The sequence below is a fragment of the Peromyscus eremicus genome, chromosome 2, assembly GCF_949786415.1.
Source record: "Peromyscus eremicus chromosome 2, PerEre_H2_v1, whole genome shotgun sequence".
Taxonomy (NCBI): domain Eukaryota; kingdom Metazoa; phylum Chordata; class Mammalia; order Rodentia; family Cricetidae; genus Peromyscus; species Peromyscus eremicus.
Window position 1 is genome coordinate 137227703 of NC_081417.1, and position 140167 is coordinate 137367869.

The 140167-nt window shown below is 48.5% G+C and overlaps 5 protein-coding genes and 1 non-coding gene across 12 annotated transcripts; 4 read left to right on the plus strand and 2 right to left on the minus strand.

Annotated features, from left to right (window-relative positions):
- Positions 1-10893: 10893 nt before the first annotated feature.
- Lsm10 (LSM10, U7 small nuclear RNA associated) lies at positions 10894-13237 on the plus strand. Its single transcript, XM_059256115.1, has 2 exons — positions 10894-11096; positions 12476-13237. Exon 2 carries the CDS (start codon positions 12500-12502, stop codon positions 12866-12868), a length of 369 nt encoding a protein of 122 aa, XP_059112098.1. The 5' UTR covers positions 10894-11096; positions 12476-12499; the 3' UTR covers positions 12869-13237.
- Positions 13238-19187: 5950 nt separating this feature from the next.
- Stk40 (serine/threonine kinase 40) lies at positions 19188-58178 on the plus strand. Of its 2 annotated transcripts, none has more exons than XM_059254956.1 (11): positions 19188-19352; positions 40005-40124; positions 41428-41513; positions 41836-41979; positions 44657-44884; positions 45567-45619; positions 51566-51681; positions 53108-53252; positions 53408-53527; positions 53895-53979; positions 55922-58178. In XM_059254956.1, exons 2-11 carry the CDS (start codon positions 40013-40015, stop codon positions 56138-56140), a joined length of 1308 nt encoding a protein of 435 aa, XP_059110939.1. In that variant the 5' UTR covers positions 19188-19352; positions 40005-40012; the 3' UTR covers positions 56141-58178. The 2 variants fall into 2 exon arrangements, with proteins under 2 accessions (XP_059110939.1, XP_059110938.1); XM_059254955.1 differs by lacking the exon at positions 19188-19352 and adding an exon at positions 19539-19723.
- Positions 58179-74014: 15836 nt separating this feature from the next.
- Positions 74015-75427, plus strand: Eva1b (eva-1 homolog B). Of its 2 annotated transcripts, XM_059254963.1 has the most exons (3): positions 74015-74170; positions 74413-74571; positions 74781-75427. In XM_059254963.1, the coding sequence occupies exons 2-3, from the start codon at positions 74505-74507 to the stop codon at positions 75209-75211; spliced, it is 498 nt and encodes a 165-aa protein (XP_059110946.1). In that variant the 5' UTR covers positions 74015-74170; positions 74413-74504; the 3' UTR covers positions 75212-75427. The 2 variants fall into 2 exon arrangements, with proteins under 2 accessions (XP_059110946.1, XP_059110947.1); XM_059254964.1 differs by lacking the exon at positions 74015-74170 and having other exon boundaries at positions 74321-74571.
- A 722-nt stretch (positions 75428-76149) lies between these two features.
- Positions 76150-90105, minus strand: Sh3d21 (SH3 domain containing 21). Of its 3 annotated transcripts, none has more exons than XM_059254960.1 (12): positions 89872-90105; positions 89399-89454; positions 89199-89311; positions 89030-89108; positions 88844-88930; positions 87556-87598; positions 77835-77928; positions 77697-77746; positions 77513-77607; positions 76558-77108; positions 76411-76474; positions 76150-76331 (listed from the first exon to the last, which is right to left on the minus strand). In XM_059254960.1, the coding sequence occupies exons 1-12, from the start codon at positions 89957-89959 to the stop codon at positions 76269-76271; spliced, it is 1383 nt and encodes a 460-aa protein (XP_059110943.1). In that variant the 5' UTR covers positions 89960-90105; the 3' UTR covers positions 76150-76268. The 3 variants fall into 3 exon arrangements, with proteins under 3 accessions (XP_059110943.1, XP_059110945.1, XP_059110944.1); XM_059254962.1 differs by having other exon boundaries at positions 76558-77360; positions 89030-89130; positions 89266-89311; positions 89872-90104; XM_059254961.1 differs by having other exon boundaries at positions 89030-89130; positions 89266-89311; positions 89872-90103.
- A 1419-nt stretch (positions 90106-91524) lies between these two features.
- Thrap3 (thyroid hormone receptor associated protein 3) lies at positions 91525-131542 on the minus strand. Of its 3 annotated transcripts, none has more exons than XM_059254958.1 (11): positions 131475-131542; positions 114711-114878; positions 106495-107397; positions 104352-105050; positions 102738-102910; positions 101818-101929; positions 99967-100051; positions 98216-98406; positions 95327-95522; positions 94813-94956; positions 91525-93108 (listed from the first exon to the last, which is right to left on the minus strand). In XM_059254958.1, exons 2-11 carry the CDS (start codon positions 114845-114847, stop codon positions 92887-92889), a joined length of 2862 nt encoding a protein of 953 aa, XP_059110941.1. In that variant the 5' UTR covers positions 114848-114878; positions 131475-131542; the 3' UTR covers positions 91525-92886. The 3 variants fall into 3 exon arrangements, with proteins under 3 accessions (XP_059110941.1, XP_059110942.1, XP_059110940.1); XM_059254959.1 differs by lacking the exon at positions 131475-131542 and adding an exon at positions 131346-131459 and having other exon boundaries at positions 98216-98403; XM_059254957.1 differs by lacking the exon at positions 131475-131542 and adding an exon at positions 131346-131459.
- On the plus strand, positions 108196-108313 carry LOC131905366 (5S ribosomal RNA). The gene has a single exon (XR_009377897.1). It is a non-coding gene; the product is annotated as a 5S ribosomal RNA (ribosomal RNA).
- Positions 131543-140167: the final 8625 nt, after the last annotated feature.

Consider the following 140167-nt stretch of genomic DNA (forward strand, 5'->3'; position numbering starts at 1 on the left):
TGTTTTGAGGCAATTTATGAAGAAAGGGAAGAGGAGTTGTTGGAGAGACAACTTCAACTCTTTTTTTTTTCTCATGTCTTTTATTTGGCTCATCATGTCAGATTCACAGAGCTTAAGACTATTTATTTTCTTTTTTTCTTTATTAAGAAATTTTCTACTCACTCCACATGCTATCCACAGACCCCCCCTCCTCCCTCCTCCCACCCCCCAACTTCAACTCTTAAAAGCACTTCCTGCTCTTTTAGAGAACCAGAATTCAGATCCTAGTACCCACATCAGGAGGCTCACAACTACCTATTACTCAAACTCCAGGGGATCTGAGGCCTTCTTCTGGCCTCTTGGTCACCAGCCTACATGCAGTATATATGCACACATTCATACACATAAAAATTAAATTTGCCTGGCAGTGAGGACGCACACCTTTAATCCCAGCACTCAAGAGACAGAGGCAGGTGGATCTCTGAGTTTGAGGTCAGCCTGGTCTATAGAGTGAGTTCCAGGATAGCCAGGGCTACACAGAAAAAAAACCTATCTCAAAAGCAAAATTTAAAAAAATTAAGGTTTTTTAAAATTTTAAACATAATTCTTTATTGATTCTTAGGAAATTTTACATCATGCACCCCAATCCCACTCACCTCCCAGCCCCTCCATATCCAACCCTCGCTCCTGCAGTATGCACCCCAAAAAATTAATTAAAAACCAAACAAACAAAAAAACCCACCTCGCTCCTCCATATTTCCAACACCTCTTCATTCATCCTAGTGGCATCTGGAGCTGCAGTGTGTCCCACAGTAAGTTAGGTTTTAAAAAAGAAAAAAAAAACACTGTTGCGTCCAGGGGGACATGCAAAATAATGTAGTACAAACCAGTCTAAAACCAGAAGCAAAACTTTATTCCAAAAAAAATCACTCCGGGGCACAAAAACGCTTATCAGGGAGCTGAGACCATGGCCAGAGTTTGGGATTCTGTAATTGTGGCGACTGGAGGGGATTATGAGCCCCCCCCCCTTTTTTTTTTTTTTTTCAGTTTTTCGAGACAGGTTTTCTCTGTATAGCTTTGCGCCTTACCTGGAACTCACTTGGTAGTCCAGTCTGGCCTCGAACTCACAGAGATCCACCTGGCTCTGCCTCCCGAGTGCTGGGATTAAAGGCGTGCACCATCACCGCCCAGCCTGAGCCCCTTTTTATAGTAAGGGGAAAGCATTAGGCATGGACAAAAGAATTTTGAAGTTAAACTTTTAGAGACAAACTGCTTTTTAGGTTTTACAATTTTCCATTAACAAGGTCTTAGAGCGTTTCAGCTAATTGATATTTGCATATCCGTGCAGTCTTATCTGACACAGCTAAGTGATGTTTGCCCCAAACCTGCAACTTTTCCTGACATCGCTGTGTTCTCACAGCAGGGGGAATATGAAACAATGTAAAGCAGATTGTCACATAGAACTCATTAAAAGTTAACTTCGGTTTAGGTACTGAGTGGTAGGGGGTTATCGAGAATAGCTAACCCCAGGTCTGCAGAGAGCATTCTTTAGTAAAAAACTCACATTTGGGTTGCTGTCAGAGCTGCCCATTGTAAAACGAGGAAGGGCCCTTTAACCCGGTTAAAGGTTAATCCCTCTTTGCTGGCAGAGCTGATGGCTGTCGGCTTCCATCTCTTGAGCTTATAACTTTTCATTATCCCAAGCGCTCTATCTTGTTCCTATATTCCTGGACCCTTCAGCACAAGAGACGACTTTGGCTGGTGAGCTGGATAAGACAACTCCTCAAAAACCAAACCAAATGATCATGTTTTTGTTGTCCATTCATTATTTCTTTCTTTTTTTTTTTTTTTTTTGGTTTTTCGAGACAGGGTTTCTCTGTGTAGCTTTGCGCCTTTCCGCCTTTCCGCCTTTCCTGGAACTCACTTGGTAGTCCAGGCTGGCCTCGAACTCACAGAGATCCGCCTGGCTCTGCCTCCCAAGTGCTGGGATTAAAGGCGTGCGCTACCACCGCCCGGCCATTCATTATTTCTTTTGCATGTGTGCTGCATGAATATGGAGATCAGAGGACAACTTTCAGAGTCTGTTCTCTCCTTCCACAGTGGGTCCCAAAGACTGAACTCAGGTAATCAGGCTTAGAAGAAGCACCTTTATCCACTGAGCCTTATCATTGGCCTCTTTCTTAATGTTTTAGTTACTTTACAATTCTGGGAGTTTTGTTGTTTTCTGTTTGTTTGTTTGTTTGTTTGTTTGTTTGAGACAGTAGCTCTGACTGTCCTGGTACTCACTATGTGACCAGGCTGGCCTTGAACAGAGATCTGCCTGCCTCTGCCTCCCAAGTGCTGAGAACAAAGATGTTTGATACCACGTGCAGCTAAATTTACAATTCTGTGTCAGGCTGCCTTTATGGCCTTCCTGAGGCACAAGTACTCCATGGGCTGCAGGCTAGACCCACCTGTTTCTGCTAGAGGAGAAACTTCTTGAACTGCCTGCTACAAATACCAGGTGTATTCTGTTTAGCCTCCAAGCAGTCTGGCCCACAGCCTAGGACAGACGGGGTGAAAGCGAACGGAAGATTCTGTAACTCTCCACACAGTCACAGATGTAGACTTCACTGTCATCTGGGAGTGTATCCAGGAGATGGGCCACAAGCTGCCCAGAAACCACAGCCTCCTCAGGCCTCCGCCTGTCCTGGAGAGGTGCTGAGGACCTGAAACAGACCCGCCTTCTCAGTAAATAAACAAGATAGGCATCTCCGCTGATGAAGCAATCTCTTAGTTTCGTGCTTCTAGACCGGCACAAATATTGAGGAAAACAAGTCTATCTGCATGGTAGTTAAAGCATGGGAGTCAGGAAGGGATAATAAAAGAGAAAATAGGAATTGGTAGGTGACTCAGTGGCCCAGCATGATATGAATCCCCAGGCTCCATTCTTAGCATTAAATAAATAACTCCTACCTAAAAATTTAACTAAGCAATATACAAGTCTCCATTTAAAATCAGACCAAAGGGTGGGCAATATAGCTCAGCAGATAAAGGTGCTTGCCACACATGCCTTGAGAACCTGAGTTCAATTCCAGACTTCATGTAAAAGTGGAAGGAGAGAACCCACTCCACAAAGTTGTCCTCTGCCTTCTACATGTGCACTGTATCATGTGATGTACACACCATGCACTCACAAACAGTAAACAAACAAAAAAGTGCCAAAGAGGTACAGGGTCTCTTACAACGCCCAGTATGGTTGGAATCGGGACACTGTGCTCTGGTCCTATCTCTGCCCCCAATTCACCATGTTGCCTTGGGCCAGTTACCCACACCAAGCATCAGGACTCTGACTGTAAGAAAGAGGCAGATTTAGTTCAGTGGCTCCAATCCAGCCGGCCCAAGTGAATGTCTTAAATCTCCAGTGTAACTGTGTGTCAGGACACAGGTGTGTGGGTTCACGAGGCTCCGTGGAAAGAAAACTCAGAGGCATCTTAAGAATGAATCTAGCCTTTCATGGCTGCAGAGGTCCAGCCTTCCCTTCACCTAACGCATTTTTATTTACTCTCTATTTACAGTTTAGCCAGTTAATTTTCATACCTTCAAAGCAACCTAAAAGGAGCTCCCAGAGACCAAATGCCAAGTGCAAATTACTTGATTTCTCAGGTACCATGGTTTTCTGGGTTTCCTGAACCAAGTTTTGCATAGGCCTTAGATCCTTGGGGGACTCTCTGATCCTTGACTCTCAGACAAGATTCACATCCGTTGATAAGAGACAAAGGTGTAGTTAAACAAAGGAAGGATTAGGGTTAGGTGCTGCTCTCTGGAACCAGAACAGGAGCTCAGCAGGAATGTGCTACACTCCAGCCTCAGCACTGCCGCAGGTGAGACCCAGGGGGTTAGAACGTCCCCAGACAGCCCTGCACTCTGCATTCCTCCCGTTGTCCTTCCAGATCCTTTGTGGCTGTTTCCTCTTCCTATCTGAACTGCACAGGCTGAAGAGAAGGCTCAGTAGTCAAGACCCCTGCTGCTTCCTGAGTAACCAGGATCGAGTCTCAGAACCCACATGGTACTTCCCAACGGTCTGGAACGTCTGGAACTCCAGTACCAGGGCTCTCTTCTGGCCTTCGCAGGCACCAGGTGCACACATGTTGCACAGACAAACACGAAGGCAAAACACCTATGTACATTAAATATATAAAAAATAAAACTGTCCCCCTCTTATTCTTATCGAGTTAGAGGTGAATGAGGCAAGGCTGTAAAAAGACAAGACTTCAATAGTTGCCCAAAGGAACCTGGAATAAAAAAAGAAAAGAAAAACTATTTAGCCCTCAGTTTCAAGAGGAAAGTCTTTTTTTTTTTTTTTTTTTTTTTTCTCGAGACAGGGTTTCTCTGTGTAGCTTTGTGCCTTTCCTGGGACTCACTTGGTAGCCCAGGCTGGCCTCGAACTCACAGAAATCCGCCTGGCTCTGCCTCCCGAGTGCTGGGATTAAAGGCGTGCGCCACCACCGCCCAGCTGGAAAGTCATTTTTTTGCTGTTGTTTTTGTTGTCCACAAAAGTATCTAACCATTTTTAAATGATAAAATTTCGGCTGGGCTTGGTTGCACACATCTTTAATCCTAACACTTTCCCCACCCAGAGAGGGTCTCACTATGTAACCCTGGCTGTCCTGAAACTGACTCCGTAGACCAGGCTGCCCTCAAACTTAGAAATCCACCTACCTCTGCCTCCAGAGTGCTGGGATTAAAGGCGTGTGTCACTACTGCCCAGCTTTACTTTTTTTTTTTTTTTTTTTTTTTTTTTTTTTGGAGACAAGGTTTCTCTGTCCTGGATCTCACCCTGTAGACCAGGCTGGCCTCGAACTCGCAGAGATTCCCCCTGGCTCTGCCTCCCAAGTGCTGGGATTAAAGGCCTGTGCCACGGTTGCCCCCCAGTTATTGCTAAAAGGATAAACGGCGCTGGTTGGTTGGCAGAAGAGTCATGAGCCATGGTTACCAGAGTTAGAGTGGGCTTTATTAGAAAGAAGAGGGGGCCGGACGGTGGTGGCGCACGCCTTTAATCCCAGCACTTGGGAGGCAGAGCCAGGCGGATCTTTGTGAGTTCGAGGCCAGCCTGGACTACCAAGTGAGTTCCAGGAAAGGCGCAAAGCTACACAGAGAAACCCTGTCTCGAAAAGCCAAAAAAAAAAAAAAGAAAGAAAGAAGAGGGGATAGGACAGAGAAGCCAGGCCTGGCGGAGGGAGGGAAGCGGGGCAGAGCAGACAGCAGAGAGGAAAAGGAAAAGGGAGGGTGGGGGTCCGTGTGCGGCTTTTTAAGGCAGAGATTGTGTGATCACGCGGTGGTAAGCAGTCGCCTGCAACGCCCTGATGACGTAGGACTTTACACCCAGAAGAGTGAGAGCAGGATACTAACAACTGTATTTTATGTGTATGGGTATTTTGCCTGCATGTATGTCTGTGTATCACATGCATGCATGGCCCACTGATGTCAGAAAAGTGGAGTTACAGACAGTTGCGTGGTGGCATGTGGGATCGGAAACAGTGTCTGTCCTTTGGGCAGCAGAATGTCCCCTCATACTGAAAGGGATGGTGACAGACTTCCACACACTTTCCTCTCTGTAACCCGCAGAAGCCCTTTGCTTCCTTCCCTGACTTGGTCAAGGATGTAGAGGCCTCTGGCACATCAGGGAAGCACAAAGCCAGGCCTTTCTTCTACCCCAAGGTCACACTCCCAGCTTGAGCTGGGTGTAGCAGGGCCGGACTGTAATCCCAGAACTCCAGAGATGGAGACAGAAGGGTCAGAAATTCAAGAGTGGAGATATAAAGCAAAGGACAATCAGACTGCAACCCACAGATCCAGGGAGGCTACCTAACAGGGAGGACCCAAGGATGACTGTGGCTTATAATAAGTTTTGGATTTGCCCAGTCACTGGGCATGCTTTAGTGAAACACTTCACTATTAGGGTAAGAATTTGTACTGTATCAAGCTGATGAAAGAAAATGCTGGCCATACTTTCAGGAGGAGAGGCTAAAATCTTTTTAGATTATGGATTAGTCTATAGAAAAATGTCTGCCGGGCTGGAGAGATGGCTCAGAGGTTAAGAGCACAGGCTGCTCTTCCAGAGGTCCAGAGTTCAATTCCCAGCAACCACATGATGGCTCACAACCATCTATAATGAGATCTGGTGCCCTCTTCTGGCATGCAGGCATACATGCAAGCAGAACACTCTATATATAATAAATAAATCTTTAAAAAAAAAAAAAAAAAAAAAAAAAAAAGAAAAATGTCTGCCATAAATCAAACAGTGAAGAAGAAGATGAATAGGAATCTCACTTCCACAACTTAAATAAAACATAGCTCTCTGAACAGATGAAGATAGGTTTCTTCTGTATCCCAGAATCTAATCAATATTTATATGTATAATTCAGCTATTATTTGGCTTAAAAGGGCTTATTGGGAAATGTTATTATTTCTACTATTTTCTACAGAGAAAATATTTTCCAGTTTCAAATAATTCTGGACTTTGGAATTATAACCTGTTTTTATGTTTAAAAAAAAAAAATTTAAGTGGAAAGTGCTGAAGAATCACTGAACTTGATGTTGTATTTACATATCTATATCTGTATAAAATAATGATTATAAATGTTTATTTAAAAAGGTGAGGTGCAGCCGGGCGGTGGTGGCGCACGCCTTTAATCCCAGCACTCGAGAGGCAGAGCCAGGCGGATCTCTGTGAGTTCGAGGCCAGCCTGGGCTACCAAGTGAGTTCCAGGAAAATGTGCAAAGCTACACAGAGAAATCCTGTCTCGAAAAACCAAAAAAAAAAAAAAAAAAGGTGAGGTACAAATATAAATTTAACAAGAAGTTGTAGATTTTCAACACTGTACACAAACTCCTTTGTTACAAATAAATATTTATGCTTCTAAAAAAGAAAGAAAGAAAGAAATTCAAGAGTGGGTTCTGGAGAGAGGGCTTAGCAGCGAAGAGCATATCCTGCTCCTGCTCCTGCTCCTGCTCCCGCTCCTGCAAGGGACCCAGGGTCTTACTTTGTCCCCCTGGCTGGCCTAGAACTCACAGAGACTCAGCTGTTCTTCATGCAACTGTGTTTTGCAGCATGGCACAACAGCACTAAAGAAACAAAAGAGGCTGGGCGGTGGTGGCGCACGCCTTTAATCCCAGCACTCGGGAGGCAGAGCCAGGCGGATCTCTGTGAGTTCGAGGCCAGCCTGGGCTACAGAGTGAGTTCCAGGAAAGGCGCAAAGCTACACAGAGAAACCCTGTCTCGAAAAACACAAAACAACAACAACAAAAAAAAAAAAAAAAAGAGAGAGAGAGAAAAGAACCAACCGGCTGGGTATAGGGGCACAGATCTGTCATCCAGTACTTGTGGGCAGGAGCAAGAGGATCTGGAGTTTAAAGCCAGCCTGAATTACAGGACACCCTGTATCAAATAAGAAGAAGTGGAAGAGCAGGGTACTGGGAGGAGATGGCCCAGCAGGTAAGAGTACTGAAGACTGAATGCTCTTCTCTTCCAGAGACCCAGTTTGGGTTCCCAGCAGGTGGACATTCACAACCCAGATACTATATCCTCGAGGAAATTGTTCATTATAATAGAGAGACAGAGAGAAGATAGGAAAGAAGGAAAGAGGAGAGAAGAGAGAAAGAATGGGGGGGGTAGAGGAGTACACACCGCCTCATGAGAGTGGAGAGAGAGAGAGAGAGGAAGGTGTGGAGTTTTTCGTTAAGAAGAGGCTTCTAAGTCAGGGCACAGGGTGGCCCCAAGGGACAGGATTTCAAGGGGGCAGGTCAGAATATTAACAATATTAACAGGGTTTCTCTGTGTAGCTTTGCACCTTTCCTGGAACTCGCTTTGTAGACCAGGCTGGCCTCGAACTCACTGAGTTCACTTAAGTACTGGGATTAAAGGCATAAGCCACCACCGCCCAGCTGTCCGGTTTTTTGTTTGGTTGGTTCTTTGTTTTTCAGGAACTGGGAAGCCACTCAAACTGGTTGAAACCACCAGTCCTTCCCCTAGGCCTGTGCAAGTGTCCTGTGGGTGACCTTTGAATCTGGACCAAACTCCACACAACAGGAAAACTGTGGAATTTTCAGGGCAGGTATCCTGTGATGATCCGGGTAGTTTGATAACCCCTGTGCAGAACACAAATCATTCACATCTTTTCCCCCAATTGTTTTCTCTACAGATCAAGCCATCCGGTCTAGGGAAGGCAGGTTTGGGGGGGGGGGGGGGCTCTTATATTTGGGTGCCCCATGAATAAGCTTTTTCTTTTTCCAAAACTCATAATTTCAGTGATTGGCATAACACACAGTGAGCCAAGCAGACCTTACTTGGTGACAATATGATCAGATAGAGAAGGACCGGGGTCAGCAAGGTGCCCCCCAGTATTTGGGAGGAAGAGGCCAGAGGATCAGATCTAAGGTCCTCCAGGCCACAATGAATTCAAGGCAGCATCGGCTACAGGAGACCCAGTCTCAAAGCAAAAATCTCACTAAAAACAAATAACTCACTTTTTAAAAAAGATTTATTTATTACATATACAGTGTTCTGTCTGCATGTATGCCTGCAGACCAGAAGAGGGCGCCAGATCTCACTACAGATGGTTGTGAGCCATCATGTGATTGCTGGGAATTGAACTCAGGACCTCTGAAAAAACAGCCATTGCTCTTAACCACTGAGACATCTCTCCAGCCCAAATAACTCACTTTTTGCCCCTGATACAGGGTTTCTCTGTGTAGCTTTGCACCTTTCCTGGAACTCACTTTGTAGCCCAAGCTGGCCTGCCTGCCTCTGCCTCCCGAGTGCTGGGATTAAAGGAGTGCGTCACCACCGCCCGGCCATAACTCACTTTTTAAAAAGTTATTTTTCAGCCAAGAGTGGTGGCACTGTGGAGGGCCCAAAGTAGCTTGACCACATGCTTAGGGGCCCAGACACAGCTCCCACGACAGGCTTACTGGCAGGTACCACCCAGTCCCCAGAAAAAGCCATAAACTGACCCCATCCAGGGAGGGCCAGCATCTTAGGGGAAATATCTGACATTCCAAACATTTTCAGCACACACCTATACCCCTAGACAAATGTCAGCCAATCAAGGTCCTGAACCTGGAAATCCCTCACCCCCTACTTCTACTATGAGTGCCTGGGCTTGGCACTGTCCGATAGTGATGATACCACTGCGTTGGACACACGGAGGGTCCAAGCTACAACTTGCTTGAATAAAGGCTCTTTGCTTTTACATACAGGATTCGGTGTCTGTGGTGGTGGTCTTTTGGGGGTTCCTGAGATCTGGGTATAACAGCGCATTCCTATAATCCTAGCACTTGGGAGGCAGAGGCAGGCAGATCTCTGTGAGTTTGAGGCCAGTCTGGTCTATAGAACAAGTTTCAGGACAGCCAGGATTATATAAAGAGACCCAGTTTCAAACCCCAGCCTCCTAAAAAATGAAAGAAGAGCACCCACTGCTTTTGCATAGAACCTGAGTTGAGTTCCCAGTACTCACATCCATCAAGTAATTTACAACAGGCTCACAACTATAACTCCAGTTCCAGGGGATCAGACATCCTCCTGTTCTGGCCCCTGTAGCCAACACACGCGCACACACATACACACACACACACACACACACACACACACACACACACACTTCACACACACTTTTTTTTTTTGAGAAATGGCTCAGTGGTTAAGAGCACACACAGACTTTTTATTTTATTTTATTTTATTTTTGAGACAAGGTTTCTCTGTGAAACAGCCCTAGCTGTCCTGGAACTCGCTCTGTAGACCAGGCTGGCCTTGAACTCACAGAGATCCACCTGCCTCTGCCTCTTGCCTCTGCCTCTGCCTCTGCCTGCCTCTGCCTCCCAAGTGCTGGTATTAAAGATATATGCCACCCCCACCCCACCCCCCACTCTCTCCCTGGCTACACAGACTTTTTAAATAAAGATGTTATTTTTAGGATCTGGAAAGATGGCTCAGCTGTTAAGAGCACATACTGCTCTTTCAGAGGACCTGAGTTAAGTTCCAGCACCCATGTCAGATGGCTTACCTGTGCATGCAGCTCCAGGGAATTGATGCCTTCTGAACTCTGAGGTCAGTCACCTCTCACACATAGCATACCCTCACACAGACACATACAAACAGGTAAATTAAAATTAAAATAAATCCGCTTTAATCCCAGCACTCAGGAGGCAGGCGGATCTGTGAGTTTGAGGCCAGGTTGTTGTACAGAGGAGTTCCAGGACAGCCAGGGCTGTTTCACAGAGAAACCCTGTCTTGAAAAACCAAAAGATAAAATAAAATAGAGAGAGAGAGAGAGAGAGAGAGAGAGAGAGAGAGAGAGAGAGAGAGAGAGAGAATATGTAAAAATTAAAGTAAATCTTACTAGATTTTATTTTTAATTGTTAATTAGTTACAGGCAGTTGTGAAATTTGCCAAACTTTGGCCATCTGCAATAGTATAAGCTCTTAAGTGCCAAAGCTTAGCAGCTAAACCATGTCTCCATAGCTCTGTGTTTTCCTTTTTGAGACAAGGGTCTACCTATGGAGCCCTTGTTGTTCTGGAACTCTCTATGTAGACCAGACAGACTGACCCGGAACCCACAGAAATCCACCTGCCTCTGCCTCCGGAGTAGTTGTTGGAATCAAGGAGTGTGCCACCATGCCCGGCCAAATTCCGCAGTTTTAATCAGGTGAGAACGTTCATCTTTTTTTCCCCTTGGGATTATTTTCTTACGGATGCTCTCTCCCACCCAGCACCATCAGCTCAGCAGGCCATTACGAGCCACAGCTCCAAGCCCCAAGCCTACAAAGGTGGGAAAGCAGAGACGGAGGAGGGGGTGGGGCGTGAGGTGCGCGGCGCCTCCTGGGACTTGTAGTCCGCGGCCTGCGAGGCGCATGCTCTGACGTGCTAGGGCTCCTGCGGTTGCCATGGTTTCTCTGAGCCGAGGTGGGTGGCGCAGCTAGACGCGGGCGGGCTTTGGCGGCGTCGCGCGCGGAAAGCGGAAGGCATCACGCGGTGGGTCGAGCGGTCTACTGTGGGGAGCAGGGCGCGCTGGAACCCGGACCGCCACTTCCCCTGGAGCACTGGCTGCGGACTCTTCTTCCCAAACCCCTTACGCGCGGTGAGGAGAGGGGCGCTCTCGGCACCCGGTTTCCGGGACAGAACTAACAAGCTTGACCGCTAGTGGCAAGCCCCCAGGCCTCCCGTCCTGGAAGTGGCGGAGCCGGAGTTAAAGTCTGGACCTGGCTGGAAGTCTCAAAGACTGTCCTTTTGGATTTTGTTTGTGTTAAGGCCGGGTGTCACTCTGTAGAGCAGCCTGGTCTGAAACTCGGGAGATCCGCCTGCCTCTGACTCCCGAGTGCTGGGATTAAAAGTGTGCGTCTTGGCTAGATTTGGCTTGTTTTGTCTTGAAACAGTGTCGCACTTCATAGTCCAGGTTGACCTGGAGCTCACGATGTAGTTCAGGCCGGCTTGGAACTCGGGGTGCTCCTACTTCTTAAGTCTGGAGAGTGTTAGTATTACAAGTGTGTGCCACCGTGCTTCGCTAGATTACATACTAACAGGTCTCTGGCAGAAAGTAATACACAAACTACAATTTACAGCAGTGGTTCTCAAGCTTATCGGCACATTAGAATTATCTGGGGTGCTTTTAAAAACCAGTGTAAATTTAGCCGGGGTGCTGGTGGTGGTGCAAGTCTTTAATCCCAGCATGAGGGAGGCAGAGGCAGGGGATCTCAGTGAGTTCAAGGCCAGCCTGGGCTACAGGATGAGTTCCAGGAAAGGCGCCAAAGCTACACAGAGAAAAAAACAAAATAAAACAGAAAAACAAAAAATAGTATAAACTTAAAATGAAAAAAAAAATTAAATAATTTAAATAAAATAATATAAACTGGGCATAGTGGGGCAGGCCTTTAATCCCTGCACTAGAGAGGCGGAGGCAGGTGCATCTCCTTGAGTTTCAGGCCAGCCTGATCTACAGAGTGAGTTCCAGGAAGCCAGGACTACATAGAGAGATATCTTATCTCAAAATAATTGAAAAATAGGATACCTTTCGGGGTGTGGTGGTACCCATCTTGAATCTCAGCACATGTGAGGAAGAGGCTTGTGGATCTTCGTGAGTTCCAGACCAGATTGGTTTACATATCAAATTTGGGCTAGTCAGAGCTATATAATGAGACCTTAAAAAAAAAAACCTGGTTGTGGTGGCACACACCTTTAATCCCAGCACTTGGGAGGCAGCCTGGTTTACAGAGTGAGTTCTAGGACAGCCAGAGCTGCACAGAGAAACCCCTGTCTCTAAAACAAGCAAACAAAACAAATAAAAAACCCTGGGCCTCTCCTCCCCAGCCAAATGAATCTAGATGTGTGGGATGTGGAGGCCAGGCAAAAATTTTCACGGGTGATTCCAGTGTACAGTGAGGCCTCTGGGCCACTGGTGTGGAGCTGGAGGGCATGGCAGAGGTGAGTTACATCTATCTGTCTGTCTGCTCCTGCCCACAGTGAGCAGCCAGCCAATGTGGAACAATGGCACTGAGTCACTCCGTGAAGGAGCGAACCATCTCCGAGAACAGTCTGGTCATCCTGTTGCAGGGCCTCCAGGGCCAGATAACCACCGTGGACCTTCGAGATGAGAGTTCAGCCCGAGGACGCATTGACAATGTGGATGCTTTCATGAACATCCGCCTGGCCAATGTCACCTATACCGACCGCTGGGGACATCAGGTTGAGCTGGATGACCTCTTTGTGACAGGTCGGAATGTCCGATACGTCCATATCCCGGATGACGTGGACATCACCGCCACCATCGAGCAGCAGCTGCAGATCATCCATCGTGTGCGCAACTTTGGTGGCAAGGGTCAAGGTCGGCGAGAGTTCCCCTCCAAAAGGCTGTGAAGCTGTGTCCTCACTGAACCCCCAGTACCACCTCAGGGTCCTCCAGTGTTCTGAGCCAACTCCCTGCCACCCTTCCCTACCAATGACCTGGTGTCTTGAGCGACACCTGTCATAGCTGCCTTTCATAGGGTTCCATTTTCCAGACACACTCTGGGACCCAGAATTCTGTCTGTGGCCTTGGGATAGGTGACAATCCCTCTATTTGGTCATTTCCATCTGGAATCTCCATTTATGGACTGACCACGTCTATCAAGGAGTAACCGATTTCTGCCAGTGAGGATTACTGTGTTTGGAGTGAATCACCTCTAACTCTCCACTTCTCTTGGCGTTTGTTTCTTTTCTCATAAAACCCAACTTGGATACACACAAGTCTGTGCCTGATGCTGCCTGGTGTACACTGGGCTTCTTGTAGCCTCTGTGAGGTAGCAGAGTGCAGGTTCCAAGCTGGGGAGCACACCGGGTTTACCTAGAATGTGGCCCAAGCAGTAGGAGTTCAGGTTTCCCAAGTAACATGAAGAAACCTACTAGGAATACTCATGCAGTCAAGTGCAAAGTGGCCTTTCTGTTGAGAGTCTTGGGGAAGGGGCTGTCATCTTACTGTTACTTCCTGAAGCTGAGAGTCTGGGGCATCCTGGGCCCTGTCTTCAGGCTTGAAAGTTCAGCTAACAAGAAATCGGTCCCAGCCAGGCATAGTGGTTTACAGGTATAATCCTGGCTCTCAGGAAGCTAAGGCAGGAGGACCAGTATGGGCTGAGATAGAAATCCTGTCTCAAGATAAAAAAAAAATGAGCCGGGTGGTGGTAGCCACAGCTCACACCTTTAAACCCAGCACTTGGGAGGCAGAGGCAGGTGGATCTCTCTGAGTTCACTGGCCTACAGAGTGAGTTCTAAGATAGCCAGGGCTACACAGAGAAACCCTGTCTTGGGGAAAAAACAACAACAAAAAACAAAAACAGGCCAGTTGTGGTGCACACCAGTAGGATTTGCTGAGGAAGGCTAAGGCAGGAGGGTCATGAGTTCGAGTTCAGCCTGGGCTATACATCTCAGCACTCGGGAGGCATAGGCAGGCAGATCTCTGAGTTTGAGGTCAGCCTGGTCTATAGAGAGAGTTCCAGGACAGTCAGGGCTACACAGAGAAACCCTGTCTTAGAAAAAGCAAAACAAAACAGTTCAAGAAGAAAGAAAATGGTCCAAGGAAGTAAAACAAGGAGACAGAAAAGGAACCCGTGCAAGGATCTTGAGGTAGGAAAGCTTGGGGTGAATAGCAGTTCTGTGTGTCTACGATGAGAAAGGCAGGTGGGCAGAGCTGTGAGAGATGGGTAAATGACCTGAGGCTGTGGGCAAGGAGGGCTGGTTATCCTTGAGAGGAGGCCTTGCTGGAGACTGAACCCAGGGCCTATGTTAAGCATAAAGTCTTACCAGCTGAAAAGACCACAGGTCCTGGTTCCAATGTCTGAGACCCTGCCCCCAGAAAAAAAAAAGGAAAAAAGTAGAATTTGTTTTCTTTAACCCACTCTACCTTCTGTTTTGGCCACCTCAGAAACTTAATTGTGTTACCAATCCCCTTGTTTTCTTAATTTGGATCCTAAGGGCTTCCCTACCCTGGCAGGGAGTCTCATTTGGGGGTCATCTAATTAACATGCCATCCACTGAGATTCTGTGGTTGATACCAACCTTCAAAGGTTCTCCCTGACCAGAAGACCCCCCTTCATCAGTCACTCCTGACTCAAATGTTAGGCTTTTGGTTTTTGTTTTCTGTTTTTTTAATTTTTTTGAGACAAGGTTTCACTCTGTAGCCCTGGCTGTCATGGAACTTGACATGTAGACCAGGCTGGCCTCAGACTCAACTCCACCTGCCTCTGCCTCCTGAGTGCTGAGATCAAAGGCATGCACCACCTCATGCTGCTCAATTTTTTTTTTCCATGTGTGTATGAGTGTTCTGCCTACATGTATGTACAGGCACCATGTGTATAACTGGTGTCCTTACAGGTCAGAAGAAGGCACTGACTACCCTGGAACTGGAATTATGAATAGTTGTGATCCCATTATGTAGGCACTGGCAACTGAATCTGGGTCCTGTGCAAGAACAACCTTAACTGCTGAGCCGTCTCTCCAGCACAGAATTTTTTTTTTCTTTGGTATGTTTTTTTTTTTTTCCGAGACCGTCTGTGTAGCGCTGGCTGTCTTGGAACTTGCTCTGCAGACCAAGCTGGCCTCAACTCAAGAGAGCTACCCTTGGAGTCTGCCTGGCTCCTTTCTTTCAAAGACAAGAGTTTCTCTTTGTAGCCCTGGCTGAACTGGCATTCACGTGGATCAGACTGACCTCCAACTCACTGCTTCTGCCTCTGAAGTGCTAGGATTAAAGATGAGATCCAGTACACCCAGCACTGTTAGGGTTTTGTTTGTTTTTTGAGATAGGGTCTCAAGTGTACTAGCCTGGCCTTGAACTCTTGGTCTTCCTGCTTCCACCTCCCAAGTGCTGGTATCCCAGGAGTGCACCACTGCAGCCAGCTTAGATGTCAGGTTCTTTTCTGCTTTCCTCAGGTCCTGTTAGGCCCAAGAAGTTCTTGGATCTTAGATCAGTTAGGTCAAATGCAGCCCACAGCTCCAGAGTTACATCTCTCTGGAGAGTCTTGTTGCCTCACAGAGGGCAGTGAGCTAGCTCCTGTCTCCGAGCAGCTCCTGAGTCCCAGCTGCTTGCTCGCTCTCCCTCCCCTTGTCTGTCTATCTGTGTCTACACACACACACACACACACACACACACACACACACACACCAGTCTCAGGTTCCCACATCCACTTGTTTCTCCATAGAAATTCTTTCCATTCCTACTTGAAGGCTGGGCTTTTGGAATTCAGAAACTAAAAATAGTCTCTGCATTCTGTTGTGTCTTCTATTCCCTGAGGTAACAAATGGGGAGTGACCTGGTTGTGAACAAGAGGGACCCAGGAACACCAAGGAAAAGATGGCTGTGTGTTTCAAGATGGCATTGGGGTCTAGAATGCCATGGCATTTGCTCAAGCTTTCACATCCACCCTTCCTGCAGCCAAAGTGGGGGTGTGTGTGTCTCAACGATGGCAGAACCCCCAAGAACTCTGAATGCTCAAGCAGCATTGTTCATATCCATCTCTCATTCTTGGAGAGAATTTGTGGGGGAGGGGGCTGCTGTATGTAGGGAGTAGCCCACTGAAGCTCCGAGAGCTAGATGGGCATGTGGCTCACGTGTTGGCTCACGCCTGAGACATACAGGGGACATTGATATTTCCACCTCTCGGCTTGGCTCAGCAGATGGGACTTAAACCAGTCTGGTAAGCTCTAGTCAGGCAACCCTGGCTGAAGGGCCAACAAGGATAACCAGGGCCCTTGAAGCTTTCATGAATGTTCCAGAAGGACCTAGAGATACAGTACAGTATGTGAAGAGTGATGAAAGCAGCTTAGACTCTGCAAGGGGGTAGAATTATACCAACAGCAAGGTGGGCATGCTCACTAGCTAGTTCTGACCACCCACTTAATGGCTGTGATATAAGGCTGTGTAAGTGACCAGCTGGGGGTGGTGGCATGCCTTTGGTCCTAGTGCTCAGAGGCAGAGGCAGGTGAATTTTGAGTTCAAGGCCAGCCTGGTCCGCTTATACAGTGAGTTCTAGGCCAGAGATACATAGTAAGACCCTGTCTCCAAAGTTGGGGTGGGGGCAGGAGGAAAGGTGTTATCAATGAAAAGGATAAAATGACCTTTGGAGGTAAGAACAGTTAAAAGTCTTGAAAGGTGGGAAGGCTAAGAACCATGGGCCCACTCCATTATGTCATGGCTGAAGAAATAGGCTCAGAGGGAGGAGACTTTCCCCAGCCTGTGGTCAGGTTAAATCAGTGCTGCAGAATGGTGGTCAGAAGTAGTCACGGCTGCTATGCCCTGTGTTGGGAGCTTGGTGAGCTGCACAGGGACAGAGCTGCAGTCTCACCCTGGGTATTAGCAGCCTCATCAGACAGATGTACAAAACAATGTGCTCAAGGTGAACAACAGAGTGGGGATTTGAAATCGGGCCTGCCTAGTACCAGAGTCTATAAAATTCTGTGGCTTTTTTTTTTTTTTTTTTTTTTCGAGACAGGGTTTCTCTGTGTAGCTTTGTGCCTTTCCTGGAACTCACTTGGTAGCCCAGGCTGGCCTCAAACTCACAGAGATCCTCCTGGCTCTGCCTCCGAGTGCTGGGATTAAAGGTGTGCGGCGGCGGCGCTGCCGCCGCCGCCGCCGCCGCCGCCGCCGCCGCCGCCGCCGCCGCCGCCCGGCTTTGTGTTTGTTTTTAACACACGGTCTCATGTAGCATAAGCTGGCCTTGACTTTACTGTGAAGCCACTGGATCTGGTGGTGCAGGCCTATAATCCAGGCGGATGGGCAGATTAAGGCAGGATACAAATTCAAGGCCAGCTAGTACCATAGACTGAATGGAGGGGCCAACGTGAGCAACTTACTGAGACTCTGTCTGAAAAACAAAAGCAGTGGAGATAAAGCTCAGTGGTGAAGTATCTATATACCATGGAAGAGGCCATAGGTTCAGTCCTAAGCACCAAAAAAGCAAAACCAAAAAAAACACCAACCCTTGCCATACTCAGGGCTTGGAACCCGGACACAGGGAAGTTAAAAACCAGCCACTAAGGAGAGCTGGGGTTCTGAAGCCTGAAGAAGCTCCTGGGGGTGAGGTCTTCTCCCCTCCTCCTGCGACAGTCCAATCTGCCTGTACCTCGTCAAGAAGCCATTCTGAACTGTTATGACAGGTGTCCCTGTGTTATGGCAGCACCATCTGCCAGGGAACTGGAGTAGACAAGCCAGCAGGAAACTGTCACCACACATGCATGTCCCAGAGATCCTGGAGTTGGTGTCCTGATGACAGTTTCTTTTAATCTCCTCTGGCTGGCACATTTAGTTTCTATTCCTTACCCTCCTTCCCTCCTCGGCTTTGTTAAAAATCCTATATTTCAAGTCGGCTGAGAGTCTACAGGGAGTGGGGACGGACGGTGGTGTCGGCACCCAGTGTTCAGCTTACTGATAATCTGGAAAAGCCAAAACCCATTCCTGTCAGAGTCTTCCCCCTTTGTCAGAGAGAAAAGCAGAGTGGGCCTGGCTTCTGGATGCCTGCCTTTGGGTCATGCGCCTCACAGAGGCTCCCTGACTGAGATCAGTGGGCATTTATAGGGTGTGGTGGGCTGATCTGAAATTTATTGGGTCCTCACAGAGATGGTTATCTCCATTTGCACAGCCAGGGTTTGCACTTAGTTACCTAGCTTGTAGGTGATAAAAACAACAGCGATTTAAACTCTCGCCTTTTTGGAATCCACCAAACTTTCTTCAAACCACAATCCAACCATTATTGGCTGAGTGTCATTGCAAAGGTCACTCCCCTCGGAGCACTAGCTTCCACAACTGTAAACCGGTTTCTAAAGAGCTTCACCTTGCATAAGAAACAACCTTGGTGCCAGGCGGTGCTGGCGCAAGCCTTTAATCCCAGCACTTGGGAAGCAGAGGCAGGCGGATCTTTGTGAGTTCAAGGCCAGCCTGGGCTACAGAGTTTGTTCCAGGAAAGGTGCAAAGCTACACAGAGGGGGAAAAAAAAAAAAAAAAAAAAAAAAGGAAACGACCTTGGGAGCTGTTCTGACTACTGTTGTTATTCAGCCTTATCCACCAAGCATTCAAAGGAACTAAGAAAGGAATATTGGCTGGGACAGCTAGACTTCCATTAAGACCAGCCTTCATGTCCCGGTAATACCTTGTGAGATGACAAATGCACGCTTACCTCTAGCAGTGCATAGGCGTGCCCACGTGTGTCTACTCGTGGATACAGAATGACCCGGGAGAGGGGAGGAAAAAACTGAGAGTCGTCTAGCACCCGTTAGCTCCGAGACAAAGGAATGGGACTATGGCTGCTGGTATTGCTGCCACCGAGCCCTTCTGGCTGCTTCTACATGGCAGTGGAGGGAAGCCAGGCTTTCCGAGGGCCCCCAGTGAGTCACCAGACTGATGCAATCCCTTTAAAGGGCTCATCTGCTGGTGCAAGAAGCTGATTCATGGAGGGCGTGGTTGCTGGAGGAGGAGAAAGGGACGGAAACTGTGGCAGGAGGGAGTGAGGTAGATAATCGGTTGAGATCGATCACTGGAACTCTTCATTGTAATCTCCCTGAACAAGACTCTACGGATGTCCTGGGTGAACTTGGCCATCCTCGGGGCTTCTAAAGAGCCTAAAGTGAAATGAATTGTGAGCGTAGCGACAGCAATTCCTATCTTCTCTTGAACCCAACCTAAGCGCTTTATCTGCAGAACCCGAGAAATGAGGATCAAGGAAATGCCGCTTTTCTAATGAATGCAGTACAGTTGGCGATTCTTGCAGCCACTACAGACGTCCCCAACCCCAGCAAAGCGAGACTAGGGTTAGCAAGGTTCTGCAGAGGCAAGGCTGGGCGGCGCCTCCGTTCCAGCCCCCGTAGATGTAGATTAGAGGTAAGTACCGCCCCTTGACTGTCCAGTCGTTTTACAGATTCCGACCCAGACTCCACCCAGGACCAATCGGCGATCTTATCTGGGCCTCCTGCCTGAAGGCTTCCGCCCGTCCTCAAGATGGCGCCCCAACCCCAGACTCAGGCGAGGGGGCGGGGAGTGGGGCCGCGGGACGATGCGTCACTTCCGTTGTCAGGTGGCGGCGCCGCAGCCATGGAGGGAGGCGGCGGCGGCGGCTCCGGCGGCTGCGCTGGGAGGCGGCGGTGAGTGTCTCCCACGCCCCCGGCCCGGCCCCGGCCACCGGGACGGAGTGCCGAGCAGCCCCGGCTCCGGGCTGCGGACTATGGGCGAACAGCGCTGAACCCCCGGGAAAGGTGAGTCCGGGGTCCTGGGACGCGGAGCCGGGTGGGGGCTGAGTGCTGGTGGGGCGGGCCTCGGTGACCGTGGCGGAGGGACCCCGGTGACAGCCCGAAGCTGTCCAGCGCGACAGAAACGGCACTAGCCAATGTTCCCTCCGCCGTCGGCCGTCTGTCTTTCCCGGCGGCGGGGGCGGCGACCGCCGGGAGCCTGGGTCTTCGCCGCAACCCCGGGGAGTGTGGGCACTGTCCGCCTTGCCCAGACCCACTCAGCCTGTCACTGAAGTAGCCGGCGTTGGACCCACGCTGAGTTTTCCCCTGGAGAGACCCCCCCGCTTCTCCATGCTTCTCTCCTGACCTAGCGAGTGACTTGAAAGTTAGGACGAGTCCCCAGGGAGAGCCAGCCAAGGCTTTTCCTCCTGGAGCCCTCACCCGTTGGCACCGACACCCTCGCTGCTGGGGAATTCTCACATCCTGGGCGGCGTTCAGGTGCGAGTCACAGCTACCTGCTTGCCAGATCCACGTTGGGCCGGTCTTCACCGTGGGAGAGCTTGCTGTGGTCAGTGTTCCACCTGCTGTCCCGGTCAGGCCCGCCCATTCCTACGCTGCTTGGCCCCACCTTTCAGCATTGGGTAGGAGCCTTCGGATTCCCGGTGGCTTCTCTGTCCACCCCCACCCCCCAGGTTGTTGGCGGAAGGAAGAGATGACAGCCGCCTTCAGTGGCAGGATAGACTTTGCTCTGTTTTAAGCCACTGAAGGAAACCGGTTGGCTTTGCTGGTTTGGAGAATCACTGGAGAGGGTAGTCATGCTGGGCTGGGCACCTTTCCCTCTTGACTGAGTAGTTTTGCATGAGATAAGGAAGAGCTAAACCGTCGGGCCCAGAGAGTCCTTATTTGTAAACAGTGCTGTGAGTTCCTCCAGCCCTCCTTAATGACACTATTATGCCAGTTTGTAGATTAGACCTAGATCTCCCGGAGATAGCCCTCATTCATTCATCATTCATTCATTCATTCATTCATTCATTCTTCACATAACAAAAGGGTCTTGCCTACCGAGGTAAGTGCTGTGTAGTATTGGTAGGCTTTGGAGCCACACTCCCTAAATTCTGGAATTAAAAGGTGTGGGCCACCATTCCCAATACTCCCTAAGTTCAAATTCTTCTGGTGCAGCAGCTTTCTGCTTGTGTGACCCTGGACGCTTTGTCTCAGTGTCCTCATTTGGAAAACATTGGTAATGATAAAAGAATTGTTATGGAGAGTTAAGAAGTTAACGAACAGCACAGATAAGAGATTCTTATCTGAACTGGTTCACTATCTAGTTAGAGGGAACTGACCTGCAAGCAGATCGTTGTAATGTGATCTACAGAAAAGCAGCAGGAACTGAATGCAGAGGGGGCCCAGGAGGGACGCTGCTAGCTCAGTCTGGGACAGGGAAGCATGGAGTGGAGGGGTGCTTAGGAAGAGTGGACAGTGTTGACCGGGGTTCAGGCTAGAAGGAGAGGAAGGGGGTCTTAGCCAGGAGAGAAAAAAGTGGAAGATGCTGTATGGAGAGAATTACAGAGAGGCAGAGAGCAGAACATTAGAGTTTATTCAGAAACCTCAGCTTGCTCAGGGGAGTGGTTGGGAGCCGACATAGTACAAAGGGAAGCCAAAGAAGTTGATGAGGAAATGAAGTTCTCATTGATAATTTGAGACTTTATGCCCAGTGCAGTGAGAGGCTAGTAAAAAGCTTTTCGCCAGGAGTAGCATGACTGGATCCATGTTTTAGATAGCTTTCTCTGCTCAAGAGAGATGAAGGGCTGAAGAGGGTGAACGAGCCAGAGACCTCGTCAGAGACCACCACCCTTTTCCAAGAGGAGAGCTGGTATAGGCATAATGGATCTGCCTGGAGGAGGCACCATTTGCAACCAGTGTTAGGTGGCTAAACCTTTGCAGGGCCTGGCACACATGCCCTTCTCTTTCTGAGATTGCAGGTTGCCTAAACAGCTGGAAGGAAGGGCTTCCCTCCCAGAAGGCCAGTTGTGAGGGTGTTATGTTTTCACTCTTGTCCCTTTAATGGATAAGACAGTAGGTTGTAGAGGCTCAAACGGATCTGGTTCTAATCCCAGCCCTACTAGCCTCTAGGGGCTACATCATCTCTCTATGCCCAGAGTTCTCATTGTAAAAAGAAAAAGTGGGACTACTTCCCCCAAAAGGGCAGTTGGAGCCGGGCGGTGGTGGCGCACGCCTTTAATCCCAGCACTCGGGAGGCAGAGCCAGGCGGATCTCTGTGAGTTCGAGGCCAGCCTGGGCTACCAAGTGAGTTCCAGGAAAGGCGCAAAACTACACAGAGAAACCCTGTCTCGAAAAACCAAAAAAAAAAAAAAAAAAAAAAGGGGGGGGGGCGGTTGGGAGGATTAAGATAAATGTTGCAGGGTTAGTATGCAGCATGCACTGGGTAGTAAATGCTTGATAAATGATAGTTTCATTGCCTCCCATTGAGCTGTCAGGACTGTCCTGAGGGGTTCTGAGAGCACTGAATTTTATTGTATTCTTTCTGGAAAAAAAAAATGGCGGTGGTGTCGGCAGTATTGCATGGGTGGTTGACTTGTTGTTTTAGAGATGGTTTCATTGATGGGGTGCATTCTGTCATTCTGGGGTACATCCTGCATCATCTTGAGTGTAACTGATTGAACAGGCTTTTATCTGGACTGACTTTCAAATTATTTGTTGTTGGTGTATGTGTGAGGTTGCCTGAGTTTATGTTCACTGGGTGCATGTGTCTATGGAGGTCAGAAGGTGCCAGATCTCCTGGAGCTCGAGTTACAGGTGGTTATGAGCTACCTGATACGGCTCTTGTGACCTGGACCTCGGTCCTCTGCAAGAACAGTAAGTGCTCTTAACCAGTAGGCCATTTCTCCATCCCGACTTTCTTCACACATGTGATTTAGCCCACCCGAAGTATCTGTGGGACAAATGCCTAGAAGGGCTGCTTCTGCTTCTTCTTTGACAAGGTCCTTCTATAATAGCCCGGGTTGTCCTCAGACTTAGAACAGCCTTGAACTCGCCACCTTCCTTTCTCAGCCTCCTGGGTGCCAAGCCTTCCTAAACCCCAGCAAGTATGCTCCGCCCGCCCGAGTGAGCAGATAAAGCAGATCATCTCCCTCCTGCCTGTGGCAGATGTGGGGATCAGTGGGTGGGAATGTGAATTCTTGGGGCTTAGCTCTCTACAAGCCTGATGACTTCAAGGACACCCCAGATGTCAGGAAGCACAAACAGAGGGATGGTGTCCCCTCTAAAGATGCGTACAGACTGCCACCTATCCCCAAGAGGGACAGACATAGACTCTTTAGCCTTTAAGAAGTTTGCTGCCTGAGGGTTCAGAAGGAAGAGAGTGCATAGGAATGGGAATTGGGAAGAGCAGAATTGACTTGCTAGTTACTTGTCTTTGTATGTGGGCACAGCTGGTATGATGGGGTGTGTTATAGGGATAGCAGTACTTTTAGGGAGAGGATTACTTGACTCTTGGGGAGACTTGGTCCAACATAATGTGAGACTTTGGACACCATGGCTGGCACCTTCCAGGTCTGGCCAAAAATGTCCTGCCACTTTTGTATTAGGTTTGGTGCTGCCAGCGTCCTGGATTAGGGGTGCATCTCATGGGCAATGGGTGTGTTTTCACTTGAAGAAATAGGAAGGAAGTCAACAACAGCAAAAGCCTTCGAATCACCAGAGATCCCCTGTTGAGTATCCTGGACACTGTATGGCCTCTGAGGGCAGGGCTTGTCTCCGCTTTACTCAACAGCTTGGCTGGGGTCAGAAGGGATTAAGGAATCTGCCCTATGTTTAACAGCCAGTGAGAATAGAGCTGGGACTTTCCATCCATCCTTGTGTGACTCTGGAACCCATCCTACCCCTTCTCCATCCTGGCCAGGCTTTGGCCCACAGGGAGCCTAGTCCACAGAATCTTGGAGTCACAGAGTTTAGAGTCCCTCCTTTGCTTAGAGGCCCCCAATAGAACTGCCACTGCCTGGAGACAAGTTCCTCTCTTTCCTCCCTGTGGGAAGTAGGTAGGGACACCTTAAACCATGTTAGCCAGTGATCAGACCTGGCTTTAGAACCCAGCTCTGTCAATGCTAGCCAAATGACCTTGAGCAAGTCATTCAGATCCCAGTGTCCTCTCCTGTAAAAGAAGAAACCATCCCTGCATTAAGATGAACTGGGTTACTGTGGTATCAAGTTTAGCTTAGTGTGATAGGAGAATTCCCACTGAGCTACACCTCGTCTGGCTCCAGAGTGTTAGCACCTACCCTTATCCACCTTTTGTTACCTTTTGTCTGTCTTGTTACCCTCTATGTCAACCTTGTCTGAGCGGTTCCCAAGGGTACAAAGCCTATGCAAAACTTGGTTGGGAAAAATCCAGTACACTGTGATGTTCCTTAATCGAGAATTTGCATTTGGCATTGTCCCTTTGGAAGCTTAGTTAAGATGTTTTGGGGATACGGAAATCAACTTGCTAAAAGTGTAAATTTGGAGAGCAATAAAAATGCCCTTGGCTAAGAGCGGGGTCTCAGTCCAAGAGAGGCTGAGTCCCCCTGCAGCTGGAAAGGCTAGAGACATCCTCAAAGTGTCTTCTATGTCTTCTTCCCACGGACCCGCATGAACCCACGCCCGCGTGAACCCACACCTGCTCAACAACATTTGTGTCTGGCATATTGTCAGGGTCCTGGCCTGGGCTGGGGTGACCCACCACTGCCTTCATTAGTGGTCTGCTGTGGCTACCAGGTGGCAAGCAGGAAGTTCCTCAGAGGCATGTTTGCAGGCTGTCTGAAGGAGCTTATACTTACCAGGAATATTGGTCTTCACCCTTCTATCCTTAGCTCCCCCTTGCCTACAGCTCCATGCATCTGGGGTCCTTACCTGCCACCTGCCACCATGTCACAAGATGCCCAGCCTCATTGGATGCCATCACTGCACTTAACAGTTCCAATCGATTCAGCAAATTTTCAGATTCTTAAAAATTATCATTATAGCTGAGCTGTGGTGGCACATGCATTTCATCCCAGTACTCAGGAGGCTGAGGCAGGTGGATCTCTGAGTACCAGGACAGCCTGGTCTACCGAGTGAGTTCCAGGACAGCCAGAGCTATATAGAGAAACCCTGTCTTGAAAAAAATATCATTATAATAATCTATAGGTAAATAATCAAATAATGTAGAAGAATATGAATGAGAAATATGAAAGTTCCCCTTCCCTCCTTGGATTCTTCTAAAATTCCCCGTGCATATTCAAAGGTGTTTTTAATTTTTTTTAACCAAAAGAGGATTGTGTATACATATAGTACTGCAGTTTGGTTGGTTGGTTGGTTGGTTTCTTTGAGGCAGGATTTCTCTGTGTAGCCCTGTCTGTCCTGGAACTCACTCTGTTGACCAGGCTGACCTTGAACTCAGAGATCTGCCTGCCTCTGCCTCCCAAGTGCTGGCATTAAAGGTGTGTGCCACCATGCCTGGCTTGCAGTCTGCTTTTTGAGGGGATAATGTATTAGAGACATTTTTCTCTGCTGGCATGGACTTAGTCTTAAAGGCTGCGTAGTATTTCACTGTCGAGCTGGAACATAGTTAAGCATTTTTTTTTTTCTTGGTGGGTGGTTAGATTGTTTCCTGTCTGACTCTGCGGGTATTTTGATTTGTTTATGTGTGTAGCTTGTTTCTTTTCTCTTCTGCAATGCAGAGGCCCCAAAGTGAGTTTATCTTTGTGAACTTGTGTGCACATATCTAGAGAATAAATCCCCAGAACTACTGGAATTACTCTGCCCAAGGCGTGTGAGTTTTCTTTTTGCTGGCTCTGATTTCATACACAGCATGTGGTTTTCTGAATAGCTACTGAGTTTGGCCATGGCCTGCAGTGAAGACCCCTCAAGCAGTATATACCCAAGCAAGACTTGTGCTCATGTTAGTGTCTGGGTGGTGGTTCATGGTTTAGTCTTTTGGTGGTTCCGAGCACATGGGCCCATCCCCCTGAATACCTACCTGAGGGGCACTGCAATGACTGGGCCTACCTGGCATCTGCCTGTCTCTAACCATGCAGGTGGCCACACAGGCAAGAGCATTTCATGAAACTTGAAAACCCAAATGTGTTGTTCACTATTGAAGTTAGATTTTCGTTGTTGTTGGTTTAGTTTTTGTTTTGTTTTTTGATGGGGTCTCATAAAGCCCAGGCTAGTCTAGAAATCACTCAAGTTGACCTAGAACTTGTGAGTCTCCTGCCTCAACCTCTTAACTACTGGATTACAGGCATATGCCACGATGCCTAGTTTCTGTGGTGTCGGGAATCGAGGCAAGTGCTCTACCAACTGAGCTACATCTTCAGCCCAAAGTTGTGAAATTTAACTTAACTTTTTATAGAGGCAGGTTGAAAGAGGTAGTTTATTGGCTCTGATCCGGAGTGCCGTTCTTGCAGGGTGATAGCAGTGTTTTGTTTTTTGTTTTGTTTTAAACTGGTGAAAGGTGGGATAAGGGGGCAAATTGCTGCATGCATGCTCAGCCTGGGCTTTCCTGTGTCATTCTGAAAACCTGGGCTAGACATTTACCTGGTCCCTTGTGCATGCTGGTTCTGAAAGCAGTTCTGGGGGTGCACTCTTCCCGGGGTAGTGCCCACCCCTCCCCTCCAGGTGAGGAGGCTGTGAGCACAGAAAGCGGTGTTCAGGTCCCACAGTGGACAGGAAGGTGACTCTCAGACTTAGCCATCCTTCTTTGATCTCTTGTTGCTTCTCTTTGCTTGATTTCCGATATTCGGGGTGACAATACTTGAACTCCATAGGGGACCCTGTGGCAGGCCTGTTCTTGGGTTGAGTCAACCACACAAAGCTGTAACTGATATTTTGAGCTGAAGGGCCTCTGAGTCACATGCTAGGATCTTCCTTGCTGTGAGCTTCTTTTCTAGCCAGTGAGCTAGAGCAGGAGAGCTGTCAGCGACTGTTCCGATATCCCTTGCACATGGCACAAGGCCCCCTGCAGAACCACGGCCCCTCACAAATGTCTGCAAGCCAGTGTGCCAGGCTGCTTTTCTGGATGGGAGATGCTGGGCCAGCAAAGCTCGAGATAGAGCTCTTAAGATTGTCCCTTCCTCTGACACCCACACGCCCTGACAGATACTTGTTGTCACATCAGCTGCTTCCGGAGGCAGGGAGGAGGGGCAGTTGGTGACTGGACTGGCCACAATATCCTGGATCCCGTTCTGGTGGCTTCTGAGAGAGACTGCTGGTGAAACCTGCCCTCAGCAGCAGCCAGCGCCCCCTCAGCATCCACAGAGACCGGTGCTGCACTGTCTTTTCTGCAGAGGAACCGCATAGAGTGCCTGTTTGCCTCCTGGGCACAGCCCCATGCTTTTCTTCTAAAATTGTTCCAGGCCCACCCCGCTGGCACCTTGGTCTTCTAGTGGAGCCCACTGGAGACTCCTGAGGATTTGAAATGATCACACAGTCTCCTGGTGTGGGGCTGATTTGTAAAGTCTGCCTCCTGGAGGAAAGAGACAAGCTGCAGAGCAGGCTTTTAGGCCCCTCTGGTCCCCAGCCTGCAGTGCTCAGCAGGACCAAGTTGTGCTGAGGAAAGGCTGCCTGATGGAGCGGATGTATTGGGGAGCTGTGCAGGCCCTTTGTGAGCACCCCTCCCACTTCCCCCTGGCTGAGTCACTTCCTCTCTGGCTGCAGCAGGTAGTCTCCCACAAGCCCGGAGCAGAGAGGCTGCAGCGGGTGAGGATTACTCTCTGTAGCCCTCACTAGTAACCCCCAGGCAGTACAGTGCAGCATGCAGAGGATGATGCTGTGTTATATTTTCCTAACCAACTGGAGCTGTGTGTATCTATCCTCTTGCTTTTAAAAAGTGAGTGGAATCATGGCTGTTTGGGAATTGGTGAGACAGCACATGCAGATCTTTGTCATCAGGGAATCCTGGCTGAAGTCAAAGGATTACTAATTCACCTCCCCATCCCCCCCAGCATCCATCTAGAGCACAAAGCAAATGGTTTCCAGTGGTTCTTTTGAGATCCTGGGAGAGAATTCACGCCTCCTTCAGCAATATCCACCATTCAGATCCAAAGGAATAGCTCTGAAACAGTCTCATTCCAGCCAGGGCAAGAGTAGAGCACAGGCCTCTGGGAGCTCCTGGCCACCAGGCCTTGGTTTCTCAGCCCTGAAAAGGCAGATGTTGGCTCCACAGGTGTAGTTTAGTGGGAGGGAACTTGCCTAGTATGCATAAGGCCCGGGTTCTATCCCCAGCATTGTAACAAACAAACAACTAGATGGACAGTGAGAAAGTTGTAAGAACCCAGGCAGGGCATGGTAGTGCATGCTTGTAATCCCAGCAGAGGCAGCAGGAGGATCACAAGATTGAGGTCAGCCCGATCTGCCTAGTGAGTAAAACCCTGCATTTGGAGGGGGGAGCCCCAAGAATGGGTCCTTAGTAAGTAGGAGGTGCCCTTCAAGTACAAGCTGAAAATTCATATGCCTGGAGAGATTCTCTCTACCTGGTCACCTATGCACACAGCAGGGACACTTGTCTATCTCCTGCCAGCCCCAGGATAACATCTGATCTTTTGGACATCCTGTGAAAGATGGGTTTACTATCCCTTTTTTATAAATGAGGAAAGAGGGCGCACAAAAGGGTAGTAGTTAACTCGCTTAGGGTCACAAGGCAAGTGAGTGATGGGAACTAACCCTGAACCCTGGTTTACATGACCTCCTATTGGTCTTGCTCTCCTAACTGGCATTTGACTAACTGGTCAGTGGCTTGAAACCCTTTTTCGTGGGCCATGAATTCCCCTTGCTTTCTTGAGTGTAGAGAGCAGATCTGTAGGGAAGTTGGCAGTCTCGGGTGTAGTGGGACTGTTAAAGAAGCAACAGATTTAGCATTGGAAAACCTGTAGTCCTGTCCCAACTTTTCCAGTTAGTTCTTAGACTTTAGGTGGGTTCTCAGCATCACAGTTTCTAGAAAGTGTGCACTCGTGTGTGTTGGGGCGATCAGTTAGAAATATGTATTTGTTTTGTAAACTATAAAGCTGTAAGCAAAACTTATTTGTGATAGTTAATGTAAGAATATAGGCCTCCCACTTGGATTCTAAGACACTTTGCATCAAGGTTTGGTCTGTCCCTTCCTCATTGCGGGGGTGGGGTGGGCGTGGGGGGTGCGAGGGTGGGGGATCGGGGTTGGTTCTACACATGAATAGATTTGATTCCATGGTTGAGATGGCTCTCCACTATCTAAACGACCCAGTTTGGACCTTGTCCTGCCCATGCGTTTCTGACATGAGCCTTTTTATTTATTTATTTATTTTAGGAAAGGTCTCACCGTAGCTCAGGCTAGCTTTGAATTCACAGAGATCCTCTTGTCTCAGCCTCACTAGTACTGGGGTACTTTTCTCTCTCATTTTCTCTTTCTTTTTGTTTTTGTTTTTCTTTTCTTTTGGGGAGGGGGCAGTTCTCACTATGTGACCCAGTCTGGCCTTGGACTCTGGCCTCCTGACTCTGTTAACCGAGTGCTGGGATAACAGGCATGTGCCACTGCACCCAGTTGTCGTGGGTTTTTTTTTTCCTGGTAGACACTGCCTAGTCTGCCCTGTTCTAGTTCCTGTCTGATCCCATACCAATCCCGGCCTGGCAGAGGGCAGGGTTCACCTGTGAATCACACTTTGTGCCTCCATATCCAGCTGTCTCTATCCCCTGCCCTAACATTGGCCTCGGTGCCTTGTAGATACATGGCTTGTTTTCTCTTGGCCTTTGGCAGGCACTGGACTGGGCTCAAGCAAAAAGAGAGGAGTTGGACTTGTTCTCTGGGAGCCTACAACCTGGGATGGGGGAATTAAACAAATCAGAGAGAGTGCTGAGGTGTGCTCAGGTGCTGCTCTGGGTGATAGAGAAGATCACCCAGTCCTGGCAAATGGCTTTGAGTATCTGTGTAGGTGACAGACACTTCAGTGAGGACTGAGGACAAGCAGGCCATAGAGAAGGGCAGGGCAAGACCGTTCATGGCACACACAGCGCCCATGACTCATGGGCTACATTTAGCGTCCTATAAGAGCAGTGAGGTGGGGGAGGTAGCCTGGGTCTGGCAGCCTCTCTGGGGAGCTTGGGTTTCTTCCTGAAAACTGGGAGCCTTGGAGGACCTCTGCAGCAGATAGTTGGGGATGCCACCTGATGAACTCTTATCTGTCCGGTCCATTGCCGAGCTAGCAGAGGCAGTGTGTTCCTTGTCTTTGAAATGGTCCCTGCATGCTTTCTCATTAGCCTGAAGGAGAGCAGTGGCCTACTACCCTGCCCTTGGTGCAGAGACGTACCAAGGATGCATTGCAGAAAGGCGCCACCAGGTGGTTGACCTGAAGATTGCAGACTCCTCATTTTTCTCCTTCTTTCTTGGCCATATAAGACTAAATCTGTTCATGCCAGGCTCACTCTGCCTGGCAAGATGAGGTTTCAGGTTCTCCCACTGGGATTATGTACCCAAAGCCAGGCCTTTTAAGCTGTGGACTGAGTCTGGGAGCTCTTCCAGCAGGTTGGACTTGGTCCTGTGTCTCTGAGAGTACATAAAGCAGCATGACTCTTGTCCATCCCTAAACACTTGTGCATCTGTTATGTAACTCACACATTCTTTTCAAACCCAGGAAATAGAACTGGGGCTGGAGAGAGGGCTCAGTGGTTAAGAGCACTGGCTGCTCTTCCAGAGGACCCAAGCTTCATTCCCAGCACCCACATCAGGGGGCTTACAACTGCCTGTAACTCCAGCTCTAGGGGATCCAGTGCCCTCTTCTGAGAACATCCACACATGCTATACACTCACACACATGCATATAAGTAAAAAAAAAAAAAAAAAAAAAACATTAAGGAAATGTAAATGGCACAGTACCATAATCGTATATTTACAAGTGCGCGCACACACACACACACACACACACACACACACACACGTGAGGTGGGGAGTGTCTTTATTCTTTGCTGGTTGCCTATGTCCTCTATGGCTTTCTTCTCCAGAATCACCCCTTACACATAAATACAAGGGGGGATTCTGGGTGGGTTTTTTTTTTTTTTTTTGAGTTTATAAAATTATAATTTTCAAAGCCAATCGAAATGTATATAACTATTGAATTAAATTTATCATGCCCAATAGAATGAAAGGTTAATTAACTGTTGTAGCTACTTTTGCTGCCAGGGTCTCCACTGTGCTAGCTGTAGTAAGCAATTATGAAATGGTAATTCTGGGTGTTTTTAGTTTCTTTTATCTTGCTGTTTTGTTTGAGACCAGATCTCACTGTGTAGACTTGGCTAGCCTGGAATACGCCTATGTAGATCAAACTCAGAGACCCGCTTGCTTCTGTCTCCTGAGTGCTGGGATTAAAGGCGTGCACCACCAACAAAGACTCACTTTGTAGCTCATGTTGGCCTAGAACTCACCATTTGGCCTCAGATTCAGAACAGTCCTTCTGCCTCAACCATCCCAGTGTTGAGATTATAGACATGAACCAGCCTGCCCAGCTCAGCCTGCCCCCACCTTCTCTTTTTCTCTTGGAGACAGGGGTCTCACAAGTCCCCAGTCTAGCTTTGAACTTGCTGTGTGGCCGAGAATGACCTCGAATAGCTAATCTTGACCTGTTCATCTTCCTTCCCCCCACCTCCTGAGTTCTGTGGTTATAGTTTTACACTTCTGTGTCTAGCCTCAGCTTTTCTTTAACTGGCATTGGTGATTTTGAAGCATATAGACCCATTTTTGTTGAAAGTACCTCAACTCAGGGCTGGAGAGATGGCTCAGGGGTTAAGAGCACTGGTTGTTCTTCCAGAGGTCTTGAGTTCAATTCCCAGCATGGTGGCTCCCAACCATCTATAGTGGGATCTGATGCCCTCTTCTGGTGTAAAGATGGACATGCAGATAGAGCACTCATATATACATAAAATAAATAAATCTTGAAAGTACCTCAACTCAAGGTTGTCACAGTTAGGTTCAGTTTTGCCAAAGAAGAGCATGAGTAAGGAATACATCTTAGCTTAATGTGCCATATAAGGAGACCACGGTGGTTCCATTATCAGGGATAGCAGCTTTGGACAGTTGGAGGGAATGGCACAGAACTTTTGACTTTTTGGTTTGAGAAATGTGTGCACCTAGAACTAGCTCTAGACTTTTTGGTTTGAGAAATGTGTGCACCTAGAACTAGCTCTACAGGAAGTCTGGCAGTGGGAAGGTTCACAGCCCAGCATCCATGCTTCTCCCAGACCTGCTCCAAATGGTCTTAGACCAGAGGTACTGCATCTTCCTTTCGTGTTCTTCCCTAGCCCCACTGTACCCAAACTGGAACAGGATGGCAGAACTGCCTAAGATGGCTTCATCATTCTGGATGGCCCTTTACTGTGCCCAAGTAGAGTGGTGTGCCAGTCCTAGCCTGCAGAACATGGGTGCCTCTACTCTCTGAAGGACCCGTGAACAGGAGGATGGGATTCTCTGCCTCCATTCCACAGAGCAGGTGTTCCTGTTGACCCCACACAGCTGTGCTCAGCCTTCTCCAGCAGACATGCCTATTCTGCCCAGCTCTGCCCCAGGCCCTCAGCCCCTCAGCTCCCCAGGCTTCCTCTTCTGCCCCTTGGTGGAGCCCTGTTCTCAGGCTAGCTACCAACCAGTCGGGCCACAGCAGATTCGACACCCTCAAGCCAGGCGACCCTCCTGCTCCTGCTCCCTTTAGCTCCCAGTTCAGTGACTGAACTCCCAGTTCAGTGACTGTCCGCTTTTCCTTGGATAGAAGAAAGTCAGTGCTACCGTGGTCGAGCTTTTGTTTGTTTGTTTGTTTGTTTGTTTGGTTGGTTGGTTTGGTTTGGTTTGGTCTCACTGTGTAGCCCTGGCTGGCCTAGAACTTGTTGTGTAGACCAGGCTGGCCTCTGTTTGAATTAAAAGTATGTGCCACTACACCCACACCCAGCTGTAGTTAAGCTCCTAATAGCATAATTTATCAAATGGTTATACTATCCCAACAGGTCCTCTGCTAAACCTTTGGTGTGAGTTATCCCACTAAATTCAGAGGACAGCTATGGGAGTAAGGAAGGCATTCTCTGTAGATGTAGACAGAAAAAGACCCTTGCCCAAGAGCTCATCACCAGTGATAGTGCTGGGTTTGAATCTGCATTTGACTTACTCCAAACTCTTTGGTTGCCAGCATATGGTGATCTCTCTGGCTCAGGGGAGTAGGCGGGGCATGAGTCAGCTGGAACCTGAGTCCTTTTAGACTAAGATACGTTGTTCTAGCCACAGTGCCCTTGGAGAATCTGGAGTGGGTCTGGACACAAAGACTCCCAAGCAGTGCTTGGCAAATAGGATGTAGGCTGAGGGCAGGTTGGCTTTCTGCCCTCACTCACTTCAAGGGCCAGGTGACATAGGTAGAGGTGTAAGGTCCCTGCCTTCAGTAGAAAATGCCAGAGGTTAAAGACTAGAGGATCACTGGTTCACAGCTCAGGAGCACTTAGGTTTATTTTTTTGACAGCCAGGAACTTGAGGGTGGGGATTGGACCTGCTGGCAGGGACAGCTTGCATATGGAATTGTTGGCTGACGTGACCCTGCAGAGTAGACATAGTTGTTTGGAATAGGCCAGTGGCCCTGGCAGCTGCTGACAAACACGGCTCCCAGCTGCTGTGTTCATGGGCACACACACAAACATGTGTTCACACAGTAAGTAGTTCACCGCCCAGGCCCACGGTTTGTTTCCTTGGCAGGAAGACTGTCCTGCTCTTTTCTTAATTGTGTTGGTTTGCAGGGCCACCCAACTCCTCAGAAACCCAGTAGCTGCTTCAGGAAGCCTAGGCCCAAGCCAGGAGGTGTCTGTGACTCTGATGTTCTGAGGCTGAAGCAAGGAAATTGCTTGAACTCAGGAGTTCAAGGCCAGCCTGGGCAACATGGAAAGATTCCCATCTCAAACAACAATAGTTGAGTTTGATGCTTTCTCCCCATATGCAGGCCCATAGCTGCCCCTCAGGCTTACTGAGGCAGGGGATTCCCTCTGCCCTGAGTCTATGCAGCCCGCAAACTGGTATGTGGATGCTTCTGGGTGCGAGTGGCTGGATCCTTCACAGCCAGGCATTAGTTCCTTTTAGTTGTGTTGAATTGAGGCCAGACCGAGCTGGGGGAACAGAGACTGTTCTTAGCACAGAACCATCTGTCTTTATAGCCCGTCTCCCTTTGGAAATGTGGAGGTGTGTTCACAAAGTCTAACCATGCTCTGCTATCAGGGCCTGGCCTGCCTGGCCCCACCCAGCCCTTCTGCACCTGCCGTGTGTACCCACACTCCTGGGCTCTGGGCATCTTTAGCTCTGGCTGAGGCTCACATTGCCTGGTGGCTCTAAGGTGAGATCACACTCCAGCACAGACACCCTATACAGACCTGCTCGTGGCTGGCTTACATTCCCCACGCCCAGCAAAGCCCACAGAGCCACTTGCTTTCAGAGTTCCCGTTCTCATTACAACCTGCACGTGGTGGGGCTGCTGGGCTGTGTGTGTTCTTTTTCAGTGCCTTCCTCTCGGCCTCTTGGGTACCCCATAACTCCTGGTTTTACCTCACCGAGCTTTCTGTTGAGATCCTAAGGGGTGTGGCACCAACTTGCATGGATAGAACATGGTTGAGTTGACAGATTCAAAGCTCTACAAACTTCAAAGCTGAGACTGTTGAGTTCCTGGGCTGCTGGGACCCCAACCTAGGAAACCTTAAGCGAAATCTGAGGGGTAGGGTGGAGCCTCCACCCCAGGCTGAAGACAGGGCAATGCCCAAGTCCTTTTGAGACTGTAGTAGCCAATACTGCATTACCACAGGTGCAGGATCCCTCAAACAGGCCTTTTTGTGGACCATGTAGAGATATACTTGGAGGCTTCCCTGTCAGGATGGCTTGAGGGCAGGGCGGAGCCTCCCGGTGCATCTGCAGTCTGGAGTAGGGGCAAGGCAAGGAGGTCTGTGTCTGAAAGCCGCCCAGTCTTCCGCTTTTCCTGGCCTGTCTCTTCACAAGCTTCCTTAGCTTCAGTCGGCTCTGGGTACCTCTTCCCTGCCAGCATCTTTCCCTCTCCCTGCCCATCTGCTCCCATCCTTCTGTCTACCAGCATCTTGGAGCTGTTCCCATGCCGTTTGCTTGAGTAGAATCCTGAGTGGGGTAGGAGGGGTCAGGCTAAGCCCACTCACTGTCTGGGCCACAGCTGCTCCCAGCAAACTGGCGTCTAGACTGTGTGTAGGCGAAGAAGCAGCATCTACACAGATGTGATGTGCCTCCCTGGTGCTCTCTGGGGTACTGTGGAAGAAAGAGGAGGCCCAGCACCCAAGAGGAGGACAGGATCGGAGTGTAGTGATACCAACTACTACTAGGGGCTGCTGGCTCTGGCAAGAACCGTCACCAACTGGAGGGAAGGCATCTACCTCATTGCCAAGGTGCAGTGGTTCCTATGTGTATATGAGATTCCTTTTCTAGTGGTGGTGACAGTCATTAAAACAAATACATTATTACCAAATTTGGGAAGTACCGTGAGTGTGAGGCTGGCCGGCTGCGAGAGAGCCATTGGCAATGGGCTGTCAAGCTTGGCTTCTCTGAGGAAGTTGTATGCACACTGGGGATGCCAAGGAGGTAGGCAGGCAAAGAGCAGGGACGCTGGCCCACACTAGCATCTGGCTCCTCGGGGGTCTCTAGAGCTGTCTCCCTCCTCTCTGCTTTTGTGACTGCTTCCAGCATGAGCTTCTTTGGTCGAGTTCATAGCCGAATCTGTCCGAGGCTCCCACTCCATCTGGGGCTTGTGGATGTTAGGAGAAGCCCGAAGTGATAGGACTTGTGACCCTCAGCATGAGGAAGCTTTCCAGGATACCAGTAAAGGCTAAAGGAACAGACAGATATGTTACTGGATAGCGGTTTAAATAGTGACACTTCCATACACATGGAAATAAAAAGCAGAGGACAGGGGTCCGCTGAGTTCAGTCCCCGAAACTCACGTGATGGAAGGAGAAAGTATTCCCACAATGCCAAATACATATAACCAGTAAGCGTGTAGAACAAGGTCAACCTCAGACATAAAGAATTAGGACTTGCCAGGTGGTGGCGCACGCCTTTAGTCCCAGTAACTGGGAGGCAGAGGCAGGTGGATCTCTGTGAGTTCAAGGACAGCCAGGGCTACACAGAGAAACCCTGTCTCAAAAACAAAAAAAAAGGGGAGGGGTTGGGGATTTAGCTCAGTGGTAGAGCGCTTGCCTAGCAAGCACAAGGCCCTGGGTCCTCAGCTCCAGAAAAAAAAAAAAAAAAAAAATACATAAAAAAATAAAATAAAATAAAAACAGAAAAGAAAAAGAATTATGACTTTAAAAGTAATAGTATCAGGGCTGGAGAGATGGCTCAGCAGTTAAGAGCACTGACTGCCCTTCCAGATGACCCAGGTTCAGTTCTCAGCACCCCCATGGCGACTCACAGTTGTCTGTAACTCCAGTTCTAGGAAACATGGCACCCTCACGTGGACATACATGCAGGCAAAGAACTTATGCACATAAAATAAAAATAATTTTTTTTTCGAGACAGGGTTTCTCTGTGAAACAGTCCTGGCTGTCCTGGAACTCATTCCGTAGACCAGGCTGGCCTCGAACTCACAGAGATCCGCCTGTCTTGCCTCCCAAGTACTGGGATTAAAGGCATGCGCCACCACCACCACCACCACCACCACCAAGCAAAAATAAATTTTTAAAAAATAATAATATCCCTTCTATTACTCATGAAATGGGTCATTTGCAAGAGTAAGGAGACAGTCCTGCTGCAGATACAGAACCTATGGTTCCCCTCCCCCACATGGCTGGCTAATGGGGACTGTCAGTTGCCTTAGCCTTCCCGGGAACAGCTTGCCAGTATGTGTCAAACACTTTGGAAAAAAAAAAAAACAAAACCATTCACCCTGCCAGGCACATGGCTCACAGCTATAAGCGAAACACTTGGGGGCCTGCGAAAGGATCGCCACAAGTTTGAAGCCAGCTTGGTCGATGTAGTGAACTCTTAGTCACCATGTGCTAGACACAGTGGTTTTCAACCCGTGGGTCATAACCCCTATGGGGATTGAATGACCCTTTCACAGGGGTGGCTTAAGACCACAGGAAAACACAGATTTTACATTATAATTCATAATAAGAAAATTACAGTTATAAGGTAGCAAGGAAAATAATTTTTTTTTTACTTTTTTTTTTTTGTGCAATGATATTTTTGTCTCCATGCATGTCTGTGTGAGGATGTCAGCTCTTGGAGTTACAGACAGCTATGAGCTGCCATGTGGGTGCTGGGAATTGAACTCAGGTCCTCTGGAAGAGCAGTCAGTGCTCTTAACTGCTGAGCCGTCTCTCCAGCCCCCAATGAAAGTAATTTTATGGTTGGGTCACCACAACGTAATTATTAAAAAGTCACAGCATTAGGAAGATTGAGAACGATTGAGCTACGGTGAGACTGTTTGAAAAAAAAAATGAAAAGAATAAAAAATAAAGTTCTTTACCCCATTTGACCCCGCAGTTCCGCAGTCTTGCCTCTTGGCATTCACCTGAGAGGGAACAGAGTGCCAAGACCAGTCCCTAGGAGCCTCGAGGTCTTCTGGGTCTGTCCACCTTTTGCGCCCTGACTCAGAAAGGAATAATTATTTCTTTGTCTCTTTCTTTCTGTGCTGGCCAGAACCTACATTTGCTTTGTCTAGGACTTTGGGCTCCTTTGTCCCTCTCTCCCAGTCCCCTCACTCCCCCCAGGTGGCTGCTTGCAGTGTGGCTGACCTCCATGGCAGTGGTCCTTCCCTCTGCTAATGCCCTCCTCTTCCAGCTGCTGACATTTACAGTTGGTCTGCCTTGGGGTTTAAACTTTAAAGAAAAGAAAAAAGAGCTAAAATATACAGGCATATATGTGACCACAAAGAGGAAAATGAAGGAAGTGGATGTCCATAGAGTAGGAGGTAAACCATATCTCACACGATGCCACTGGAGAAGTTTGTCAGGGTGCTTTCATCATGTACAAATCTATTCATTTTTTGCTGTGATGAAGATGGAACCCAAGGCCTTGGACACTCTAGGCAAGTGCTCTGTTTTGTTTTATTTTGAGACCGTCATTTCTGTGTAGCCCTGGCTGTCCTGGAACTCTATATATAGACCAGGCTGGCCTTGAGCTCACAGATACCTGTCTGTCTCTGCCTTCTAAGTGCTGGGAATAAAGACATGCACCAAGCCTAGCCTTTTTTTTTTTTTTTTTAACAGCGTTAATGAGATATATTTCACAAACTATACAATTCTACCTAAAATAGGGAGAAAGGAAACTGCAAAATGGCATCGGAGTGTGGTCCGTATTTTTACAGTGATTTATATTACTTTGTGACAGTGAAAACTGAGGAGATACAGAAGCCTGTCCAGAGAGCAGGCATCTAGGTGGTGAGGTTAGCGTCCTTAGTTTTCATGTTGGCCTGTTTTTCAGGGTTGGTGCAGAGAATGCCAATCAATTCCGTCTGTATGGAAAAAGAAATTCTAAGAGAAGTTTGGTACTCTCTCTCAGCCCTGTGGGGAATGGATGGCCAAGGCTACGCTCTGAAATGCCGCTAGTCCTCTCCCGGCTTCCTTCCCCACTCCCTGCCCCACATCAGACTCTCAGCAGCATAGACTTGGGAACTTGTTGCTGATGGCCTCTGCACGCTTACTTTCATGAGACCCTCTCCTAGGACTGTTTATACTGCTTTCTCAGCCCACCCTGTGAACTTCTCCCTGAGCTTTAGCCTGTACTGGGCCACTCTGTGACCTCTGCCTTCCCCTTTCACCTGGGCTCTGTCTCCCTAAGGGGTTTGACTTGGAGAACAAGAACCTATGTTTCTGTTAGCTGCGTCATGAGGTTAATGTCTGCAGAACCTAGTGCCCTGTATTTGCCTTGTATTGAAGCCCTAAAGGGGATGGGTTATCAAGAAAGCCACAACCCCATTGGTTGGATGGGTTATCAGGAAAGCTACAACCCCGTTGATTGGCAGGGACAGTAACCCTCCCTCATTTCTCACTATCCCCAATTCATCCATCCATCCTTCCTTCCTTCCTTCCTCCCCCCCCCCCCCCCCCCCCGAGCTAAGGACCGAACCCAGGGCCTTGCACTTGCTAGGCAAGCACTCTACCACTGAGCTAAATCCCCAACCCTTTTTTTTTTTTTTAAAGATAGTATCTTGGAGTTAGAGAGATAGCTCAGCAGTTGAGAGCACTTGCTGCTCTTGCAGAGGACCTGGGTTCAATTTTCAACACCCATATGGCAGCCCACAACTGTCTTAACTTAGTTCCAGGATCCAGTGCCCTCTGCTGGCCTCCACAGGCACCAGACTCACATGTACTGCTTCAGACATACGTGCAGGCAAAATACCCACACAAATTCTAAGTTAATATTCATTATGCTGGGCAGTGGTGGTGCATACCTTTAATTTCAGCACCTGGGAGGCAGAGGTGGCAGATCTCTGAGTTCGAGGCCAGCCTGGTCTACAGGGTGAGTTCCAGGACAGCCAGGCCTACCTGGAAACCCTGTATTGAAAAAAAAAAGTTAGTATTCATTAAAAAAAGTTTATCTTGCATCTAATACTTTCAAGTGATCATAATGGATAGTTCATTATAAATTAAAAAAGTAAAAGAAGGGGTTGGGGATTTAGCTCAGTGGTAGAGTGCTTGCCTAGCAAGCACAAGGCCCTGGGTTCGGTCCTCAGCTCCGAATTTAAAAAAAAAAAAAAGAAAAGTAAAAGAAATTCAAGGTCATTCTTGACTACATATCAAACTTTAGGCCAGTACTCCTCAAATTTTGTGTGCAAGAAGTACTAAGCATCATGTATAAGGGGCCATTTCCCAGGGTTCCCCAGCCCATCGCTCCTTGGACATAACCTGGGTGGGGGCGGTACCACAGGTCTTTGAGCTGTGAGCATTGGAGATGGGGGCACTTTGAGAAGAACTGCTCAGGGCTGGGGCTTGGTTGCCTAGGTTGTCTTTATAGAGGTTTGTCTTCAGCACCCACACAGTCCTGTTCTCCTCTCGGGATCCCACTGGCTCCTTTACAGCAGATGTGCCCACCCTCACTCCCTCTATGGTATGTGGCTGCTGCCTTCAAGGACATCTGCCATTGGTGTGGAATGACTCTCAAGTAAAGGAGCTGTGGTTCTTTTGTCCTCAGGAACCTCGGGTGCTCCTCCTGGTGGGGAGAAGGTGGTGGCGGCAGCTGTGTGATGCATCCTCCGGTTAGACTGCCTGGCTGGGTTCATGTAAGGGAAGTTGGTGGTTCACTCAACAGAAGGATCTTTTCTGTCTTGTCCAGAACTGAGAATGAAGCGGAGAGCGTCAGACAGGGGAGCTGGGGAAACGTCGGCCAAGGCCAAGGCTCTAGGGAGTGGCATTGCTGGAAATAATGCCAAGAGAGCAGGGCCGTTCGTCCTGGGTAAGTGGCTGGCCCTGGGGGAGTGGGCGTGGCCAGGGTGCAAGGGCTCTCATTCTCTCTCACCTGTGGACAGCAGAGTAATGTGCCCAGCGAGGACCCTCATCTGTCAGTGGTAAACCTAGGGCTGAGGTCACTCCATAGCAAAGGTGGTCAGTTTCTGTCACCATGCCAGCTTTAGATCAAGAGCCAGGCCCTTACCTCCCACTCCCGAGATAAGAATTCCAGAGTCTCAACAAGCTCACAAAAGCACATAGCTACATTAGAACCCTTGACCCACCATCTAAGGCACTATTTGACTTTCTTCAATGACATGATTGATTTCAGTGTTTTTTAATAGAATTTCCATGAACTTCTTACATTTATTTAGTTTTGGGGAGGGGTGTTTTGAGACAGGATCTGTCTCTATGAGACCAAGCTGGTCTTGGACCCACAGAGCTCTGCCTGCCTCTACCTCCCACGTGCTGGAATTAAAGGCCAGTGTCACTATGCCTGGCCCTGAACTTCTTATAGAATACTGTGGAAATCCTTTGGAATTGAGTGTTTTCAGCAGGCTGAGGAGCAGCAGGGCATCCTGCGTGGTGTCTGAGGTCCAGCCAGTCAAGGTTGCTGCTGGCTAGGGCTGCAGGTAGTGTGGGCTCTGGCACCAGGGGCTTGGTGGCACTTTTGCTTTAGGACAGCCTTTGGGACTTACAGGCACAGCCCAGTTCCAACTTCAGATACCCAGCAAACAGCTCCTAATGGCGCCTGCTACCAGCAAATGGCCCTGTGCTGTTTGTGGGGTGTAGAGGTAAACAGTGATAGAGATGGGTCACTTCTGCCCTCACAGAATTTAGCATGTTTTTTGGGAAAAAAGACTTCAGCTGAGTACTCGAAGGAGATGAACAAGATGGGGCATATGTGAAGAAGATCTGTGGATAGGGACGCCAGGAAGGGCCTTATTGTCCAGACCAGGCTGGCCTCAAGCTGGCCATCCTCCTGCAGAGCTTCCTGAATGCTAGGGTTATAGGCGTGTACCACACTAGACACTGGAAAGCCTTTGGGAGGAATGTGTCAGCAAAAGCCAGGTAGATATCAGGCGGATGCACACACATCCTCTCCACTTTGTAAGATGTAGAACTCTCCACCAAAGCCAGGTATGTATCAGGCAGGTACACACAGGTCCTCCTCCGCTTTGTAAGATGTAGAACTCTCCACCAAAAGACTTTGCGGGCGGGAGGGGACACAGTAGGTATAAAGGGAACATCTGGTGAGAAGGCCTGTGGTGATGTTCTGGAAAGTAAGCTCATGGCTTTATGTGCCATAGGCCCCCGTCTGGGCAACTCACCGGTACCGAGCATTGTGCAGTGTCTGGCGAGGAAAGATGGCACGGATGACTTCTATCAGTTGAAGGTAAGCAAGCACAGGCCGGGACCCTCAGAACTGGGCTGCCACAGCCCCTCTCTCCTCTTTGCCTTCACCCCTGCCTCACCCGGGAGCGGAAGTAGCCCCATTTCTTCCCGACAAGCCGTCAGGTTCACGGTCTCATCGGCTCCTGATTAAAGAGCTCTGCATGAATTACAGGCTGTCGAGGAAAGCAGCTGCCAGCCGTGCATGCCTGCGTGCGGTTGCGGTCAGGCGCAGGCATCACACGGCACACGTGAACCTGCTTCCCCTGTCCAGCCATTCTGGGGGAGGAAAGCATTGCTCTTTTTCTTTTTGTGCTTCCCGAAAGATCCTCACCCTCGAGGAGAGAGGAGAACAAGGAATAGAGAGCCAGGAGGAAAGGCAGGGCAAGATGCTGCTGCACACCGAGTACTCGCTGCTGTCCCTGCTGCACACACAGGACGGGGTGGTCCACCACCACGGCCTCTTCCAGGTGAGTGGCCCACGCTCCTTGCCGTGCCTGGCATCTGTTAGAGCCACATCTACTCTGTGTGACTCCCAGTATTCCTTCCCTACTGGCTGCCAGGACCTGAGCAGGGGGATTTGGGATCAGGCTAGGGCCATGCTGGCTGCTCCAGTACTCCCAGTGTGATTTCAGCCTACCAGGATTGGTCACAAATGACAACTTACAGCGGCCAGGCTTGCTTGGAGGAGCTGCTTTTCTGAGGGAGAAATAGGAAGCCATTTAATGTCTCCATGCCATTTCCAGCTGTGTTGTCTAGATTGGCAGGCTGGACTGGAAGACAGAGCAAGAGTCGGGGTCACCTGTGGTCAGCTCCCACAGTGTGACTATACCACAGTCCTTTTGCCTGCCCAGGCATTTCAGGTTTCTGAGCCCCAGACCCATGTTCTAAAGAACGGGGAGAATCATGGCCGCACCTGCCCTAAGGCTGGCAGTCCTGGCCACCGTGCCACCTGTTCATCATCACCATTGTTCCCTGTCACTTTACTCTCTGACAAAACACAAGTGGAACATGCTAATGAGGGAGAACTGTAGCTTCCCAGCCCGGGGATGACAGTAATCCCCACCCACGTCCACACCTGTCAAGCTCTTCTCCTTAGACTTGCCGTTAGAGGCAATTCCAGAAACTGGAGCATTTTCATTAAACAGAAATGAAGTCGATTTTAGTATCTTTTTTTTTTTTTTTTTTTTTTTTTAAAGATTTATTTATTTATTATATATACAGTATTCTGCCTACATGTGTCCCTGCAGGCCAGAAGAGGGCACCAGATCTCACCACAGGTGGTTGTGAGCCACCATGTGGTTGCTGGGAACTGAACTCAGGACCTCTGGAAAAGCAGTCAGTGCTCTTAACCTCTGAGCCATCTCTCCAGCCCGATTTTAGTATCTTGATTCTGATATCTTCATATGCAATTTTGGTATCTTCGTATGCTTGGCCTTCGTTTGTATGACAGAACAGAGGTGACTAAAAGTATCTTGAGCGGTTATCTGTGTGTTGAACACTGGGCCCAGACTCTGCAGCAAGCAAAGCCCAGCTCTGACCCTGCTTTTAGGAGAAATCTGCTATTTGGTCTATTCCCCAGAGGGCTTTGGCTATCTGCTGGCAGTAAGCAGGCCTTCTCTGGCCAGCAGACCCCAGCAGACACGTTGCACGGTTTTGTCACACTTGGGGTCCCTTGCAGTAAGGAGAGGAAGGAGGGTGACTGGGGCTGTGGGCCCTGTGTCGGCAGCTGACCCTGGCTGCAGCAAGCTTGTTTGCTTGGCTGACTTATCCTTGGACTCGGGGAGGGAGGGAGGGATTGCCAGCTCCCCTTTATGAGTGAGGAACTAGACTCCTGAGATGGAGCTATGAGGCCAGCACTGTATCCCTTGCCTCTGTAGCCCTGAAGAGAGCTTCATGGCATTATCTGACAGTCAGGGTTCTGTAAAGGAACCGAACATAAGGGGAATTTATTGACTGGCTCCCAGGCTGTGGATCCAGGTAGTCCAACAATGGCTGCCTGAGGACTGGAAAGCAGAGAATCTGGTAGTTTAGTCCACAAGGCTGGGTACTTGAGCAGTCGCAGTCTGGTGCGGAAGGCCTGAAGAGAGGGCTGGGCTTCAGTCTGGAAGCCCAAAGTTAGTTCTAATACTAGTGATGGAGTGCTGTAGTAGTGGGGTAGGTGGACTTGCCAGGGAGTGAGGGTAAGCAGGCAAAAGCAGGGTCCCCCTCTTTTTTCAGTTTTTTGAGACAAGATCTATCTCATCATGTCTTACCGACCTAGAACTGGAAATGCAGACTAGCTGGCCTTGAACTCATAGAGATCTGTTTGCTTCTGCCTCCCGAGTGCTGGGATTAGAGGCGTGCGCCACCGTGCCTGGCCCTCAGTTCCCTTCTTCCTTGTCCTTTTACACGGGCCATCACCAGAGAATGTGGCACACATATTTAAGGTTGATCTTCCTTCTTCAAATAATCAGATTAAAAAGATCCCTCACAAGTGCATCACTTGGCAGTTAGTTGATTACAGATGAGGTCACAGATGCAGTTGACAACCAGAATCAGCCGTCACACACGGAATACTGTGTAACCCCAGAAGCTTTCCAGGAGTGACCACTCTTAAACTTCTGCAGTCTTATGCCTGGAGTGGTGGCACATGACTTTAATCCCAGCAGACAGATCTCTGTGAGTTCGAGGCCAGCCTGGTCTACATATGAAGTACCAGACCAGTCACTACTACATAGTGAGACCCTGTCTCAAAAAACTAAACAGAAACATCTGCAGTCTTGGAGGTGGATGAGAGTGACATTGGTGACAGCTGGAATCTGGGAGTGCAGAACGAGGGGCCAGTGTCACTGCCGCAGCACTGGGCTGAGAGGGCCAGTCGACTTGAAATGCCCAGTGCTGACCCTAGCCCTTGCCCTGTGATGAAGCCTTCATCTCAGATGTTGAATTTGAGCGTGCTGGGCATGTCGCTTGACCTACAGGAAGCTGAACACTACCCCGTCAGGCTGTGTGGGTCTCAGTCTTCCACTCATTGGCTCCTGACGGTTTGTTTCAGTGGTTTGAATAGCCACCTGGGTGTGCCTCACCCAGGGCAGCAGAATTCAGCCACTTCCCTCTGGACCTCAAAAGGAGGGCCTTAACCCCCTGTTTCTCCTCGCCTCCCAGGACCGCACCTGTGAAGCGGTCGAGGACACAGAGTCCGGCCGGATGGTGAAGAAGATGAAGAAACGCATCTGCCTCGTCTTGGACTGCCTCTGTGCACACGACTTCAGCGACAAGACCGCCGACCTCATCAACCTACAGCACTATGTCATCAAGGAGAAGAGGCTCAGTGAACGGGAGACTGTGGTCATTTTCTATGATGTGGTGCGCGTGGTGGAAGCCCTGCACCAGGTGAGGCCCAGGACCCCACGTGCCGCAGTAACAGCATCCTTCTCAGCTTTGGCTTAGCAGAAAGCTGCTTGGTTCTGACCTCCCCAGGTGTGCTATTTGGTCTGTTCCCCAGAGGGAAGACTCTCCGCTGCCCTGGGTGAGGCAGCCCAGCAGAGCCCATGCAGTATTCCCAGTCAGTCAAGAAGCTAAACGAGAGCCTGCCAGCTCAGGGGTAACTGTAAGAGACAGTTAGTTACACCGGCCAGCTGAGCTTTGGAAAGACTGGTGTCAGGTACCCCGAGGTGGAGGACAGAAATGCTTGAGCCTCCTCCTGGGCCCTGTGGGCCAAGCCTGGAGTACTCAGTTGCAGAAGGGAAGCGCTGGCTCTTTGCCCCCCACCTCCAGGCTGCAGCTTGTTTTCTCCATGGGATGGTTGATTGAGTGAGGAGGAGGAGGAGGAGGAGGAGGAGGAGGAGGAGGAGGAGGTGGCGGCTTTTCCCATAAGCTGCTGCTCTGGGGTGAGAAGTAGCCGAGGAGACTGTTAGGCCACTTCTTACCCACTTGAGATGCATGCTTGATGAGGCCTGAGACAGATCCTAGGGGGTTCTTGCCTTCCCAGACCCTGATGACCCTCCATCTTTCAAAGTGGACCCCATCCCACCTCTCACTTTCTGGTGCAAACCATCCACTCATTGGTTTTCAGAAAAACATCGTGCACAGAGACCTGAAGCTTGGGAACATGGTGCTCAATAAAAGGTAAGTGTCCCTTCTTCCTCTGAGAAGCCCTCGAGCTGGGCCCCATGCTGCAGCTGCCCAGTTCTCTGCAGTGTCCGCGGGATTCTGACTCAGAACAGCCCAGCATCCAGGCAGCCCAGGACTAGGAATAGTGTCTTGCTGAAACCAGGGGTTCAGAGTCACGGAAAGGAAGAAGCACTGGCACTCCCAGTGTGGGCAGAGCGGCCTGGGTCTTGGAGGGATGTGGGAGGTGGAACAGGTTGCTCTCTTGGGCACTGGCCCCTTTAGCCGTGATTAGGGCAGTGGTGTAAGGTTTCAGGACCCACGGGAGGAAGGACTACCAGGCTGCCACAGTCCTAGAAAGGCAGCCCTGGGAAGAGGGACCGCCTCACCTGCTGCTTCCTGGGCCTCTCCCCTCCCTTTCCCTTCTCGGTCAGGTAGCAGCACATACTCGTAGCACAAGTGTCATGGTGGTGATTTGTTCCATGATGTGGTCAGTCCAGGAGGGGCCCCACTGCCCTTGTACAGTAGCTAAAGCCTCCCCATGGTCATGACGAAAGAAACTGGAGGGAGGTGGGTCGCACAGGAGGGGCAAGGGTCCCAGGCTTCCCAGCTGCAGCCTGATGCGCCATCGGGTGGTACTGGACAAGGGCGAAACTACCCTTCTCTCCACCGGCTCCCTGGCGTTGGGACTGCAGACTTGTTTCTGGGGTGCTGACCAGAAAACAAGTATCGTGTCACATCCATACCAAGGACAGCATGGGAGCTGGCTGATTGGGAAGGATGAGCAAAGATTCACCAGCTTGAGAACATGAAGGGATGAGAATCCCAGTGTCACACTCTGCAGAGGGGAGGGGAGGAAACAGGAAATTCCAGGGCTTCTTTGACCCCATCTGGCTAAGTGAGGAGTTAGGGAAGACGGAGGGCAGGATGTGGGGTCAGACCTGGCTCGGAGCCCGCCCTGCGCTGCCTCTTATTTGGAGTCTGCTTCTTCGCTTTACTTGCTAAGTGAATTCGTCCATGTGTCCCGTTACCAACACTGAGCTTGTTTCTCGTCTGTAGAAGTGGAGTGATCCCACCTTCCTGTGAAGAGCAGCTCAATACAAATAGATGTAAAATTGCCAGGTAGGGGTTGGGACTTCTAAACACACCCCCAGTGTCAATTCTAAGAGAGCCTGAGGTTTGTCTGAGTGAGGCGGAAGAGACTCCCACTCCTCAGATGAGGCTGAGGGCAGTTCCCCAGGCTTGGCTGGACTCAGGAGAGGAAGGCAGGCGCTGGAGGGCACTAGCCACTTTGGCCTAGACTCTTAAGATGACTTAGCATATTAGTGTGAGGGCTTATGCCTGTTCCTAGCACTCAGAAGCCAGAGGCAGGGGCATCATAAGTTTGAGGTCAACCTGAGCTATATAAGCAAGAAAGACCCTGTCTTTAAGAAACTATAACAAAGAGGAAAACTTGGGTCCTGTTTGTTCTAGGCCCTTGGTGGGACACTGAGGAACCCATGTCCCAACCAGCTGGACTGGAGAGCCTGGGCTCTTGGTAACAGCTGCTTGTTGGCTTGTTGGCTCTCTAAATGAGCATCCTGAGGGTTGCCATGGAAACGTGCAGTGGGGCTCCTGCCTGGTAACCGCACCAGTGTGCGTGGCCTCTTTTTTCCACTGGTGGTTTTGCCTCTCTCCCTTCTCCCAGCCCCACCCCCAGCCCCACCCCCCTGCTGTATGGTCTGAAGGAGCACCTCTGGAGTCCTCGGCACAGCTGTAGCCGGTCTCAAGTGACTTTCGGGTGCAGAGCACTGTACTCTTAGGACAGACGCAGTCCAGCTACCTTTCGCTCGAGTACCCAGACTCAGGAAAGGTACAAGGAGACGTAGCATGGAAAGCTTCTCATATTCCCAGTTCCTCCTTGGCATGCCAGCCCTTTCCCACCCATCCTGCCCAGGCTCTTGTGCTAGCCAGTGGAATGCAAATGGGCTGAGAGCCCCCAGGGAAGGGAATGGGAAAAAGCAAGGGCTGAAATCTGAAGTCCTTGGGGTTATGTGAGGCTGACTGTGGGTTCTTTCTTCCTCCTTCCTCTTGGGTAGGCAAGTTGCATACCAGTTCCTAGAAAAGCAGAACACTGTGGTAGCCCAGAGGCCATAGCTGAAGTGTGACTCACCCAAAGCAGCCCCTGCTGACGCACATCACCCCGCCACCCCTCGATGCCCTGCCCTCCTGTCAGAACCAGCTGAGGGGTCTGGGACTCCTGGGGAGCTGTTTGCCACCCTGCCAATGTGGGTGGTTGTGGCGAGGCAGGCAAGCATTGCCAAGCCTTAGGAGGTCTCTGGGCTGACCATGGCGTTTCCTGTGGGAGAGACTCCAGGTACCTCAGTGGTAGAACAGCCCCCACAGGCAGAAAGTTGGCCGTCCTGCTGCAGGACCTAGAGCGGCAACACCAGTGCATGTGCTCCAGGGCCGGTTGCCACCCATGTCGGAGACAGTGGCTTTCCTAGGCTGTCCTGGGCATGCCAGCTGGCAGAGAATGAGAGGCTGTTGGCAGCTTCTTCTGGCAAGCCTGGAGTTCTGTGTCCACTGCCGACTGTCTTCTTACCCAGGCAGATCCAGCCTGATCCTGAGAGTCAGGCATTACCGTTTCCCCTCATAGAAAAGGACATTTGAGTTTAGCAGGGGCCCCACACAGCAAGGAAATGGCAGAGGCGGGGTCGGGCCCACTGCCCCTGCTTGACTACCCTCCCAGCATCCCACGCCTGAGACCACAGGATGCATCTGTGGCCGCAGTGGCCAGCACAGAACCCTGGTGCTGTTCTGTGAAACCTTGCAGTCCTGTGTCAGGAGCAGTGACAGGAGGCCCACAGCTGGGGCGTTCTGCACCCCAGCATGCAGATGAGCCTCACTGGGACCCTTCATCTGCATTCTTGGGCTCTGTCCTGCAGGGCATCCTGGGCTAGAGCTGGAGCCCACATCTCCCCTGGGAATGTGGAGACAGACTGGCCTTTGTTTATGCCGAGCCCTTTGCCAGCAGAATTCCCTGAGGTAGCTGAAGGGCTCTCAGAGCCTCTTGGATGCAGCTCCTGGGGAAGTCCACTCACTCACAGCCACATACCCTGCTCTTGAGCCCACCCTCCTGCTGCCCTGGGGGCTCTTCTAGAAAGACGTGCACAAGGCCCCTCATTGAGCATCTCGCCACTGTTCCCCAGCTGCCGTGCTCGGCCCAGTAAGCACAAGCCAGTGCAGTTAGGGAAGAGACACCCCTCCTCACTGGTGCTCCCCTAGGTCCTCTTGACAAAGGCCACCCTCCCTTTCATCCCCAGCTGTAGTGGGAGGACCACACCATGAGCTTCCTAGAAAAGTTCCAAGCCCAGAGCCTCCTGCTTGACGATTCTCAGAGAAGAGCCTATTTTCCTAGGACACGGCAGTCTGAAACTCAGGACAAGAGAGGAGTTAGCCTGGATGGAACAGAAGGAAAAGTCCTTTGGGGGCAGGGCTCTTCCCAGGGGGCTCTGAGGCCTGACAGAGCTGGGCTTCGACCTACCTCCCAGCTCTCCCAAGCTGTGTGACCTTGGGCGGGTCCCTTTACTTCTAGACCTTAGTTCCTTCTGATGAGGAATTGAAAAGTAGGGAGGCAGAGGCAGGCGGATCTCTGTGATTTCGAGGCCAGCCTGGTCTCCAAAGCGAGTTCCAGGACAGGCGCAAAGCTACACAGAGAAACCCTGTCTCGAGAAACCAAAAGAAAAAAGAAAAGTCTCCCTCACAGGCCGCTGTGGGAAAAATGAGAACAGTCCACCTGAGTCCTGGCAAAAGGATAGAAGCGTCAGGCCCCAAAGCCAGCTCTGTGGATCTCCTGTGTGCCACCCTCCATCATTTCCTCTGTAACAGCAGAGCAAAGCTGCTTGTCTCGGCTCCCCTCCTACACCAAGGGCTCTCCTGGAGGCTGGCCCCAGCGTACTAATGCCTCTTACCCACTATATGGGAACCACATTCCTCCCAAAGGCCCTGCTGCTCCAAATGAGGAGGAGCGTCAGGAAGCTACGCTCAGTGACGGTACTAGGGTTCATAATTTTGGGGAATAGGGCTGGTGTGTACAAGCCCTGGCTTTGACCCCTACACTACAAGAAACTACAGGAAACGAAACAGCCACAAAGGTTGTTGGAAATAGACAATACATTGTCTCGTGGTGACTCCGAAATGTGCCCACTAAGCCTGTGTGCATGATGCGGTGTGGCTACAGCCCCCAGTGACCTGGTACACTTCAGGGCAGTGCCTCGTTCACAAGACAGTGTGGGTTCTGCATGCTGAGCCTCCTCCAGCCTGTGTAGCTGGACCCCAGAACTCTTGAAGAAAGGCTGCCTGCGCACAGCTGTTAGCAAAGGGAATCCCACCATGGCAGAGCTCACAGCGGTTAGCAAAGGGAATCCCACCATGGCAGAGCTCACAGCGGTTAGCAAAGGGAATCCCACCATGGCAGAGCTGGCCACGAAGCATCACTAGCTCACAGTGCCTTCCCTTTCTGGAGTGAACTCCCTCTCTGAGGCCTTGAACCAGTGGAGACCCAGACCTGCATCGCTGACCATCTCCTAGCTATTGGGCTCATGGCTAGCCACCTCATATCAACAGCAGTGTGCATGCCCTACCATGAAGCAGGAAAAGCTCTCCACCCTTCCAGTGCTGAGTCTCCCGGGGGGCTTGGCCACAGTGGGGTTTTAGAAAAGATAGAGTGGTTGAGATTGGTTAATTGTACCATTGCTCTGTGCTGTGCTCTGTGCTGGCGCCCTCCACTCCCATTCTGTTAGCCCTGAGGATTGTGAGGACTGGGAAGACCTGAGATGACACACTCACCTAATTGGATGCCAGGGCTCTTGGGAGAGACCAGCTTCCCCAGGGAAGACGGTTCAGTTGTTAAGTGCTTGCCAGGCAAGTATGGAGGATTTGAGTTCAGATCCCTAGCTTAAAAAGCTGGAATGGTGGCATGAGCCTATAATCCCATCCCTGTTGAAGAATAAACAAGAGGATCCCTGGGACTTGCTGACCAGGTAGTCTTGCCAAATTGGTGAGCTCTGGGTTCAGTAAGACCCTGTCTCAAAAAATTATGTAAAGGGGGCTGGAGAGATGGTTCACTATCTATAACTCGGGCCCCAGGGGACCCACTGCCCTCTTCTGGCCTCCACGGGCAGGCACCAGGCACTTACGTGGTTGGGGTACAAGCATACATGGAGGCAGGCTGAGTGGTGGTGGTGCACACCTTTAATCCCAGCATTGGGAGGTAGAAGCAGACACATCTCTGTGAGTTCAAGGCCAGCCTGGTCTACAGAGCAAGTTCCAGGACAGCTAGGGCTACACAGAGAAACCTGTGTAAGGTTTGGAGTGGAAAGGGGAGGTGGGGTGGGGTGGGGCAAACAAATACATGCAGACAAAACACCCATACACCTAGTGTGTTGAGCAATGGAGAAAGATGCCAGATGCGGACATTTGGCCTTCATAACATGGACACACACAGACATACACAGAGCTGTCAGCCGGAGGGTATGACATAGGATCAGCTTCCACACTCCACCAGAACATGTGGAAAGTTCCCATGGGTCAGAGTCCCCATGTGAGGCCCAGGCCTGGTGTCCTGTGGTATACTGGACTTCCTGCCGAGAGGATGCCTCAGACTGTCCTCTGTGCAGTGGCCACAGCACAGGGAGAGGAGGGAGGGTTAAGTAAGGCATTCGTGTCTGCTGGTCTTTTTCCTGCGTGTGCAAATGTCATTGAGTTGCCGGTTGCTCCCAGTCTTGAATATGGTGAAAATCTCTGGGGACTGTTCCAGCTGTAAGCTGTACCCCTGAGGTTCGGCCAGAGCAGAGGTTCAGGGGAGGTGGCTGCTGTCCTCTTGAAGAGAAGCCTAGATGCTTTTGTATAGAATAAGGAGCCTGCCCCAGCAGGTACCTGGCTCTGGGGCCTCTGTGTTCACTCTCTACCTCCCATTCTTAGGACCCATCGGATAACTATCACCAACTTCTGCCTTGGGAAACATCTTGTGAGTGAGGGGGACCTGCTGAAGGACCAGAGGGGGAGCCCTGCCTACATCAGTCCTGATGTGCTCAGTGGTATGTGTGGTCCCCACATTGTGGCAATACACTCCTTGAACAGATGGTAGCCTGAGGGCAGGCCCTGGACTAGGTCCTGGGCTTTCCTGACCCACCCTGTCCAGATCTCCACTCTAACGGAGGAACAAGCCACGTGCCCACATGAGGTTAGAGCTACGTACGAGAGAGAGAGAGAGAGAGAGAGAGAGAGAGAGAGAGAGAGAGAGAGAGAGAGAGAGAGAGATAGGCATTCCAAAAGAGCATGTAAGGGCACTAAGATCTTCCCCCAGTTGTGGCATTTCAGCTGCAGTGTTAAGAACTAGAAGTCCAGTTGTGTGAGCATGGTACCACACATCCGGCGTCCCAGCACTCAGGAGGCAGAGGCAGGAGGATATTGAGTTCTGGGCTAGCCTGGGTCACATAGCAAGACCCTATCTCAACACTTCTGTCCCCAAATAAAGCCACACTGCTATCCTGAGGACAATTTCACAAAACTCCTTTTTACAGATAAGGACACTGAGGCTAGGGTGACCTTTTTGTTTTGTACCTTCAAAAATTAGTAATAGGTTTCACTGTGGCTGTGACACTTTCTCTTTTGGGGGTGGGGAGGGGTTTCAAGACAGGGTTTCTCTGTGTAGTTTTGGTGCCTGTCCTGGATCTCACTCTGTAGACCAGGCTGGCCTCGAACTCACAGAGATCCGCCTGGCTCTGCCTCCCGAGTGCTGGGATTAAAGGCGTGCGCCACCACCGCCCATGACATTTTCATTTTTATGCATATATATCAGTATGCTCTGTTCCTGTTTGCCTTCTCATTCCTCTCCCGTGGTCCTCTGGTCCCCTTGCTCCCTCCAGATAGTCGCTCCAGCTTTTGTGGTCCATATGTCCCATTACAGCCTCCTTTCCCACTCCCCCTCCCTGTGGGGGGGACATGCAGACCACACCACTGACAAGGAAGCTGGCTAGTGGTTGATGGAGTAAATGTGCAGGTCCAGGCTGGGAACAGGGAGTGAACACAGTAACTGACGTCTGTGTCCGAGAACTCGTCATCTAGTGGAGAGCTGAGAAGCAACAGAGACTGGGGGAGGGGGGGTGGTATGGATGAGGGCGAAGGATGGGGGATGGGGCTGCCAGCTGTGTCTACGGACGTACTGGCCGCCTGCGCTGAGCTGCTTTCCTGGCTGTGGGAGTGGTAGGTAGCTCCCAGAGTCTCCTAGGCTGATGAGGATGATACAGAGTCCGACAAAACAGGGCAAGATGGGTGGGCTGCACATACCCAGGCGTCATCCTGGAGCAGGGGACTGGCGAGCGCGCATGCAGGAGCTCTGGACTGCACTGGCTTGCCCTGAGGGGAAGAACGGTAAAAGGATCTGAAGCAAAGGTGGGATTTGGAGTGAGGAGCTGCCCAGGCACGTCGTTCCAACTGAGTGTTCGTGTGCTTTGTCCCCAGGCCGGCCATACCGGGGCAAGCCTAGTGACATGTGGGCCCTGGGTGTGGTTCTCTTCACCATGCTCTACGGCCAATTCCCCTTCTACGACAGCATCCCACAGGAGCTCTTCCGCAAGATCAAGGCTGCTGAGTACACCATCCCCGAGTGAGTCCTGCCTCCTCGGAGGGGTGGGGAAGGGATCAGCTGGCCCTCTGGGATTTCAGGGAAGAGACAGCAATACTACTGGGGTCCCGGAGCCCTGTGTCAAAGACTAGCCCCCGTCACTCTGCTGAGGCTTCTTCCTCTTCCTCCCTGTCCAGGGATGGGAGGGTCTCTGAGAACACAGTGTGTCTTATCCGGAAACTGCTGGTCCTTGACCCCCAGCAACGCCTGGCTGCTGCTGATGTCCTAGAGGCCCTCAGTGCCATCATTGCATCTTGGTAAGTGGGCCTGCACAAGGTCTGGAGCTCAGATGCTCTGCCGCCCTGCACAGACGATCAGCCCTTTTCTCTACTAGACCACCAGCTTCAGATTCTCCTAAAGGCAGGGCTATGAGGGTGTAGGCAGAGTGCAGAATGGGCATCTCCTGCCTGCATGACATGCCGACTGTGAGGTGGCCATCGCCTTGCTGAATTCCTACCACAGCCCTTGCAGCAGGGGATGTCCTCTCTTTATTGGACCAGAAGATAGAGGCCCAGCAGTCAGCCATGTTAGGCAGGTACTGACTGGGTCCTAAGCTGGACTGACTGTAGACAAGTCAGGAGCAGTAGGGACCTGTCTAATCTGGCATGTCCCCCTTCCCTGCAGGCAGTCACTGTCCTCTCTGAGTGGGCCTTTGCAAGTGGTTCCAGACATTGATGACCAAATAAGCAACTCTGACAGCTCCCAGGAGGTGAGTGTGGAGAGGGAGGCCAGATTCTGGCCTGCCTGTGTCCTGTCCACCCGAGGTCCCCAGCCTGTGTCCTGTCCACCCGAGGTCCCCAGCCTGTGTCCTGTCCACCCGAGGTCCCCAGCCTGTGTCCTGTCCACCCGAGGTCCCCAGCCTGTGTCCTGTCCACCCGAGGTCCCCAGCCTGTGTCCTGTCCACCCGAGGTCCCCAGCCTGTGTCCTGTCCACCCGAGGTCCCCAGCCTGTGTCCTGTCCACCCGAGGTCCCCAGCCTGTGTCCTGTCCACCCGAGGTCCCCAGCCTGTGTCCTGTCCACCCGAGGTCCCCAGCCTGTGTCCTGTCCACCCGAGGTCCCCAGCCTGTGTCCTGTCCACCCGAGGTCCCCAGCCTGTGTCCTGTCCACCCGAGGTCCCCAGCCTGTGTCCTGTCCACCCGAGGTCCCCAGCCTGTGTCCTGTCCACTCAACGTCCCCAGCCTGTGTCCTGCCCACCCAGAGGTCCCCAGCCTGTGTCCTGCCCACCCAGAGGTCCCCAGCCTGTGTCCTGTCCACTCAACGTCCCCAGCCTGTGTCCTGCCCACCCAGAGGTCCCCAGCCTGTGTCCTGTCCACCCGAGGTTCCCAGCCTGTGTCCTGTCCACCCAGAGGTCCCCAGCCTGTGTCCTGTCCACTCAACGTCCCCAGCCTGTGTCCTGCCCACCCAGAGGTCCCCAGCCTGTGTCCTGCCCACCCAGAGGTCCCCAGTCTGTGTCCTGTCCACCCAGAGGTCCCCAGCCTGTGTCCCATCCACCCAGAGGTCCCAGCTTGTATCCCATCCACTCAAGGTCCCCAGCCTGTGTCCTGCCCACCCAAGGTCTCCAGCCTGAGAAGAGACAGCTAGCTGACATGGGGTCAGCTACTGGAGAAAGTGCTGGGTGACGGGTGGGGACAGAGACAAGAGTGCTAGGCAGCAGCTGTGGGTGGTCTCAGGGTGCCCCTGGGAGGGAAGTTGGACCTGAGCTGTTACAGTGACTTCCCTGGGAGCTCCCTAGCAAGCATGGGCAGGTAGGACCAGGAGGGGCCATGCCTGGAAGCTCTGTCCCGCTCCCTTCAGTCCACCCTAAGGCCTGTGGTCATATTTTATCCCATTGACAAAGGAAGAATCTGAGGATCAGAGAAGTAATGTAGCTAGAGTTTTCCTGCCTGGCCCACAGTCAGGACAAATCTCTCTCACCTGCCAGTCCCACAGCCGCTCAGACCCGACCAAGTAAACACAGAGACTTATATTGGTTACAAACTGTATGGCCGTGGCAGGCTTCTTGCCAACTGTTCTTACAGCTTAAATTAATCCATTTCCATAAATCTATACCTTGCCACATGGCTCGTGGCTTACCGGCATCTTCACATGCTGTTTGTCATCGTGGTGGCTGGCAGTGTCTCTCTGACTCAGCCTTCCAGTTCCTAGCTTTATTCTCCTCCTTGTCCCGCCTATACTTCCCTCCTAGCCACTGGCCAATCAGTGATTTATTTATTGACCAATCAGCAACACACTTGACAAACAGACCATCCCACAGCAAAGTAAACCCATGTGTCCACAGTCACACAGCTTGACAGCAGGGGAGCTGTGCCTTGGTTCCAGAACCCTGCCTGCCGCAGTCAAGACTTGCCTCCACAGTCTCGCACTGCCTGCCCGCACAGGAGAGAGCTCAGCCTGAGGGTTGGAGGTTGGCTCTGCTCTTAACCCTCAGAGTTCGGAGCCCACCTACACCCCACCCTCATACACCTACACCCCACCCTCATACACCTACACACCCCCACCGTGGGTGAGGATGCTAATGCAGAGATCCAAGTCAGAAGACAGCTAGACAGACCCAGGCTGGAGACCTCCTGCAGCCACTCACATCAGCCAGCAAGGTGAGGGAGGCTCCCTGTATTAGGTCTTCACCTTCACCGTGGTCTCTTGGTCCCCAGGCAAAAGTGACAGAGGAGTGTTCCCAGTATGAGTTTGAGAACTACATGCGACAGCAGCTGCTGCTTGCTGAGGAGAAGAGCTCCATCCACGAGGCCCGGACGTGGGTGCCCAAGCGGCAGTTCGGTAGCATGCCACCGGTGCGACGACTGGGCCACGACGCACAGCCCATGACCTCCTTGGACACAGCCATCCTGGCGCAGCGCTATCTGCGGAAATAGTGCCCTCAGCTAGGGCACGCCCAGCACACCTCTCCTCGGCCCACCAGGCCCAGCCATCGGGCCTAGGCCTGGGCCCAGCAGTGCTGGACTGACTCCCAGGCTGCAGTGGGACAGGGCAGGGGTAGGGACAGCCCAGGTCAAAGCCAGGGTCAACAGAGGTACCACAGAGCTACCTTTTGGGATGATTGCTTGACTGTTGTTTTGTTTTGTTTTGTTTTTAAATCTGAGAATTCTAGATACCTGATCTGCTTTTAATCATGACATTTTAATCTACCTCTCTGTCTCTAACCACGCTGTCTCTGGACCGAGTGCTGGGAGGAAAGAAGGGAGCCTATGCTCGCCACCCAGGCCCTGGAACAGCCACAGCCTGGCCAGGCCACTGCTCCCCACAGTCCATATAAGCTGACCATGCCGCTCACTACTGGCCCCCAGTAAGCACCCCTTCCCACTGTCCATGTCCCCCGCTACCCCCTCCCCCGGGGCCTGCCCTCGGTCTGAGCTTTGAAACGCTTTCACCTCATCTTCCGCCCAATTCAAATATATTTATTTTTTTACTGAATCCAAATTCTCTCCCATCTCTAGGTTCAGCCCATGGCTGCTCTCTGCCCCCCAGCCCGGCTGGATAATGGGGCCCACATCTGTATGTAGGCTCCCTTCTCACTCCCAGGCACCTAGGAGTTCTCTTGCCGGTTCTTCTCTGCTCTCAACCCACCCTGTTTCTAGACTTGGCTCTTTCTCTGTCTCAGTAGCTTCTCTGAGGTGCTGCACATGCGCATTAACCCTGCCTCCTCCATCCTTCACGTGGTACCCAGGTAACATGGACAGAGTGTGAACGGACCTGCGGCCAACTTTGGAGGATGCTCTGGGCCTGCTGGGGACAGGCCACTTGTGCTCAGAGATCCTCCTACCTTGCCTCAGAAGTGTATCCCTCCCAGCAGACCCTGCGCAGATGCCTACCTGGGGGTAGAAGACTTGGAGGGAGACCTGTAGGGATCGGGGACCTACCTACCTGGCGTGAGAACAGCCCTGCTACCCTTTTTGAGCCGGAATTTTGAAGTGGATGCCCGTCTTGCCAGAAATGCTGTTCTCTCCAGACTGCCCTCCCTGCACTGGACTTGGCGCACCCAGTACCAAGCAAAGCCCCAACTCTGGAGGCCTACACCCTGTGTACCCTCAGAGAGGACCATGTCCCCCTTCTGGCAGTCCTAGACCCTTCCTGCCTCTTGCTCTCCAGTGGGGGAGACCATGTTTCCTAGAGTGTGAGCTGCCCCTCACCCCCTGAAAAGCTGACTCACTGTGAGTGACCTTGGGCAAGTTCCCAAACCTCCTTGTGCCTCAGTTTCCCCATCTGGAAAAAATGGGGCCACCTCTTGCCAGCAGTAGCAGGGCTGCCCATGCCCCTCCCTCCCCATACCCTGATCCCGCCCTGGGCGCCTGTGCCTCTGTTTCCCTGGGTCTGCAGGAGCCCACCTGAGCCCAGCACTTACTCCCCTAGCACCCAGCTCTGCCTCGAGTTCAGCCATCCAGCTGCTGAGAGTCAGGGCATGGCGCTGCTGCGTTGGGGGGAGGGCTCTTTTTTTTCTATATTTATTTGATAATGAAAAGTCTCCTGAGGGAGCAGGAACGCAGTCAGCCTGGGCTCCTAGCCCATGACTGCCCTCCAGTGAGGCTCTGAGGCCTGGCGAGGGCCCTCCTGGGCGGAGCCTCTGCCCAGTGTCTCAGGCCTGCATCCACAGCCCTCCTTTTAAAAGCAATACCTTCAGGTCTGCAGAGCCCATCAGACAGCTGGTTCCTTCCAAGGTCAAGCCTCGGTCGGATGGTATTCTGGCAATGCAGAGAAGAGTTTTGGCCTGCCCTCACTGGTGTCACACACTGAGAAGTCCTATTGTAAAGAAAAAAACAAAAAAACAAACAAAAAAAAAAACACAATGGAAAAAGTCACAAAAAAGTTTGTATAAAGCCGTATTTTTGTACTACATGGGGACTCTTCCTGCATGTCAGCAATAAAACTTCCTGATCTGGAGCCGCCAGGGCTGCAGCAATGCCTCTGTTCTTGTCCTCCATCTAGCTCGCCTTCTCTAGCCCAGCAGAGCAGGGCCTGTGTCTCTGGGGCCTGCCAACAGGGGCGCCGCCCCCTCTGGCCAGCAGGCAATCAAGCCATGCTGCCAGAAGCAAGGTGCCGGAGTGTCCTGCCTCCTGCCAGTGCCCAGTGGGAGCTGCTAGCTTGGCTTGGCCCGGCTTCTGCCCACTGTAGACAGAAGAGTAGCAGGGCCTTGTCAACTAGAAAGCCATGAGCCCCCTCTTTACAAAGTCCTGTGTCACAGGGAGCCGGGGTAAGGAGCTAGCCAGGGCTGGCCCTTCCCTGTACTGCCCTCACCCCCTTGGGAAGTCCAGGGGTGCCTGCCTGCCTGCCTTCCTTCTGCCCGTTGCCTAAGTTTAGACTAGAATGTACTTCCCAGCAAAGCCAAGAAACAGTGAGTGCTTCCTGGTGAAGGGAGAGGTAGGCTAGACCATCCCTAGCTGAGCAAGGAAGAAACAAGGCATCCTGGCCAAAGAAGCCTTTCCCAGACGGGCCTGATCCCCATGACTGCTCTGCCTTGCCCCTTCCCCGCAGCCCACACATTCGACCTACATGGTCCCCTGCTCTGTCTGGCCCAGGTGCATGACCATGAGATGCCCCTTCTCTCAGCCTACAGCTGCTAGCTGCTGCCCTGGACCTGGTCTCCATCCACAACCTCTCGCTTTGGGTACAAATGTCTCTGTGCTGTCTAGGTCTCCCAATTCAGCCCTCAGAATTGCCCTGACACCCAACTGGTGCCCAGAACTGCTTCGTTTGTTTTTGCTTTTAGCGGTTGGAAAAAGCAGCCCTATTTCTTCAGATCCTATGTTTTCTTTTTAAAATGTATTTTATCTCTTAAGTGTATGGCTGTTTTGCCTGCATGTGTATCTCTGTACCACTTACATGCCCGGTGCCCACAAAGACCAGAAGAGGATATCAGATCCCTGGAATGGGAGTTACAGGTGATAGTGAGTGAGCCTTCATGTGGGTGCTCAGAATTGAACCCGGGTCCTCTGGAAGAACAGTCAGTGCTCTTAACCTCTGAGCCATCTCTCCAGTCTCTGGTTTACTGATCTGTTGGGACTGTTTATCCTTTACTAATTTTCAGGTTTGGTTTTGGTTTTGTTTTTGTTTTTCCAACTCTCTATAATAAGCAAGCTGATGTTTCTCCATCCAAGAGCCCAGAGCACCTGATCTCAGCTTTCTGTCCATCTGTCTGTCTTTTCTTCATTCCCTTGCTACCCTGGTTAGGTCTGTCCTTGGAGCTGTGCCGGATGAGGCACATGTCTGTCTCTCACACTCTGCCCTGTAAACCCCCAGTTCTGCCCTGTAATCGGACCACTGTTCAATTCCACTGTGAGTGGCAACACTCTGGTCCCCAGCTCCCTCTCTCCTCCCTCTGACAGTCCAGGTGCCACAGGGACTAGAGGGAATCATCTAAAACTTAGGTATAGCCAGATGCGGTGGCATGGGCCTGTAATCCAAGATCTCTGAGCGCTGCGATTTTAAAGCAGCATGGTCTATATGGTGAGTTCAGGCCAGTAAAATAGTGAAGCCTGGGGGTGTAGTTTGCCTAGCATACTTGAAGTCCTGAGTTCAATCCTCAGAACTACATAAATTGGTTCATCCCTGTAATGCCAGCATTGGAAGTGGAGAAAGGCAAGAGATGAAAAGTTCAAGGTCATCCCCAGATGCAGCAGTCCGCTGGCTCAAACGCCATTACAAGATGGCGCTGGTTTCCTGTTTATCCCGAATGCTAACGTGTCGCTCTCCCGCCCGATAGTACTGACCAATCAGCTTACCGCCCAAGCTCCGCCCCCAGAACCTGCATATAAGCCAGCTTGCCCCGGCGCCCGGGGCCCTCCTCCCGTACCAGCTCTCCCGAGAAGCCATAACCGAGCAGCGTTCAATAAAACCGTGATAGAGGAAGAATCTTGGAGTCGTGTCTTGCTTCCCCGCTGGTCGGGGCGCGCCGCAACTGGTGCCGAAACCCGGGAAACTTCGGACCTTGCGAACGACTCGGAGGAGGGCCGAAGATTCAGAACCTCACACGGGAACGGTGAGTACTCATAAGGTATGACTGACGCCTATGACACCAATCTTGCCTTTTTGCTGGACTTTTTCCCGTTGATAATTTTTGTGTGGGTTATCTTGGTGATTGGGTGCTGCTTTTGGCTGCGCTGCCACCGCGCGGAGGAAACTTGTTTGTGTTGCTGTGAGCGAAACGAAAGTAAAGTTTGTGTTGCTGCGAGCGAAACGAAAGTAAAGCTCCTTAGTGGGGACAGTCTTTCGTTAGCTCGTTGTTTTCTTTGAGTAAACCTGGTGTAGAGAAATCAGTTTCAAAGATGGGGAACTTTGACTCACATATTGAGTTTTTTGTCAAACCTGTGAAGGAATTACTGGGTGCAAGGGATATTAATGTTTCCTCCGGTTCTATAAAAAGGGCGCTTAAAGAGATAGATCAACATGCGCCATGGTTCGCGGTATCCGGTGATCTCACGATGAGTTCCTGGGAAAAGCTAGGAAAAGATTTAGAAAAACACAAACAAGATCTAGGAAAAGCCACCTTGCCTTTTTGGAGATTGGTGAAATCTTGTCTGGATGAGGAAAAGGCACAGGAAGCAGTAGCAAAGGGGAGAAAGGCTATGGCAGAATGGCAGGATAGTCAGTCCGAAACCGGTAAGGAAACAGAAGCTAGCAAAGAAAATTCTAAACATAAAGAAAATAAAAGAGAAAAGAAAAAACAAAAATTACAACATACAGAAAGGGAACCTTCAGCACCAGCGTACCTATGGTCGGAGCTGGCCGCTATTAATTTGTCTGATTCTGACTCAGAGTTAGATACTGAGGATGAGATAGACCTAGAAAGGGAGGCTGCGGGGTATGAGCGTGAAAGCTATGGCCCAGGGCCCGGAGCCGAGCTATCACGACCACCGCCCTTCGCTCCTAACTCACAAGTGAGTACAGGAAGCTGCGCAGGAAGTCATCGCATTCCTCCCAAAACCTGGACTAAACTAGCAAATGCTTTCCCGGTGTTCGAGGACCCAAACACACAGGTCAGGTCTCATGAGCCTGTATCTTACAAGATGTTAAAAGATCTAGTACAAGCAGTTCAGACCTATGGCCCAACTGCCCATTATCCTCTGTCTATTTTAGACAGAATAGCTAAGGATGTTTTGACTCCGGCAGACTATCAGGAAGTTGGAAGGGCAGCTTTACCCCCTGGTACTTATCTAGAATGGAGGTCTCTGGTCACAGACCATGCCCAAATTCAGGCCCGGCGTAATGCACAAAATGGCCAGCCAGCCTGGACGGCGGATATGTTGTTGGGTCAAGGACAATGGGTAAATAACCAGATAAACTTCCCCATTGAAATTTACAATCAAGTGAAAGAGATACACGTATCCGCCTGGAAAAAACTGGTCAGAAAAGGAGAAGTGAGTGGAAACCTTACTAAGATCATTCAAGGACCAAATGAGCCTTTTGCTGATTTCGTAGCCCGGATGCTTGATGCTGCGGGAAAAATTTTTGGGGATATGGAAACAGCTCTCCCCTTAACGCAGCAACTTATTTATGAACAATGTACAAAGGAGTGCAGACGGGCTATCACGCCCTGGAAACAGAAGGGGCTTGAGGCTTGGTTGAAAGCATGTAGGGAGATAGGGGGCCCTCTCACCAATGCTGGCCTCGCTGCAGCAGTTATGACAGCTGTCAACCGAGGAAGTGGCTCTAAAGGAAAATGTTATAATTGCGGAAAGCCAGGACATCTAAAGAAAGAGTGTCGGTCTCCTTCAGGAGGAAACCAACAGAGGATGCCAGGCACCTGTCCCCGATGCAAAAAGGGAAAACATTGGGCAAATGAATGTAGATCAGTGAAAGATGTTAATGGGCAGCCCCTCCAGCCGATGTTCCCTGCGGTCTCAAAAAACGGATCACGGGGCCCGCGACCCCGGGGCCCGAAAGTGTTCGGGGCTATTCAGAACGAGGCATCGGGGGAATTCCCCCCGCCTCCCTCCAATCAGGGCAAAGAGCCACGTCAGCAGCCGCAGGGTTGGACTTGTGTGCCGCCTCCTCAATGGTACTGACTCCTTCTATGGGGGTGCAGGCCATTGATACTGATCTTATGAATCCATTAAATAAAAATGAGGTGGGCCTTATAATTGGGAGATCAGGTAGTTCCATTAGAGGATTGATGGTTTTGCCAGGTGTTATTGACCCTGATTACCAGGGGAAAATCAAGATTATGTGCTGGTCTCCCAAGGGATTGTTTTCAATTGCTCCAGGAGACCGCATAGCTCAGATGTTAGTTCTCCCCTCTCATCATTCTAGATTTCCAGCTTCTGATAGGGAACGAGGCCTTAATGGGTTTGGATCTACAGGGAAAAATGCCTTCATGCTTGCCATGGGTTTGGATCAGAGACCTACGTTAGAATTAATAATAGAGGGAAGACGATTCCTTGGATTATTGGATACAGGAGCTGACCGGAGTGTCATAAGACAGGAAGAGTGGCCCTCAAAGTGGCCACTTACTATCGCCTCCCAGTCCCTTCAAGGCTTAGGATACCAAGAAACACCTAGCATGAGTGCTAAAGAACTTACTTGGCGCTCAGAAGAACAAGACGGAAAATTTCAACCTTTTGTCGTATCCCTCCCCATTAATCTATGGGGGAGGGGTGTGCAGCAACAGATGCATTTGCAGCTTACCAATGAGTATTCCCCTGCATCACAAGCTATCATGAGGAAACAGGGATATTTTCCAGGAAAGGGGTTGGGAAGGAACCTTCAGGGAAGAAGTAGTCCAGTTCAGCCGTCATCCCATAGGTATAGAGAAGGGTTGGGTTTTTCATAGGGGCCTCTGAGGATAAGCAACGATTAAAGATACCCTGGCAAGTTGATACACCCGTTTGGACACCTCAGTGGCCCTTGTCAAAAGAGAAGCTCCAAGCGGCAAAACAATTAGTTGCAGAGCAGCTTCAGTTACATCATATTGAGCCTTCCACGTCACCGTGGAATTCTCCCATCTTTATTATTAAAAAGAAATCAGGAAAATGGAGATTGTTACATGATCTACGCTCCATAAATGCACAGATGGTTATTATGGGACCCGTACAACGAGGTCTCCCTATGCTTACAGCATTACCAAAAGGATGGCCTGTGATAACAATAGACATAAAGGATTGCTTTTTTTCTATTCCCATTCATGAAGAGGATAGACCTAGATTTGCTTTTACAGTTCCAGCCGTTAATCATGAAGCTCCTGATGAACGCTTTCAATGGCGAGTTTTACCACAAGGCATGGCTAATAGCCCGACTATGTGCCAACTTTATGTTGGCCGCGCCATTGACCCTATTCGAAGTCAGTTTCCCAATTTGAAAATTATACACTATATGGATGATCTTCTTATAACTGGAGAAAAGGTTAAGCAAGTCGAAGAATGCTTGCAAAGCCTTTTGAAAGCTTTAGCAAATGCAGAGCTTTATATTAGCCCTGAGAAGTTACAAAAGGGCATACTTGTTGATTTTCTTGGTACCCGTATTTCCCCAGATGAGATTATGCCCCAGAATATTACCTTACAAACTTCATGCCTTCATACATTGAATGATTTTCAAAAATTTTTAGGAAATGTTAATTGGCTAATGGGATATTTGAAAATTCCAAAAGGAGATCTTATGCCCCTATATAAGATATTGGAAGGTAATCCTGATTTGACCTCTCCCCGACAATTGACATTGGAAGCTCAAAATTCTATCCAAAAGATACAGGAAGCGTTAAAAACAGCTCAATTAAAAAGATTAGACTATACACAGTCATTCCAATTAGTAATCCTCCCCACAAAGGTTGTCCCTCTAGGAGTGGTTTGGCAGAATGGACCTCTTTGGTGGCTGCATGGACAAGGATTGGGATCTAAAAATGTCCACTATTATCCCGATTTAGTGGCAAGGCAGGCGTTAAATGGTCTAAAGTGGTGCCTTGAGTTTTTCGGCGAGCCACCAGCAACATTGATAGTGCCCTACACCAAAGAACAAATTGAGATTTTAACAGGTGCGACCTCATGGTGGGCTATTCTTGTGGTTAGTTTTGCAGGATATATTGATAACCATTACCCTAAACATCCTCTGTTAACATTTGCCTCGGAGGATACTGTTTATTTTCCTCGAATCACATCTCAAAATCCCATCATGAATGCCCCTGTAATTTATACTGATGGCTCAAAGACCGGCAAGGGTGCCATGTCCATCGATGGTCAGACCTACAGTTTCCAGTTTCCTACCACCTCCCCTCAGGTAGCAGAATGTCTTATTATACAAAAGGTTTTTGAGAAATATCCTAATATTTCTTTTAATTTGGTCTCTGATTCCCTATATGTTGTCAATTTACTTAAAAATTTGGAAATTGCTGCCTATATACAACCTTCTAGTATGGTGGCGCCGGTATTAAGACAGATTCAAGCCTTGATGTTACTTCGCTCTCAACCTTTTTATGTGACTCATATTCGAGCACATAGCGGGCTTCCAGGGCCAATGTCAGCCGGGAATACGTTGGCAGATGAGGCCACCCGCATAGCCATAGCTGCTTGGATTATGAGTACACCTTGTGAACAGGCACAAAAGTTCCATGATAATTTTCATGTATCTGCTAACACCTTGCGCCTGAAGTTCAATATTTCCAGGGAACAAGCTCGTAAGATTGTCAAAAACTGCCAACATTGTGTTGCCTTTCACCATCCACCGCATATAGGAGTTCTCCCCAAAGGGCTGAAACCCCTAGCCTCGTGGCAAATGGATGTTACCCACATCTCAGAGTTTGGGAAACAAAAATATGTTCACGTTTCAGTGGATACCTTTTCTGGCATTATTTTTGCCACTGCCATGACTGGTGAAACGACACGCCATGTCATTGCCCATTGTCTAGCTGCATGGGCCAGCTGGGGTAAGCCTTTGTTCTTGAGAACGGATAATGGTCCGGCTTACACTTCTTCCTCATTCCATTCCTTTTGTGCAACAATGGATGTTCAACACTCCACTGGCCTCCCTTATAATCCACAGGGACAAGGCATAGTGGAACGTGCAAATCGTACTATTAAAGAACTGCTTCAAAAACAAAAAGGGGGAATAGGGCGCACCCCTGGCGAGCGCCTCTCCTTGGCTCTTTTCACTCTTAATTTTTTAACTTTGGATGAAGCATCTAAGACCTCTGCTGATCGCCATGTGGGCGTAACACCAGTCCTTCGGGAGATGGTGTTATGGAAGGATGTGCTAACAAATAAATGGATGGGCCCTGACCCCGTATTACGTAGGTCAAGGGGATCTCTTTGTGTTTTCCCACAGAATGCAAGAGACCCGATTTGGGTGCCGACAAGACTAACACGAGGGGTACAACAACATGAGGAAGATGGAGAAGATGATGCTGACCTTCCTGAGAATTTGAAATGTTACAATTGAATTTCACCGCCTCTATTGCTGCCCTAAATCAGACGCGTGCTCATTTGACCACCTTGGGAGAATTTACTGATTTTTTGGTCACAGCTGCATCTTATGTGAAGGAATGGGCTGGGGTGTGGGCGATGGGAACAGTGGGCTTGATTGGTCTAGTCATACTGGGTTGGATCCTCTGTAGGTTGATAAAGCGCAATCGTACAGAGCGTACACTTATGCTATGGCCGCCCTGGATGCTGGCGGTTCCCCAAGTATCTGGTTGGCCCAGCTGAGGGAACTGTAGGCTGTCCTTGCACTCGGAGGGCTCTGCCCATTGCACCCGATTAGGAAGCCTATGATACTGCTCCTGCACACGGAGAGCTATGCTCATTGCACCCGTTTTGAGAGTATCATTGTTCCTCCTACTCAGCACTCGCCCATCGAGCAGGAAGCTCATCATGAGGAGACTCCTAGCTCTGGGTTGCCAAAAACAAAAAGGGGGAACTGCAGCAGTCCGCTGGCTCAAACGCCATTACAAGATGGCGCTGGTTTCCTGTTTATCCCGAATGCTAACGTGTCGCTCTCCCGCCCGATAGTACTGACCAATCAGCTTACCGCCCAAGCTCCGCCCCCAGAACCTGCATATAAGCCAGCTTGCCCCGGCGCCCGGGGCCCTCCTCCCGTACCAGCTCTCCCGAGAAGCCATAACCGAGCAGCGTTCAATAAAACCGTGATAGAGGAAGAATCTTGGAGTCGTGTCTTGCTTCCCCGCTGGTCGGGGCGCGCCGCACCCAGAGGCCTGAAACTGTCTCAGAAGCAAAAAGTTTAACTGCTTTTGATTAAAATATTGACGTGTATAAGATGTCAAAGAAGGGGCCAGAGACATGGCACAGCAGTTGGGAGCACTTGATTCTCTTGCAGAGAACCTGAGTTCAGTTCCCAGCATCCACATCGGGTAGCTCATGGCTGCTTGTTACTCCAGCTCCAGAGGATGCAATACTGTCTTTTGGCCTTGGCAAGCATTGCACACACATTTCAAACATAGACACATATACATAAATTTGTTTTTCAAAATATAAACCAAAGCCGAACAGTGGTGGCACATGCCTTTAGTCCCAGCACTTGGGAGGCGGAGGCAGAGGCAGGTGGATCTCTGTGAGTTCCAGAACAGCCTGGTCTACAGAGTAAATTCCAGGACAGCCAGGGCTGTTACACAGAGAAACCCTGTCTCGAAAAACAAAAACAAGAATAAATAAATAAAAATAAACAAGAAAACAGGACTGAAGAGATGACTTAGCTGTTAAGTGTGCTTGTTCTTAGAGAGGACTCAGGTTTGATTCCCAGCACCCACATGGTGACTCACAATTGTCTAAACTCCAGTTCCGGAGGGATCAGACCCCTCTTCTTCTGAACTCTGGGCACCAGGCAGGCTCATGGTGCACAGACATGCAGGCAAAACACTCACAAGATAAATTAATGAGGCTCGGATATAGGGCCTGCCATAGTGACTGTATTAGTTACGTTTCTATTGCTCTAATAAAGACCATGACCAAGCCCGGCGGTGGCGGCGCATGCATGCCTTTAATCCCAGCTTTCGAGGTCAGCCTGGGCTACTGAGTGAGTTCCAGGACAGGCACCAAAGCTACACAGAGAAACCCTGTCTTGAAAAACAAACAAACAAAAAAAGACCACGACCAAAAGCAACTTGCAGGGAAAGGGTTTATGTCATCTTTCATCTGTAATCCATCGGTAAGGGAAGTCAAGGCAGGAACCTAGAGGCAGAAAGGGAAGCAAAGCCATGGAAGAATGCTGCTTTCTGGCTCGCTCAGATTGTTTTCTTATACTCCCCAGCGCTACCTACCCAGGAGTGGCCCCGCCCACTGTGGGCGCGGCCCCTCCACATCAATCAAGAAAAGGCCCCGCGGGCTTTCCTGCAGGCCAATCTGATGGAGGCATTTCTCAGGTGAGGTTTCTACTTCTCAAACGACTCTAGCTTATGTCAACAAAAAACTAGCCAGAGCAGTTGACCCCCTGTCAACCTCACACGCAAGTACAGCACAAACCATAACCCTCCTTTTCTTGTTTATCTCCAGGAACTCAAGTTAACCTTTTTAAAAGATATTTATTATGTATACAGTATTCTGCTTGCATGCCAGAAGAGGGCGCCAGATCTCATAAACGCTTGTGAGCCACCATGTGGTTGCTGGGAATTGAACTTGCCCTCTCTCCAGACCTCAAGTTAATTTTGTTGTTGTTGTTTTTCAAGACAGGGTTTCTTTGTATAGCTTTGGAGCCTGTCCTGAACTTGCTCTGTAGACCAGGCTGGCCTTGAACTCACAGTTTTTTTGTTTGTCTATTTGATTGGGTTGTTTTTTTGGTTTTTGTTTTGTTTTGCCAGCCTGGTCTACAGAGCGAGTTCCAGGACAGTCAGGGCTACACAGAGAAACCTGGAAAAAAACAAAACCAAAACCAAAAAAAAAAAAAAAACGGAAAGAAAAAACAAAACAAACCCAGTACTGCTTGAGAGACTCCAAGAAGTTCAGCTGCCAGCACAAAGTACAGCTTTGGGCTCCTCTGAACCACACATAGTTCAGGTGTGCTGACGCTGAGGAACCTTTCCTTCCCAGAAGATCCTGCCTCAAGGACGCCAGTTTCTTCCTAATCACAGACGTTTTCTCAGCTCAGACAGAGGAGCACCAATTGTCTCAGTAAAACAAAGGTTTCCCTTCAGTGGTTCTCTTGTTAATCACGGCTGATTCTTCAGCCTGCTGACCAGAAACTGCTAGCACCTGAACAGCCAGTAAGAGGGACTGGACTCGCAAACCCCCCTGGGAAACATCACTGTCTGTGCTCGTAACTGCTGGGCCCCCTCTCTCCTTGAAACATCACGGATCTTTTGTTATTGTTTTTTCCGAGACAGGATTTCACTGTGTAGCTCTGGCTGTCCTGGAACTCTCGCTTTAGATGAGGCCGGCCTCAGATTCACAGAGATCCTCCAACCTCTGCCTCCCGAGTGCTGGGATCAAAGTCATGTGCTACCACTGCCCAGCTCCAATAGGGGGATTTTTACAGTTGACATTTCCCGCTTCTCAGATAACTCCAGCTTCTGTGACATCAACAGAAAACTAACCAGCACAGTGAACTCGGGTGGGTGAGGCAGGAGGATTGCCACAAGTTCAAGGTTAGTGTGATCTACATATTGAACTCAGTGTCAGTCTGGGCTACATAGTGAGACACTGTCTCAAGATGCTGAGGCAGGAGGATATCAAATTCAAGGCTAAGCCTGGGCAACTAGTGAAACTCTCAAAAGTGAAAGGTGGGGGCTGGAGAGGTGGCTCAGAGGTTAAGAGCACTGGCTGCTGGTTGCTCTTCCAGAGGTCCTGAGTTCAATTCCCAGCAACCACATGATGGCTCACAACCATCTATAATATGAGATCTGGTGCCCCCTTCTGGCCTGCAGGCCTACATGCAGACAGAACACTGTATACATAATAAATAAATACATCTTTAAAAAAAATTTAAAAAAAAAAAAAAAAGTAAAAAAAAAAGTGAAAGGTGGACTGCAGCTCTACTCAGTTGTAGAATGCTTGCCCAACACGAGGGGCCCCGGGTTCAAGTCCCAGTACTAAATAAAACCACAACAGAAAACAAGTGTGCGTCTTTTTCCTGATCACAACCTTGAAAGGCTGTGGTCCCACACCTGATGAAAGGCAGGGGCCTAAATTCTCCCCACCTTAGCCTCTCCACTCCACCGAAGCCTCCTGATTCTCAGCAAGCCAAGAATGTTTCTCCCTGCTCCTCTCCTGTGTTCTTCTGCCACCCACCCATGTCAGGGAAGACTCGGAACGGGCCTCCTCAAAGCCTTCACTCCATGTCCATGCTCTCCTGGAACTCTGCCTGGTTCCCTGTTCACCAACCACCATATGTTCAATTAGCGACCATCTCTCCCCTACTCAAATGTCAAGACCCATAAATGGCATCAGGAAAACTGTCCCAATCAGGGGTTGCCATTAGCAGAGCAGAGGGCCAGAGACCCCAGGCAACCCATAGACAGGCAGATTCTACATCTTGCACAACAGAAAAAGGACTTTATCAGAGCCTGGAATCTAACTCCATTTACAGATAAACGGGGAGGAATTTGGGTCTACACAGTACGGTGAGTTTTCTGGGAATTTTTGTTTTACTTTTTCAGACAGGCTTTTTCTATGTTTAACAGTCCTGGTTGTCCTGGAACTCACTTTGAGACTGGGCTGACCTCAAACTCACAGAGATCTGCCTGCCTCGGGATCCTGAGTGCATGGATTGTGGGCCACCACGCCCAGCTATTTCCTGGGAATCTTAACTGCTGCGTAAAGTGGAAGGAATTTGTACTTCATGCTGTTCAGAACTTTACTAATCACAACACACATCACCCCCGCAGCAATGTTCCAGCATCAGTCACACACATGTCGGTCACTCTCTTAGCAACAGACCACTATACAAATGCATGCCATCTTTTAAAAATTTATTTATTTATTTATTATGCATACAGTGTTCTGCCTGCATCCCTGAAGGCCAGAAGAGGGCACCAGATCTCATTACAGATGGTTATAAACCATCATGTGGTTGCTGGGAATTGAACTCTGGACCTCTGGAAGAACAGCCAAGTGCTCTTAACCTCTGAGCCATCTCTCCAGCCCCACATGCCATTTTTTAAAAAATGATATTTTTTTCATTTCGTATCCATTGGTTTTGCCTGTATGAGGGTGTTGGATCCCTTGGAACTGGAGTTACATATGGTTATAAGCTGCCATGTGGGTGCTGGGAATTGAACTCGGGTCCTCTAGAAGAGCAACCAGTGCTCTTAACCACTGAGCCAACTCTCTAGCCCCCATAGATGCCATTTTTATAGCATAGGACAAAATGGAAGTTGGTGCACTAGCTGAGTTTCATTTCCAGAGCATGAACAGCCCAGTAGGAAGCAGCCAGAAGGGCAGCTGAGTGTCTTACTGTGACAGGCTCCTCTGTTGCGCTCCGTCTCTACACAAGTTCAAAGCCGGGCTCCACTGCTTGTGACCCTCCAAGCAACATGACATCTCTAAGCCTCTGTCAAATGGGAGCTGCCTTACAAACTGCATGGGCATTTCCTACCTATTACCATTACCCTTTCCTGAGCAAACTTTTCTCCAGGATCCCCTTCCTAGCCAGTGAACTAGGTGCTGGGGGCACGGGGACACTGAGAAACTTGACAAGCTGCAGGAGGCCCTGAGTGAGCCCCCTTTTCCCACCTCTCAAAGACCCTACTCTTCTAGTGGGGGACATCTGAGGGTGAGGGTGGAGCAGCCAGGGCCAGCTCCATGGGCTGAAGCAGGCAGTGACTGACTCCCTGCTGGAGAAGCTAGGGCCCTGAGGCCTCTTCCAGTCTGGATCCCTCAGCCCCCTAACCTGCCAAGACCTGTCTTTCCTGTTTCCTCTCTGGGCCTTCCAAGACAACAAATCCCTGATCTCACAAGCAGATGGGAGGGCAGAGATGGGCCAGCCAGAGGACAAGGGGCCAGGCGAGTAGAAGAGTCCTGGTCAGATAGGCAGACTCTGCAGGTGGATGGGCAGGATGCAGGCTAGATGGGCAGACACGAGACATTCCAGCCACGGAGGAGAAACAAGTTGGCCGCACGCACAGAACTCTGGCTGGCAGAGGCAGGCAAGCCGGCCACTGTGGACAGCCATCTCAGCCAAGGGCTTTCGGTACCTTCGCCAGAACTCTGAATAGCTCTCTACTCTACCAGGGCCACCTTGCCACTTCTCGTGATTAACCACTGTGGAAGGTAGAGCATGCATCCCAGCAGTGTGCATCCGTCTGCAGGGTCCAGCAACCATCTCAACACTCCCTTTGTTCCAGCACAGCCTGTTTCCCCAAGGCTGAGTCACATCTAACCCAGAGAGGGACACACAGATCTGCTAGGCACAGGGATGCAGACCGCTTTGCAGAGAAGCCTGTCTCAAACCTCACACCCTATTCATATGGACCCTCACAGAGAAGAGGTGTGTGCCCACAAACTTAGGCACGGACTGCTGTACAAGCTAAGCTGCAGCAGCACACACTAACATGTACGTGGTTGGCAGACCATGGATTTCAATACATTCCCAACACTAGTTATTCTCTATGTGTCCAACCAGCCAGTTACACACATGCCTTAGAGAAGCAGAGATGAGCCCATGGTCATCCACGGGCATCACTGACGATACTGAAATGTTGCTCCAGCCTGGGTATTGATTCTGGTCCTAACTCTACCTCTCAGCCCCATATAACCCAAAGGGTCACATCCTTGCTCATGCCTGGTTTTCCTCCGACCTCTCTGGTTTGCAGTTGAGGAGTCTTCCTCCAGAAGACCCCTCAATGTCAGTGTTCAGGACTCAGGCTCCAGAAAGACTCCCTCCTCCCAGGATGCTATTCATATGGTCTCTCCTTGCTGGAAATGGTATTTGGGGGGTGGAGCTATCCCTGCCTCTCTAACACCCACACCCAGGTATCTCCTGGGTATCATGAATCTGAAATCTAAAATCCAACTCTCACCTCTTGTGCCCTGGGAGAAAAATAAACAAAAAACACACTGCCCCCAAGACTTTCCTCTTCGGTCGCACAGCCCAAGATCAAAGCTAAATTCCTCTTCACTCAACACCACCTCCACAAAGGAACTCCCTTCAGGACACAGCCTGCCTTCCCCTCCTGGGTTAAGCCCCAATACCTGCCAGGCTGCTCCCCGTCTTCTCTGCCTCCATTTCTGACCTGCTGTAGCCTAGCCTATCTTGAGCCAATTCGGAAGTCTTTCCAAAGTGTGGAGTGGTTATGACACTCCCTTACTTAAGAGCCCAGGGGCTTATCAATTCACTCACAATGACACCCAAGCTCCTTAGCCATCTCTGAAAGCTCCTTAGCCATCTCTGAAAGCTCCTGCGTGGTCTCTCCCACCAGTCACCCTCCTCTGTGCCCTTGTACCACGCACGCTAGCTCTCTGCAAGCCAGGAACGCCACTCACGCTCCTGCCCCTTGTTCCTGCCTAGACACTCTCCCCCGATCTTGTCATGGGTGCTTTCTCCTCGGGACTCAGCTCTTACCTGGGGTATTCCTGTAAGAGCTGCCCAAGATGATCCCCATCGCATTAATGAACTCCACCACCTCCTCAGCAGCTCACAGCCTCTAAGAGCTTATAACCTCTTTATTCTCAATCTCCATTCTTAGGAGAGGCCCGGCATCTACTGGGGGGGGGGGGGGGGCGGCTGTTCTCATCCCACACCGAAACGCTGAAGCAGCATTATAGGCAAAAAGGTAAGTACACATGAGCCAAGAGGCCTCTCTATGCTCACAGAGCAGACTAAACAGTCACAAACACACCCAGGTGCGGGGCAGCTCACTCCTTTCTCCATCTCCTCTTGCCCCCTACTTGAACCCAGGCTGGCCTGGGGGAGTCCGGGAGGGGGGTCCTGCAGCTTGGACAGGGAGGGGGTTCATGGCCCTCAGGCCTCAGGCAGCGCCTACAGCTATGCCTGCAATTTCCTCTCCTCATTCTTTCCCTCCTCCTTCCCAAGATTCCCGCCAAGAAGGCCTCCCCCTCACCCAGCATAGGGAGGGGAAGTGGGGGGGTGAGGGGTGGCCAGACGACTAGGCAGAGAGAAGAGGCCAGCTGCAGATCCCCCGGCACGCTTCTGTAACAGCCTTGAGCCCAGGTGGAAGCGCACGTGTGAGTCTGGGCAGGTCCAGCGGGCAAGGCAGCTAAGACGTCCCGTCCCCTGCACTTGCAGAGGCCGCGCTGGGGTCTGCAGTGTGCTGGGCCTGGCTCACCGCCCAATCCTACAATCATTAACCTTGGGTGACCACAGCAGCTGGACACACTCAGCCAGGCCACTGGGAGGAGGGGCTGAGAGAGCCTCTCTCCCAGGAGGGCCAATGAGGACGTGGGGGTGCCGGCTGACTCCACTGGGGCTAGGAAAGGGCCGGAGGGATGAAGGGGTTTGGACCCGCCCCATCACAGGAGGAGCCAGGGACGGGGGAAGTAGTTTGGAGCCTGCGCCCTACGGCCAGAGGGTTGTGGGTTCAAGTCCTGCCCATGTGGCAAAGTTCTTCAAGATCTTTATGACTCAGTTAACTTCAGCTGGAGATTTAATGACAACCACATTCTGGGGTTGGTAGGTTTAAAAGAGGAACGTCTCGGGGGGGGGGGGGGGAAGGAGGGTACCTCCGGCGCCCAGGCCTCAGGGATGTTTAGTAACTAATGATGTTGTTGTTAGTACTGGCGGGGGCGGCCCCCGTGAGCGGCCTCCCCAGCGGCTTCCTGTAGGGGAGCAGGGGCCGCCCCCTCTCCCCTTCCTCCAGGCGCTCTTCCTCCCGCCTCTCCTCCCCGCCCCGCCCCGTCCCTCCTCTTTCCTCAGAGGAAACTTTCCGCCGGCTGGTCCATCGGCGTGTCCGGCCGCACCACGGTGCGAACCGAGTAAGGCGGACGGGGCGGCCCCGCCCGGGTGTATGCAGCCACCGGGGAGACGCAACTGCCGGGGGCAGGCAGCGGGACGGACGCTGACGGGTGAGCGAGCAGGGCCGAGGCCCCTTGGGCGGAGGGGTGCAGGAGGGAGGCGGCAGGGGAGCCCGAGGGGGCACCGCCTCGTCCTTCCGTGCGCTGGGCCTCTCCTGGGGACCCCCACGAGGGGGCGGAGCGTGTGCGGCCTCTCCGCCGCTCCCCGGGATGAAGGGGCGTCTGCAGGGGAGCAAGGACTCTTTAGCAGAGCCCAGATCTGCGACCAGATGAGGGGAACTGCTCTCCCCCAGGGTGGAGCTGCCCGAGGAGTGAGCGCCCTGGGCCCTGGAGGACCTGACCTGGCTGACCTCCCAGGCTGACAGGCGAGCTGAGCCCCAGCACCATGGATGCCCCGAGGAAGGACATGGAGCTACTCAGCAACAGCCTGGCGGCCTATGCACACATCCGAGGTGAGGGCCAGGCCTGGGAGCGCGGAGCCCGTCCATCATAACCCAGGCAGCCCTCCACTCCCAGATGCTCACCCTCTCAGTCCATCCCCAGATGCCTGTCCCCTGCTGCCCTTCCGTTCTGTGCCCCAAGCTTAGACCCTGGATCTCTCCCAGATGGGACGACTCCAGCTTGTCAGGCCCCTCTCTGACCTTCGCTCCCTGCTTCCTAGCTAACCCTGAGAGCTTCGGCCTCTACTTCGTGCTGGGCGTCTGCTTCGGCCTGCTGCTGACCTTGTGCCTGCTAGTCATCAGCATCTCCTGTGCGCCTCGCTCGAGGCCCCGGGGCCCTGCTCTGCGCCGGGACCCTCGCGGCAGCACCCTAGAGCCGGAGGATGAGGATGACGAGGATGAGGACACCATGACGAGGCTGGGCCCCGATGACACACTCCCGGGCCAGGAGCTGTCTACCGAGCCCGACGGGCCCCTTAGTGTCAATGTCTTCACGTCAGCAGAAGAGCTGGAGCGCGCTCAGCGGCTGGAGGAACGTGAGCGAATCCTGCGGGAGATCTGGCGCACCGGGCAGCCAGATCTGCTGGGCACCGGCACGCTCGGGCCCGGAGCCTCGGCCACAGGCACGCTGGGCCGCATGCACTATTATTGACACACGACCCCACAGCATGGGTCCCTGCTTACTGGACATGGGATTGAACCCAGTGCTGCCCCAGGGCCTTCAAACTGCCTCTGCCCTGATTCTCCTGGTGCTATTGAGCGTGGATCGCCACCTGCTAAGCACTCTTCACTGGGCAGGTATGGGTGGGAAAAGAATGCCAGGTCCCACCTTCTCCTCCTGGTAATAATGAATGACCAATGAAAGCTAGCCTCAGTGACTCAGTGTCTCATTCAGCAGGCCCCCCGGCTCCAGCCTTGCAGGGGAGTCCCAGGGCTGTGGGTCTCACTGCTTTTACTGGTTGCATCCCCTCTGGGTGTGCATCCGGTGCATGCTTGTGCTCACCTCACAGACCAGAGAACCAGACCGAGACACGCCTCTTGCACCTGAACACAGGACAGGTATTACAGGCATTCCTCACAAGTATGTTCCTTACTAGCCAGCAGCGCTTGGACAGATGTCACCTAGTCCCCTGCCCTATGACCTGGCCTGGGATGTCACTGCAGTCACACAGGGAAGCCTAAGGCTCAGACCTTGATACTAATTCTCTTAGACTTAGTGCCTGAGCGAAGCCTGGAGTTCGCTTCTGGGCCGAGTATCATTCCGAGTGAGTGGACACAGGAGTTCCTTTGGGCAGAGGCTAATTGGGAGGAGCTGGGCCCAGAGAAGGCTGGCTCCACCCCTCTAGCGCACAGCTGGGTTCCTGAATCCAGGAGGGTCTGGGCCCCTCCACCCTGCATCCAGCACAGGGCCAGCGTCCGAAGGAGACTACCCCCGCCCCCAACCATCCGGTGGATAAAAATAGCCTTGCATAGGCCTTGAGAATGGTAATGGGAGCCACATGTTGGCCAGATGTGCCCAAGAGAGAGCGCCAGGAATGCGGAGGGCGGCGTGCTGACTGGCGGCCCCGCCTCACACGGACCAGGCTGGTCTAAGAGTTCAGAGTTTTTACTTCCTTGGAGTTTCTCAAAGCTTTGTGCAAGGACAGGGGTGGCCCGAGCAGGATGGACGTCCCCTCCAGGTCGGGCTGAGGTTCTGCCTGAGCCCGCCCTCATTCTGTCTGTGTCTGCGCATGTTTGAAGGACTTCTGGGTCCTCTGCGGCGGCGTCTGAACCTAGTCGGGAGAGGGCATGAGGGACCAGAGCCACTCACTGGCTACTGCCCTCCCCCGCCTGGGTCCGCATTTCACCCACCTCCAGCGACTGGAGCTTCTCCCTCTCGGTCTTCAGCTCCTCCCAGACATCACTCAACTTCTGTCTGTGGATACCAGGTTCAGGTGAGACACTGGACCCTTCCCTTTGTCTCCCGCCCCGCCCCACTCTGCATTACTGCCCACTTACTCCATCTTCAACTCCAGACGCTCCAGCGCGTTCTTTAGCGACCCCAGCTCTTTCTTTAACGCTGCTACATCCATATCGTCATTCTTGCTTTTGGAAGAAGTTAGTGAGGCCACGGGATGAAGCGTGGGAGCTTCTTCAGAGTCCGGAATCTGCTTGATAATATGTGGCACTTGGGGAGTGGGGACTGACTCTTTCTGGGGCACCTGCTTTTGGGGACCCATCCCTTCAGAAGGCGGCTCTTCTTTGGGGAGTGCCTCTTTCAGGGTCGTCTCATCTTTGCTTGGTAGTCCCTCCGGAAAGGTGGCGTCCTCCACGGCAGACTCATCCTTAGCCCTGGAGTGGGCTAGGGAGCTGCATCTAGACAGTTGAGGGTGCTCTCCTGGCACCTGGATGTCATTTGGAGGTGCAAGAGACTCGGACCCCTGTGTGCTTTCTTCTTGAGGTAAATGCTGGCACTGAGTGTTGTCCCTAGAAGGGTCCTCTTCAAAAAGCATGTGCTCTGGGGTCAAGATCTTCACCAGTGCAGGGGTACTGTCCGCATGAAGGGCCACCTTTGGGTCAACGGTTTCATCCTTAGCTAGGGCCTCATCCACAGAAAGGGCACTCCCTGTACTGGCAGCCTTGTCTACAGTGGTATTCTCTGCAGTGGGAATTTTGTCAGAATCCAGGGCTTTCTCTGGAACGGGGTTCTCTGGAGTGGAGACTTTGTTGGGAGCCAGGATCTTCTCTGGGCCAAGGGTCTTATCTGGAGTGCGGGTTTTATTTGTGGAGGGGGCCTTTCCCGGGCTTCTCTGGTCATCCTCCTGTGGTGATATTAGGGGTGAGGTCTCAGTTGGAAGGTGGATTCCTTAAAGGAGCTTCCTTGTTCCCCTTGGGATCTTTCACCTTTACACAACACACCTGTGCGAAGCACCTCTTCCCAGGAATCCCTTCTGCCATATATCCGGCCCCTCACCTGATTGAATACAGAATGCTGTTGGGAAGCCTGGGTTCTGGATCGCTTTCTCCCTGGTTGCCTGGGTCCCCCATTGAGGAAGCTGCCATTGAAGCCTATGAGAGTAGAACTTCAGAGACCCAAGCTCATCCATCCCTGTCCCTCAACACATCCCTGTCTTCCACTGTAGGAAGAGAGCCCTTACCGGTGTCTCGGGAGGGGCGTTTCTGGCTGTCCCCACTGGGTGTAGATGTCCTGGAACATATCTCCATCAGCAACACAAGACGGGGTGGAAGGGGTTTCTCCTCTACCGCCCTCCTCCCCGGTACCCTCTCCTCCTTACTTGGTTTTGTTAGGTGCCGAGGCAGCTGCTGCCACCCTCTTCACAGAGGGTAAGGATGTTTTGGGCATCAGTTTTTTTGGTTCCTTCATAGGAGCTGGGAGGAGAGAGAGGAGTAATGTCCATCTGCCTAAGTCCTTGGTCATGTATGTCTTGTGCTGTGCACAGAAGCCTGATGGGAGATGAATTCCATCTGACTTTGGGGGATTACCTTGGGCTTAGGGAACTATGGAACACCCCACTGTGTAGCACCCCAAAGGAACACAGCAGATAGGTATCAGGGAAGGCTTTGTGGGGGGAAGATAGCTCTCTATCCTGCCAGGTTTTGATCTGCTCTTTGAAGACCTGTCCCCTGCTTGGTGCCCATAACAAGTTCTCTTTCTGGTTCAGCCTCCATTTCTTGTTAAACCTCCCCCCGCAACACACACATACCTTTTTTTCGTAAGACAGAGTCTTACTTTGTAGCTCTGGCTGTACTAGAACTCACTATGTAGACCAGGGTGGCCTCGACATGTAGAGATCTGCCTCTGCTCCCCAAGTGCCAGGACTAAAGGCGCTCCATTATACCCAGCTTTAATTTCCCCTTTCGAATCTCACTGGCTTCTATTACTGTCTCACACCTTTTATGGGACCTCACCCAGTCTTCAGGGTTTAATCATCATCAATAAACAGATGATGCCCAAATCTCCATCTCTGTGACCACTGTGAACTCTGTCATGGCCAGCTGCCCTGTCACCAAGGTCATGAGCTCAAAGGATGAAGAGATTACACAGAGACTAGGTCGCAAAAAAACAGTTCAGCCCCTACAACATGGTATCTAGATACAAGTTCCTGTTTCCCATGCGCCAGCCCGAGCGTTCCTCATTTCTGTTCTCATGATAAGGCTGTGAGGAACTGGCTTTGATTTTTGCTTTGTTTTGTTTGTTTTTTGAGACAGGGTTTCTCTGTGTAGCCCTGGCTGTCCTGGAACTCACTCTGTAGACCAGGCTGCCCTCTAACTCACAGAGACCCAACCTGCCTCTGCATCCTGAGTGCTGGGATGAAAGGTGTGTGTACTACACCCACTAAGAACAGATACACACATTCTGAAACACAGGGTCTTACTATTTATTGTTACCCAGGCTGGGCTCAAGTGATCTTCCTGATACCTACAAGTAGCTAGAAATACAAGTATAACCAGGACAGCCAGCAATAGTATAAATTTTTAATTTTTTATTGTTATTCTGTTTCTGTCTTTTGAGACAAGGTTTCTCTGTATAGTTCTGGCTATGCTGGAACTCAAAAAAAATTTTTTTGAGACAAGGTTTCTCTGTGTAACAGCCCCTGGCTGTTCTCAAACTCTGTAGACCAGGCAGGCCTTGAACTCACAGAGACCCACCTGCCTCTTCCTCCTGAGTGCAGGGATTAAAGGCATGTGCCACCACCTCCCAGCACAATTTTTAATTTTTAAGTAAACCTTCTAAGTATCTGTGTGTGCTTATGTGCATACAGTGCATACAGGTGTGTAGGGCCGAGGCCAACTGAGTGAGGGGAGTCATTTCTCTCCTACCGTGTGAGTATCCGGGATCAAACTCAAGGTCACCGGGCTTGAGGCCTTTACCTGCTGAGCCACATCCCCAGCCCTCTAGTCTACAGTCTTAAATGCAGTGATCTAGATGTCATGGTGCATGCCAGAATCCCAGCCTCCTCCAGGATGTGGCGTTAGTGAGACTGCTGGGCGTTCAAGGCCAGCCTGGGCTATGTTGTAACACCTTGTCTAAAAAATACATATATATATGTAAAAAAAATCTCAACAGCCAGGCGCACACCTTTAATCCCAGCACTCAGAGGCTGAGGCAGGCAGATCTCTGTGAGTTCGAGGCCAGCCTGGTCTACAGAGTGAGTTCCAGGACAGCCAGGGCTACACAGAGAAACCCTGTCTTGGGGGAAAAAAAAGTGGACAAATGGAGCCCTGAGGCCGGAAAGTGTCACCCTGGTGTTACTTCTGTGGCTGCGACAATGTCTTGATAAAGGCAACATCGGGAGGAAGGGGTCTGTCCGGTTCCAGGTTAGTTTATTACTGTGAGGAAGCCAAAGCAGGAAACCAGATCCGCAGACAAGAGCACAGAGAGAATAAATACACAGATCCTTCCCTGCTTGCTGTCTCTCTCTGCCAGCTTTCTCCTCTAAGGCAGCTCTGGACTCCCTGCCTGGGAACAGTATGACCCACAATGCACCGGGTCTGTGTCAGCAATCACGACAGCACAGGTGGTGAAGTGGGTGGCTGCTCTGGCTCCTGAGCTTGGGGCCTGTGAGGTGGAGCAGCGTCCCAGGCCCTGCTCCCTTAGCTTACCAACAGGCCCAAAGCTCAGGCGTCCCATGCCACCTTTCCTTGGGAAAGCCACGTGGCTGGTGGGAATCGGTGTCCTCTGGCTGCTGCTGGCAGAAACAAAACCAAATCCTCCTGGAAATCTTTCTGAAGGCTTGCGAGGCTCCCACAGCTCACATCAAGTCATGAGCTCATGAAGGCCAAAAAAAAAAACCAAACAAACCACGCCATAGGGCCGGCCACTGTGAGCAATCAACAGACCCAACTCATCACACGTACGGGAATCACCGGGTAACACGGCACAACCAGGTAAGAAATACTGGGAATTAAGGCTGTATAAGCCACACAGCGATTATCAGGAGGAGCCGGCTATGAAAAGCAAACAGCAGATTTCGTAACTACAGATGACAGCAGCATTCCTGGAAGAATACACAGTGCAAGCCCATGACCTACATGTGTACAGACAGGATTTAAAGTACACGTTAAACACCAGAGGAAACACAGCCAAAAGCTAGAGAGAGAATTACTAAATGAGAAGGGGGGAGGGGGGATTCAGACCAAGGTTCTCAGCGAGGCAGTGCCCGTGCCCTCTCCAGGAAGGCAGCTAAGAAGATGGACAGGACAAAATGAGCATGTCTGTGTTCCAGACACCGTCCAGGGCATCGAGGTAATGTGAGAAGAGTTTCTGCTCCATAGTGTTCCTCCCTGTGGCTGCTCACCCCTTCCCCCAGCATGGTCCACAGAATGGGTCTGCGGTGCAGGGTAGGGAAGGGGTAGGGGTGGGGGTGGGGGTTCGGGGGGCTGTGAGGAGCAGCCACTTCACAGCGAAGACAGCTCGCTCGTGTGACACCCCCCAACACAACCAACACAGGAGTAGATGAATGGTACTTCATCAGAACACAAAACTGCATCAAAGGGCAACGTTAACTAAGGATGGCTGGGGGCGGGAGAGACCGCTCCGCAGGTAAGAGCACTAGCTGCTTCAATTCAATTGAAGCACTAGGGCTTCAATTCCCAGGCTCTGTTTGACTGCTCACAACCATCTATGTCAGTTCCAGGGGATCCGATGCCCTCTTCTGGCCTCCGTAGGTACTGCATGTATGCAGTACACAGACATACATCCAGGCAAAATACACATTAAAACAGGAAAAAAAAAAGGGGGGGGGGAGGGGGGATGACAATAAAATGAAGATAGGAAAAACTTTTACAAAATGATACTTATTTTACTTATGATTACTATCGATATCATCATCATCATTATTTTTGGTGTACTGGGGGTGGAAGCTAGGGCCTGCCTCAAGCTTGCCAGACAAGCATTCTATCACACAGCTGTAGCTCCAGGCCTTAACCTTTCATCTAGAACATAAAGAACTCCTGAAACTCAGTAGTAAGGAACACAACCCAACTGGAAAGCGCCCACAGAGCCAGTAAACACGAAAAGCTTCTCAGTGCCAGGCGGTGGTGGCACACACCTTTAATCCCAGCACTCTGGAGGCAGAGGCAGGCAGTAAGTTCAGGAGCCAGCCTAATCTACAGAGCTAGTTCCAGGACAGCCAGGGCCACACAGAGAAACCCTGTCTTCAAAACAAAACAATCAAAAGCTTCTCGGGACCATGAAGCCCCAGAGGAGGGCAAATCCAAACCACAAGCTGCCCTTCGGTCCACCAGCACGGCTCTAATGAAGACATCAACAAGCATCCATCTGAGTATGGAGAACCTGAGATCTTCATACTCTTGCTGGGAGGAGGACCGTGAGTTCAAGGCTAGCCTGGATTAATTGGTGAGACCCTGTCTCAAAGATCCAAGGCCTAGGGATGTAACGCCATGTCAGAGCACTTGTCTAGCACACACGAAGCCCCGGGTCTCCACATTGAAATAAAGGTGTGGTGGGGCTGGAGAGTTGGCAAGTGGTTAAGAGCACTGGCTGCCATTGCAGAGGCCGGAGGTTCAATACCCAACGTCTACATGGAGGCTCACACCCATCTGTAACTCTAGTTCCAGAGGATCCAACACCCTCTTCTGGCCTCCACAGACACCAGGCACAGTGGTTCACAGACATGCATGCAGGCAAAACACCCATACACAGAAAAATAACAAAGCCTTTCTCCCCCACCCCTCCAGACAGGGTTTCTCTGTGTAGCTCTGGCTGTCCTAGAACTTGCTCTGTCGACCAGGGTGGTCACAAACTCAGAGATCCACCTGCCTCTGCCTCCCAAGTGCTGGAATTAAAGGTGTGCACCACCACAGCCCAGCTTCAAAACTAAGTTTTTTTTTTTGTTTTTTTTTTTTTTGGTTTTTCGAGACAGGGTTTCTCTGTGTAGCTTTGCGCCTTTCCTGGAACTCACTTGGTAGCCCAGGCTGGCCTCGAACTCACAGAGATCCACCTGGCTCTGCCTCCCAAGTGCTGGGATTAAAGGCATGCGCCACCACCGCCCGGCTCAAAACTAAGTTTTTAAAGAGAAAGAAAAAAGGGTGAGGAGCAAGAAAGAGAACCGAGTCAGCAATGTGCTTGCTATGGAAGCCTGAGGACGTGCAGTATATCCCCAGCCTACATAAAAAGCTGGGGCACTGCGGTGCATGCTTGTGATCCCAGAGCCTGGGAGGTGGAGACAGGATCCTTGGGGTTCACTGTCTAGTCAGCCTAGTCTCATCGGCAAGCTCCAAATCCTAGAGACCTTGCCCTCAAAACCAAAGGTGGTGGGTGCTTCCCATGGTACCTTTCCCACTCTTCTGAGTTCTCACTTCTCCTTAATAAATATTAATGAACTTGTGCTTACTCTGCTCAAAAAGGAAAAAAAAAAGGTAGAGTGACAGTGGGAAGATACTAAAGTCAACCTCGGGCCTCTGCATGTGCACAAGCGGGTGAGTACCTCATAGCCACAGGCACACCACACACACACACACACACACACACACACACACACACCACTCTTCTACTAAGGACTATGGTCAGTGGGTAAAGCACCCGCCGTGCAAGTGTGAGGACCAGAGTTTGGGTCCCCAGAACTCATACAACATGCATCTACAATCCCAGGACTCAAGGGCTGGAGAGATGGCTTAGTGGCTAAGTGTACTTACTGCTCTTTGCAGAGGACCTGGGTTCGATTCCCAGCATCCATACCAGATGCAAACACGCATATAAACACATAAATAAAAAAGAATAAATAAAGCTTAAAAAAAAAAAAAACCCAAAAACCCAGCACGCCTACATCAAGATGGGAAGGAAACAGGAGACTACCTAGAAGCAAAAGTGACCCCACAAGACAGAGGATGAGGATGGACGCCCAAGCCTCCACACCCACACCATGGGACACATGCACCTGCAGTAACACAGAAACACTTGTATACACAGAGATAAAGTTCTACTGATCTCATTCATAACATGGGCAAATTAGTGGGAAAACATCGCATCTTTTCAAAAGATTCAGATAAACAATTTGGGAAAATTCAATGCCAATTTTTGATAAAATCCCTAAGGATACAGGCTTGAGACACAGTTCAATGACAGAGTGGTGGCCTAGTATCCAAGAGGTCCTGAGTTCAATTCCTCAGTACAAACAGAACCAACCCTAGGTAGAAATAGAATGAGACAGAGAAAACATTACTGCTGGAAGGGAAGAGGGAAGCATCCATTTGCAACCAGCCATGCTGGGATGCACCTGTAATCTTAATATTTGGAAGTAGGCAGATTAAGAGTTCGAGGTCAGCCTGGGGCTCCATGAAACCCTATCTCAAAAGAAACTAAGAAAGAAAATAGATGGAAGCAAGCCATAAACAGAAAACCTAGACAGACAGATTTGGGGGGAGGGTTTGGGGAGGTAGGGTCTTGTCATGTAGTTCAAGCTGACTAGGAACTCACTGTGTAGACCAAGCTGACATCAAACTTGCAGCAATCCTCCTGTCTCTGCCTCCAAAAGTGCTTAAGATTGCAAGCGTGACAGCACTAGTTTCGAGGAGCTGAGTTTTTCTTTTCATTTTTTTTTTTTGAAGATTTATTTTATGTGTATGAGTGTTCTTCCTGCATGCATGTATATATGTGTGCATGTGTGTACACAGTGACGGCAGAGGGTAGAAGGGGGTCAGAGTTTCTAGAACTGGAGTGAATGGATGGAGTTAGGACCACCATGTGGACAATGGGAACCAAACCTGAGTCTTCCCGCAAGAACAAGTGTTCTGAGCCAGGCAGCGGTGGTGGCGCACGCCTTTACTCCCAGCACTCGGGAGGCAGAGGCAGGTGGAGCTCTGTGAGTTCGAGGCCAGCCTGGTCTACAGAGCAAGATCCAGGACAGCTAAGGCTACACAGACAAACCCTGTCTCAACCCCCCTCTCCCCACCAAAAGAGGCTGAACATTCATATCACTTTTCAGCATTTTGGCTACAACATTGAACACTCAGGGCTGGAGACAGACGCAGTGATTAAGAGCATTGGCTGTTCTTCTAGAGGACCAAGTTCAGTTCCCAGCACCAACACAGTGGCTCCCAACCATGGGTAACTAAAGTATAGCAGGGGATCTGATGCCCTCTTCTGGCCTCTGTGGATACTATCCATGTGGTACAGAGACACACAATCAGTGTAAACCAACCAACAAACAAAAGTGTTGAGTCATGTTTTCAAATACTAGATATGGTCATTTAAGGTAATAGTTCCAACTTATAAAATTTTACCGTATCAAAGTGTTTCTTTCCAAAAACTGTGTTTTATTTGAGATACTTTGGTTATGTTCATTAAATAATGGCTCTCGCCCTGTCTGTTCTCTCCTGCCCCCCTATCTCTAGCTCCCTCTTTCTCTGCTCTCTCTCTGCATATGCTTCTTCCCCAGGCCTGGCTCTTTTTTTTTTTTTTTTTTTTTTTGGTTTTTCGAGACAGGGTTTCTCTGTGTAGCTTTGCGCCTTTCCTGGGACTCACTTGGTAGTCCAGGCTGGCCTCGAACTCACAGAGATCCGCCTGGCTCTGCCTCCCGAGTGCTGGGATTAAAGGCGTGCGCCACCACCGCCCGGCAGGCCTGGCTCTTTTGTCCCCCCCTCTTCCTCCTAATAAAGCTCTGAAAAAAAAAGCTCTCTAAAGAACCTCGAATCAGCTTCAGCTTCTGGGCAGCTACAGTATGGGATCTGTGCCCTCCTCCACAAACAATGCTGCTCCCACACCAACAAACCCCAACTGGTTTGAGATGGAGCCTAGAGACGGGGACCACAAAAACTTCATGACTGGGCTTCTGGATCCCTCTTTCCTCCTCATTATTCTTATGTTTGTATCCTGTCTCTTAAAAGTTTTATTTACTACACTTCGCCCTAAACCCAAACAAAATGCTCCGCATGAGTTCTTCAAATAGTTCTGACCCTACACACAGCTCCATTGGACCCAAAATATCTGCAAAAAGGCCTCTTAGCCGGGCGGTGGTGGCGCATGCCTTTAATCCCAGCACTCGGGAGGCAGAGCCAGGCAGATCTTTGTGAGTTCGAGGCCAGCCTGGTCTATAGAGCGAGACCCAGGAAAGGTGCAAAGCTACACAGAGAAACCCTGTCTCAGAAAAACCAAAAAAAAAAAAAAAAAAAAAAAAAAAAAAAAAAAAAAAAAGGCCTCTTAGATGCTATGGAGACACTCATCCCTTTAACCCCAGCCAGACATTTGTCCCGTTTTCCCCTCCTTCCTTTGATGCTCCGAAGCTCCCTGCTCCTTCTACTTTAGTGCAATGGTCTTGGCAATGGGACCAGTCACTGTCACCTTGAATCAACTCTATGCCCACTTTCTCTCACAGACCCACTCCATCTCCCCCCCTCAGCTCCTCCCCCTCCCCCAACTTTCCCAGAAAATCTCTCCATCCTACTCTGTAACCAAACCGTCTGCTTACAGCCCTCTAATAATTATTTTCCAAGTCTTTTCAGGAATATAGGACAACTACCCGAACTATTGAAGCTGACGATCAAGTTTTCCTGCTGCCACATGCCCAAAGGACCCCTCTTCCATGGACCGCCCCCTGACAAATTGTCCCTCCTCAGCAGAAAACAACTATAACATCCCTGCCCTTCTTTTATTATTTAATTTTTTTTTCCTGTCTCACTTTGTAGCACTGGCTGTCCTGGATCTCGCTCTATAGACCAGGCTGGCCTCAAACTCACAGAGATCCTCCTGTCTCTGCCTCTCAAGTGCTGGGATTAAAGGCGTGTGCCACCACTGTCTGGCCAACATTTTTTATATCCTCTCAGAGTTAGGAATGATAGTTTCCTGCTGAAAAGACTACATTTCCCAGCTTCCCGTGAGGAGGCTAAAGTCATTTTCATGACTCCATGAGGGGCCACATCCCATCTTCTGGAGGCATTTTGGCCATCTGCACATGAGGTGACAAAGATGCCCTCTTGCCGTGAATAAACATGACTCTGCCTAAGACCAGACCAAGTCTCTCTCTCCTCTCTCTAGGGTACCCTTCGATAATCTAACGACAGCAAGCATCTACTCACCTGTGGACTTTGACTAAGGCTGCAATATAGAGTTCAGTGGTAGAGCGCTTGACTACTTTGTGCAAAGCCCTGGGTTTGATCCTTACCTGCTGTGGGATGGTCTGTATGTCAAGTGTGTTGCTGATTGGTCAATAAATAAATCACTGATTGGTCAGTGGCTAGGCAGGAAGTATAGGCGGGACAAGGAGGAGAATAAAGCTGGGAAGTGGAAGGCTGAGTCAGAGAGACACTGCCAGCCGCCACCATGACAAACAGCATGTGAAGATGCCGGTAAGCCACGAGCCATGTGGCAAGGTATAGATTTATAGAAATGGATTAATTTAAGCTGTAAGAACAGTTAGTAAGAAGCCTGCCACAGCCATACAGTTTGTAACCAATATAAGTCTCTGTGTTTACTTGGTCGGGTCTGAGCGGCTGTGGGACTGGCAGGTGAGAGAGATTTGCCCTGACCGTGGGCCAGGCAGGAAAACTCTAGCTACACTTACCACCACCACACCAGGCTAAGTGACAGTCGGTGCCAAGACCCACACAGAAACATGAGCATATGAACACATACAGCTGGACTCACACAGGGTTCACATAGTTCTTACAAGAGCCTTGACCCTTCCTCCCCCCGGGGAGGACGTTCCTATGGTGTATTGGACCAGTGCGGAACAACAAGTCTTTATGGACAACCAGAAACTGATGGGTCGGGGCTGGAGAGATGGCTCTGAGGTTAAGAGCACTGACTATTCTTCCAAAGGACCTGGGTTCAATTCCCAGCACCCACATGGCAGCTCACAACCTGTCTGTAACTCCAGTTCCAGGGGATCTGACCTTCTCACACAGACATACATGCAGGCAAAACACTAATGTTTGTAAAATAAAAATATATAAAATAAAATAAGAACCTGATGGGTCTCCCATAGAACAGCCCCTCTACCCCATGCTCCCCAGACACTGACCTAGCTCCTCACTTACCTGACTCCCGAGTTATAATTTTCCGTGGGATCAGCTTCCTGATCTAGATAAAAAAGAAATATGAGAATCCAAGAACAAGTCCCAAAACTTCTAGGTCTAGCCTCATTTAGGGGTGACCCTCTAGCTGAGTTCAAGGAGTTCCATAATGTCTGTTGTTTTTTTCTTTGGTTTGTGTATGTGTATAATGTGTGCACTATTGTGTAGGCAAGAGGTTGATATAGGGAATCTTGATCCCTCTTCTACTTAATTCCTTTTTTTTCCCCCAAAAAACAGGGTTTCTCTTTGTAGCTCTGGCTGTCCTGGAACTCTGTAGACCAGGATGGCCTGGAGATCTGCCTGTCTCTGTCTCCCATGCACTGGGATTAAAGATGTGTGTGACCACCACCACCACCACCACCCACAAAAAAAGAGAGAAAGAAAAAAAAAAGATGTGTGTGCCTAATTTTTTAAAATATTTATTTATTACATAATTACGTATACAGTATTCTGCCTGCATGTGTGCCTACATGCCAGAAGAGGGCGCCAGATGTCATAGATGGTTGTGAGTTACCATGTGGTTGTTGCGAATTGAACTCAGAACCTTTGGAAGAGCAGCCAGTGCTCTTAACCTCTAAGCCATCTCTCCAGCCCTCTGCCTAAATCTTTAGGGTAGAGTCTCCCAATCAAAGGCAGAGCAAACCTCTGCCTTACTACCTTCCTGAGGCTGGAAACACAGAGGTGCTGCCATGCCCATTTGCCATTTCCATGGGTTCCGAGGGATCTGAACAAACACTTAAGCTTGAGCCACATCTCTTGAGCTTACCCCTAGATGTTTTTAGAGAGTTCTTCGTCCCTTTATCTAGTGATCCAGCAAATGCCATGATCCCCGACTTTTCTTTTTCCTATTTTTTTTAAATCTTTTTTTTTTTTTTTTTTTTTTTTTTTTTTTTTTTGGTTTTGAGACAGGGTTTCTCTGTGTAGTTTTGGTGCCTATCCTGGATCTCGCTGTGTAGACCAGGCTGGCCTCGAACTCACAGAGATTCGCTTGGCTCTGCCTCCCGAGTGCCGGAATTAAAGGCGTGCGCCACCGCCGCCTGGCCTTTTTCCTATTTTTTGAGTCAGGGTTTCTCTGTGTAGCCCTGGCTGTCCTGAACTTGCACTATAGACCAGGCTGGCCTCCTACTCAGAGACTCCGCTTGTCTCTGCCTCCCCAATGCTGGGACTAAAGGGGTGCACCACCGTACCCTGTTTCCTGATTTTTTAAAAACTAGCTTTCTCTCTGCCCTGCCAGTGTCTGGCTCATACTCACTGGGGGTGGTGGTAGTACAAAGTTGTCTGGAAACACTCCTCTTCGGCCTTGGCACTCTCCTTCCCACCAACCCTTATCCTCTGTTGTCTGGTTGAGAAACAAGCCAGTAGGGAGATGAGCCTCATTCAAGTCCCTCTTGCCTGGGTCCCCCTCCGTACCCTTCTGTACCCCCCAATCCTCTCACACCTTTCTCAGAACTTTCACCAGGTCCCCCTTGTGCAGCGCCAACTCATCCGGGGCCTCAGGCTGGTAGTCAAACAGGACCCTGCAGGTCTCAGGGCAGGAGACTGAGAGAAGGACATTCTACTGTGGAGCCTCCTCCCCCATCAACCAGTGGTTCCCTCCAACTACCTACCTGATTCCCCTCCTACAAGGCAGAGTGTGGCCTGGCACTGTGGGAGGGACTCTGGCTAGCCGCTCACCTGTCCGCAGGTAGTCTGGAGGGCTGTCATAGGTCAAGTTGCTCAGCTAGGAGAGGCAGAACAAAGGAAGACTGAGATGAGCCTGGAGCCATGTTAAGAACTCACCGGCTGTGTCCACCCTGACCCACTTTACCTTAGGAGGCCTCGGTGGATTAGAGATGATTGAAGGCATGTCTGTGTTTCCAAGGCCTGGAGAGGGACAATGAGGTTAGGGAGGTGCTAATATTTAGCTAGGTCCCGGGAGGGAGGGGGCCAAAGGGGTCAGCGGGGTCAGGAAGGTCACTGGGAAGATCACTGAAGATTGCAGAGTCTGGTCCCAGGGGATCACAGGGTCACGGTCTCACTTGGGGGCCCACTGTCCAGCAATTCCACAAAGTTGGATGGGAAGGCTCCCAACTGCCCGTTCTTCTTCCCCAGCCACCAGCCGTCCTCAATCTGGGGAGGGGGAAGGATGTGGGAGCATCTGGTTCTGTCCAAGAGTCACTGAAAGGATCAACTTCTGCCCAGCTGCCTCCCTTCCCATCGCCCCCACCCTCCCTTCACTCTCCTCTGTTTGTGAAGAGCTCTAGCATTTCTCCAGGTCCTCTCACCATCGCACCCCCTCACCTCCTTTATCACTTCCACAATCTCCCCAATTTGAAGCTTCAGCTCGTCTGCCTGCTCTGGATTGTAGTTGAAGTTCACTTTGCACCATCTTTGGGGGCCCCGAGAGTTGACGGATTGACCTAGGCCAGACAAGCAGGGGAGCAGCTGGAGCAGGTGGCCCTGTCCACTGGGGAAGGGGCGGGCCTCCCCAGCACGCCCTTTAGTAGCTTCAAGCCCCGCCCTTTAGCGGCCGGAGCATTGTACTTGGAGCCAATCAGGGGGCTGCCCAGTAGCTCCGTGGCCACTCCCACAGTCGTCACGCTCCACGCGGGCAGTGATCCCCCCTCCCCACCAGCCCCAGGCCGACTCACCGCGGCGGCGGTGGCGCGCATAGCGCGGTCTGGGCTCAGTGATGCCCCGCAGGGCCTCGGGAATCTCCTGGGAAGATCGCATGGGGGCGGCATTCAGCTGGAGGCCCGGGGCTGGACCGGGCCCGCTCCCCGCTCTGCCTCACCCGCACCAGGCCTCACCTGCACCAGGCTCTTGGGAAAGACACCACGGTGGCCCCGCAGCTCCCCACGCAGCCAGCCCCGGGCAGCCCCTGCGCGAACCTGCCGGACCACGTCCCCCGGCGCCAGGCTCAGCTCGTCCTGCGTCTGCGCACGGTATCTGGCCAGGACCAAGACCTCTGCAGGCGGAGGGCTGGCTAAGAAAGGCTGGGGGAACGTCCCTGGACGTTCAGAAGAGCCACCCCGAGACCCGCACACATACCCATGACTTCTGGGGACCCCTGCACAGCCTGTGAGGCTGGCGGTTGAGTATTGGGAGCTCGGAGGGCGGGCCGCGCCGCTGGGCAGTAGACTGGATGAGGCGGGGACTCAAGTCATAGGTCAGGATCCAGGTGCTAGGAGTGGGCGGCCTGGCTCAGCAGGTTGGGCCCCAGTTCAGAACGAGTCGTCGTCCAGGGTCTCAGCCCAGTGTGAGGTTAACAACTCCTCCTAAGGGCTCTTCCGCGACTACTAAATTCTACTTTGGCCACGTCTCCCAACCTAGGCCAGTCTTTTATACATTTCCCGGCCCACCCTCTACTGGCTTGCAAGTTCTTAGCTGCAGGGGAAGGTGGGGATAGGTACATACCAGGGCGGGGCTATTCCAGAGAAAGTGCTCCAGAAGTAGAAAAGTGGTAGCTTCTGTCTCTGAAAAGCTATGGCCGGTATATTCCAAACTTCAGAACCCCACTGGTGGAGCCTTGATTTATTTGAGTCTGGTTGGGTTTCTGACAGTTGTTACAGATTCTCCTTTAGCGAAGGCAGGAAGAACCAAGTCTAGTCAAGCCCAGGGCTGGCAAGAGTCTGAAAGTGAGGGCCAACAACCAAGGGGCCAGGCTCACCTGTAAATAATCTTCCCGCTGGGTGAATATACAGCGGCCATTTCACTGCAACCTTGACCCCTGCCTCAACAGGAAGGAAGCCAAAGTCCTTGCTCCTTGCACTACAGGGAAGTTTGGTTCTTGGCTATTAAAAGCAGAGAATGCAGGGACTCCACTGAGAACAAGAGGCGCTTCTCCCCGGGAAGGAAGAGCAGACTGTAGGTTTCCTGAAACTCGTGTGGGAGGCCCCTGCCACCTCAGGGCGGCTCATGCAGGCGTGAGGACGACAACGAACACAGTCCATCCACATTGGTCACTTCATTTATTGTTTTTATTTGCAGGAGGAGTTGAAACAAAAACTTAAGGGTGTTTTTCTTTTCTTCCCTAAACATGAATCATTCAAGTAAAACCAACTTAACTATAGAAATTAGCAAAGTAAGGGGAAGTAGTAACAACCCACGAGCAAAGGCTGGGGGAAGAGGAGGTGCAGTTGGCATAGACCACGTGCACAGAGACCATATGCACCGAGACCATATGCTGTGTTCACCTGCTCGGGACCGCCTCCCCGGAAGGCAAGCACAAGGACCCTTTTATGAGGATGTTCCCCCTCAAACATCTGAAAGTGTTTCAACTCAAAACTTAAGGTTAAAACAAACTAACCAACCAACCAAAACACACAACCCCACAAACCACCCAGCCATAACCACCATCCTTAATCGATCATAGGAGTTTCTTTTCATTTTATAAAAAGATCAATAAAAAATATTGAAAAAATTCTTTTCTCATCTTATATTTGTAAAGATAATAGAATTCAGAAGTTTCTTAGAAAACAGACCAGAAACTGCCCTCCAGTTTCCCTCCCTTTGCTGAGGACCAGCAGGACTACAAAGTGGAGGATCGTGGCTGCTGGTGGACAAGGGAAGCCCAGCCCAGGAGAAATCAGACAAGAGCAGGGTGCAAGGGGAGGCCGGGAGCAACTCCACGTGACACATGGCTGTGCAGAAAGGGGAACGCAAGGTGGTCAGAAAGGCCTTAAACTCCTCCGTGACATACAAAACCGGTTTCTACAAAGATCCAAGCAGTTTGGTCCCAAACTGAGGCAAACACTTCAATGTTTATTCACATGCTTTGTTTTCTCTTAAGAATCAAAGTTGCCCAAATTAAATCTTTCTGCTAATATTACTACATATGCCTTAAAAAGAAAGAAAAAAAAAAAAAGGAAAGAAAAAATATAAGGGATTTTTAAAAATCAGGACAGGAAAAGACTGAAAACCAAGTTCATCCTCTTAGCTCCAAATGAAATGAAATTAAGAAAACTTGGTTTCTAATAGGGAAAAAAACAAAACAAAACAAAACAACCCAAATCCAAGCATCAGCATCATTCTCCCTACCCTGCCCCCACCCCACACACCAACAACAAACAAGAAACGGCAGGAGCCCACTGTAGTGTGGGTCACTCAAAACATGGGCCTGATCCTAGGCTGTGGCCAGCATCCTCTGTCCAGTGGGACAACACCAGGGATGTGTACTCTGCTGTTGTAGAGTTCTGTGTGGCTGGTGGGTTGTGGGGTGGGATTTGCAGGATCTTCTGGAGGCTCCTTGTTTAACTCCACCAGCCTCTCCCAGCGCCTCTCTCCCCTGGGCAAGGGCTCCATCGAGAGTGGCCCCTACTCAGCTGTGGGCTGTAAACTGTCTTTCTCTTCTCTGTTCTCTGTCCCACTCTCATCATCTTCAATTTCTCCTTCCTCCCCACTGAACTTGTCGTGGGCCCACTTGGGGCTGGTACTGGATTTCCGGAACATGAACCGACCCCGACCCCGGGGGAAGGCTCCTCGGCCACGGCCACGGCTCAGCCACTTGTCACTGCCTTCACCTTCCCGGTCATCATGCTGTGAGGAGAGAGTCATCAGAGCCACTGCTCTTTCTGTGCCCACCCCACAGGCCAGAGCCTGTGCCCAGCCTCTTTTCTGCCCTTCGCCCACTCCCCTACTCCAGAACTGCCACAGACTCAGATCCAGAGCACCGCTGGGTACCTAAGGAACTCTAAGGCAATAGTGTGGACATTACAACCAAGTGTTAAGAGTAATAGAAAACGTTGACAAAGCTTCGAGACAGAGGTGTCAGCTCACTGAACTCTCCTGTCCATCCCGCCACTATCATTATCGTGTAATTGAAACTATTGTTTACAACACTTTCTCTGCTTTTTAAAAATTTTTAATTTACTATTTTAAATTTTATATGCATCAATCAGTGTTTTAAGCCTGCATGTATGTCTGTGTGTCAGTCAGATCCACTGGAACTGGAGTTACAGACAGCTGTGAGCTGCCACGTGGGTGCTGGGAATTGAACCCGGATCCTCTGGAAGGGCAGCCAGTGTTCGTTTCCCCCCCCCCCCCCCTTAGTTTTTCAAGACAGGGTTTCTCTGTGTAGTTTTGGTGCCTGTCCTGGATCTCACTCTGTAGACCAGGCTGGCCTCGAACTCATAGAGATCCGCCTGCCTCTGCCTCCAGAATGCTGGGATTAAAGGTGTGCGCCACCACCGCCCGGCCAGTGTTCTTAACCACTGTGCCATCTCTCCAGCCCTAGAACACCATTTCTCAAAGGAAGAATCTACCAAGTCAATCATACTAACATGTGAAATGGAACTGGGCCATTAGACAAGGAACAGCACACAAAAGCCACACCTGGGGCTTGGGTACTTTCCACCACTCCCACCCTAGTCTGCCCTCTTGTAGCAGACCCCCTCTTCACTAGTATGAAGGAGGCAGTGTCATAGGAGGACAACCTACATCTTGACAATCCCTGTTCTGACATCTTGGGGGAAAGTGAAGCAGCTTCTGTCTCATGCTTAGACTCTAATCACTCCACAGTTTCAGCAATCCACTCACAGAAGCCATTCTAAGCCAGTCTTAGGCTCCTGGAGGTCAGTTCAGCTGACTGCCAGCTGTGCCCGTCCAAGGCTGCAGTGCCACAAGGACCACATCAGCTTGGCAATGCTCCCTCCCTCCAGTGGCAAACAGAAGCAGGGAAGGGCCTTTCCTTTCACAGCAATCCCACACCTATTCAGGCCCTCTAGAAGCTTCAAACTGGCTTCCAACAATTAGGCACAACTCCCAGGAATTACATGGGCTTGGATACAGGCCTGCTGAATCACAGCAAGGCCAACAGAGTTACTGACTAGGCAACAGCCCAGCATGGGAGCGATCCACAACACAGGTAAGAGAAAAAAAAGCTCAGCGGCATTTCATTATGGTAACAGAACTTTCTTTCCTCCAACAGTTCTAGAGCTGTTTTTCCTGTCAATCTAGTAGTAAAGGTTGACAAGAGGCTGGGAGTGAGGAGTCAAAGCTCACAGGACAAGAAAGGTAACAGTAATATTTCTTGTTTCTTCTGGAATCCAAAAACAGCTCAGAAGATAAACTGACTTATCCCTCCAGAGAAGAGCCATCTGGCTAGCACTATAGTAACACATTCACAGTGCTCTAAGCCTGTACACAAATTAGCAAGGTCAGACAGACCAATTAAAGCCTTTAAATCAGCTACTGTGTGCCAAAGGCTCTCTTGGCCCTTCCTGGTTAGTCCCAGACACATACCAAGTAATACTTCTTGCTTTTGGGTGTGTACTCTGGATCCCATTCCTCTTCCCGGTTTCTCTTTTGAAAATCATTGTTGCTGTTGTTGTTATTGTTACCAGAATAGTTTCCTCTGCCCCAACCTCTCCCTCTTGCTCGAAATTGCTGTAGAAATAAAGGAAGCAAAAGGAACAAGTCCATGTCAGCAGCAGAAAATCCCCTGCTTTCTGTTCAAACAGTTCAACTAGTTTCTACCCATTTCTTTCCTAGATAGTTCAGGGGGTACATACACATGGCCAGAGAGAGGGACTTCCTTCAAGCAAGATCAAGGTAATGGGGGAAGTTCTGAGATGGGAAGCTATAAAAGACTTGGGCATGATTATAAACAAAGAAACAAGTGAACATAGAAGCTTAGGGAACCAAAGAATCGACAACTGGCTTGCTTAGACCAGAGGCAAAAACTGATATCCTACTGATGTTCAGTCAGGACTAGAAGAAGCCGGAGGCTTAGAGAAAGAGGGAGGGAGGCCCTTACAAAGGTTCCCCGAGCTCTGCCGCCTCTTTCATTTGGACCCACGAAGTCTTTGGTCCCCAGTCTGGATTTGTCAAAACCTGTGGTGCTCTCCTCCCTCTCCTCTGCTTCCTCGGGGTACTCCTCTGCTTTGTAGGAGTGAGACGACTGGGAAGAGGAAGAAGAGGACCTAGACCGGTCTCTTGCTCTGCGGTGCTTCCTACATGGAGAAGAAGGAGGAGGAAATTAAGACTGGTCCTGGCAGCCCCACAAACTACCAAGCAACTAGGTTACCACCAACCAACCTGTTCACCCCAACCCAACCAGCAGACCTGGGGCTTCCTCCTGGTTTTGTGAGTCATCTTCAGTGACATATCTGTTTCTAAGCTTGCCATTGAGTATGTAGCAAACAGAAAGAACATGAAACACCCATGACCTCCAGTATCATCAGTCTAACACGTGACCCAACAGAGAAGGCAAGCAGGTCTGTGGGAGTCAACTGGCCGGTTCTGACACTGCAGCAAACCCTTCTGTGAGTGTGCTCTGACTCCTGGTACTTACTCTAAGAAATGCTGTTTTGCAGGCCGGTGCAAGGGGGTGGGAGGCACTCTAAGATGAAATAAAATGTCCAAACACCTTACTAATAAAACAAGTATTCAACAGTGACCAAAGAATTCCATATTACTCAATTTATAGGTGATAAGAGCTAAGCAGAGTCTGGCCTCAAAGCCAGTTCTAATTAGCCCACTAACTCTATACCACCTCCTCCTACTGAGCTGAAACATGTTGTGCTGTTAAGTCTAGAATCTGCAGCAACTCTTCCTGGAGTCGTATCTCTTCCTTTCCCTTCATCTGGGGGAAATTACAGACTAGACAAATTAGATTACTGTGATGACTCATTGTCTACACACTACAGGTTGGTGCCAGTCCTACGAGAGGTAACAGAGGAGCTTACAAAATGACCCTGAGGTGTCAGGAGGACCAGCTCCTCAAAGCACTCCTGGGTCTTCCTTTATTGAAAGCCCTTCGGGGCTGGAGAGGTGTTTCAGCTCTTAAGAGCCCTTGTTTCACACTCAGCACCCACGTGACAGCTCACAACCACCTCTAACTCTAGTCCTGGGGAGCCAATGCCCTCTCTTGGCCTCCTTGGGCACCAGGGGCACACATGGTACACAGACATATGAGAAAACATTCAAACACATTAAAACAAACAAACAAACAAAAAACAAAAGACAAAAAACTGCCCCACCCCACTTGTTTTGGTATCTACTTAGGAAAAGGAAAACTCCACATTGTTGTACTTATCATAACCAGAAGGTGAAAATCTAACCACTCTATTACTCAGTGCTATGGCAAGAAGTTTTCAGAAATAAGACTCCCAAGAGGTTCCAATTCGAGCCAGGCAGTGGTGGTGCACACCTTTAATTCCAGCACTCCGCCGGGCTCTGCCTCGAGAGTGCAGGGATTAAAGGCGTGCACCACCACCGTGGCCCCGAAGTGCTTTTTACAAATGAAGAACAGAGAAATACCTTGAGGTCTCTGTTCCTGGGAGTGCACCTGACATCTCAGTCATTTAGTAACCTCCTCTACTACCTCTGGTAGGGCTGGCACTGACCTCTAGAAACCTGCTCTAAGCAACTTGAAGTTATACTGCAACTCAGGGGTGGGCATTTCAGAAATATCAGATGTACTCAATTCTGAGGTGCTTGTAGGGATTCACCCCCTTTCCACCAGTGGCAATGTAGTACACACTTATAAACCTAACACTTGGGAGATGGAAGATGATCAGGAATTCAAGGTCATCCTTAGCTGCTGTAGAGTGAGTAAAGCCAGCCTGAGACACAGCCTGCCAGTTCAAGTTCAGAACAGCAGAAATGTTGCTTTTTCAGACAGTGAAAGCTGTAATTCGGCTCCATGTAAGGAAAGGTGACTGAAACCAAAGAACCTTCCACAATGCGTGCACCAAGGCTGGTGTAGCTCAGCTGGAATGCACTTGCCCTTCATGTGCAAGGCCCAGGTTTCTCTCAAGCACCACCACCCCCCCAAAAAAAAAAAAAAAAAAAAAAAAAAAAAAAAAAAAAGCGCAAATAGAAACGTCATGGCATTGGCATGTTATGGTGTCCTACATAACTCAACAATGCCTAGCTTTGTTTAAGAAATATTTGGAACACCGCTTTTGAACTGTCTGTGAAACACCAACAATCCTATCTAGTTTCAACTGATTCTTTAACCAGCATTTTTATTCTAATGTATTAGATGTAATATAGTATTTTATTCTAATTTTTATTCTAACAATGACTTTCTAAACTCTAAGCACACCGAGAAAATGTTCAATGAGAAATAACATGGCCAAAAGACCTGTCGAACAAACTTGCCAATTGACTCTCCACAAATCCTTGCAGGCATTCATTTCTTGCACAAAGCCTTTTTTGGACAAAGATAACCTTACTTAGATATATAAGTTCTATTTTCTTTTTCTCGACAGGGTTTCTGTGTAGCCTTGGCTGTCTCTGTAGACCAGGCTGGCCTCGAACTCACAGAGATCCGCCTGCCTCTGCCACCCGAGTGCTGGAATTAAAGGCATGTGCCACTACTGCCCAGCTTAGAAATTCTATTTTCAAGCTAGGAATGAAGATGCTGCAGATGTTGCTTTAGTTCCTAGCCCCGGAGTTCTCTGGATAAGAAGACCTGGTGTACCCAAAAGCACAAGTATTGTGTGCTCTCACGTAATCCCAGCACCGGAGGGGCAGCGTTTGAGCAACCTGGTCTACATAGTAAGTTCTAGGCCAGCAAGGGTTTCATGTTCACACTCTGAGAAAAGGTGAAAACAAACCACCACCAACAAAGCAGTCTGGTGTGAGTAACTGAGACTTTACTCTGGAATCGAGGGTGAGAGGCAGGGGCATCACGTACTTCTGCTTCTTTGATCCTTTGTGAGTTTTCTCTGTTTTCTCAGTCGATCTTTCTCTTGAGTGGCTAGAGTCTCGGGAATCCACCGACTCTCTTGATTTACCTCGCTTAAGATCTCTCTCCTTATGTTTTTTACGACGCTCAATATCAAGGCGGAGATCAACAGGATCATCTTTGTATTTGCCTTCAGCCTGCTGAAAAAGATGTCAGAATTAAGGTTTTTGGGATCCAGACATGCTAACTTACTCACTCTCAAATGTGGTTTCTATCAATGGAGGCACTGGGAATCTAAGAGCCTCACCCCAGCCAGTTTGTGTTTTTTAAAAAAGAATAATCAAGGTGCTATCTTTTGAAAATGCTGTATGTGAATCTTACTTTGTTTCCTGTGTCCCAGTGGAATGCCTCTGGCTAGGTGTATACGCTGAAATGGCCAAAATCAACTCTGGACGGTGTTATTAGGCTTATAGGAAATATTCACTTCTCCCTATCTAAAGCAGCCACCCACTACTGTGTGGAATCACCATAAAGTACAAGAATAAATTAAGACAAAAAAGCAACACTGGCTAGATCACCTCTGCAATGGCCTTCAATAACTCCAGCAAACTTCATGAGGGCAAATGACTAAGATGGCTTCAGGGACATCATCTACGAGGACTTGTCTAATGGAAGTAAGTCCTTGCTAACAGGAAGCTGTCCACACTGTATCAACATATACATGAACCATAAACTTTCTGATGTAATATTTCATTTAAATAGCAAGAATGATAGGAAGGGGGGTTATTATTTTATCAGTTTGTTCTGAGAGCCTAAGACCTCTACAGACTCCCAAAGCCAGTAAGTAAACAAATAAATGACAACAAAGGACAATGCAGCCACACTCCCTCGGCCACTGGACGGCATCACTGAGGAGCTGACTGTTAGAGGCATGGAGCATAGACTTCTGCTGCTTCACTAGGGCCAGGCTGAGGGCATGCGGAGACAGGGAAAAGGGGTGGAAGATGAGAGACGGCACAAGAGTACCTCTCAACACTTTCAACCAAAAAGACAAATTTGTTTAGAAAATTTTAAAACAGTATTTTAAAAAAGGTTTCAGTAGCATAGAACAGCCATCTTATTTCAAATTTCAACTGTATATATGAATGATGGTCAATAAATATTAAGATCATAAAAACTCCATCTATATATTTCACAGTAAAGACTGCATGAGTCTAATCTTTTAGTAACAGTTTTATGTGCACATCATTGCAAATGTAGCCAGGCCATTTTAAAGTAACAGTAATCGACAGATGATATGGTACAATGTTAGGGAAAAACAAAAAAGCGCACCAGCTGTTGAACACAGTCTACTGAGTTAAGATATGAATATTTCACTCTGCTCTGACATGCATGTCTTTCTGAAATCATGGTTGGAAATAGTGCATGTAGACAGTTGATTTGATAATACTTACAAGCAGAAAAATATCACAAAAAGTTTCTTCTCTCATCATGGGCACTTGTTCCAAAACGCCTCTCTTTTTTTTCTCAAGCTCACCTCAATAGACTCTGGGGTCATTTACCATATTCTAACCACTTCACAAAGGTTGTTGATACATTTTAATAAAAATTAACCCTTTGTAGTTCATTTTTAGAATTATGCCCATCCTTAAAAGAAAAACACAAACTTAAGTAGAGAGTAATTTAAACAAACACATTTCTGTCAAGTTCATGCCCAACGCACTCATTAGGTTGGAATTACTATCAAAGCAACAGTTCACCTTGTAGCCAGCTTCCCGGGGACTTTTCATTTCCTCGTGAGTCAAACCATGTTTTCTGAATGTACTGGGGGAAATGTCTATCCTCCTAAAATTAAAACACAGAGATTGTGGACTAGTCTACAGAACAATATTGGTTAACATTCTAGATCCGAGGGTGGGTAATGGAGTCACAGACAATTACTTTTCATAGCTTATCTGTTATTAGTTATATCCACCACCTTTTAGTGTGTATGTCTACCATGCATTCCATAATTGAGCTAGACCTGTAACACAAACATGCCTCCTCATAAGATAATTAAAAAAAAAATAAGTATTATATTCATGTGTGTATGTATGTGTGTGTGTGTGTGTGTGTGTCTTTAATGCACAAGTTACAGCACATGTGTGGAGGTCAGAGGACAACTTATGGAAGCAGTTCACTCCTACAATATGGCACCTGGGGATCAAACTCACTAAGCTTGGCAACATGCAACTTTACCCCATGAGCCACCTTGCCAGCCCAAGCTCCTTTATTTTGGGGGTAGGCAGTGAACTAGGGACTGAACTCAGAGCTTTGCATACACTAGGCAAGCCCTCTACCACTGAACCACAGCCCCCAGCACTTTACTCTTTCCTGGTTTGTTTTATTTTGCTTTTTTCCACTATGTAGTAGTCCTAGCTGTCCTGGAACTTGCTATTCAGACCTGGCTGTTTTCAAACTCATAGAGATCTGCCTGCCTCTGCCTCCCAGTGCTGGGATTAAAGATGTGTACCATCATGCCTAGGATCTGTTTCTTTCCTGATAGTGCTAATAGTTAGTAAGGCAGATTCAATCTTAGATTTGCTTATAATCATGTCTACTGCCCTGAACACATACATATGCTCTGCTAAACTAAAAGAGTAGTTTCCATTTCGAGAATCAAAGCACATGGGCCCATTATTTCTCTGTAATACTAGTTCTAGATGAGAAACTGCCCTAGACTGACACAGACCCTACCAGATGCTAAATCTATGACTGTTTTACAAGCTTGGTCTTCCACGGTACTAAGATGATTGAGTACTCAGAATTACAGGTTTCCAGACAAGATCTCCATGTGTCTTAACACATTCCCTCAATTACAAGGGTTATTCTTTAAGCCTGCTGGACTTTTTTTTTTTTTTGTTTTTCGAGACAAAGTTTCTCTGTGTAGCTTTGGTGCCTGTCCTGGATCTTGCTCTGTAGACCAGGCTGGCCCCTAACTCAGAGATCTGCCTGACTCTTCCTCCCGAGTGCTGGGATTAAGGCGTGTGCCACCACCGCCCAACTCCTGCTGGACCTTTTTTAAATCTCTTGAGATAAGTAAATTTTAAGCTTCTCCCTCAACCCTCTTCCCTAGCAAATTCTCCTAAATGAAATACATGAAATAGATAGGGTTGCTTAAAGAACTTAGTATCTATTCTTACTATAGGACCCTCAGGTTCTGTGGGCCCAATGTGAGAGACTACAGCTTTCAAAACATCCTTTCCATTCTCAAATACAATGTTCCCTGAGAGCCAAGAGTCTTAGATAATGTTACCCTAAATTTTGGATCAAAAGTATATTAGCAGGAGAATGTAACAAGGCTGGTTTAATATCAAATGACAAGTTTATTTTTTAATGATTTATTTTTATTTCAGATGCACTGGTATTTTGCCTGCATGTATGTCTATACAAGAGTGCTGGATCCCCTGGAACTAGAGTTACAGACAGCTGTGAGCTGCTATGTGGGTGCTGGATGTTGAACCTGAGTCCTCTGGAAGAGCAGTCAGTGCTCTTAAACATCGAGCCATCTCTCCAGCCCCCAAATGACAAGTCTTTTATTACAACTTCCAGTGTAAGGCTGAGGACCTTACCTGTGTATCTCTGGGCTTTTCTTATTTTTAGCTGCTTCTTGTTCGTTTCCTCTCTTTAGGTATTTAGTAAAGCGTTCATGCAATGTCATTCCAGAGGATCCAAAGTGATGTTCTGTTAAGATTCAAAGAAATACATGAATAAGCTATCAAGGGCAGATACAATGTCCAATGAACCTGCAGCCACAGAGATACAACTTAGTATTCCCATACAATCTACTGAAGAAAGGAAGGAAAGTGGCTGGTTTAGAAACAATCTAATGCTGGGCTTCTAGTTAGCTCCTTCATCTTAGGGACATGAGAGAAGGACAAAGATCCTGGTGCTTACCTCCCTATGGGGCACAGGACCAATTATTACTGACTTTAACTCTAGATGGAGCCTGTAACCAGCCCAATTCAGCTTTCTAAATCATTGCTCTTGGCCATTTCTCAACCTGCCCACCTCCATTTGCCCAGGGGTTGACAGAACAATTTGGGAAAGAAATTCACACCACAAAGTCTACAAGAGACTGCTACAAAGGAAAAGAGGTAACAGAAAAATCACTTCCCAGAGGCTGGAGAGAGGGCTCAGAGATTAAGGAAGGTTGCTATTTGCCCAGAGGACAAAAGTTCACTCTCCAGAACCTTTGTCAGAAGGCCCACAACCGCATGTAACTCTAGCTCCAAGGGATCTGACACCTTCTGGCCTCCATGGGAACTTCCCACCCCAGATACATACACATACACAATATAAAATAAATCTTTAAAAAGACACTCCCCATACTTCATGTAGAGGGTTTTGTTTATTATCATGATTACAGATTGCTAGCATCTTAAAGGATGTTCCTTTAAGATAGCCTTTAGCTTCAAAAGTACTAGAGGCTTCTCATTCCCTCGTCATCCTGTTTTAAGAAGACTAATGTACAGAAATGGTTTCTACTCACCTTTAACATGATGAACAATTGTCACTATGTGCTGAGCAAACAATTCTGAGGGGCTACGCTGAGACTGAGCTGACTGTATGTGCTGGAAAATGGAACGAAATTCCTGTTCCTTTTTATTGCTATGGACGAGGTCACGACAAAGCTTTCTTTCCTGAGCCAATAAGCCACTGGGTCTGAAAGACAAATACAAGGAGATTCAGTGTAACAAGAGATACACAAAGTTACAACTCTTTTTTTCTTTTTGGGTTTTTGAGACAGGGTTTCTCTGTGTAGCCACGACTGTCCTGGAACTCGCTCTGTAGATCAGGCTTGCCTCTGCCTCCCAAGTGGCTGGGATTGAAGGTGTGTGCCACCACCTCCTGGCTGAAAGTCACAATTTTTTTAACCATAAAAATATACTAATTTTCAAGATAGTTTTTTTCCTATATAACTCAAGGCTGGCTGTGACGGTGTAGAATGCTGGGCACCAAAGCCAGGGCCTTGTGCAAACAAAGTATGTGAGTCTTCCAACACTGAACCATGGTTTCCTACTATTATTTTGGGCCAGGGAGAGGAGGATGAACATGTGTGGCATGCACACGTCAAAGGCAGAACGCAATTTGTAGGAGTCGGTTCTTTCCTTCCAGATCACCAGGCCTGGTGATGTCCCTTTACCCCATGAACCATCGTGCCAGCATCCCCTTCCTTTTTCTGAGACAGTTCCAAAGAGTTTTAAATCTATCCACAATGCTCCTTTTCTCTACCAAAGTCCAAGTAATGTTACCATCACAAAAACCTCTTTCATCACTGAGAATCTTTAAGTGGGGAAGTGTTAAACTTTGGTGACTGTATTTTCTATTGCTGCTTGTTTTAACACATAAAACAGATATGGCTAGGCGAGGTCATTCAATGAGGAATCTAAAGAAGCAAAGAGTGGGGCTGGTGAGATGGCTCAGTGGGTAGAGGTGATGGCCTCCAAGCCAGATCTTGATCCCCAGGACCAACATGGTAGAAGGAGAAAACTCCAGAAAGATGTCATGTCCTCTGACCTTCACACGCACGCTGTGGCATGTGTGGCCCCCCATATGTGCCACTCTCCCCTTCTTAAGCAGAAGTGCCAAGAGTGGAGTGTGGCTCGAATGGCACTGAAGCAGAGTTCTAACTGGCTGAGCAGACTGGACTAAATCAAAACCAGCCAGTCTAGACTCTAGCATGCTTTCCTCAAGTTAGGGGAGGAAGGGAGGAGGCTAGATCCATCAATTTGAAATTTTCTGTTATTTAATGGTGGGGAAAATATTCTAGTGACTAAGTAAAATGGGGATATGATTCTCAAGGGTCTTCTTCACAGGTAAAAGAAACAATGGGGGTGCGAGTTGGCTTGGAGGTAAAGACAGACCAAATAGCAGTTCCAAGTTCCCAGAAACCAAGCCAGCCAGTAGCGGCTGAAGACCTTCTTTACCCCAGCAATGCCTATGGGCCACAATCAATCTGTGAGCTGTCATCACTGGGTGACACACCCTCTCTACTCAGGGACAGACACAGCTATCCACACTGACAGGTGGCAGCAAGGGAACGCTTCCATTCTCAGGAAGAAGGGGTAAGGAAGCCCCAGGATCAAAAAGGAGCGCTCCTCACCGTGCAAGGTCCTCATCAAAGGAGTCCATCCGGACATTGACCTGGGCCTCCCGAGTAATGGAAAAGGAAGACTTCCCTGAGGAAAAGTCTCCTTTGTTTCCCAGCTTGTCTCGGCTCTCAGAGGTCTTCCTCGGAGGAGGTGATGAATTTTTCTCCTGGACTGCCTTGTATGCAGTCACTCGGAAATTCTTTTCTGGCACAAAGCCCCTGTGCCCACTTTCGCTCCTCTTGGCCCCTCCACGCTCCTCCTTTCTGGATCTCTCTGTGAAAGGCTCATCCTCCAGATCCTCTGCTTTCCTCTGCTTTTCCTTCCCCGTATGCACCAGGCTCTCCCACTTGCCTGACTTCTCTTCCTCCTGGTTTTTGCTTGCACCGGCTATGATTTTGGACATAAATTTGGGCTCATCATCAAACTCAGGTTCCTTCCTTCCCTTACTTTTGTCCTTATCTTGCTCATCCATCTCCTCCTTGTGGAAGTCAGCCATCTTTTTCTCAAAGTCATCACGGAGCTTATACCTTTTGGGTGACTGGCTGCTTCGGAAGGGCTTCTCAGTGTCCGTCTTGGGAGCAAATGGGTCAGATTTCATTTTTACATCAGCATCAGAGAAGCTCCCCTTCTCTTTCAGCTTCTCTTTATCAGTATTTGTTTGTTTCTGCTCCTTATCTTTCCCATTTTCTGTTTTCTGCTCTTCCAGATACCTAGTTATAAAGACACAAGGGAGACACACAAGAGGCCTCCTGAGCATCCTGCTCTACCACAGCACTTCTTCTCTTCCCGCTCTGGTTTTGACTCTCTGAGCAAACGTACCTATAGATTCCAGTCTTATCAGAACTTTCTACCTGGTTTTTGTTTAATGATTACTGAAAAGAATCCTTCATGGATTTTGAACTTGGCATGTAAGAGTCAGTGGAACTGTGCCTTACAAAGACATACGAACTAGAAGAGCAGTTATTTAGGATACTGAAAAACTTTTTTACTTACCTGTTATGTGGTCTAAGGGGGAAATCAACTACAGTCTCACCCCAACTTTCACTCATTCATTTAAAATCTGCTTTCAGCAAAGTTAACAGAATGTTCAACCTTGGACTGTTTTGATTTTATACAACTCACATTTGGAAATACAAGTCTCAAAAAGAGACTTCAAATTTGCTTCAAGTCACCTAGAAGATCTACATAATGAAATATACTGTGAACACATAAAAACAAAATACTTGTTAATAGGGAAAGAATACGGAGGTGGCAAAATCATTATTCTCCTTAATGGAAGAGAAGAGACCAGACTCAAATCTACATTCTGTCCTGGTAAGGAACCAAACACACTGCAAAGCAAACTCTCTAACTGCAGCTAAGCACAGAATGTGAATATATGTTATATATATGCTAATTATGAGCAATGCTAAACAAACTAGTTACATGAATGAGCATGACAAAGAACCAAGGGACCAGATAATGTGCTAATAAGAGTCAGAACGGAAGGAGGAACCTCCTGCTGTCTCTCTCTAAAACATGGTCCTGGCACCTTTGCTGTAGCCTCCCACTCCATCCAGTCCACACAAGAACAATTCTAATTCCAACTTACCATGCTCCCTTCCAGAGTAGCATACCCTCTTCTAAGATGAAGCCTGGGAGCTTCTACAAGGCCATACACCTACCCTGTGTTCTTTTTAAAAAAAAAAAAAAAAAATGGTTCTCCTGGACTAAGCCTTGGGCTTTCCTATTCTGCCAGTCTCCTCAGAGTGTGGCTCTTCACCATGGCAGTCCCATGCACACCAAACATGGCAGATGGTGGATCCTAGGTCTATAGCTCCAAGGGCCAGTCATGTTGGTAAAGATATGCTTTTTGGCAGCTGACCCACAAACCTCTACTGTTTTCTGGCTTAGACTGGTAGAATCCAAGACAAGTTTTTAAATGTGCAAACATTACCACAGACTAAAGAAACTTATGCTGCAATAAAAACTCAAGAAAGCCAGAGTTAAGCTAAAGGTTTCCCTGGGTGACTCCTTTAATGTCAGCTAATGAAAAGTCGAGGAAACAGGAATTACTTTATTACCATTAATCAGAGGTCTAACTCAGGTGTTACTATGGCTGAACTGCTGCTGTCTAGTGATAACTACTTGGGGATGGGGAAATGAGATACTTGCCTTTTTGTGTATGCTGCTCCTCCTGAAGCAACGCTCTCCTCTTTCTGAGATGAACCATATGCAGAGCCAGTGGCTGGAGGACTCTTACCCACAGGGCTCTTTTTAGATGGACTCAAAGACCCAGAGCCATGGTCAAACTGACCTTGGTGTGTTCCAGACTGATATCCAGCACCACCTGACATAGACGAGCCCATCTGGGATGTATTAGAAAGCGGAGGACTAGGTTTTGGCACAGGGCTAGGGCGCGGTGACCTTCGCCTAACCACCACAGACTGGAGGGGGCTTTTGAGAGCTGGGCTTCTCTCCCGGGGGCTCAGATCAGAAACTGAGGCCCGTGATGCAGAACCAGTGCTATAGGTGGTAGCATCTGGCCATGGCTTTGAGCTCTCAGACCCTTTTATATCTTGAGAGGCACCTCCAGAAAATGTCTGCTCCTTGGCCTCATCTCCCTGGTTATCACCAGCTGCCTGAGATGGCCTGCTATCCTTGGAAGAGGACTTTTTCTCTTTCGTAGACTTGCGCTTCGACGATTCAACCCTGCTGTGGTTGGAGGATGACCGGGAGGATGAGGAGCGCCTTGACCTGTCAGAGGATGACTTATCAGAGTTCCTAGAATGGCTCCTGGACCGTGGTGAAGGGGACCTTCTCTTTGGGGACCGGGATCTGGAACGGCCCCGACGAGGGCTGTATGCTTGCCGGTAGTTCTGCCAATTGGACCGATAGTTTCCATAGCCACCTCGGTTATACTGGCCCCATGGATAAAAACCTCTGTTTCGCCCACGGAAATAATAGGGCCTCCGGTAGCCTCTGTTGTGGCCTCGAAAATCTCGATTCTGATACACTCGAGGGTGATTTCTTTCTCTGTTATGAGCTGGAGAATACGATCTGGAACGAGACCTAGAACTGCAGAGGAAGGGAATGGGGAAAATGTTTTTTTACACAGCATTTTTATTTAAAAAACAATTGCCAACAAAGGTAACACTGCAATTCCTACTGTTCTGTATCATTTATTTTCAGCTTTGTTTTGAAAGCAAGGGTAGGGATTAAAGGTGTGCACGATCACGAGCGGCCCAGGCCTGCATTCTTGCCCTTCCATCTAATCTCCAAGCAGCAGCCAGCGACCTTTGAACCCACAGGCCAGATCCTGCCACTTTGCTCACAACACAGCAGTGGCTGTGACCCTCCTAAGGAGGCCCAGTCTACTCTTCCTTCTGTAAGGTCTACACAGGCTCTGCCTCAGGCCCCATGGGCTCCGGCCCCATGTCAAGGCTCCAGCAGCAACCCATGGAGGCCTTTTCTGGTTTTTCTAAAACTGGACCCTCATACCCGCCCCTGCTTTTTTTTGAGAGCAAGCATTTGTCTCTTTGCCCACAGCTGCATCACTAGAGCTTAGAGTTGCGGACATAAAGTACATGCTCAACATCTGTCAGATGAAAGAGTTAATAAAGAAACCCCCCCTCCTCCCACAAAACAGCAAAGGTATAAACTTAAACATCAATTTTCCCCCCTCAATTCTGTAAACTAAAGACACAGGCACAGGAGATGTAGCAAGATCTCTGGCTCTCACACTCTGGTTCCAACACTCCCATTCTAGTCACCTCTCAGTAAAGGACAAATGTCTTAAATAAAGACCCGAGCTTGTAAAAGCACAGCTGTAACAGCTTCCTATCAAACAAAAAAGCACAGCTATTAAAAAAAAAATTCTAGGGCCATACCACCCTGAACGCGCCGATCTCGTCTGATCTCGGAAGCTAAGCAGGGTCGGGCCTGGTTAGTACTTGGATGGGAGACCGCCTGGGAATACCAGGTGCTGTAGGCTTAAAATTAAAATTATAAAAAAAAAAAAAAACCCAAAAACAAACAAACAAACAAAACTTGAAAGAATCTGCCAAAATCAGATCAGAAAAACATGAAACCCTGATTCTGTGCTAGAGACTGAAAATCATCTATTTAGGTCAAACTTCTGTGGCTGAGCTTCCTGATCTCACTGAGGCGCCACAAGAGGGCACTATCTGACCCAAGCACAAGGACCAGAGCAAGAGAGCTAGGGAAAAGGTCCTTTTAACTCAAGGCAGCACTGTGTTCATTTTAATACAGAACTCTGAAGGAGCCAAAATCCACTGACAGAACCATGGGTGCTCATAGGAGACCGTCTAACATGTCCAAGAACACAAAGCCATCGACAACTAGAAGCATGAAAAAGGCCAGAGCCAGGGCCTGTGAATGGCTACTAGCTAGTTTTTTGGTTTTTTTTTTTTAATTTATTTTTATTTTACATGCATTGGTGTTTTGCTTGCATGTATGCCTGTGTGAAGATTCTGGATCCCCTGGAATTTGAGTTACAGACAGTTGTGAGCTGCCATGTGGGTGCTGGGAATTGAACCAGGGTCTTTTGGAAGAGCAGCCAGTGCTCTTAACCACTGAGCCGTCTCTCCAGCCCCTAGTCTTTTTTTTTTTATCAACTTGACAGACACTGAAGTCATCAGAGGAAGGGGCCTCAATTGAGAAAATACCTCCATAAGATCAGGCCTGTACAGCATTTTTTAAATTAGTGATACATGGGAGAAGGGGCCCAGCCCATTGTGAGTGGGGCTATCCCTGGACTAGTGGTGCTGACCAAGGCATGTAGAGCAAGCCAGTAAGCAGCTCTCCTCCGTTGCTTCTGCACCTGCTCCCTTCTCCAGGTCCTGGTCTGTTTGAGTTCCTATCCTGACTCCCTTCAATGATGGACAGCAATATGGAAGTGTAAGCCAGATAAACCCTTTCCTCCTCAACTTGCTTTTGGTCATGCTATTTCATCACAGCAATAGTAACCCTAAGACAGCCTGTAAGTCAAAGATTAGGGCAGTCAGCGTCAAGTCTGACAACCTGAGCTCTATTTTCAGTGTGATCTGATCTCAAGGACCCATGGTGGGAAGAACCAACTCCCACAAGTTGTCCTCTGATTTTCACATGTGTAACACACACATACAAATTAAAAAAAAAAAAAATGGTTTGTACAAATTCACTAAGTTCCTCCCCTTTGACAGACTTGGTCTCATGTAGTCCTGGCTGGCCTCCAACTCTCAGAGAATTGCCTCTCTGTCTCCCAAGTGCTAGGATTAATGGCACTTGATAAGGTTCTTGAATACCATTTATTCTGCCAATTATGATATTAATATTACTAGGGAATACTGCAAGAATATTTCCTCAAAAATATAGAATCGCTTCAGGAACAATAGCATGATCAAAGTATATATATATATAGGTTTTTTCGAGACAGGGTTTCTCTGTGTAGCTTTGCGCCTTTTCCTAGAACTCACTTGGTAGCCCAGGCTGGCCTCGAACTCACAGAGATCCGCCTGGCTCTGCCTCCCGAGTGCTGAGATTAAAGGTATCAAAGTATATTTATTGTATTCATGTATGAAAACAACATAATGAAATCTATTATTTTGTACTAATTAAACTAAGAGTTTAGCTAGGCGTGGTAGTGCAGCACACCTAGAGCCCCAACACTTTTGAGGTGAAGGCAGGAGTAAAGAGAAGGCAAGAATATCCCAAGGCTACACAGCAAGTGTGAAGATACTGTCTCAATAAACAAAAACAACTAGGGAATGGAGGTGACTGTGGTTAAAAGCATTTGCTACTCCTCCAGAGGACCAGAATTTGGTTCCCAGCACCCATAGTATAAGTTCACAATCATCTGTAACTCCAACTCCAAAAGATTTGACGTCTTCATCTAGCTTCTGCAAGCATAGGCACAAACACAAAACAAAAACCTTCAGGTAAGTATGTTAGTGTACATGTACGATCCTAGTTACCTGGGAAGCTTAGGTAGGAGAACTGAACCTAGAGGATGGCCTGGGTGATTTAGCAAGACCCAGTTTGAAAACAAAATTGAGAAGGACTAGGGATGTAGCTCACTGGTAGAGAACTTACCTATCACACAGGGGTAGCTTTTCAGTTAAAAATGTGGTCTTTCCAGTTAATGAACTTGCCTGAGGGGCTTTTGGGTTTTTCTGTTTGTTTTGGTGCTGGTAACCAAACACAGAACCTTACACACTCTGAGCAAGCACTCTCCCATGGGATGACACTGAGCTATGTTTGCTTATATTTTTTTGTTTTTGAGACAGGGTCTGACTGTGTAGCCTTGAATAGCTTCAAACTCAAGAGATCTGCCTGCCTCTGCTTCCCAAATGCTGGGATTAAAGCCATGTGCCAGAATGCCTGGCTACGTTTGCTTATAAAATAATTCCTGAGGCTGGCCAGATAGCTCAGGAGGTAAAGGTGCCTGTCACCAAGCATTTCAACCAAGTTCAACGTAACAGAAGGAGAGAATCAACTCCTGCAATGTGTTCTCTGACCTCCATAAGTTCACTGTGGCATTGCTTGCCCATATACATACACACAAATAAAAGTAACAGAAAGTAATAAGGAGCTGGAGAGACGGCTCAGTGGTAGGAGCATTTGCTCTTGAAGCAGACCTGTGTTTGAGTCAACACTCTCATGCTGGCTCACAGCTATATGTTAACTCTAGTTTCAGGGAATCTGCCTCTCTTCTGGCCTCCAAGGTCACTGTATGCATGTGGTGCACAAACACACAGACAGGCAAAACACTCACACACATAAAATAAAAACAAACCTTTATTCAAGGTCTTGCTTTGCAAAGTCTCTTACCCATGGCAATTCAGAGTAATGAATACTATGTGGTAGTAATTCCAGAAATATACAATTCTTTAGTAGCTTCCTCCGGTTTTTTGTTTGTGTGTGGGTATGTGCATGCCACAGTGTATTATGCATAGGAACTCAAGGACAACTTGAAAGAGTTGGTTTTCTTCTACTTGTGGATCCCTGGAATCAAACTCATGTCCTTAGGATTGGCACCAAGCTCCTTTATCCTCTGAGCCACCTTGCCAGTCTAATTCTTTGGTATTTACCATGTTTTAATAGTTTTTATTGTGATAAATTGTTATTAACATTCTACTTCATTATGCTTTCTGTAGTTAATCTCTTTCTGTAGCTAATTTGCAAATTTAGCTTTATCACAGATGTGTATACAGGAAGAAACAGTACTATGTATAGGGAGGGATCAGATCTAATACCAGGCATACACTCAGTCTTGGGACAGATAAGGAGCTACTACTGTAACTCTTATTTAGCAGGCAGTGTTGTTTTCTTCCTTCCTTCTTTTTTTTTCCCCCTCGAGATAGGGTTTCTCTGTTAGTTTTAGTGCCCGTCCTGGATCTCACTCTGTAGATCAGGCTGGCCTCGAACTCACAGAGATCCGCCTGCCTCTGCCTCCCGAGTGCTGGGATTAAAGGTGTGTACCACCACTGCCAGGCAGGCAGTGTTATTTTAAGGACTTGATAACTAAGCAAATAGTACTTTTTTTTTTTTTTTTTTTTTGGTTTTTCGAGACAGGGTTTCTCTGTGTAGCTTTGTGCCTCTCCTGGAACTCACTTGGAAGCCCAGGCTGGCCTCGAACTCTGCCTGGCTCTGCCTCCCGAGTGCTGGGATAAAAGGCGTGCGCCACCACCGCCCGGCTGCAAATAGTACTTTTAAGGAGACGCTTACCTTCACTTTAATCTAAAGGTAAAAGAAAGAGAACTGGTTTCCTAGTATTGCTCATGGTCTTAGATATATCTACACCACGAAGAACAACTAGCAAAGATGCATCTAATTTCTGATTAATGGTTGCTATTTAAGCAAAATTTAGAGTCAAGATAAAAACTTACCTTCTATATTTTTCATTCAGAACCAGTAACAATTAAGAAAAGAAAGGAGAGGCAAAAGCAGGCTATGAAACAGAATAGGACCCCATTGAAGGGCTCTGTTTGAAGGAGGTGACCCATCACCAGCACTAAGAAGGGTATAACTCATGTTCCTGTATTTAGGCTTACTGATGCTTCTGTTACCAATTACTAGAGTAAGGGAGGACCCTGTGGCCACCTGTACCCAAATCTGCAGTCACTGTAGGATGCAGAAACAAGAGGCTCTGCAGACTGCAATGAAGTTATTTAAGAAGTCACCGAAAAGGATACAGTCTGTGAAATAAAGGGGAAACAATGAACTTTCTCCAGTTCTGTAGAACTCAGCAGTTAGTTAATTTAAAGGCATGGTTTCTCAAACTCTCTGGATAAATACTTTCCTTTGTAGGAGAGGGAAAACAAAAGGAAACAACAAAAACAAAACCATGAAACAGATAAGCCAGAAATAAAAAATTGAGCATACAGTGGCAAACTTATCTGTTTCTTTTTTTTTTTTTTTTTTTGGTTTTTCGAGACAGGGTTTCTCTGTGTAGCTTTGCGCCTTTCCTGGAACTCACTTGGTAGTCCAGGCTGGCCTCGAACTCACAGAGATCCGCCTGGCTCTGCCTCCCGAGTGCTGGGATTAAAGGCGTGCGCCACCACCGCCCGGCAACTTATCTGTTTCTTAAAAACAGAAGTCAGGCAACAGTCAAGATAAGAAGCATGTTTTCTAAGGGGGGGGGGGGAATTCTTCCAGAGTTAACCATCTCCTAGATAACAAGATAGCACTTAAATTGGCTCTAGACCTACCCAACAAATTGCCTGTTTACAATACTGCTCTTCATTTCTCAAGTCAATCTCCACGCCAAATCTGTAGGCCAGGAGACAAGACCTGTCCAGAATTCCCGCTGTTTCAGAGATGGCTGTCACATTTCGATCTGGTCTGTGTCAGTTCAGCTTTGTTGTTTAGCTTTGGCTGTTCAGTCACGCTTGACTTTGAACCAATTATTTAGCTTCCATTTACTGAATTAAAATTTCAATGCTATCTTTCAGAACAAAATGAGCTGACAATGAAATTTATGTCACCTAAATCAAGGCTGGGTACAAGGCAGTGCTCACAAAGAACCTCTCTGTTCCACCCCATAGCCTTGATATTAATTCATCTATTCAGGTATAAACATAAAATCAGCGGGTTCCCCTTCAGTCTCTATACTTCTCCTTTTGTCTAATTTCTAGTCTTAATTTTGAGACTGACTTTTCACAGATTTCATTGAGACTGAACTGACTTTTGCTAGGAAAGGGAATTTTTTTCTTTAGCCAATAACATATTTAATGTTTAAGTGCTATAGAGCTACAAAAGTCATCAGAACAAAACTTGACTGACATTATTAAAGAAGCTCTAAGGTCATAATCAAGTCAAGAAAGAGACTCTAGACACTTGTCAGGAGACTCTTTTTTTTTTTTGGTTTTTTGAGACAGGGTTTCTCTGTGTAGCTTTGCGCCTTTCCTGGAACTCTCTGTGTAGCCCAGGCTGGCCTCGAACTCACAGAGATCCACCTGCCTCTGCCTCCCGAGTGCTGGGATTAAAGGCGTGCACAACCACCGCCAGTCAGGAGACTTTCTAAGAGGATAAAATGATAAAGTAGTACCTTGCTAGTTCAATTTGAAAGAAAAAAAAATAAACGGAACTATACAAAATACCCTTCAGTATTTACACTAGTATTTCCCAATACTCACATGAAGAAAATTATAAGCATTAAAAGCTTTTAAAATCAATCCTTAGAAGAAAATTTAAAACTTTTTAATCCCAGGATTCAAGAAGATAAGACATAAGGATCTCAAGATCAATGCCAGCCTGGACTACAGGATCTGTCTTAAGAGAACAAAACTACCATGCTTTCAATGAGAAACCTGCCTTAACAAACAAACCATCAAGAGAAGGTGCTGGGCATCTGTTGGCAACAACTGAAATGGAGATGTTTATTGAAGGTTTGAAAGCTAAATTTATTTTCCCATTTAGCAAAAGAAAACTGTTGGTGTTTTTAACACTGACTTTTACTTTAAGATCTGTTTTGTTAAATAAATGCAACCTGTTAGTGACCAGCACATTAAATCTATACCCGTGATCTCTGGTAAATTCTAAAAGTTAACTGAGTTTAGTGGATTATGGTTTCTCCCCAATGCAATGATATTAATACTATTAATCCTTAGTTGTCCTTTCATTGCTGATAAATAAGTATGGTTTAAGCCTTCAAAATCACATTAGTAAAGATAACCAAATATATGATGATTTCAAGCAAGGAGTTTAGACACAAATGAAATGCTTTCTTCTAAAGTGAATAGAAGTACGCACTGTCAAAGAACAGGAATTAAGCAAAGAGCCTGACAATGAAAACCCTAACTGCCATGTGACAGGAAAAGCAGTGACCAAAGTCCTTCAATACCCAAAATAACACAATCATTTCAACATACAAAACCACACCCCCTTACCTCAGCCTGCGCTTCCTCGAACGGGAGACAGATCGGCTTCTGGACCGAGACTTGGAAAACGATCGAGACCGAGATCTGGATGCAGATCTTGAGCGAGAAGATCGAGACCCAGACTTGGATTTGTTTGTTTTTGACATCTTGGAAGAGAGGGTCGCTGTTCAGTAACACCTAATATAAGAGGGAAGAGGGTACATTCAAACAAATACATGAGTCTGCAAATCCCAACTTCTCTAAAGGGGGTGGGGTGGGGGGTGGAAGACGGACGACGGGACGCAGACCACAACAAAATTATTCTAAAAACTAACCCTTAGCTAGGAATGTTCATGAACACCAGTAATCCTAGCACTTGGGGGGAGAGGCAAAAGGATAGAGTGGTCTATGTAGTTACAGCCAGAGCATCATAACAAGACCTGAACTCAAAAACCAAAACAACCTTACTCTCTTCTACTTTGTAGTTTTAGATTTGGGACCACAGAGACAGATGAGTACTATTGCTCTAGCAGAGGACCTTAGTTCAGTTCCTACCACATTATGGCTCACAACCACGTGTACCCTGTTTGTCTGTGTAGTCCAGAAAAGGATGTCAAATCCCCCAGAGTTACAAGTTACAGTAGACTGTTGTGAGTTGCCCAATGAAGGTACTGGGAATTGAACTCAGGTGCCTTACCATAGCACAAGCTCTCAGTCACTGAGCCATCTCTCTAGCCCAAGACTAGATTTTAGAACTCAAGGCCTTACACTTCCATGGTAAGTCTTTCACCAACTCAGCTGTCTCCCCAGATTCACTGATTTTCTAGTCTCCATATATATATATATATTTTTTTTTGTTCTTCGAGACAGGGTTTCGTTGTATAGCCTTGGCTGTCCTGTCCTAGAACTAGCTCTGTAGACCAGGCTGGACCCGAACTAAAAACATCTACTTGCCTCTGCCTCCCAAGTGGTAAGATTAATGATGTGTACCACCACCACCACCACTATATTCTTTAGGAGTCATACTGAGTAAGCAGTCTCAAGGCCAAGTGTGCTAGTACACATCTTTAATCACTACACTCAGGAAGCAGAGACAGATCTCTGAATTTGATGCCAGCCTGGTCTACATAGTGAGCTCTAGGCTAGCCAGGGCTGCAAACAAGACCCCGTGTTCTCCCGCCTCCCTGCCAAAAAAAGGGAAAAGACAATGTGTCAATCAAAAACATAAAAAATAACTTGTCTAGTTTTTATATAGGTTCTGGGAACCAATCTTAGGTTGCTAAACCTGCACAGCAAACACTTTTCCCAGTGAGCATCCTCCTGGCCTCCAGTATATTTTTATGATTTACTGAATGCGCTTGAGTGCTTTGTATACATGTCTATATGTGCACAAGGTGTATTCCTGATACCCAATAAGTCAGCAAAGGGTGTCAGGTGCCTTGAAACCAGGAATTAGAGTTATGGATGGCTGTGAAAAGGCACCATGTGGGTTCAGGGAACCAAACTGGAATCTTTTGCAAAAACAATAGTGCTCTTAGTCACTGAGCCATTTCTCCAACCCCTCCCTGAGACATTTAGTATCAACACAATCAAATCGTATGACCTGGCATATCAGAAATAAGGAGAGAGAAGGGAACTTTCAATGGCCACACTCAAGGCAGTACATAGACATTCTTGTCAAACTAGCGAGATAACTGAAGACATGCCTGAGGCTATACACAGTTCAGTTGGTAAAGTGGCAGCTCCTGGGTTCAATCTCCAAACCACGTAAAACTTGAGTATGGTGGTGTATACTTGTCATCCCAGTACTAAGGAGACAGGCAAGAGGATCAGAAGTCAAACAAAGGTCACACCACATGGCCTGTTCAGGGCAAACCTAAAAAACACTAGACCCCATCTTAAAAAATGAAGGGAGGGAATGAAAAGAAAAAGGAGGGTAACACGACACACCAGTTATGAAGTTAAAACAGCATGCCCTGTTTGTGCTATTCGCCTCAGGGTAGTTGGAGTAGGAAAGCAGAGCTCAGGTGAAATTTTAAACATGTTTACTATTTTCTTCCTTTCTCCTGAGACTGTACTCTCCAGAGTAAAAGGAAGAGGGGAGAGAGGGGAAACAACATTAAGAGCAGCTGCCATACCTCTAGGGAACACTTTCAGAGACTCTGAATCCCACCTATATTCAAGAAGCAAGTTACAGACCTCTTTCTGACACTTCTGCTATTAAATGGCTCACATGTACTCTGTACTAAAATCAGTAAACAATTTTAATTCAAAGGTCTTACAATGTATAGAAAGTATTTCCACCTGCATCAAACATTTTCCTAAGGGTAGGAGTCATTCTTCTGGTGACTTTACTGCTGAAACAACTTAAAAAGATTTGTTTTAATCTGCATGTTATAAAAACAAAATTACTCAGAAACTAAGTATTGAAATACTTTTTTTGTTTTTGAGATAGGGTCTTACTACGTGGCCCTGGCTGGCCTGGAATTCACTATCTAGACCAAGCTTGCCTCAAGACCTCCCTGCTTTGTCTCCTGACAAGTGCTGGGATTAAACGAATAGCTATTTCTTAAATTTTGAACTTTATACAATTTGGTTAAGATCTGCTTTCAAATAACCAATGGATACAAATATAAATATTTAAAATAGTCTAACACAGGGCACAGTTAAAGAATGCTCAAGTTAGCTCCTATAAGGCTAAAGGCAACAGGATTCTGTGTTTGAGGCCAGCCTCAGAATCTTAACTACATAGACAAAATCTCAAAGTAAAACGAAGAACTACAGGACGAAGTACATCCAACAGTTAACAGGGACACCATTCTCTCCGCAGAACAGGGAAGAAACCTGGAAAAGACCAGGGAAGGGCAGCAGAGGAAAGAAAGGGCACTTCTTCTTCACTGCTTTATTTGTAGCCAACAACTTCCAAAGCCATTTCCTCAGTTCAAAAAAACTACATTCCACAAAATAACAGTACCAATTATTTTATTTACTTGAAGTCCCTGCATCTGCCCAAATACTGAAAATACAAATATGCACAGTGAACACCTGACAATTCTTCTGAAGTCCCAGACCAATCTACACTACAATCCAGCCCAGGCTACACATATACACAAGATCTTGTCTCAAAAGAACTTATTTCCACACAAACCTCAATTTAAAAAAAGATTGTTGTGCAGTGGTGGCACTAGCCTTTAATCCCAGGCAGATGATGTCTGTGAGTTGGAGGTTTACAGAATAAGTTAGGACAGCCAGGGCTACACAAAGAAACCCTGGGGGGGGGGGCAGGGTATGGATGATGACCATCTACCAGACATAGAAGTACCTGCCTATAAACCTCACCACTTGGAAAGAATGAAGAAGTCAAGTTTAAAGGCAACCTGGGCTCTGCATAGCCAAGTTCCAGGCCAGCATGGGTTACAGGATGAAACTTTGTCTGAAACAAGTAAACAATTAAAACCTGTCACAATACTGTCATTGAACCAAGTTATTTTTCACTGTGGTTCAATCTCAAGTCAGTCTGTTCTTCCTTTTCTAGCCTTAGTATCTCTTCATATGACAAACTAGAACATCAAGTAACTAGTCTCAGAAAATCCATGCTAAACTACATAACAAAAAAAGAAGGGAGGAGGCAGAACAGGTGGATCTCTGAGTTCGAGGCCAGCCTGGTCTACATGGTGAGTTCCAGGACAGCCAGGGCTACACAGAGAAATCCTGTCTCGAAAAACCAAAACAGGGGTGGAGGGGGTAGTCAAGACTTTGGCATCTCAAATTTAAGAAGAGTAGCCGATTCCTTTCTAACAGAACTGTGATTCATTGTGGTTATTCTGGTCTCCAACTTAAGCCAACCTCTTCTAACAGAGCTCGATCTCCAAAGACCACCAGATGGCTAGTAGTCTGTGAATGGATGGGGAATGTGAGCTCAAGCCCAACTATCAGCCATCCACTGACAACAGATGCTACTCAGGCTTCTTATTTAGCTACAGAAAAAAACTGGAGATACTGTATTGCTCAATGATAAGAATTCTTGGGGTTGGGGATTTAGCTCAGTAATAGAGTTCTTGTCCAATATCCATAGGTTCAATGCCTAGTACAACCAAAAATATAGTATAGCAAAATATGGTCTAATGCCCAGTCCTGTTATCTCAGTATTTCCAAGATCAAGGCAGGAAGGTTGGACAAGTTTGAGATCAGCCTGGGCTACAGAGAGACTATCTCAAAAAACAAAAAACCACACTAAAAACTATGCTGAGAATGGTGTTGCATGCCTTTCAACCCAGCACTCAGGAAGCAGAGGCAGGCAGATCTCTGTGAGTTCAATGCCAGCTGGTCTACATATCTGGCTCCAGGCCAGCCAAAGCTGTATATATTAAGACTGTCTCCAAAACAAACAGATAAACAAAACCTAAATTATAGGGGAAAGAGAAAGCACATCCATTAAGAGAGCATACTGCTCTTTCAGAGGACCTGGGTTCAATTCCCAGCACCCACACTGGACATCTCAAACTTTACAGTTCCAGAGGATCCAATGCCTCTGACCTCCAAGGATACCTGTACTCAGGTACACATGCCCACGCACAGACACAGACACATCATATAAAATAAAATACACCTAAACATTCTTCTCATCACTCTATCAGACTCACTGAACAATTTCTGCCCTATGCATGCCTTGTGTTTGTAAATACAGAAAATGAAACTGACAAGTTCCCTGTCCCTGTAGAAAATTGTTTTTGGAAATTTCTGGTTTGTTTTGGTGAACAGTGATAAAAAACACCAGAGATCTCTTTCAAATTGCATCACTTCTTTTTAAGTCTTCTTGCTGTTAAGGATCACACCAATAAGCTCATTGTGACATAGCATACTGATACGAAAGATGTTAACTATAGCAGAAAACCAGGCCCAAGGTACAGAGAAAACATTCCAGTAACACTGTGGTCCACTCACCCTCCCAATTCCAAATGAAGAAGTTCTCAGTCTCCAGCACCCTAGAATGCGTCCTCATTAGGGGACAGAGATATTACTGAGGAATATAACTCCATCTTCATAAACAGAATTTGGAGAGAAAGATGCAGAAGGGAAATGTGAGACACAGGGAGAAGAATGACCACCCATAAACCAAGAAAAGAATAAATCATTCCCTTGTGGCTCTCAGAATGAAGCAATGACCTGCCAATACCATGATTTTGAACTGCTGGCCTACAGAACTATCAGACACTAACAACAATGCTGTTTAAATCACATTTTGTTACAATAGCCACAGCAAATCCAGTAACTCTGTACTATCCACAATTTTCTGGGAGTTTGTTTCTGTTGGTTTTATGATTTTTTGATTTATTTTATGTGCACTGGTGCTTTGCCTACATGTATTTCTGTGTGAGGGTGTTGGATCCTCTGGAACTGGAAATATAGACAATTGTGAACTGCCATGTGGGTGCTGGGAATTGAACCTGGATCCTCTGGAAGAGCAGCCAGTGCTCTTAACCACTAAGCTATCTCTCCAGCCCAATTTTCTGGTTTAAAAAAAAAAAAAAAAAAACCTTTTAAGAAAGTGTTTCCTGTTATTTCAAAATAGACATAAAGGTTAGCATTAAGGGAAGAAATGGGCTAAAACTAATTAATCTAAAATGGATAATCACTGGCTGGTAAGATGTCTTAGCAATTCAGGGCACTTCTTCCAGAGGTTCCAGATTTGATTCTCAGCACCCACATGGCATCTTACAACCATCTGTAACTCTAATTCCAGAGGATCCAATAACTTCTGGCCTTTGAGGGAAGGCAACAGGTACTTAAGTGGTGTACACACATACATACATTTAGGCAAATACCCATACATAGAAAGAGAGGAGGAGAAAGAAAAAGAGAAAAAAAATTTAATGATCAATCCAAATGGATAGAGTCCCAGAGAGTCACTTTATAACATGGTCTTGACTAAACAAAAGCTTTGGCAGGAAAAAAGGGGGTGGGTGGGTAGGGGCCTCTGTGAATCATTAGCTGGACTCTATATGTCTTCACTGCACAGGAAGACCAAGAGAATTAAAGTACCCATAAAGCCAGTTGTGGTAACATGTACTTGTAAATTCTAATACTGGGAGGTTAAGGCAGGAAGATTTGGATGTCAAAGTCAGGGTATGATACAAGTTAGACTAGGAAAAGCTGGGCTATGTTGAGACCTTGTCTCAAAAACAAAACAAAATCAATTTAAATAAAAAAATTTACCTGCACACAAAGTGTCTGGCACATAGTACATTTTTTAAAGTTTATTTTGCCTGTATGTTTATGCATCAAATGCATGCCTGATGCCCTCAGATGCCATTAGATCTCCTGAAACTGGAGCTACAGATGATTAAGAGTTGCTAGTAAGTTTGTTTGTTTGTTTGTTTTCCCCGAGACAGGGTTTCTCTGTGTAGCTTTGGAGCCTGTCCTGGAACTCACTCTGTAGACCAGGCTAGCCTCGAACTCACACAGAGATCCACCTGCCTCTGCCTCCCGAGTGCTGGGATTAAAGGTGTGCATCACCACAGCCTGGCTTCAGTAAGTTCTTAACTACAAAGACAACACAATATATCTTAAATTATGTTTAGCTTTTGGATGGCCAGAGGGCATATTTAGAAACTTCCTCAGATTTCACAAATTTTATTTTTATTGTGATTTACTTCTGTTTAAGTAATAGGTGATTGGATATCTTCTCATACAAAGTAACTGCTGTGTTCTTTTATTGGCTAAACTGGCCAGTGCTACACTGAAGCAATACACTAGGAGAAAAAAACCTGCATTATTAAGACAGGTCTTTGATGCCAGGCGGTGGTGGTGGCACACACACCTTTAATCCCAGCACTCGGGAGGCAGAAGCAGGCAGATCTCTGAGTTTGAGGCCAGCCTGGTCTACAGAGCAAGTTCCTGGACAGTCAGTACTACACAGAGAAACCTCAGTCTTGATAAACAAACAAACAAGCAGTCTTTGATGCTGTTGGGGGTCAGAAACTCAACAGCAAGTTGAGGGGCCATTCATTTAAAACTTTTCCGCGCCCGGCAGTGGTGGCTCATGTCTTTAATCCCAGCATTCAGGAGGCAGAGCCAGGAGGATCTCTGTGATTTCAAAGCCAGCCTGGTCTACAGAGCGAGATCCAGGACAGGCACCAAAACTACACAGAGAAACCCTGTCTCGAAAAACCAAAAACCAAACAAAAAAAAAAAAAAAAAAAAACTTTCCCCCTACAAAATCCCCAGTGTAAGCAACTTGTTATGTTTTCTCTTGAGAATTTACTCAATACAAAGGGGCTATTAAGCCCATGATGATCTATGCAATTAATGTTTCATCAGTAGGGAAAGAGAATGAACAACAGAGCTGGCAGTTCAGAGATCTTTGACTCACCCCAGAGGCTCCTCTCTTGTCCCTCAGAGAAAGTGATAGCAATTTCAGTATGCATGTTAAATGAGTATGCATGACCACTGGGAATATTTTCTCATTTCTTAGAAAAACTTTGAGCTTTTCTAACTTAACTAATGGCTTATAGCGTCCTTCCAGCCCTCATTATTAACTAAGCAGTCAATTGTTATAGTAACCGGTTTTTAACATTAATTCACCACCCCCCACCATGTGTGTTCATACACTTATGCATGGGTGCTACAGAGGCCAGAACAGGGTGTTGGATCCCCTAGAACTGGAGTTACAAGTAGTTTGCCCAATATGGGTGCTGGGAACCAAATTTGGGTTGACTGTTGGTCCTCTGGAGAGCAGCAAGTGCTCTTAACCACTGAGCCATTTCTCCAGCTTCACTCATTTTCTTAAAATTATTATCAGAGTCAGACTTAGTGGTGCAAACCCAGAGTCCCAACTACTGGGGAGGCTGAAGTGGAATATTCCAAAGACTGAATAGGTCATGGTCTCTGTAACACATAATCATTCCCCCACTATTGATACATAGCTATTCATTTCTGTGGAGTTTTATAACAAAGCTTATTTACAACTCTATTAGGAAAGATAATGTGGTTTGAATGAGAATGGCCACCATAGGCACAAGTTTGAATATTTGGTCCCCAGTTTGTGGAACTGTTTAGGAAGGATTAGGAATATATGGCCTTGCTGAAGGGTGAGCTTTGAGGTTTTAGAAGCCTGGGCCATGCCCAGTGTGTTTGTGTCTCTCTGCTTCCTCTTGTGGATCTGAATATGAGTTCTCGGTTACTGCTCCAGTGCCAAGCCTGCTTGCTTGCTGCCATGTTCCCCACCATGATGATCATATACCCTTACCCTAGCCCTCTAGAACCTGTGAACCCCAAATTAAACTCTTTTAAGTTGCCTTTGTCATGGTGTTTTGTCACGGCAATAGAGAAGACAGGCAGTTTCACATCTTTTTATACACTCCTGTTTTGTTTTAGGGCTTCAGCTTCCAGGTGCTGGGATTAGAGGAACACTTAACACATCTGACTCACATTGGTGTGGTTTAAAGATCAAGTCCGCCGGGCGGTGGTGGCGCACGCCTTTAATCCCAGCACTCGGGAGGTGGAAGCAGGCGGATCTCTGTGAGTTCGAGGCCAGCCTGGGCTACCAAGTGAGTTCCAGGAAAGGCGCAAAGCTACACAGAGAAACCCTGTCTTGAAAAACCAAAAAAATAAAAAATAAAAAAAAATAAAGATAAGTCCTCTTCCTACAAGTTTACCACAGGGATTCAGAAGAAAAACATTGAAGTGTATTTATTTTTATTTTGGTTCTTTGAGACAGGGTCTAATCTAACTGTGTAGCCTTGATCCTGCCTAATTCACCTCCCAAATGCTGGGATTAACAGATACGTGCTACCATCTCTGGTCTCAATGTATTTTGTTACATTAATTTACTACTACGTTATGTATTATGCTTGTAACATCTCAAGCATACTACTATCTGGTTCAATTGTATCATCTCCTATTCAATCTCTGTACTTCTGTACTCATCCTTTGTCCCTTAGGAAGCAAGTATTGTTTTTGTTGTGACCCCGAGGATGAGGGATTTGTATATGCTAGACAAGTGTACTACCACTAAGCTACAGGCTCTGACCTCAGAGAAGAACTTGCAGACGTCAGTTCTCTCCTTTCACCATATGTGCTTGGAGATCAAACTCTAGTCATCAGGTTCAGTGGCAAGCATCTCTCTTTCTTTCCTGACCCCCAAAGTCTGGAAGCCAGGATACTATTACACAGTCTTACTATTTTTGGCCTGAATATGATGCTGGCTTTCAGGCAATGTAACTTTCTGAGTGATTTTAGGAGACACCCTCATCTCAGTGAACCACTCCATCAATTCTCTATTAACCCTACCTTCCCAATAAAATAGAGGGAAGCCAGGTATTAACCATTAACCACACACACACACACACACACACACACACACACACACACACACACAGAAAAAGAATTACTAAATGTAAAGTAATATATTTCACAGATGTGTATTAATTTTAAAAATAAAATTCTTCTGGGCAGTCCCTTATGGAATCACCACCACACAGCTCTGCTTGGCCTTGCCCACTTTTCTGAACCGCGCTAACTCACTTTTTGTTCAAACCTTAGACAATCTTTCTACACACTCTCTCTCAGACAATCTTTCTACACAGACTCTCTCACTCTTTCTTAGAAACTAACGACCCCTTCTGCCATGGCTGCCTACAAATGACATTTTTTCCCTTTTCCCCTTCACCATCCTCTTCCTTTGGGCAGCTGCCAAGACTTATAGCTTGCCTGCAGAGTTGATTCCCTCATATTAATAAAGAGCATGGCGTGTGGTATACACACCTTTAATCCCAGCAGAGGCAGGTAGATCTGTCAACTGGAGGCCAGTCAGAGCTAAAGTGAGACTGTCTCAAAAGAAAAAAAAAAAAAAAAAAAAAAAAAAAACCCTAATAAAATTGTCCTCAATCATCAAAACAAATATACAAATTTTGCAGGACTGTTTGGAGAAATGGTTCAGAAGTTAAGAGTACTTGCTGCTCTTGCAAGTTCAATTCCCAGCACCCACAAGGTGGCTTACAACCCATCTCTAACTGCAGTTCCAGAGGGTCTGGTAAGGACATGGTGCCTCAAGGGCACCAGAAATGCATAGGGTGCACACAAACACATACATACAGACAAAATACTCGCATACATAGAAATAAAGTTTTAGGGGTTGGGGATTTAGCTCAGTGGTAGAGTGCTTGCCTAGTAAGCGCAAGGCCCTGGGTTCAGTCCTCAGCTCCAGAAAAAATAGTAATAATAATAATAATAATAATAATAATAATAATAATAAAGCTTTAAAAATACATATGGTTGAAGATACAGCTCCATGGTGTCTGCCTAACATACATAAGGCTCAAACCTAAGTCCTGCAAAAAAAATAAAAAATAAACTCTGGAATTTTTTCTGGCAGTACTGGAAACTGAACCTAGAGCTCCTGCATGCTAGGTAGGCTCCCTACACCCCAGAACCCCCTCATCTTTTTTTGGAGGCAGTCTTGCTATGCTACCAGGACTTACTTCAGACTTGCTACGGAGCCCAGATAGCCTTGAACATGTATGTGATCCTCCTGCCTCGGCTTAGGAAGCCACTGGAACTAGTAGAGCAGACACCACACGTGGCAAACTCTGGTTAACTCTTACACCTCAGACAACCAGCCCAAACTCTTGTACTTAGCCTTTCCCTTCTGCTTGGCCTTCTGTCCTCTGAGGCAGATTAAGCTATGCAGTTACAACATTTCAGATGCTACGAAGTAAACCAGGCAGAACAAAATGGAGACTCTGAACTTAAGCCAGATGAAAAAGGCAAGGGCAGTGGACAGATCAATGTCTTTTTAAAGGCACTGCCTTTTAAAACTCCTGGGGCTTCAGTTCCAAAGCAAAGTATTTCCATGTTTTAGGGGTCCCTCCCCCTTCTCCCTTCCTTATCAGGCCAGCCACAATGATGCACACCTTTAATCCTGGCACTCAGGATGCAGAGGCAGGTGGATCTCTACAAGCAGGCCAGCCTGGTCTACAGAGTGAGTTCCAGGACAGCCAGGACTATGTAGAGACGCTGTCTCAAAAAGCCATAATCAGGATATATTATGTGAGGAAAAAAATATTTTCAATAAAAGGGGGGGGGGGAATCAGTTAAACAAAATTTTGAAGGGGAAAAAAAAAAAAGCCTAAATAAAACCCAAAGAGCCGGGTGGCGGTGGCATACGCATTTAATCTCAGCACTCGGTAAGTAGAGCCAGGCGGATCTCTGTGAGTTCGAGGCCAGCCTGGTCTACAGAGGGAGATCTAGGACAGGCACCAAAACTACACAGAGAAACCCTGTCTCGAAAAACCAAAAGAAAAAAGAAGTAAGGCTCTGGTGAGTGCTAAGGTCCGTGGCAATCGGGAAAAGAAATGTCTCAATCACAAGAGATAGCTGCTGTAAAACAGATCCGCAGCTTGCCAGAACTAATTTTTTAAAAGCAGTCAGAAGATTTACATTTATATTTTTTTTTAAATAATGTATTTATTTTTATTTCATTTGCATTGGTTTTTGCTTGCATGCACATTTGTGTGAGGGTGTCAGATCTTGGAATTACAGACAGCTGTGAGCTACCACGTGGATGCTGGGAATTGAACCTGGGTCCTTGGGAAGAGCGTCAGTACTCTTAACTGCTTAGCCATCTCTCCAGCCCCATATATCCATTTTTAAATGCTGACAACTAATTCAAATTTTAACTCTGTGTGAACCAAACAAAATCAATCTGCAAACCGGATTTAGTCTTACATTTTCAACCACCACCATAACAAGACAGATATGAATATTCCAGTGGTAGTTAAGGCAGATATACCCTACACTACCAAACTTTTAATTTAAAAAAAAAAAAAAAAGTGTTCTTTAAGTTTTTCAAGACAGGGTTTCTGTGTGTAACAGCCCTGGCTGTCCTAGAACCGGCTCTGTAGACCAGGCTGGTCTCAAACTCGCAAAGATCCACCTGCCTCTCCCACCTGAGTGCTGGGATTAAAGTCGAGCATCACCACCACCAGCTCATTATGACTTTTCATACATACATACAATAAACTCTGATCATTCCAATCCGCTCTATGATCCTTTCCAGTCTCCCTCCCTTCTTCCCTAGAGCAATGGTTCTTAAACTATTTTTTGTGGTACCAAGGACTGAACCCAGGGGCTTGCATGTAACAGGTTAGTATTCTGCCACTGTGCTCTATCCCTATTCTATCCCCCCCCCTTTTTTTTCCAGACAGTGTCTATCTGCCTGACATGGAACTCTCCCTATGTAGACCACACTGGCATCAAACTCATAGATATAGGCCTGCTTCAGTCTCTTGAGAGTTGGGATTAAAAGCATGAGCCACCATACCCAACTTTTTCCTTTGAGATGGAGGTATCCAGGCACACCTTGAATTCACAATCCTACTGCCTTAGTTATGCAGCTAAACTTTTTTTTGACATTTATATGGATCTAACAGAGACTTTTTTAAAATGTGCACACTGCACAATTACAGAGATCCTGAGCCTCTTGAACTCTCTGAATCATACGGTAATACTGTCCTGACTAGAGAGCAGGAAGCTAATCCCCAAACTCTAAGCTTCTTTGTAAACCTCTATCATTCTACATCTCCAGGACCATCTCTTGCCTACACTAGCCTATTCATTACACCCCCTATAGTGTTTCCAAGCTCTGCAAAAGTCATCCAACATATGTACCTCCCCCAACCAAAGTCACAAGTCTTTCCTGTCTTCATTTGTACTAGTGAAAAATCCCTTCACCAACCTACCAGACCTCTAACTCACCTTAAACAGTCATGCCTGTCAGCCACACTTGGCTTTCTTAGAAAGGAGAAAGAAAGGAAGGAAGGGAGGGAGGGAGGGAGGGAGGGAGGGAGGGAGGGAGGGAGGGAAAGGAAGGAAGAAGGAGGGAGGAAGGGAGGGATCCATTCCTGTTGCACACCTGTTATTCCTTCCACCTGAGTACTCTATCTCCAATACCCCACAAAACTGGTTCCTTACTTCCCTCAAAAAAACCTCTGGCCAGGCATGGTCCACACATGGTCCCAGCACTCAGGAAGAAGAGGCAGAGACAGGTGGATCTCTGCATTCAAGGCAGCCTGTTCTATACATCAAATTTCAGGCCAAAGACACACAGTGAGATTCTGTCTCAAAAACAAAACCACACACACAAAAACCCACTCTGATCACAGTTAGTAGGTCTTTCTTAATGTCTACAGGAAAGATACTCTGCTTAATACCTCCATGCCCTTTTCTCAATTTGTAATTTACCCGCTCACATTGTCTTCTACTGTCCTCAAAACAGTTGCCTGAGCAGGGCACGCCTTTAATCCCAGCACCCGGAAGGCAGAGCCAGGCGGATCTCTGTGAGTTCCAGGCCAGCCTGGTTTACAGAGCAAGATCCAGGATGGGCACCAAAACAACAAAGAGAAACCCTGTCTCGAAAACAAAACCCATGCGTGCCCCCCCCACGGGGTGGGGGCGCGGGGGAACAGCTGCCTGGCAGGCCTTGAACTGGTATCCTGGCTTCCTGTACTGTATTTGCAGGGCCTAAACACAGAGGCTGGAAATGGGCCAGCTTCCAGGCACTCTTGTTGAATCATTCTCCCACTCATAGTCAAGTACTTCACTGACTCTAGATGTTTATGAGGCAAATCACCAAAATCTAGTATTTGACCTAATAGCATTAATTACATTTCCTTCAATTCATGATGTCATAATTCTCAAAAGAAACAGGGTAAACATTTTAAAAATCTACCCATTCTAAATTACATAAAAGACAGGTACGATGGCTGATGTCCTTGAAACATCATCAGAACAGCCTAGAATACAGAGACCCTGTCTCAAAGCAAAGGGGGGAAAAACCCAAACATAAAATAAACTTTAGCCTGTGCTCCCCCAGGCAGTCTAATCCCTCCTTTGTGCTAATCTTGGACACACGCCAAGATTTTCTCCCAAAAATTAACCAATACAAAGTAGATCACTTTTCATAATCCATACTTACTTTTATTTATTTATTTTTTTTTTTGGAGAGTCTTTACACAGGCTCAGCTGTCCTGGAACTCACTAAGTAGACTAGGCTAGCACTGAACTCAGAGATCCACCTGCCTCTGCCTTTCAAGTGATGGATTAGAGGTGTGCCACCAAGACCAGCTCTCCATAGCTTTTCCTTCTTTAGCACTGAGGACAACACTGGGACTGAGTACTTAAGAAATCTCTCTCACCACTGACTGCGATCCATAACTTCACTGACTAACCCCAAGTGTCCATATTTGATACTAAAGAAAGAGACTGAAGCACTAATAATCACCAGAACCCACTCAAGTTGAATTGTACTTAAGCCTGCAGACTAAAACACCAGTCTTACAAAGTGTGACTGTTCACCTTGGCAGTCATTAACACTCAGGAGACAGAGGCAGGAGGAAAGGCCCTACCTAGACTAATTCCAGACCTAGTCTCTAAGCCAATCTATCCATCTATTTCTAAAACTGGAGATCCTTCATAGGTGCCAAAAGAATTGAAAAACAAAGAAATTGTATTTTCTTTTTTTTTTCTTTCTCGAGACAGGGTTTCTCTGTGTAGTTTTTGCGCCCTTCCTGGACCTCACAGAGATCCACCTGGCTCTGCCTCCCGAGTGCTGGGATTAAAGGTGTGCACCACGCATTGAAATGGTATTTTTCAGTAAGTATCTTTCTCTCTCTCTTTTCTGAGACAGGTTTTCACTATGTAGTTCTAGCTGGCCTGGAACTTAAGAGATCTGCCTGCCACTTGTCTTGGAGTGATACAATTAAAGGTAAGAACCAGCACACTCAGTCATGTAGTAACCCTCAAGCAGTTCTTTTTACAGATGTAATCAAGCCAGGGTGATTTGGGAGGCAGAGGAAGGCTAGCATATTCTCCAGTCCCAGGCCAGCCAGAGATACACAAAGAGACCCTGTCTTAAAAAAGCAACCAGCTGGGCGGTGGTGGCGCACGCCTTTAATCCCAGCACTCGGGAGGCAGAGGCAGGCGGATCTCTGTGAGTTCGAGGCCAGCCTGGGCTACCAAGTGAGTTCCAGGAAAGGCGCAAAGCTACACAGAGAAACCCTGTCTCGAAAAACAAAACAACCAAGCTGGGTATGGTGGCAAAAGTCTGTAAAATTGGCACTGAAGTAGAGGAGGGTCAAGAGTTCAAGGCCAGTTTCAACTATTTACAGAGTTTAGAGGTCAGTCTGGACCTTGTCTCAGGCAAAAACAAAATTTGGAAAAAAAAAAATGGGATCATAACTAAATGGTTGCTTTTTTTGGGGGGGGGGCGGGGTTCAAGACAGGGTTTCTCTGTGTAATATTCCTTCCTGGCTGTCCTGGAACTAACTCTGTAGACCAGGTTGGCCTCGAACTCACTGAGATCAGCCTGGCTCTGCCTGCCGAGTGCTGGGATTAAAGGCGTGTGCCACCACTGCACCCCCCACCCCCCCACCCCCACCCCCCCGCTTTTATGTCACTTAAGTACTAAGTTCAGTCACTTAAGTTCAGGACACACGTCTGCAAACAAAGAACTAAGCCTTGTTTTTCCACAAGTTTCAAGGCACCAGCCATCTTTAACAGAGTTGTACAGCTGTCGACTGGGACCGACTACAACAGACAGTAGTTCCACAAACAAAACTAGGAAAAGTCTGAAAAATGGCAGTATGTCTTTCCACTCAGGAAAACTGTACACGGGTAACAAAGATGAAGCGCTCTTCAGTTAATCTCACTGAATGTTACAAAAACCCACTAACGTTGCCAGAGCTGTGCACTGCCATTTTAGAAAAAGAAAGAACAACTTTAAGTACCTGGAAGTGAAAACTGAAATTTAAAATCAAAAGCTGGTAAAGCCGAATTTATTGGCTCTCTCCTATTACGGCCTTGCCATATTCCCAGCAGTTTTTCCTTCAAGGGATTTAACACCCCCACCCCCCCTTAACACTGTACTCACACTGATGGCTTCCAACTTCTGGGCCACCAGTGTTGCCGCCAACTACCGCCGCCACGCTCCACCCGTTAAGATCCAGAAGGGCAAAGAAAATAGAGAAAAGCTGCTTAAGTGTGGAACATAACTGCTTCTCATAAGCAGGACACAAGCCAATTGCCACTGGAATGCAAGTCAGCCTCACTCGCAACCCACGGAAAAAAGTGGGAACAATATTTTTTCCGACAGGAAATAAATTTGGATTACGCCTCTGGGCCAGAGAAGGCAGGAGGGGAGGGAAAAACAAACAAGAAACGGAAACATTAATATTTAGTGTATTCTAGGGCCACATGCGCCCTAGAAGACAGAATCGGGCCAACCGAGACTAGGTGGGGGAAGGGCGCCTAAGAGTTCCCGGAAAAACAACTCAAATAATGGGGTTCGTCCGACCAGGGGAGGGGGAAGGTGGGCTGGTGGAAGGCGACCCTCCCGCAGAGTGCAAAGAAGTTCGCGAGCTGTTCCAGAGAGAAGACGGCCGGGGCCTGGCGAACTAGGCCGGAGCGGAGGGAAGCTATGAAGGGCGGGGAGGGGGAGGAGTCGAGCCAGCAGGCCCGCTCGGAGCAGGCCCTAACAGAGCGCGGGGGAGCCGCCGCACGCTAGGCCTCACCCTCGCCGGGGACCAGCCGCCGCGGAGAAAAGAGAAAAACCCAAAAACGCAGACACCAGTCCAGATGTCCTAACTCCCATCAGCTACGTCCACTCACCTGGACCCGCCGAAGCGACTACAGCAGCAGTCTCGCAACGGCACAACCGGCCCGAACCTCACCCCCGCCCGACAGCGCGCCCCGCGTCCCCGCTCTCCGACGACGGCGGCTACCGCCTCGGTCCTCTACCTTCTGGGAAATGTAGTCCTAGATTCACCTCGCCTGACTCACCGGACGGCCTCTCGAACTCTATTTCCCACAAAGCAAAGCGAACGTTGGGCCCGCCGCTTTGCGTCACGCGCCCGCTGATCGACGGTCACGTGGGCGGCTGCGTTGCGTCCCCTCCCCCCCCCCAGCCTGGGTGGCCTGAGGAAGCGGGAGGGAGGTGGACGGAAGGGGCGGGGGCATAGCTGACGCCACCGCCCCCACCATTTTGGAGAGGCTTCTCCGGAGGCTGAAGGAGGCCCTGAGCCCCACCCACTCGCCCGCCTTCCTGCGTCCTCGGAACTTCTCCAGGCTGGCGGCCACCCCGCGGCTTGCTTTTCGTTCTCCGCCATGCCCTCTTCCCGCTTTGTGACCTTGAGCAAATCGTTTATATATAAAGTGAGGTTCGTAATTTGCAACTCAGAGAGTTGTTGGGAGGCACTTAATGAGCACCAGGAATCCCGTAAGCACAACGGAAAATGGAAAAAGAGTTTTTGTTTTGATAGTGTGACCTGGGGGGGGGGGGGGGGGGGACGACCCAGAAGCCCGGATGCACAGCGCTCTCTCTCCAGCAGGCGCCTCCCATCCCGTTTCATGACAGTGTGAGCCCAGAGAGGTTCTTTTTGTTTTAAAGGCAGGGTTTCTCCGTGTAGCCCCGGGTGTCCTGGAACTAGCCCTGGAAACCAGGCTGGCCTCGAACTCAAAACAGATCTGCCTGCTTCTGCTTCAAATGCTGGGATTAAAGGCATGTGCAACTACCGCCTGGTTTGGCCCAGAGGGAAGATCATGGGCCCAGGAAGTGTGTTAGTACCTGTTGAACCACAAATGTCTTGGAAAGTGAAACCCTGGAATGTGTTTCAAACAGACCTCTCAGGTTATTTTGTTTTGTTTTTCGAGACAGGGTTTCTTTGTGTAGCCTTGGCTGTTCTGGAACTTGCGCTGTAGACCAGGCTGGCCTTGATCTCCGAGATCCACCTGCCTCTGCCTCCTGAGTGCTGGGATTAAAGGCATGTGCCACCCCGTTTTAACTTTTATTTTTAGAATCTTCTTCTATATCCCAATCTATCTTAGAAATCACTAAACCTGAGGCAGCCTTTCCTATCTCAGCTTCCTGATTTCTGAGATCTCAGATGTGAGCCACCAAGCTCTGTTTCTCATAATCATGCCTACCAATTTGATCTGGGTTTTACAGCAGGCTGGTTTCCTCTGCAGTTGCTGCCCTAGTGAACACTGTACATGTAAGAGTTCAAATGTCACCTTTTCTGTAGTGCATTTACTAGCTACTCCAATCTCTGCATACTGTTTATTTTTATAAAAGGTGGTGGTGGATGAGCGGGTATATACTTGATGGTCCTTGGACTCCAGCTCTATGGTGATCCTGTAACAGTTAGCTGAGTAGTTAATTAGAAGAAGGAACCAGGAAGAGAAAAGCTTGTGGGGTGAGACCTCATTTTTCTGGAATTGGGACAAGGCAGTGGATCCTGATGTCCTCTGGAACTTGAGAGAGAGCAGGATCCTGTCTTTGTCACTGTGCATGAGTAGGAGAAGCACTGCTGACCTGTCTGGAGTGAGGCACATGGAGGGAGCAAATGAAATGAAAGCTCCTACCTTAGCTGGAAAATCTCTTCCCATTAGGTACCCCTGAATAAGTGGTGGGGTCTAGCAAGATGAGTAAGGCTGTTCCCTTACCCCGACAATAGGGAAACCAGAAGGAGAGGTGGGATCCCAAAACTCCCTCAGGACTGAGTAAGTGGCTCAGTGTCCAACAGGAAGGAAACGGATCACCCCATGCTGCATCCTGGATTCCCTGTGAGCCCGTGGCCAAGCCTAGGAGGTCTGCCGGAGGTCTTTTTCTGATGTCCCCATGCCACGAGGTGCACCAGGGCAGTCAGCTGACCAGTTATCTCTCTAGGCACCAAATGTTGGTTTTAGCGGCACTCTTACCCTATGAGGAAAAGTCATGGAACACAACAAAACCCACTAACAAGAGTTTTATTAACAAAAGGAGAAAAGGAACAGGATGCGATCAGACCTGCTGGAAAGACACATGAAAAGGAGAAGGAGAGAACATGGGATCTGCCTTTTAAAGACTACACCGTGCATGCGCACATGGGCTCACATGGCTACTCAACACATGCGCATAGATCATGTGGTCACACTGCATGCAATTTACATGACCATGCAGCACATGGGTTATGTAGGATGTGTGACCCTGAAATGACTAAGTGTCCCACCAGGGCATGCGAGATCATGGAGGCGTGGTGGAATTCCTATCACCTATAATTACTAAAGCTTGTTTTTGTCCCCCACCAGACTGTGAACTCTTTGAGAACAGAGATGAGTTTCGATGGATTTTTGCACACACCAGGTCACAGGAGACAAAATATACATGTGTAATCTGCTTGTCATGAGAGAAATGTTGTCAAGTGCAAGTCAACCCCGAAGCTCTCTGTTCTCAGCAGTATTTTTCCACTGAACTCACATTCTCCTCCTCCTGGAGTATTTCCTTTGAGCAGCATACTATGTAATACCTCTTGAGACACTCAGTTTCAATTTAATTTCCAGTTCACAGGTTTTCTGGATGTCCACTACATGCCATGACTAGGGCAAAATACTGCAAACATAGTGGTGAACTGAATGAGTGCCATCTGCCTCTTCTCTGGCCCAGAGACTATCCCATGGGTCCAGTTCTTACCCTTTCTTCTCAGCCAGTCAGTTCCATCAAGTCCCCTCTCTCCTCCACTGACCCAGTAAGTTCATGTGGCCTTTACATCACTGCGTCCTTTGAGCCATTCAACTCACTTCTAAATGTTTGGGAGCCATCATGCACCCTGGTTTCCTACAGGAATGTCAAACTGTCTGTTACTGAGCTCTCCTTCCCCCCAATATAGCATTTTCTAATTGATGTAGTCATTTGTGTGTTTGCGTTCTTTGGTTGGTTGGTGGTTGTTTTGTTTTTGTTTTTCAAGACAAGGTTTCTCTGTGTAGCCCCAATGTTCTGGAACTCACTCTGTTGACCAGGCTGGCTTTGAATTCAGAGATCTGCCTCCCAACTGCCAAGTTTAAGGCATGGGCCACCACACAGCTCTTAAGTCTGCATTCTTTACTAGGTTCTGTGCTTCTCACAAGGGAGAGAAAAAGTTAGCACTCCTTTTATTTACATGTATTTATATATGGAGCAAATGCACCCATACCACAGCACACATTAGAGGTCAGGACAACCTGTGAAAGTCAGAGTCACTTCTCTCCGATAGACAGAGTTTTCCTGTCCTGACCGCCCACTCCCCATCCTGGTAGCTGTTTCCAAATTACCACACAGAGATTTAATATTACTTATAAATGTTTGGCTGATAGCTTAGGCTTGTTCCTAGCTAATTCTTACATTTTAATTAACCCATTTTTATTAATCTATGTATTGGCACGTGGCTCATGGCTTTACCTGTCCTCTAGTATGTCTTGCTTCCTGGGGGGCTGGCTGGCATCTCTTCTGACTCCATCCTCATCCTTCCCATCATTCTCAGTGTTGTTTTCCTGCCTAACTTCCTGCCCAGCTACTGGCCTGTCAGCTTTTTATTAACCAATGAGAATAATACCTATTCATAGTGTAGAAGAGGATTGTTCCACAGCGCTCTCCTTCCATCACATGGTTCTAGGGATCAAACTCAGGTCATCAACTTGGCAGAAAGTGTTAGGATCCTGCCCTCACTCCTGCGCAGGTGCAGTTCAGGGTCTTTTGTCTTACATCATCAATGGGCGCTGGTGACTATGTATGCATGATGTGGTCACAATCTGCACCTTAAAAAGCCAGACACGGACCCCCACCCTCTTTTTGTTCTCTAGTCTCTCTCTGTTCCTACTCTGCTTTGCTCCCGCCATCTTTCTCTCTCTCTCCAGGCCTGGCTCGCCTCTCTCCTATCCCCTCCTTCCTTCTAATAAAGCTCTCTGTAACTCTGGTAGTCATGGCTGTGGCTGGTGACCTTTCCACACAGTAACCAGTGCCACCACCGGTGCTGTTCATCCTTTCATTGGTGCCGTGGACTCGGATAGGAGATTCTGCTCACTCAGCATCTGGGGCTGAGCATTGTTGGAAACCTATACCAAGGACCTGCAACTGCCCGCTACGCTACGCATTTGCCCAGCTGCCACCGCTGCCACCACCGCCATCTCCCCCCACCACATGTGCTACCAAGATTGGTGAGTCCCCCGCCATTTCCCGAGACTGCAGCCTGAGCTATATTCCTTGCACCGGACCCCCTGGGGGTCCTCTGCTGCATACCACGACACATTCTATCCTGACGAAATATAGGAATGCTGTCTGGGCCCCTGGGAGGGTCCTCTGGGTACGTATGCCCCAGCCCTCACCCTTATCGTGACAACGGTTTGGGTAATTTGTGTTGTTAATGCCAGTTCACAGACTGCCTGTTCTCAAGGATACTTGAAATAGGAGCCTGGGATCCCATTAGTTATTTTAATTTTTTATTTTTATCCCTCAGCCCTGCAGCCATGGGACAGTAAATTTGGCCGCATAATGGCTTCATGGGAATTATCTAACTTCTGCTAGTGAACAGGCAAATGAAAAGAGTTACCTTATCCCCAAGCTTTCTACAGAAGCTCTGAACCCTTCTCCTTCTCCATCTCTGATTATTTCTCTGCCGTGTGCAACCACCTCTGTCTATCTGACTTCTGCTTTCTGCTCTCCAGAATTGGGCGGGCTTTAACTCACCTTAACTCCTCCCACTCATTCTCAAGCTGCCCTGAGAAGCACAGACAGGTCTGAAAGCAGGCTAGGATCCATGCAAATAAGTTTACAGTAATCAGGATGGCTCTTTAGCCAGAGATCAGTTTATAGCCTGCCTCCTGGCAAGTCTTCCTTAAGCTGTCCCCAAGCCAGCAGACATCAAAAAAATTCAAGACACGGAGTAAAATCCATCTCTTGTCTCCCTTACATTAGGGCTAAAACTTAAACATCTGGAGAGAAAGACTCCTGACCCCACAGGCAGAAGTTTCAGCTGTGGCATTTAAGGTGTGCCAGGGAAGAGATGAAAAAGTCCAAGAACAGAATTGCCAAGTGCTGGCACACGCTCTCCAACTGGCTCCCGAAAGCCTCTGGGTCCCAAAAAATGGCCACGAGGGCTAGTGTGTGCCCTGCCAGTCCATCAATTGAGCCTTGTTGAAAGTGCCACCTACAGAGACAACTACTCAGCTGACTGCACCCAGGCCTCAAGTGGCATGGGGACAAACACAGACCTCCAGCAGACCTAGGCTTGGCCACAGGCTCGCTTGCAGGGAACCCAGAATGCAGCATGGAAGCAATCCGTTTCTTTCCTTCTGGACACCAGAGCCACTTACTCAGTTTTGGGGTCTCACCTCTCCTCATTTCCCTATTGTTGGGGTAGGAAGGACAACCTTACCCACCTCACCAGATTTAGTTGTACTTTCAGGGTTACTTAATGGGAAAAGATTTTCCAGCTAAGATAGGAGCTTTCATTTCACTGCTCCCTCCATGTGCCTCACTCCAGACCTCTCAGCAGTGCTTCTCCTCGTGCAGGAGGGCCCTAATCTCTGCCTTGTCACTAATTCCCAAGATAAGTTCTCATGCACCACAAGCTTTTCTCTTCCAAGTTCCCTCTCCTAATTAACTGCTCAGCTAATGGTTACAGGATCGCCACAGAACTAGAGTCCAGGGATCATCAAGTAAGAAACTGTAACGGCTAAAAGGTATTTACACCCCCAGACCCAAAAGTGTCTGGGCTCTACAAAAACAGACTTTAATATAACCATCTATTACTGTTAAATGCTCTCAACAATTGATCACTTGTGTCTCCTGGATTCTAAACTAGTAAAGGAAACAGGTGCCTTAAAATAATCTGTCTCTAATAAAGCTTAAAAACACGTTCCAATCTCTCTATCTCTCTCATTAACACTAACCAATATAAGCAGAGTACTAAACACCACATATGGTCACTAATTTTCTCATGGCTCCTTCTTAACATGTTCAAAATTTTTCCCAAGATCCAAAAACCATCTTAAATCCATCTGGACAAGTTGGATCTACTTCAGGTTTTTTCTGTCTCACCAGCATCCTGTCAGACACAAAAGTGGCCAGAGTGCCAAGCCAAGAGAGATGGATGGCACCAGGGCAGCAGAACAGCCCACAATCCCAAGACGCCTGTCTACCTTGGAAGGCCCCCTTCCCTACCAACCCCCACCAAGTCAGCTGGAAGCAGTTTTTCCAGGAGAAACGACGCCTCTATTCCTATTCACTTGCTTTTTTATAATAAGCAAAAAAGTCTGGAATGTTAAGATCCTGCCCTCACTCATGCACATGCGCAGCTTGGGGTCTTGTGTCTTATGTCATCAGTGGGCGCTGGCGACTACATACGCATGGTGTGGCTACGTACGCACAGTGTGGTCACAATCTGCGCCTTAAAAAGCCAGATGTGGACCCCTACCCTCTTTTGTTCTCTCTCTCTGTTCCCTGTTCTGCTCTGCTCCCGCCATCTTTTTCTCTCTCCAGGCCTGGCTCTCCTCTCTCCTATCCCCTCCTTCCTTCTAATAAAGCTCTCTGTAACTCTGGTAGTCATGGCTGTGGCTGGTGACCTTTCCACGCATTAACCAGCCCCCCCCCCACCAGCGCCGTTCATCCTTTCAGAAAGCACCTTTACCCACTAAGGCATCTCACTACCCACCCTTCTCTTCAATTTTTTAAATTATGTTTATTTTATGTATTTGGGTGTTTTTGCCTCCACCGTGTATGTATGTCTGAGCCCCATGGGTTTGCAGTGCCTGGGGATGTCACAAGAGAGAATGAGATTCCCTAGAACTGGGAATTACAACTGTGTTCTCTGGAATAGTAGCCAGTGGACTCAACCAATGAGCCCTCTCACTAGCCCCACCTCTTCTTTAAAGGTGGAATCTCAGGGTTAGGGATGTAGCTCAGTTGGTAGAGTGCCTAGGTAGCATGCACAGAGCTCTGTGTAGTATCTCATAAACCTGAGCATGGTGGTACACACTCGGGAGGTAGAGTTAGAGGCAGGGAGATCAGAAGAAACTCAAGGTCATCCTCAGCTACAAAGTGAGTTTGAGGAGCCTGGGCTACAAAAGACCCTGTCTTAAAATAAAATAAAAATACAGTCTTACTATGTAGTCCAGGCTGACCTGGAAGTAGAATTTACCCGACCGCCAGGTGGTGGTGGCGCTCACCTTTAATCCCAAGCACTCCAGGAGGCAGAGCCAGGCAGATCTCTGAGTTTGAGGCCAGCCTGGTCTACAGAGCAAGGCCTAGGACGCGCACCAAAACTACACAGAGAAACCTTGTCTCAAAAAAAAAAAAAAAAAAAAAAGAAGGAATTCTCCTGACCACCTCCTGAGTGTTGGGATTACAAGGTTGCACTTTGTTACCCAGCTCCATTCATTTCTTCAACAAGTGCCATGGGCTAGTGTCTTGCGGTTTCTATTGCTGTGATAAAACACCACAACCAAACTTGGGGAGGAAAGGGTTTGTTTCCGCTTACAACTCCTGTTACCCTTCTTCAGTGAGGGAAGTCAACATCATACTCAAGCAGTACAGAGATCAGGAGGCAGGAACTGAAGCACAGCCATGGAGGGGTGCTGCTGACTGACTTGCTCCCAGTGGCTCTCTCATCCTGCTTTCTGATAACTCCCAGACAACTTGAGCAGGGGCAGCGTTACCCTCAGTGAGCTGGGCCCTCCCACATCAATCAGCCATGTACCACAGGACAATCTACTGGGGACTTTTTCCAGTGGAGGTTTCCTCTTCCCAAATGACTCTGCCTTATGTGAGATGCTCAGAGAAAAAAAGGGTCAACTTTTTAAAAATAAAGTTTAAAAGTAATTTTTTTAAGAAGGACTTTCCAGCCAGGTGGTGGTAGCCCACACCTTTAAATCTTAACACTCAGGAGGCAGAGGCAGGGGGATCTGTGAGTTCAAGGCCAGCCTGGTCTACAGAGAGTTCCAGGACAGCCAGGGCTACACAGAGAAACCCTGTCCCAAAAAAACGGAAAAAAAAAAAAAAGAAAAAGAAAAAGAAACTGAGGTAGGAGGGTTAAGGCAGGTTTGAGGTTAACCTGACCTACATAGTGATTTCCAGGCCAGCCAGGACTGTATAGTAAGACCTTGTCTCAAAAATAAATGAAGCCGGGCAGTGGTGGCACACGTCTTTAATCCCAGTACTCGGAAAGCAGAGGCAGGAGGATCTCTCTGAGTTCAAGGCCAGCCTGGGCTACATACAGAGTGAGTTCCAGGAAAGGCACCAAAACTACACAGAGAAACCCTGTCTCGAAAAACCAAAATAAAATAAAAAATAAAAATAAATAAATGAATTTAGGAAGACCCTTCCAAAGAAAAATAACAGTACAGGGGAAAGCCCTGTGGCCTCAGGTGAGTTTGAGGTCTGAATATGGCTAGGCCTGGCACCAACTCTGAGGAATGGGAACTAAATCACATTAAAGCTGCTGTTAGCTTAAAGTCCCGTGTGTATTGAAATGACCCATCACATGCTGTTTCATCTATAGCGAGCCAGCTTCCAGGAAGGAAGAATTCATCTTCTTCCCAGCAATGGGTAAGGCATAAATTGGCAACGGTAAGTCCACTTGGACTTTTCCTTGGTCCCTCCCTGCTTCTATGAGTTCTTCATCCTGTTCCACCAGGTTAATGTC

What these genes read in the sequence shown, in the direction of transcription:
- Lsm10 (XM_059256115.1), top strand. Translation starts at nt 12,500, where the DNA reads ATGGCACTGAGTCACTCCGTGAAGGAGCGAACCATCTCCGAGAACAGT.
- Stk40 (XM_059254956.1), top strand. Translation starts at nt 40,013, where the DNA reads ATGAAGCGGAGAGCGTCAGACAGGGGAGCTGGGGAAACGTCGGCCAAG. An exon ending in AGCAGGGCCGTTCGTCCTGG is followed by an intron (nt 40,125 to 41,427) that starts GTAAGTGGCTGG and finishes TATGTGCCATAG; the next exon opens with GCCCCCGTCTGGGCAACTCA. An exon ending in TGGTGGAAGCCCTGCACCAG is followed by an intron (nt 44,885 to 45,566) that starts GTGAGGCCCAGG and finishes ATTGGTTTTCAG; the next exon opens with AAAAACATCGTGCACAGAGA.
- Eva1b (XM_059254963.1), top strand. Translation starts at nt 74,505, where the DNA reads ATGGATGCCCCGAGGAAGGACATGGAGCTACTCAGCAACAGCCTGGCG. An exon ending in GGCCTATGCACACATCCGAG is followed by an intron (nt 74,572 to 74,780) that starts GTGAGGGCCAGG and finishes CCTGCTTCCTAG; the next exon opens with CTAACCCTGAGAGCTTCGGC.
- Sh3d21 (XM_059254962.1), bottom strand. Translation starts at nt 89,959, where the DNA reads ATGGTGCAAAGTGAACTTCAACTACAATCCAGAGCAGGCAGACGAGCT. An exon ending in TTGTGGAAGTGATAAAGGAG is followed by an intron (nt 89,455 to 89,871) that starts GTGAGGGGGTGC and finishes GTCCCTCTCCAG; the next exon opens with GCCTTGGAAACACAGACATG. An exon ending in TTGTACTACCACCACCCCCA is followed by an intron (nt 87,599 to 88,843) that starts GTGAGTATGAGC and finishes TTTTTTATCTAG; the next exon opens with ATCAGGAAGCTGATCCCACG.
- Thrap3 (XM_059254958.1), bottom strand. Translation starts at nt 114,847, where the DNA reads ATGTCAAAAACAAACAAATCCAAGTCTGGGTCTCGATCTTCTCGCTCA. An exon ending in GGAGCAGCATACACAAAAAG is followed by an intron (nt 105,051 to 106,494) that starts GCAAGTATCTCA and finishes CTTTATAACTAG; the next exon opens with GTATCTGGAAGAGCAGAAAA. An exon ending in CCCGGGAAGCTGGCTACAAG is followed by an intron (nt 98,407 to 99,966) that starts GTGAACTGTTGC and finishes CATCTTTTTCAG; the next exon opens with CAGGCTGAAGGCAAATACAA.